The sequence below is a fragment of the Struthio camelus genome, chromosome 14 (assembly GCF_040807025.1).
Source record: "Struthio camelus isolate bStrCam1 chromosome 14, bStrCam1.hap1, whole genome shotgun sequence".
NCBI lineage: Eukaryota > Metazoa > Chordata > Aves > Struthioniformes > Struthionidae > Struthio > Struthio camelus.
Window position 1 is genome coordinate 5,370,642 of NC_090955.1, and position 116,645 is coordinate 5,487,286.

General features: G+C 40.1%; 2 protein-coding genes across 7 annotated transcripts; one reads left to right on the forward strand and one right to left on the reverse strand.

Annotated features, from left to right (window-relative positions):
- Positions 1 to 2,055: 2,055 nt before the first annotated feature.
- On the reverse strand, positions 2,056 to 28,377 carry GXYLT2 (glucoside xylosyltransferase 2). The gene is made up of 7 exons (XM_009689066.2): positions 28,142 to 28,377; positions 20,670 to 20,859; positions 20,321 to 20,452; positions 12,598 to 12,849; positions 11,395 to 11,518; positions 7,947 to 8,119; positions 2,056 to 6,487 (listed from the first exon to the last, which is right to left on the reverse strand). The coding sequence occupies exons 1-7, from the start codon at positions 28,354 to 28,356 to the stop codon at positions 6,305 to 6,307; spliced, it is 1,269 nt and encodes a 422-aa protein (XP_009687361.2). The 5' UTR covers positions 28,357 to 28,377; the 3' UTR covers positions 2,056 to 6,304.
- Positions 28,378 to 32,128: 3,751 nt separating this feature from the next.
- On the forward strand, positions 32,129 to 95,946 carry SHQ1 (SHQ1, H/ACA ribonucleoprotein assembly factor). Of its 6 annotated transcripts, none has more exons than XM_068906738.1 (13): positions 32,129 to 32,340; positions 33,717 to 33,895; positions 34,876 to 34,940; positions 35,816 to 35,938; positions 37,250 to 37,407; positions 40,294 to 40,406; positions 41,679 to 41,806; positions 52,037 to 52,191; positions 53,974 to 54,027; positions 57,213 to 57,336; positions 66,367 to 66,487; positions 91,507 to 91,876; positions 95,920 to 95,946. In XM_068906738.1, the coding sequence occupies exons 2-13, from the start codon at positions 33,753 to 33,755 to the stop codon at positions 95,929 to 95,931; spliced, it is 1,566 nt and encodes a 521-aa protein (XP_068762839.1). In that variant the 5' UTR covers positions 32,129 to 32,340; positions 33,717 to 33,752; the 3' UTR covers positions 95,932 to 95,946. The 6 variants fall into 6 exon arrangements, with proteins under 6 accessions (XP_068762839.1, XP_068762838.1, XP_068762836.1 ...); XM_068906737.1 differs by lacking the exon at positions 95,920 to 95,946 and adding an exon at positions 92,134 to 95,898; XM_068906736.1 differs by lacking the exon at positions 95,920 to 95,946 and adding an exon at positions 32,588 to 32,667 and having other exon boundaries at positions 32,154 to 32,340; positions 91,507 to 95,897.
- The last annotated feature ends 20,699 nt before the right edge of the window (positions 95,947 to 116,645 follow it).

Sequence of the window (116,645 nt, forward strand, 5' to 3'; positions counted from 1 at the left end):
ACTTTACTTTCATTCTGGATCAGAATAAAAACCAAAGTGTCCAAACACAGCTATTTCTTTTGAAGCAGAAATAGCAATTCTTTGTCTCACAGTAACTACGGCTCTCTGGGAGGCTGCAGTCAGTATGGATCCCACTGTCAGTATACATTTGCCTTGAGAGCACAATCTTGGAATGTTTCCAACATCTGCAGGGACGATCCATGTACCTGTGTCTCCCCTGCGCCATCCCATCTTTGGGTGGATACCTAGCAGCTATTTACTAGCATAATACTTGACCACACCTGACGGAAAGGAGTGATACCTTCTCTGAAAGTTGGCTCCGCAATGGTTTTACGCAGCTGTTATTTAGGAGAGGATCCCTTCTTGAAGCAGTGAGAAAGAAGTAATTTGAAATTAAATGGTCATTAGTTGATGCTAAAGTTGATAAAGTGTCAAAAAGTATTCATGTTAAAAGTCTCACATATTTTTTGGTTAGTGGTGCTTTATTCCCAATTCCAAATGTCACAGAGCATACAGAGAAATTATCTCTGTTAGGATCATACTTACAGAGATGAACCTGACACTTGAGCTCCATTTGTACTCAGTACTCCATGTGAAGCCAACGGAGATGCCTCCTTGCGCCAATCATGGTCACTGATGCATGCATAGCAGTGGGGTTGGGGAGATAGGGACTGTTCCAGTACCCAGGTTCCTCAGCTGCGGAAAACTGAGCTCCACAGCCTGGCTTCACAGAGAGTCTATTTATTCAAAACAGGGCAGCTCCAGCAAAAGAGATTTTCACTGAGGTAAGGAGTCCAACAGTATGGCAGTGAGGACCTCCGGGAAGTCAAGGTTTGGGTCCCTTGCTCTGAATCACCAGCGACAGACGAATGCCGTTTGCTATCGTGCCCATATTATTTCAGCCTATGCTGTATCTGGAAAAATCAATTTAAGTTCTGATTGAAGGTGTGTTTCCTAGTGAAAAAATCTTAGATCAGAACATTGTTGACCAGTTTGATTATGGAGCATGTAATCAAACACCACACAATTACACACCTTCCTGGCCAGAGATGAAGAAACACTGTACAGAGTGCTATTGTTTTACAACTGGCCTTACCTTTTCTCATGAATATTAATAGGAGTTTTATTTCTGACTTCAAAGAGAGTGTGACTGAGCCCAACATACCATACAGTTGAGCAAGTGAGAAGACAGACAGCTCCCAAACTTCTGTCACACAGAGAGACGTGACAGGAAAGCCAAAGCCATTGCTGCGCTGACCACACAAGACTGTCAAAAAGACAAACTGAAACTAGAGAAGGAAAGAAGAGAAGGGAAATAATGATCAATGACCAAATCCTCAGAGTACTGCATTAGATAATGGAGAAATAGTATAGGGCATAGGTAAAAGGTAAAACTTTAGTTTCCTTTGAGATCAAGTTTTGTTTTCAGCCATGTCACTGTAACACAACCAGAATTGGAGCATGGCCCATTAGCACTTTGAATGAAGTTAAGTGTATATATTTGCTCTTTTAGTAACATATCCAATTTAATACTCTCTCACTATGGCAAGAGTAAAATGGTAAAAGAGAAACAGTAGGCCCATTTTTCTCTGCTCCATGCAGACATACTCCACGTAGCACGGTACAGAGATGTTTCAACCAGTTTTGTGACAACTCTACCTCTCTCTATATTACTTCACCAAAAGCCACACCACTGGTGGTAACGAGTACCTGACCTTGCTCGTGGATCATTACACTGTATTGCATTGTGAAGATATTCTTTATAAATGCAACATGAGGCTGACAGAAGATAACACTTCCTCCAGGCCATATCCCTGCATGTCTTTTATCTTGAACAGAAAAAAAAAGCCCACAACATAACAAAGAATGCAACAACCTCCCTGGAAGCCAATTTAAAAGCAAACTTCACTGAATTCAGGTGTCAGCTGTATATAAAGTAACTAACTCTTCAAAAAGGACATGGAGGAAAATATTACACTTAAATGTCAACATCACTAGTACTAAACCAAATTTTAAAAATTCTTACCTTTAAAAGAAAACGATCAAAGCATGGAGTTTGTTTAAAATTTCATTTATTTGTACTGTAAGCCAAAGGATCTTAACCAACATAGAAATGCACTGCTATGCCTCCTTGGGAGCTATAAACAATTGGTGCACTTGTCAAAAATATACAAGCAATTAAATGATACAGAAATGGTACATAATTCTTACACATACACTTTTATTGTGTAGGTGTACACACACACACGCACACACACGAATACATCCACATGGCAGTTTCCAGTTTCTACCTGTATAAAAGAGAAATGATAGCAAAGCTATCTAAGCCCACTTTCTAATACACGGCCAAATAGCCTAAAAAAGCTCTCCTATTATTAAAATGATGCAACCAAATGCTTCCCATCCTGGCAGTTCTTTGTTGTACAATGTGCATTTGTAGCCTGACACACTCTTAAATGGCTTTGGGCTAAAAGGAGGTGCTCAGCAGCTCTTAATACAAGGCCCCTATTTATCCATCTTCAGCAAATTCAAGTATAACATAGCAAATTTAAAACCTGAATATTTGACGCTGATACAGCAAGGACTTGGGTACATGCTTAACTTTATGCATTGCATATATGCCTACTGACTGCACAGGTAAAATTCAGAGTATCAAGCATTTGCTGGGTTAGGACTTATGTTCAAATAACCAGGGCACCGTTCTTTGGGCTATACTCTACTACTTCTTTCTCAACATGAAAGGTGATTCTTTTCCTTTGTTATCAACACATTAAGGGTGCCGGAATTTATATTCATTTACAGAAAACTATTTGATGCTCTTCCCTATGTTATGATGACCCTGCTCAATGTGTTACATTAACAAAGGTGTTTTGGTTATGTTATACCACTGGAAATAACTAAAATATATAAAAGGAAGGGTAAAAAAAGGAAAAAAAAAAGGATATAAAGTCTATATAAGTATTTACATGTCCCATTATTAAAATAAATGAAGGCTAGTTAACAAAGAATTAGCCATGAGTATGAAATACAGCTGGTTTCTAAATAAGATTAATATTAGAATAGACTATTGTTAAAACTGAAATATAACATGATATTGGAAGCTGTAATAAAATATAAATTAATAATTCTAATGAATGGAAAAATCAAAATTATATAATTATTTAAAAACACTTTGGAGAGATCAAATTACAGCTTTTTTCTCAGAAAAAGCACAGTATGGGGGAACCTCCCCCCATTATTCCTGCAATTTGATATTACATTAACAGAAGTCTTCATGTTAAAGCATAAACTTCATATATTTTAATAGCTGTTAAGAACATAATACAGTTCTTTCTAAAAATAATATGGCACCTCCTGTAAACATAAAAAGCACTGTTTTCATCGCTAATAATTTTATATGTAATACTGCATTTGTTTTGTAATGAATTCCATTCCTTCATTATAACTTGCCCATAGTTTCAAGGTCCTACTGAATCATAGTTTGCGCAGTCACAGCCTTACTCAACTTCAGAGACTTAGCACCAGAGTCACAACTATCTGGGCAACAAGACTTTTGCCTTGCAGCTTCCTGTGGCCTGCAGATACCAAAGAGATGAGGCACTTGGAGTGCCCAGCATGTGTCTCATCTATCCTCACTTGACCTATGACCAGCTTTACCCTGATATTAAAAAAAACAGAACAAAGAGTAACCTCTTATTTTTGCAAGCTCTCAGTATTGCCAGCCCAAAAGGTTTACCTGTCACGTATTAGGCTTACTTTATCTTGCACTTTTTAAAACAGCATGCTGAATTTTCCTTTTATTGCCTTCTGGCTTTGAAGTCTTTCATGTTCATTTGGGTTGTTTTCAAACTTTTCTCTAGCTAGAAATGTACTGTTCTTTTAAAGTTACCACTAAAAGTTCATTCAAAGTCGTGAGAGACAGTGACATCTACACTAAAGTTTAAATGCGTTTCTGGTTCCCATTAGGAAGTTTTTCTGGGCTTTCATTCGAAATCACTGCAGAGCTGCTCCTGTCCTCTGCACGTCCATTTGCACTTACATGGCAAAGACCATGTGATAACGGGTCTGAGCTGGACACAGGCACAAATTGCTCATCAGGCTTTGCAGCCCACAGAAGCACAAACCACAGACATTGCTGCTTTTCTGTCATGCCTGCAAGGGCTAGCAGAGGCATGCAGTGAAATTGCGAGGACCAAGTCCGTACGCCCCTTATTCCCAGCTCCTGCCAGGGCAGCTACGCTCCTCAGCTGGTTCCTAGCAGGGCGATTTGCTGTGCTGTGGCGTTCGCACAGCATGCTTGTGCATATGTCACATATGTTTTCACACTCTGTGTAACTGGGAAAAGCTTCTGTTAGCATTTAACCTTCTGTACAGCCTGTCTATTGGCAGCCTGTGATGCTGGCAAAGCCTGTGTTTTCCCTCGTGTCGTTGGTCTGATGGCAATATGAGCTCCGGCAGGGTGGAGAGACAGGCCGGCAGTTGCCACGCAAGGAGAGAGGTATGTGTGAGCTAAGAGGACTTTCTACTGTAGTCTGTTTTCTTATGAAACCGTGCATCAGTCGTGACCGGTAAGGGGAACTATCCCAAAAAATGCAGTTCTTCAGAAATTCCACTCTTTCAACTAAGGAAACATCCTTTCTATCATCCATGCATATGGAATATTTATCTCTAACCATATATGCTACATGTATAGGATATACTATCTGTAGCCATTTTCCTTTCATTACAGAAAAGCTTCACGTATCTTGCCTTCCTCACCCCTCTCCTCCTTTGCCTACTAGATATAAAAATGAGTAATTCCAAGTAATGGCTTTTTTTAAATGCTGAGTGAACTTGAAAGGTAAGGTTATTTTCTCAGTTGATTTCTATAAGCACTCAGCTACATGTATCCCTCAGGGCTTACACTTAGAAAACACCCTCTATGAATCTGCTGTTGTATCATTGCTCCTTAGGAGTGCCATTACTTCCAATTCCCCAATAACCTCTCCTTAGCACCTTTTAGCTATTGCAAGTTTTAATAAGCATACATAAGTATGTGCATATTGTAGGATGATCATCATGCTTTTGAAATCTAAACTAAGTATTTTAAAAAATTGCAACGCCATCTTGTATCCCCTTTCACTCTGAGGCTATTCATTATAATCCTAGCACAAAATTCTGCTTCCAGGAATGAAAGTGCCAGGAAGAGATACATTTTTATGCCACAGAACAAGGGGGTTTTGGCAAAACAGAAGAGGTGCTCAGAGACAGCGTTCTTGGTCTCCCAACAAAGGGACGGAAGAAAGGTTCTCAGCGGCATACAATTATTACTGTGCAGTAAATAGCAATTAAAGAGGATTAATTAGAGAGTAAAACAGGTCAATAGTACCTGCTTTTGTTCTCTTCATTCACAATATTCTTGCACTCTGTCTAATGTAATTACTACTAACAAGTTAGAGGATACATTCTTAAGACTGAAGGAAGGTGAGGGTGAATACCATAGCTGTATTCCATGCAAGAGAGGATTCTCTTTCTGCAGTCAATTAACTTTGCAGGTGCCACCCCTTCCACTACATGCCCTTCCCAATTCTCGCATACTGCTTTCCTGTTTATGCTTTAATGGTTTTCCTCCTAATTCCTTTAGGAGAAGCCCTCACAAAACAACTGAATGGCAGAGGGGAAAAATGACAATCACTAGACAAGAAGTGCTGTAAAATGCAAAGTAAATAGACACTTCTATTCCCCTAATCCTTTAAAGCGAGAAATCTTCAGTGCTACCTGTGAAGAATAGCAGGTACTATATCTTCAGAGAAGTGCAATTTTAAGCAAATATTTTCCTTTTAGCATAGTAAACTTTAACCCATCCTATCATAAAAGTGATCTTTTTTGTAATCAGCATTCTCATGACACCCAAGAATCAGCAAGAGTTATATTACCTAGGTATTACATAGCTCAAACTGTCACTTCTTCATTAAGCCTAAGATCAGTACACAGTTTTGCACAACTTCAAAAAAAAGTTATAGTGAATACAGCTGTTCGTAGACAAATAACCAAACTAAGTTAATCAAAGAAAAGTGAGAGTCATCAGCTCTTCCTGTTACAACTGAGAGAAATGTAGGAAGAAAAACAAAAAGTGTAAGAAAGGAAAGTTCAGGTAGACTTTTAGGATTTCTTTCATTTTTGTAATGTCAGAGCTTATTAGGAAATTATATAAGGAAGACACTTTATTTCCAACTTTAAGCAGAAGAGGTCATACTCTTCATTTATATGCCTCATGAGATCTGGGTGCAAGAATGAAAAACGCTGCCTAGAAATATAGCTACTTCTAGTATCTGTGGTTTGCTCCCAAGTAGACAATGACACGGTTTTCATATACCTTCTTCATAGTTTTCTCAATTTGCTTCAGAAATACTTGTGGAATTCTCCCACATAAAGTGTGCACTGTATCCAGAAACTTAGACTGAAGAGGGTAGTACAAAGACTGGAAGAGATTGTCTTCAAAGGGAAACTAAAGAAAAGAAAAAAAGAATTATTTTTTTCAGGAGCTGTAAAATAGCATTTAAAAGTTGCTGTAAGATAAAGCTTTATACACATAGGCAATGATTTGTTCCTCACCTTTCCAAAGGGTCATCAACACCTATCAACTTCAAACATTTGGATATTGGTCTGCTTGAGAGTGCTTGCTTTCAGAAAAGTGCGTCTAGGCATATTACCTGAAATAGTCAACTTCACAAAATTGTATTTCTAGGCTCCATATATAAAGCAAGTTTACTAAGGTAGGGGGACTGCAATGAAACAGACATTTTAGAGGGTAAGGTTGCACACATCTAAATAAAGTAGCTACTTGAAGGCGCTCCTGTTCGATGGAGTAACCTGAGGACACATGAATGATACTGTTTTTGTTTAGATCAGGAGCTCACTTCTGAAGTGAATCTCCTGATTGCTCTGCAACGCAATCCAAAGTACAGTGAGTGGACGCTATCTTGGAAAGCAGGAATGGAGTTCCTTTTGGATAAGACTAAAATATCCCGTAGGAGCACACTTAACACATTCCATCTGCTAACAGGCTTCCAAGTCCACAGGACCAGTCCAAAACTAGCTTGAAGTAAAATTCCTGAACACCGAGGCTGTGGATGTTGCTGTGAACAGCAACAACTGGTTTGCTCCACAAATCTGCTCCTGTTGTGCTGCACTACTTACTGATGTAAACGTAGCCTAAGTCAACTCAATACTCTCCAACAGAGCAACATATAAAAACACCTCTCCTTTTTGTGGCCAGCAATGGATAGCTATTGCAATGCTCTTCAGCATAAATCAGCACATGAAAGAGAATCAGGAAACTTCAGCACAAATGCATGTGTCCATACACATGCAGATTATGTACAGCTACATCAGCTGGTGACAGCCAGTCTGTTATTTTGTTTATGGACCAGGAAGAAAATATAAGCTAACCTTTCAAATAAGAAAGTGAAGTAACCCTGAAGCACATACCATGCTCTACAAAACACAGTCCACAACTTAACTCTTCCTAATCCAAGGGGAAGCATGGATCTGTGCCGGTAAGCAAGCTACTGAACAACCTCTTCTGCCTTCCAAGTGCCCAGGGGCTCTAGGTGCTCAGGGAGTCCAAGGTTTCCTTGGGCACTTATTGATCAGAGCTGCAGTGCCAGCAGGAAGATCTCCAACCAAACACTTCCTTCCACCCACAGTACTATAGAAAAGCAGTTTATCAGCCTCTTGGGTTAGAATTTTACTGTAATAAGGAGGTCTGTTTAAACCCTCTCTCTCAAATACACCCACACAGTAAAATAGAGCAGGCCAAAGCAACCTTGTTAATTTGTTACTGACAGAGGTACATAAAGCATGACTATCCTCAGTCTGATCTGCTGGAATAGCAGTCTGAGTGATCTGGTTAAAGCTGTAATCTATATTGAAATAGGCTGTCTCTATAAAAATAGAAGACTTACATCACGTATCACTTCATAGAGCGCCTTGAATGTAGGCTGTTTGTCATCGTGGTAGACACCTCTGTTTCCATGCAGAATAGAGACACCTTCTTCTTCTGCACCTTTACAGTTACTCCCATACATACAGTGATCAGGCCGGTAGTTCCATTGACAGGGAAACACATAGAGACATTCTGGCAGTATCAGTCAGGAGAGATGGGGGGGAGGAAAAAAAAAAAAAAAAGACATGTTGAGCAAGACTTATAACAAGTTAAACCATGTTTCTGTGAAAAACTGGGACTGACAATCGGAAACATTTAAGTTACTTCCTTCACAAAGATCCAAAGCAGCAGCTAGATACGGAAGCTTCATTTTTTCAGGGATGACTATACACGTCTCAACACTGTTACGCTAGAACTAACAGAAAAACAGGGTAACAGAAAGGTTGGCTGGAAATACAAACCAAGAGTGCATTTTACAAAGTTAAAAGTGACAGAATCAAACTCGGAGCCTGTGCACTGTGTGGTACTATATGGTGTTCTCTGGTAGAAGTTTTTGAAGTTACAGAAATGGTTAGGGGAGCACACACAGCAGTGGGGGTTATGCGAAATCCTGAATCCTTTTGGAGGCAGCATGGCAAAGCTTGCAAAGTATATCCAGTGTCTGCTGCGGAAGCCTTCATTGAGGTTATGACAATCTGCTATGCGGAGATACAGTAGTGTATTTTATCTGCAGCCTTTCTAAGACTCGTTATCCATTAATTTTGTAAGTCCAGGTTATATTAAAGATCTGTCTAATTTCTCAAAAGGGCTTGTAACCTCATTTGCCCAACTGATTTTTTTCTTTGTTTTTAAAGCTTTCTCCATGCAACCGCAGTATTTGCAACATGCTTACAATAAATCATGCCAGCCCCTGCGACCTTTTTTGCTATGGAAATGGAGTACAATGAATCATTGCACTGTGCTGACAGGTCCTGTCAAAACCATTGAAGACTGAATTCATCACTTGGCCTTTCTTTATCTTCCACTCATCGTGCCCAGGAAGGCTGTGGCTGGCCCTGTGTGGTTCTTGAGGAAGTAAGAGAAAATGTTTATGAGACATTTCTTCCCATAAGGCACTTCTGTCAGGAGATTGCTCAAGGAAGGGTAGTTTTAAAGTGGTTTCTATTCAGTTTGACCTATCACACATTCAGAATTGCTGCCCAGAGTTGCTGAAAGGACAAGAAGAGCTGTAGCGCCTCGATCCCAACCCTCTTACAGTTAACATGAATCTTTCCACTGAGCCCCAGCAGATGTTTGCAAGTACAAATCCTCAACAGGTCATTTTGGTGAAAGGATGTCACCAGGTGCTTGTCAGCTTCTGTACATGTCACTTGAGTATTCATCAGCATCTCCTCACCAGATGCTCTGAGACATTCATTGCTGTCACAGCTGGACTCGGATTCTAGATGCTCTGCAAGCCTTCAAATCTTTAATCGTCAGAACTGCCTCAGGATATGGGAAAAACGGTTCATCTTTTCAGGCCCCAGGTTCAGCGTACTTTTAGCCAATACACTGTATCTACAAAAAGCCATCTGCAGTGGATTTAACTAAATGACCAAGTTTTCATTTCTGATTCCTTCCCAGGCCAGTTTTAACAATGTAGCATTTAAAAACCTCAGGAAAGTCTAGTTTTCTGTTTTAATAGTCTCAACTTCTTTTGTTTTCTTTTTTGTGCAGTCTGATGTTACGTAATTCATAAAAAATTATTTACTAGTTATGAGGAAAAGACTGACTATGGTACAGAAAAGAATCTCAACATGTGGATTTGATAGAGAATCTTCTTATTACAAAGTTGAAATGTTTTTCCAGTCTTTTCTTTTGCACTCTTACTGAACAGCTTGAGTTTGACCTGACAACTAATCTGGCTTCATCTTTTTCTTCCTCCGGTAGATCCCATTCACATGACATTAATTAATTTCCACAAAGAAATGTATGATTTCATAATTAAGATTTCTTCCACTTTTTTTGCCTAGAATTGAGGCTACTGCATGGTGTGCCAGGGACACTGATGCTTGACATCTGTACGCAGTATTCAGATGTTACTTTATTGCTTTGCTTTTGCTCTCTCCCTTTTTTTGCTCGAATTTGGGTACATTCGGTCACCTACCCTATGACTCCTTAGAGGAAAAGAAAAGGGAACAGAATAAATAAAGACGAATCCAAAGTTATTCTGTTCTCAAGACTACTTGAGGAAATACAAGGTCACACAGGAAACACGCAAAAGCAAATAAGAATTGATACTCAATGTATTCAGACATATGAAACAAGGTTCTTAGTTTCTTTGGGAAATACACACTATGCCGCAATTCTGAGATTCCTGTTTTTCCAAATGTTTTGGAAGAGCCTGAAGTCATTTCTGAGTGATCAATGCAAAATACTTAGAAGAGGCTCAATTTCCAGAAACTGTGTTTTACCACTTGTAAAAAAAAATCACACCCTAAAACTTGCCAGTTTCTTAGAAATACGCATTCTTGCGAGTAAGACTCCAATTCAGGGGGAAATTAAAGACAAGCTGCAAAAGCTACGAGTTGTTTACGGAGGCACTGGGCAAGAATGACAGACACGAATGAGATACGACTTCATTCTGCTGGGCTTACAAGTACATAGTTGTTGGTTACACAGTCCCTCTGCTCTGCATTTGCAGTCTCTTGGACAGGTGGGGTATCCCATCTGTTCTCTGAGAACGCAGCTTTGAGAGATTTAAAGTCCTCCATAGTTCTTTATAGTCCCAGAGCAAGCGGAATAAAGGAAGAACATAAAATACACACACAGCTAAGAAGCGGAAGTACAGATGACCTCATCATTCTGGGGTTTAGTGAGGATGGGTCATTCAGCTCAGAGGTGGCAAGCTTCTTTCTCTGAAAAGTAACTTTTAGCAGAGGAGCGAAGCTAGGAAGGGCAACAGTTTTAAAGAAGATAATTGAACAGCTGAGTCAGTTTTGTATTTATATTAGCATTGTTACTTGTTTACATAAGTATCAGAATTTAACTGCATTTCAGAAAAATAAAGGATAGCTTTGGAGAAAGATTGGCAATTTCACATTCAAATAAACACCTGAAACAAACATTTTGTTCAGCTAGGCCCTGGGTCCAGTGGAGCACATATGGAATGGAAACATAACATTAAATAAATGATCAAATTCAGGAATGAAGTTCAAGTTGTAGATGTACTTGTTTCCTTATTTTCTCAGAATTACCAGAAAGCAGATTCATATCTTCAAAGGAACCAACCAAGTCTGAGGCCCACTACCCGCACAACCTTCAGAATTATTTTCACAGGGGTGTAAATCCTAGGTGGACTTACATATTATGCACACTATGTACATATATTATGCATATTAAAAATAATGAACAGCACTTTCTTTGAATTTTGAAAGTTCAAGAAATTTTCTTACTACAGATAACCATGACTAAGAATCATTACTTACCTGGGTTAAAGTAAAAAATAATATTTAGTAAATCCTGGTCTCCCCATGTAATGTAATTTTTGTACTTTTGGTATAATGGATACAACATTTCCTCCCAAGTCAAACCAGATGGTATCATACTGTTCTGCAGGGCAGAAAAACAGAAGCAGTGGGTTAATACTGTGAACAGTGATGACACATGTGACTTTGAGAAAGCAGCACCCACATATTTATCAGTCTCCTAAGCCATGTCAGATATCTAAATGAAAAATGAAGAACTGCTAGGAAGCGTTAGATGTGGAAAGGGTTGGAGAAAAAGAAATCTCCTGATCTGACTAAACAGGAAAGCAAGGTCTCCTGGGTCTAGCTCTGATGTCAGCTCCTGCTATTCAGAGTCTTCCTATTCTGAGCAACAGGGGGGAAAAAAAGTGAAAAATGCATAGAGTAGGAAGAGTTTTAGATCTGTTCTTTTCAAGCGCTTGGTAGAGGAGGGGCAAGGTCAAAACTGAGGTGTTAAAGGGAGGAAAAATTCAGGCTAAAAATTTATCTTCCCTTTCCCTTCCAGGGAAATTACGACATTGAGAGCAAGTTGTTTTACTCAAGCTGTTCCTGTAATAGTACAGCTAATCCCTGGCCTTGATTAAGGACAAAAGCCCACTCAGAGGTAAACAAAGTTTCTAAAGAGAATAAATGCTCACCAACACAAATAGAGATTTAACAAGTCAGGCCTTTCACAAAAAGGGGGAGATATCACCATAAAGAGTGAAAGGGCTCCCCTCTCATTTATATCAATTAACAGAATCACTTGATCTACAACAGGATCCAAAATGTTATTTACAGCAAATGCAAAAAAATTACCAATTACTCTGGATATTTGCCTCAGCCTTCACAATTTAAAAAATACACTGACTGCACTGAAGATCCTTGAGTTTATTCTTTCACGTACCTTTGAAGGGAGAGTGAAATGTCAAGGAAGCCAGTTATACTACTGCAAAAAGGATCATTTCACCTTCAAGTTCTCAGTGCTCCCCCAATGTAGCGGGGACGTTTTATTTGTCTTAAGAGTCATTTTCAGTACAACTGGTTTTAGTACCCAGATGTGCATTCTATATTTTTCCAATTATTTAAATTCTAAATTTTACTATTTTTATACTAAGATATATTTTACATAATATTAAAAATACATAAACCACTAGTTTCTGCAACAGTTTTATTTCTTCTCACCTTGAACTGAGTGTTGCGTATCCGGGTTAAATTCATTAGCATGACTCCAGAATTGACTCCAGTTGTCCCATAATAAGGGTGACGCGCAAATCGACTATACCAGCCAATCTTTGGTATTTCATGTTCTGGGGCCATAGCGGCTAGCTGTGTGGAGTTAAACTCTGTCAGGATGTGCCAGATGTCATCGATGGGCCTCAGGAAGAGAACATCGGTGTCCACGTAAAGAAGAGAATCCACATCCTTTAAAATAACCTTGTGGGTTTGCACAGTGAGGAGAGGAAGAGAGATGAAAAAGAAACCAAGCAGACAACAAAAAGGAAGATTATTAGCAAAAGGTACTTTATTTTAAACTAAGAATTTTAAAAAAGTTATTGTCTTACCAGCTGAATGTCATTACATACCAGAACAACAGTTACCAAGTAATTTTTTTTTAAACCTGCTAGGCAAAACAGCTACCAGAGCACAGAAGTCAGATTCTAATCTTCATACGAAACAGTAATCCACTTAGCTCTCAAAACAACCCGTTGATGTAGCCTTCAAGGCCTACTTCAATAAATTCAGAAATAAAATGCAAGGAATATATATTTGCATAGCCTTGCTGGTTCTTTTTAAAGATCTGTAAGTGGTATGGTTGTACAGAAAAATTAACCATAGAATATAGAGATGTATTTTTTGCACACAGTATGGTATGGATTCTGAAAGGATTAGTATTGAAAATAATATGCTATATATTATGAAACTGCTGCTCTGCGTATGTGTGCATGCGTGCGTGTGCGTATGTTTAAGATGCTTTCACAATCAGTCATGCAACCTAATTTAACATATAGAAATGCTCTACCTTAATTAAAAAAACAAAACAACTTACTATTGATCACAAAAATTTATGTACGTTCTCCTAAAGAACAAAGTTTGCTTGCTAAATAGAAATGTCATAAAACTTTTCATGTCAGATTCTCATCTCTGTTATCAGAGTCTGTATCAGGAAAAACCACAGTAAAGTTAGTCAAGTCACAAGGGAGTAAAAATGGTGTGAACTGTAAAATAATTAGATCCAGGATATTTAATCTGTTCTTGCTGACAATGTTCCCCCTTGTGGCTATCCAAGCCCTTACATGTTCATTCATTAATTTTAGCAGGGCAAATTATACAGTGGTTCAACAGGATGTGAAAACTCCCTTGATGTTTGCACCACCTATATGTTAGGTTGCTTGTTAGGGAGTAAATACTATTATCTAAGGCTGACTAACAAGTTTCAATTAAATTTTGAAATTTCAGTTCCTGAAGGACTGAAATTTTCTTACTTCAGTCTAAGTTAAAAGCTCTATTCCGCCTTCTTTCTTTACTTGAAAGGCAAATCCAAACTGCTAATGATTTGTATCAGGCCAGGGAAAAAAAACAATCGCTCATTCGTCCAGTTGCAATGATACTATTGCCAAACTTTCCTATTTATGTGGGTAACTTAATAAGCTCTGTTAAAAATTTACTTTTACATGAACTGAAATGTAACTGGCTAAAGATTACTTGTGAAAGAGAGTGAACAACATTAACATTTTGAAAAGTGAAAAAAAATTACTTTTAAGCATGCTCAACAGGCCTCAATAACATTAAGACTCCAAATCCTCAAGTACTGATTTAAATGAAATTTTCACCTGACTGAACACTTGGGGATTCAGACTGACATTTAGCCAAGTTTAAGAAAGCCCTGACCTGTATTTCTGTATGTTCTTCCTACATAGCAGGACAAAGCAACTGTCTCTACATTTTAAACGTTAAAAGTTATGCTTACAAGAAACTCCATGTAAGCAAGTCCATCACAATACAGACTGCTGCTGGGTGGAAGGTTACAGCAATAGGCTATGAACAACTCTTTTTCCCACTGTTTTCTGCTGGCCTTATAGCTAAACAACAAAACCAGCATATAAAGGTATCAACAAAGAGTGACGTTACTAGTCTGATAAAACACTCAAGAGCAGAGAGTCCAGAGTTTGAAGTGAATATTGAATTTATTGGGGTCTAATATTAAAAAAAACTAGTTAAAAAAAAGCTACTTTAAGAGTGGATCAATAGAAGAAAGGCAGTTGAAAAGAAGCAGTAGTTTTTCAGCTTCAGGGTATCCAGGACATTGCATTTTTTTCTGTAACAACTACAAGCCCTAATTCACAGGGACCTACTATGTGAAGTAATATACAATCAAAATACCAAAAACCCACTACCACCACCACCACCAACCTCCCCTCCCCCCCCCCCAAACTCAAAAGGATTTAGTCTAAGACAGAAGACAATAGATGAATACAAAAAGAGCATCATAAGAAGCAATTAGACTTTCTTGTCTGTGGGATCTACAGCACACCGTAGCCCAAATACATTTTTGGGGGTGCCCTCGTAGAGGCATGTTTAGGTATTTTCTAGCAGAGGGTAAAGTTTAATGGGTGCTTATGGGAGCTCCTCTCAAACATAAGTGGCAGTGTGGACACTGATTCTTTTAGCAGAAAATTATTCTTTCAATGGTCTTACACACGTACGTTTAAATCTGTGGAAGTCAATGTGCTCTAATCATTTTGCTCTATTCAAATGGATTTAAGGAAGTAGTTCAGTTTTTTGTGAACTGGCTGTCTATTGGTATTTGACTCCATGTTTTCAGCTGTGTATTCCTCTGCTTACAATAAACATGCTCTCCATTCCTAGTTTGTCAAAAGATTCTTCCCTGTGCCTGAGGTGTTGCCCTGCAGCTACCATCCAAAGGCTAAAAGAAAAGCTGTGCTTCCTCTTTTAAGTCCTTCCCTCTTTTCTCTTTCACATAAGGAATTTTACGACTTTTTTAAACCTATGCATGTCAGTATGAATTGATCACATCCCCTTCTGGCTGTGTGTTTGACTTGGCCATGGGCAGAAGAATTTGATTTCAATAATCATGGCTACAAGAGTTCCTTGTGTCGCTCCCTAGTTGTCAAAGGGGTTATACTGGGGAACAGTTTAGTACCCTGAGGCAGATGGAGCCTGCAGATGGGCAAATCTGCCCAAATGCTGCACAGCTAGGGCTGGCAGGAGTCTGCCAGGAGGGTGAACCAGAGGGACACGACTGCATGTTACAAGTGACATGCATCTGATTGACCTGGGGCATGAGCAACGCAAGGGTGCATCTGGCACTCTGAGTTCATGCTTGCTAGCACAAAGCATGTAGACATACCTGACACTGTGATTTTTGAAACGAATGTTCAGGAATATTAGGCGACTGCTCTTGTCGTCTTCTTCACTCTACAGGTACTTACAGCTTAAAAGAACTGTAATTTTTTTTTTTTTTTTGCAGCTATATAGACTTTTCTGAATAACCCTGTCAAAAAGTTCTACTTGGAACTTGCTATATTTAGCCTGACACTTCACTTACATACTCCATTACTTGTAATTTGTTTTCACAATTTCTGTCTCTCTAGATTTTCCCTGTGTTAGCAAGGCTAGCAAGGAGTAACATACGACCGTGAAAGCACATATTGGCGTATTGGGAAGCTGTGCTACCCAATAGTACACACTGGCTAGCATGTCAGTTTATCAGTTCTTTATCCAGAAGCTAGGGACAAATCACAGTATGCTAATGTAGCAGTTCCACTAAGTTGAGGTAATTAACCAAATTGTAATTAGCAATTAAGTTACAACAAAGCCAGAGCATTTTGTCTAGATAAAGCCCTGGCATCTATTCCCAGTGCTGCCACTGATCCACTAGACAGGTTACTTCAGTGTACTCAAGAGGACACCTATAATATAGGGATCATGCTAAGCAACCTTAAAAGCTCTTAAATGGATGAGGTGTTTTGAGAAGGGTTCTAAATGTTAGTTACTATTAGAACTAAAATCATCCAAAAATCCCTTAAGCATTTTATGATACTTCAGCTGCTTGTTTTGGTAACTCCAAAACAGCAACATAGATTGCTGCAAGCTATGTCTACAGAATATAACATTCATGAGACTAGACCACGCAGTTTTTCATTCTGATGTCTTAACAGACAGCTAGTGCTACAAAACAGTTTCCATATCGCAGTTGCTCTCTCATTAGAAATAATAGATATTTGGGATTATCCTTAGTGATCCTTATGGTCCTGTCAGACTAAACCTTCCCACCGCAACTATTCATAACACAGAAAAAAGTTGGCCTCATGAGGGTTCATTCTTTCCCAACACACTGGCAACACCGCACAAGAAACCATAAGTAAAACTGCAGGTAGCAACCTGGCAGGTAGTATCTCAAGCTGCTGATGCAGCCTTGGTCTTTTGTTCTTTTTGTTTGGGGTTTGGAGTTTTTATTTATTTTTTTCTGGGTTTTTTTGAGTAAGAAAGAAGGAGAAGAGAATATAACCAGCTTGCCATAAAAAGGTGATGGATAAGACGACTGATGTTTCTTGCATGGTTCTGGGACAGAGAATTTAAAGGAACTGTTCAGTTCCTATAGCTGTGAATCACGGACAACATTTAGTTGTCTCAGAGAGTTGCCTGAAAGTTAAAAGAGGCTAGATATTGCCAGTCTTCTTAACATCGCACATTGTGTCTCAGGTTGCATTACAGCTGCCCATCGCCACCATGCCCAGATGCCCTGAACTGGACGACACATGGAGAAAAGTGCTATTCGATAGGGAAAATTTCACCATCGTATCTTCTCTGTTTACACAAATAAGTCAGGTAATGTTTGCTAAGAGCATTATCCTCCTAAAAACAGTACTCTCTTCATAGCAATACACAGAACTGTTATGCTGCCATCAGTCTGTCCTCAAGGTGCTAAAATAAAATGTACATTTAACTTCAGTTAATATTTAAGGTTTCACTTTGTATTAATGTTAACATCCACATCTTCCTTACTCTTCCTTTGTAGATCCTGCAGTATGGTTTCACAGAAATAGACTGCAGCAAAAGATTCACTATGGACTTGTTACGAGATTACACTGAGGTTCAATGTATTTTCCTTAAGTCTATGTAGCAAATATATGATCAGATGCCACAGAATGCCTCTACAAAATGTAGGATACTGTGATCTTCCTTAGCGACCCAAGTAAATTCAACAAATTCAGACTGTGGACATCAGCATGCTATCCAGGACAAAACACTTCATTACTACAAGGTGCAAGAACACATCCCAGACCTCCAGTTTTATCAGCGAGTAAAACCACTGAAAGTTTCTTACACAAGTTCCCTTTAACACTTTCCTTCTACTCTCCACTCTCACATGCCTGCTGGTGCTGTAGAAGAGAGACTTCCTTGGCAGGAGAGGCGGTTGTGAATCAGGGGCTCACATTCCTCTCGGGCTTGCCATTATCAGGAACAAGACAATCTGCACAACTGAGGACTAAACAGCTGATAAACTCCACTGCTGCTCTCCTGGGATCTTCCCTAAATCCAGTTACATTTTATGCTACTGCAGTTAAAAATGCTTAGGACACGGAAGGATATCAAAAAAAGGGGTACTTACTGACATCCTGTTGGTATTTATTTAAAATATGACTCCAAATAGCCATCTAAACAACCTCTAGACATCTAAACAACATCTAGAGACCCTCCCCTATTAACACAACCCTCCACTCCTGCTACGTGCAGAACTGCCCTTCCTGGTAAAGGCTGGACGAACAGCCAGGACTTAAAACCTCCCCAAAGGGGAATAACTATGTTTTAAGTGAAGTGAGGAGAGAAAGTCTTTAAAACTGGAGGCCTTCCAATAAGAATCCTCTTTTACCAGCTGTCTGCCATGTAAAGAGACACCAATTAAGTTTGATCTAGCCATGGTATCTTAAGAGTTCATATTAGCTTTTATAAACAGTCCTTTATTTCCTCTTCAGAGGGATGAGGTGATCCCCCAGGTTCCTTAATTGGCATAGTGAAGCAAGCCAGGAGCCTGAACATCTGGATCGTAGATGTAATTGGCTCCTTGAGTGAAAGGATTGCCTTCTGCACTAGTTCAGCTGCTGTGGTTTGCTCCGGACATGGCTCCTTCAAGGGTGCAATGCAGCACAGGAGAAGAAAGGCTTGGATTTCTACAGCAACGTCTCGTTCAAAGGGAACGTCAGAAGCTAGTTATCAAGCACCAATAAAAATAATGGCAGCTGAAGATACCCAGAAACTGCCTAAGGATCTGCCAGGCTGCAAACTTGAGTACCAAAAGCACAACTGAAGGGTTACTTGCCACCTCAGTTATTACTACAACTTGTTCTCCTCACTCCACCCAAATCAACTTAGTGTCTGCTGCAAACTATTCTCAGACAACCACTTCTATTCAAGCTATTAAACCTCTGCCTGGTATTAACAACGTTGAGAAAAACTGAAGAGGGAGCTCCCTGTTTTCAGCCCTACCACACACAACTTGCAATTCCCCCAAGAGAAAGAGTTACAGCACAAGCTGCCTCATAGTTTTGCTAAGACAACATTCTGTTGAATGTTGTCCAATATGCCTTAGAAGTTGTTACTGGAGAGCTCCATCAAACTTTGGTAACATGTGAGCAATAAAAAAGGAATTGGAAAGCACTGCCCAGCCTAAAGGCATTACCATGAATATATAACCCTTCTCTGTCATCAGAAAGGTGATGATCAATAAAAGTGAGGCGGTTTCTGTGATGAGAGGTCTCTACCAAAACGTATTATAGAAATAGGAGAATTGCATTTACCTATTGAGAATAACCCTCTTCAACAAAATCATTACATACATAAATCTGTATTGAACAAGCTAACGCTTTGGGTTAGTTTTCCAGGTGATAAGAAGACTTAGTCGGGGAAGAGAGGATCTCTGTTAAAGTCGAAGTTACTTTCAGCCCATCTGGCGTTGGCGCATTTGAAAAGCTCCTTCTAAATGGCAGATAAACAGAACTGCTGACAGCACATATTTTCTCACATATGTATTCATAGTCTATGTATCTGGGTGTGCAGCTGTCTCCTGATTGTTTCCATCTGAGAAAGTAAAGATTTCCCTGTCCCTCCATTTCTCATAAGAGAGCAATGAAGAAATCTGGATCATGTGAATAGTATGTCACTTTATTGGAGTCACCTCAGTCAACAGCAATGCACAGGATATTTTTGATGCATGTTCCCAGTTCCACAGAAATTGGTTTAAGCAGAAGTTCTTTCAAATTCAGAGAATTCTGCATCAGCAAAATTGTTAGTAACACCTTCTTCCTCTCTAGCAACCTTAAATATTTTCCCAGTTTATGACACTATAAGTATCAGAGAGCAAAGAACACAAATATTCAATGAACCTGGGGATCCCAGCACACATGGGACTCTTGCATGAAAACCTGTTGCTAAGCTCCTTGGAATTTCTATCTTCGGGGCAAATCTGACAGTCTAGGAGAAAGAAGAAAAACACAAGGAAAGGGGATTCCTGAAACTATCAGTCTAAGGGCTTACACATGGAAAGACAGATAGTGGGTAAAGAGAATAGGATGACTGCATGCTCAGAAGAATGTTATTTATGGAAAGCATGCAGCATCTGCCTTGAAAGAGCTCTAGCACTGAGCTTAAAAGTCTGAGAGGCTGACAGAACTGAGGACAAATAAAAAACACACATTCTTTGCTAGCAGGAGAAAAAGCAAGACTGGATTTCAGTTTTGTTTTTAAGTGGCTAAAGGACAGATTAAAGTATCTTTGAATGGAAGTTTCAGCTTGAAAGTGGTTTTAATATTACAGCAGCAAAGCTTCCTTTCTGTAGAATAAACCTTTTCCTGAAGCAACCTACTCAGAAATCCAGGTGCCTTACCGGAAGAAAAAGGCGCTGGGCAGCACATGGTTTGAATAACTTTTTCCATTCCTGAGCATTTCCTACTGAGAAGGTTATTGGGTAAATGTTGTATTCAAACTTCTTCGTATATGAGGAAGGCCATTCCTGTAACTGAAAGACATGGGGGAAGGAATTAGATATTACATAGCTTTCCTCCTCCCCTCCCCCCCCTTTTTTAAGTACGCATGCACAAGGAGTTTAGAAACATGCTTATAGTATAAAAGTGCTTAGTTGCTACTTATTAATGTCAGTGTAATTTTGCGTAGAGATCTGCAGGTTATAATTAACTCCTTTTTAAATTTATTCACCAAATGACAAAGAAACTCACCTTCTTCTCAAATTCAGGCTTAAGGGAATCCTCAGCAAAAATGTGAAAACAGAGCCTCCTGTTGCTAAAGAGAACTGCTGATTTCAGCATGATGAGAGTCTCTTCCAGCCGGTCCCCACATGCCACAACTGCCAGATGCATGCATTGCAAAGATGAAGGCTCTTTTGAATGTTTCTGTTCTCCAGGCTTCCTGAAAATTAATAAACAGACATATAAAAAAAAATCAGACAAACATGAAGGGAATACTGCACTAACAGAGATTAGGGTTTTTTCTTCCCCTCCATTATGCAGGGGATTAAGAGTTTCTTCTGATCAGATATCCACTCATAGCGGGATTCCAGTCTTTGTCAAAGATAAAAATCAAGAGTGTTAAGATTACAACACATAGAAATATGCTACTTTCAGAAATTTATCAAGGTTTTCCTACTTTTATTGGCATGCATAAATCACTGTACTACATACACATGTGAAACTAATTTAATAGCACCTTAAACCAGACAATAACTTGCTAAGAGCAAATGATAGCTTTTTTCCCAGCTTAGCATCTATGAAGCCAGAACGGATTTATTACTGCCTAGTCTGACCTCCTAACCTAATGCAAGCTAAATTACAGGACTATATCCAGTAATTTCCGTACAACACCTATAACATTTGTATAGGCTGGAAAAAGAGATCTAGTACTCATTAAAAAAAAAAAAAAGAATCCAACCCATCTATATGTAAATTATTCCAACAGTTAATTAATCTTGCTGCTAAAAATGCATGCCTTAATCCTGGCCTGAAGGTACTGGCATGGTTTCAGAGGAGTACTCTCTATTTCACCTGACAGAATCCTTGGGATTTTGCTAAAATACAGACTTCTAAAAACCAAATGCATTCACGTGTCCCAGACAAACCAGACTCTATATCCCACAAGCAGTCAAAGAGCAGGCTATGGGTTTTTCACTTACCACCTATCTGTGTGGACTCTACAGACATTTCAAATATAAAGTAGGGGAAACCGCACGTAAAAGGTGTGTTAAAACTGCTTGCTACTCCGGAGAATCAGGCTCCTTTTTTGGGACTCTAAGATACTTCGGAAACATGGACTTTTGGTTTTTGTTTCTTTTCCCCCTCCCACTGATCCGCATGTTAAAGCGCTCTCCAGGAATGCTTCTACTGTGTTGTATTCACATTCCCACATGGACCACATTTGTACACCATCAGATGGATGCGTGGTGACAAAACTAAATCACAAGCATCGTAATCATTATGGGAAAGTTCAAAAGGCTAATCATAGATCACTACCAGTTCTTGATGTATCATTGAACAGAGGACATCAATCCCTGCCTGTTCCCAGTATATTACACACACTTACAAACATACCATTCATCAGTAAAACGAATAATATAAACAAAAGTTCTAAATAAAGAGAAAAATGACAGTTAATAAAGCTGTCATTATCTTCTTCTGGAAATTAAAATACTGCTTGGTAAAACAACAGCATTCTGTACTATGGAGTAATCCACTTATATGTTAAAGAATACCAGCCCTCAGTACTTTACTGGCTATACAAAGCAACATGTTTCATTAATGGTTTAAAGTCTTAGGCTTTAGTCTTAATTAAAACCCAATTTCAACAGTGAATAAATAATGGAATACTGCATTTATATGAAGTGGTATTTGTTTTCCAACCTATTAGTGTAAAAACCACTGAATTATTTAAAGTGAATAATTAGTGGCTCACGCAGATCCCATTTTCCCTCCTTCTCCCTATCTCTTTAATGTTTCCTCTTAATTGAGTCTCTGAATCAAGCCATATGCAGGAAGTGAACTGCTTTGATATAGCTTGGGGCAATGGAATTCACTGGGAGAGGGACTCGGCTCTATCCTTCCATTGCAACATTTCAAATGCTACATCAGGGCACAATGCTTTCCTTTGCGGACTTTAGCCACTCCATTATGCAGTGATTTCATAGCGAGAACACCAGTATATGGAGACAGGCTCTTCCAACAAACAGACTCAGTGGAGGCAACCCTTGAAAGTGCAGGGCCCTGTAATGGAGCCCATGGAGCTACATAAGCACGGATAGGCAAGAGACACCCCATGCCAACAACCTTTCCAGCCCGGGAGAGTGGAGGCGAAGGCTGAGCCCCAGAGGCTAGTAAGAAAGAGTTGCAAGGAATTGCGCTGAAGCAGTTCAGAAGCCTGCAACAGCCTAAGTAGGAATAACGAGCCCAATAGCAGGGAAAAGGAGCATGAGGTAGTCTTTGGGCCTGCAGGTCAGAGAAGCAGTCTTGGACACTGAGGGCTACAGTAATAGAGGAAAACAGCTACAAGGTGCAGAGGGACGTTGGGAGAGAATAAATAGCGCTAAATTTTGCGCCTTAAGTAGAAGCACATTAAGAGACAACCATGAGAACAAAGATGAGTTGGAAAGGGAGAAAAGAGAATGCCACAGAAGGACGCATTAACATGAATTTTAGGTTTGCATTTACAAAATAATTATTGCCCAGAAGTCTGAAAAAAGACAGAATTTTTTGACAGGAGAAAAGGCAAAGTCAGGCTACAATAAAAGGGGAATGAGTAGTTCACACCAAAGGACATCACAGCTCTCCTTCCCTCCCTTACTTACACACACACTTGGGCACATACTGCGAGGAGGAAAGGAAGGGACAAGAGAGAAATGACATCTGGATGAAACAATACGCCTTACTGATCCACAGGATATACCTAATGTCTTCAAACCAAAACAGTTCCAGTTTGATCGATAACATCCGGCACATCTGCTTTATGCAGAATAAATGGCTATACTGGCTTATCTGGATCTCCTCCTGAATATAAGAGGACCTCCTCTATGTGTTGTGAAGAGAGAAACAGGAGGTTAGCAGTTTGCTCATGCAAGTGGACCAGCCAACGCATTTCTATTGGAGGAGGCACAGGCCACAACCACATCTCCCGATGGAGAAAACTAGTAGGTAGCAATGGAAGCACATGCTATACACTACATGAAGAAGCCCCAAGAGGGAGAGAGCACGTTAGGCGTACGCAGTAAAGACAGCAAAAGATACCATTAAACTTAGATTTATTGCTTCACGACAAGGCCCTCTGTGAGCAGAGATCTTATATTGGATACATACTGAATCCTGATTCAATATATTATTTTCTCTGATTAGAAATGTCAGTTTATCACGTATATTTGGAAGCTAAGAATTTTCAGAAACATTGCTTGGTCAGATGTGCCTACACAATACAACAAATAGAAAAAAGGAAAGACGCATGCTTTATTTTAAAGGATTAGAGTATGTTAAATACTGTGGTAAACTTTACAAGGGATAAAATTTGTTACATAGAATAACAATCATTCAGCAAGCAAGAAAGAACATACTGAACTTTGCTAGATTATCAGCCTGAGACATTCATAGGCTTTTGCCATAGAGATGCGCTCAGGTAGTAGCTGAAGGACATGTGACCACTATTTTTGGCTCTATTCTTGATACTCAGTCCCTCTGAAGTTGTGGGCAAGTCACTAATTCTTTATGCTTTAGTTGTCCCATCGGTAAAATAGGAACAGCTGTTACAATAATAGTAGTTACCTACCTCAAGAGATTTTCATGCATATTAATAAGCACATACATAATAATAACAATTATTATTAGCATATTCTTCCTAACATTTACATATGTGTTCATTCATTTATAGTCCGGTTTATTGGTTACAGGTATAGTCCATACCTGGATTTTATGACCCAAATTAAACATTTAAATACATCCAAAATAATACAGTGACATGGGCCTGAAAATTTAATACATTTGATTAAGAACAAATACAGAAATTACATACACCAGGTCTGTGTTACCCTGATTTCCGTCATCTAACTTCAGTGTATCAGTGTAGTTTGTTGACATATTTGAAATTGCCTATTACAACATTATGTCAAAGCCTTTACTCTGTTCCCTGTTTTATTCTTATCCATCTGTTCAGAGAAAATTAAATCCTCCTCTCCTTCCCTCCTGCTTCCCCTATTACATGCTAATATGTGGCTTTAAGATTAAGGACTGTTACTTAAGATTAAGCACTGCAGAAAGTATGGCGAAATACTTGCGGGGTACATCCCGGTGAAACAGCTGAAGAGAGATTTGTTAAGACAAGAGCATGATAAAATGTTTATAGCAAGGGTCTTCCAATGATACAGACCAACAACTCCAATCTGGTTGCCTCATAGTATTTTATTTTCTGCATACATGTTCTTTTGGACAGGCATGGTTACTGACACTGCAGAAGCAGCCTCAGTGCTCAAGCACAATAGTTTCGTTGCTATGTCTTAACATTTAGATTACATGTAATTTTCTTATTAGTCACAGCCAAAGTGTCTCAAACATAATTAACCCAAAACCTGTCTAAATCAATCCAGATCCATTCAAAATAATGCATTCCCATCTCATTACTGATCCTGTTAATCTATTCAAGCCTTCAAATTTATTCATGAGACAAAGGCAATGAATGCAGATTCTTACAACTGCAATACAGTTGTTAGTTTTTAAAACATTCTTCATATTATGATCTCATTTACTCTTGCAACATAAACAAGGTTAGATTTAGGCAATGCATCAAAACTGGTGATTCACTAAATAGGCTCCTTTCCTGACAGTCAACACTGAGTCAAAGTCCCAACAGTGGCCACATTACACAAAACACATTCTCCTACACTCTTCAAAATAAGAAAGGCTCAGAATGTTTTTAAATAAAGTTTTCTCACTTTAATGCAGTTATACAAACCTGACTGCAGTTGCTAACAATCAAAAAAAAAAAAAAGTTGATGTTTCAACCTCCTTCCAACTCAGAGAAGGAGAAAGAAAAACCTCAAAGCCAAACCTGGTGTTTTCATATTCTTTTTTTAATCAAATGGTTTCTTTGGCTGAGGAATATGAGGTATCTGGGCCTTCAGTATGTTATTTTAGGCTATCAAATTCAGGCCAAACCTGTATATGTGTGTATGCAGACTACAAAGAAAGAAAAAGCATCTTGACAGGTTGCCATTAAAGGGATGTTTTGCTTTCCAAGGATTTAACATGGCGAGGGTTCACTTCCCAAGTCTTGCCACGCTGGTTTAATAGAAAGTACGGTCACGTCTGATCTTCAAACATAAAATAACCCCTTTGCTTTTTGATGCTTTGCACACATTGGTTTGGCACATATTGATAATTCTTCATACATACAAAAAAACTTCCTGAAATCATCGTACTTGCTACTTCCAAGAGGAAGGATCAGTAAAACTGCTGTCAAAAAGCAGCTTTCAAAGTCAACCAGAAACTTATGTGTAATGCTCTAGATCTGCCAAAAAATCATCTAACAACCAAAGCAGAACACATGAATGTGTTTATTAGTATTTGGTAGGCACTAGTCAGCTGATGATATGCGACCAGTTAAGCCTTTACCATCCACGACTACTCAAATTATAAGAAACCTGAGAATAAGACTTCCACTATTCTCACATGAACACAAAGTGGAGTATTACAGAATCTGAGCTAAACTACAATTCACCTTGTGCACAGTATGATTAATTAAAAAAAGAAAAAAAATCACATATCATAGGTAACAGCTGTGATTATTTCTGAGTTAAGACCAAAACTTGCACTCTTCTTACAAAAGTACGCTAATCAACTCAGCTGAATTAAAGCTGGGCCCTTTACATCCACACAGACACAACTTCCTTAAAGTCAATTTAACTCATCATGTAGTCTAGATATATACACACACAGCGATCAGATCACAAGATCTTAAACAATCATATTCAGATTTTTAATTGTCCTAAAGCAATCAATTCACATGTGGTCTCTCAAATCAATTTGAAAAGTCATTCCTTTTGCTCACAAGGAGTAACTAAAATAGTATGTATACTATAGCAATGAATAGGCAGTCTATGACCCTGCATGTTACCTAAGTATGTGCTCTACTGTAAGCATAAGCAAAGTCTATTAAATCTATGGGAATACTCACTCTTGAAGTTAATAACTAAAATCATTTGCTTCTTCTGTCCCAAATTCAAGTGCCCTGAAAACAGCTTCCACAGTTTCAGTGTGCATTGGCTCAGGCTTTTTAAGCTAGGCAGATCATGCTGCCTTATGCCTTTACATAAGGCATGCACATGCAATCCACCCTGGAGCAGTGCGCGCTGGTAGGTTGTCTTTTCTCTCCAGGAAAGCATGCATCTCCTCCAGACTTGGCCTAATTTTTTTTTTTTAATGGATATCCTCACTTAACGTGGATATCGTCACATTGTATTTTGGAAGTAACTAACACCATAAAGGGCCCAAACTGGACCATTAGACTCCTGCTTCACAGTAAAGTAACTCTCGATGGTGTCAACGGTGCAGGATCATGCAGCTGAAGTGACATGTTTTAAACATAGCATTATTCCTTTTTTATTTTGTAGCGCATACCACCAATGCGTTGTGTTGCAGAACTTGTAAAAAGTACTTGAGAAGTCAATAAAAAAAGTTAGATAATGTCAAATTTTGGAACATGAAGATGCTCATTAAAACACTCATTGAAATGAGACAGTTTACTCTCTCCAGCAGAGTTTTATACTTTCCAGGCTCCTTCCTTCAGTGTTCTTGATTTCCATGATAATTGCAGAGATATGCCTTAAAGAAAAATGAGTTCAGGAGGTACAGTTGCCAGTGGAAATAATCCTGCTTTAATACACACATTTGAATTCTGTTCATGACCCATTCGCAGCCACAGTAAACATCTCTTGCATTCAGTAGGATAACAATGCTTGTAAGAAACCAACTGCTTAAATACGTTACGGAATAAGAGCTCATAAAACAGGAACACTCTTTCATTCAGAACATCTCTGTGAAATCATGAATCAAAGACACAAAGACATACCAAGTTAATTAGATATATGAGGTCACACTGACCATAATATAGCTGGAATGCGGAGGGGAAAACAGTCCTCCACCCACTGAAAGCACTCTACCCCTGTTTTTTTTTTTTTTTTCCTTAAGTGATTACCACTTTTTTTAAAATATTCCAACTGGAAGGAACTGAAAAGGGAACATAACACACCATGAATCCAAACTTTTTGTGAAGTTTTGCTGAATTACTTTACATAGGAAAAAAACTTTTAAAAGAAAAAGCTCCACAGCTTAGAATCCGCTGGTGCTTAACAGTTTAGAATCTGTGGGTACCACAGAGAACCACAGCCGTTCACCTCCCCTTTTCCATTTGCCTCTAAATAAGAAAACTTGCGCAAGTCCTGCTTCTGAGGCTGACAGCCCTTCCCCGGGCGTTTGAGCCGATCAGTACCACACACAAGTCAGCCTGCAAAACAAGGCCAAAACTAACGGAAAAGCACCTATTCCGGCCCCCGCGGGGCGCCGGGGAAAGGGGCCAGGCGGCCAGCGGAGACGGCAGCGTGGGGTCAGCGCCAGGCAAGGAGACGGCTCGTGGGGCGATCGCGCGTGGGGTGCCGGCACGGCGTTACCTGGCGCTGGCGAAGCGGGCGGCGGGCGGGCTCCTGCGCGCAGGGCTGCGGCTGAGGCGCGGCTGGCGGCGGGCGAGCGGCGCGGCGGGGCGGGCGGGCGCGGAGGGCGCGGGCGGGGGGCGCGGCGGGGCGGCGGCGCTGCCCGCCAGCAGATAGAGCAGCAGCAGGCTGCCGAGGCACAGCAGCGCGGCCGCCACCTTGCACGAGAGCCGCATGGCGCGGCAGCGAGGCTGAAGCTGAGGCTCAGGCCCGGCGCCGGCCCCTCCGCCCGCCCGCCGCGGCGGACATCGCCCGCGGCCCGGCCCGGCTCGGCCCGGCGCGGTGCGGCGCGGGGACGTGGCCGCCCGCCCCGGCGCGGCTCCCGGCTGCGGGGGCGGGGCCCGCCCTACCGTACTGTCTGGAGTAGCCGCCCCACTGCCTGCGGCTCCCGCGGGCCGGGGCCGGGCTGCTGCCCGCCGCGCTGGCGGGACATCACGGCGTGCACGCTACTCCGGTCCCGCCTGCTACACAGGCAGAAGGTACTGATTTAACCTGTAGTACGTGTGAAACAGACAAGGAATACAAGCGTTCAGGTACTTTTTGAGTGGCTTTGGACTTGTCTTCCTGTGACTGACCAAGTTAGTCTGCACAACAGCAGGGGCAATGGTAACACTGTCAATTTCACAGAAATAATTCCTACTTGGGTTTGTAAACTGGTTTATCAGCTTTGATGAACAGTACGACAGAAATGCAACCATTTATCCTGCCCCAAGGAACTAGCATATAAGCTACACAAAGAATGGCGATGCCAAGCTCTGGAACGGGGACGGTGGGGAAATCAGGGCCTTGCACATCCTTCGTGGCGTTAGTTCTCCAGACTAACTACAACTCCACATGGCTGGTTTCACCCCCAGGGAATACCGTGCAGTGCAATGACCACAATCTACTGGACTACACCAGAGCAGGGTGACATGGCTGCTGTCCCATATGGCTCGCATAAAAACTAGGTGTGCTCTCCATAAAGCTATTTGATCCAGTAGCTTTAAAATAAATGGCTCAGTGCTACATCTGTAATGTGAATAACGCCACTGAAGTCACAATGCTACTTGAGGGAAAGGATTACATTCCAGATATGTCACTATACAGGCTGTGAGGCCTGAGTCTTTTGAACTTGCTATAGATCAGAATGTTTTCAAGATAAGGGAACAGCATATTTAAATGATGCATCTCATGCAGAAGGGTGAACCACCATGCATTCAGCTCTTCTACTACACAGCCCTACCCTGCAAAGTTAGGTTTACTTTCAGGACAAATCTTCCAGGAGTTGGTCCTTCCAAATGTAAATGCCATTCATTTACAGAATGAATGAAGTGAGAAGTGAGTGTGAGGCTGGGCAGCCTGGTCATTTTACATCCCTGTCACATCAAGCCTTGACTAATGGTATCTCAAAATGTATTTAACTTTAGTAGCAAGGAAAAGAATACAATGAACATTCAGCATTTTAGAATTTCATCTAACTCAGATTCTGAGCAGATGTAAAAATACCAGATACTTCATACTAAGAGGAAATAGCAATACTAAATGAGAAACTATAGAAAAACCACAATGCATAAACATATGCTCTTTTCTCAGAATGTATATACTACAAGAACCCCCACCAAACTAATTTAAAAAAAAAAAAAAAAGACAATATCAGTAGCAACCCCCTGAAATGCCATATATATTGAGAGGCAAAACAGGCCTATACTACAATATAAGACTGCAACTGTGACTTTTAACTGTGTGTTAAAAGAACCAGGCTCCACTGAACAGGGCTGTAACAGAAATATGCTCCCTACATCTAGGAAGAAAGGAAAATGTAGCATATACTGTCTAGTGAGTTACAAATTTCAAGAATTCAAGGTCCTACTACTGAGCTAAAAAACACAGACTAGCAAACAGAGTTACTTATACATTACTTCTGTAGTAGTTTGGTTGAACAACTCCATGGGCTTTTCTAACATACAACAGACATATACACAACATATAGGAAACTGTTCAATAAACGTAGTTTCAGTATGAAACAAACCATTTGCCACAAGTACGTGCCATACCTTACACGTAATGCCTTACACGCATGCCGCTGCACGACTGCATGGCCTGTGGATCTAATTCTCTTGCTCAGCAGTGGCAAGGTTGGGCTCTCAGAGGGGTTCACAGGGGCCTCTGTGTTACAGTTTGGGTCCTTTGGCCACTAAGAAGCTAAACTATAATTTGATCTCTCACCGTGCAAACGCTACGAACAGCACTTCAAAGCAAGTCTGACATGCTCTCTACCAGGTAACACCACAACATGTAACACTAGGAGATAAATTATATATTTATATCCTTGACTGTTAAGATTCTATTCTTGCAAAGGTTGTTTGGGATTAGATCCTGAGGTTATGACCACCAGTCAGCATCTAGAAACCTATTTAACACATGATGTTATAATCTTTATCTGCAAAAGTAACACAGAAAATCTTTGTGATTCAGGATCCTTACCTCCTCTGGAAAAATAAAAATCAGGAAAAGCTTCAATATCTTTGGATAATCACAACTACAAGAGGAAAGAGCAAAAATAAAGCTATGAAACTATCATGGCATCATGGTCATAATATTTATATAAGTATATAAGTGAAATTGTTAATGACTATAACGTCCTGGAAAATTAAATCTATGGCTTAGAAAGCAAATTCAGATTAAAGTGCATTAGATTTGGAGGATGCTTAGATAAAAGAAGTTGAAATATTTGTTTGTATTTGTTCTCAAAGTTAAAGGGGAGAACAGGATGAATTTTAGTCAAGAACGTGCAGGGATATCTTCTGTCTCAGGAAAATCCCTATATTATCATTTACATTGTTTATGTACATTGAAATTTTGAAAGTTGTAAGTGTGGCAATTACATAACTATTTATAGGGCTTACTATTTCAGTCAAAGCATAGCACTGGCAATTTAGATAATGAAAATTGCTTTTTATTATATTGAATTTCGTAATATAGTTCACATAGATAGAAACACACACTTACCTTATTTCCATTTATTTCCTGGGTAGAGTACCAGTTTTGTTCCTTTTTTTTTTCACTTGTTAAACTAAATGCATACTTTGTATCTGAGTACCATTTTCACATACATGCCAACTGCATTTCTAGGATTCTAACGTACCTTCACCACGGGATTACACCAGATTTACTTGTAATTATTAGCCATGTAGAGTCAACTACGCTTTTAAACTGCAAAGTTTTGTGTTTTTATTTTTCAAATGGACAGCAAGTTTTACTAATCGCCAGCCCAAAACATTGTAGATGATGCATTGTCACTCTTCAGTGCTCTGTTAGACGGGCGGCAGCCAATTTGCCTCCTTTGTTAGAAAGATGAGTCAACAGATTTAAAATGGTCTTTTTACATTTCTAAGTAGAACTTTTTCCTCATAGATCCAGAAATTCAGTACAGTTTTTATAGAAGGCGGCAGTACAGGTTTCCTAGAGGCCCCCAGCAGAGCGCCCTTCCTGGCTGACAAAGCAGAGCGGTCGACGCACCATTTCTTCTTGGCTGAAATTAGCATATCAACATTTCTTTTATCAGGAAAGTATTACCAGACCAAACAGGCTAGAAAGTCTTAGATTCTGGAGAGAAAAAAAAAAAAAATCCTGAGGCAGTGTTTTGGGAAGTGCCAGGCAAGAATAAACTCCCTGAGGAAGCTTTTTCCTTATCCGTCACAGATTTGTCCGGTACAAATTTGAAAGTACCTGCAGAGGATGGTACCTACGGGCTCATAATTCAGCTTCCTGCCCGAAATTTTTACCACAGATGACACCAACGAGGCCTAAAAGGCTGACTGACGTTTAAGTTCTCTGGGAATACCTCAAAAGTTTCCGAAACTTAAGGCCTCGGTCCAAGTGAAACCCCGCCTCTGCCTCGACGCCGCTCCGGACCGCCGCCGCCACCGCCGCCTCCTCAGGGGCGGAGCGGCCTTCCCGCCTCCCGCTGCCGCCCCTCCCGGCCGCGCCCACTGCGCATGCGCGCGGCGCTCCGTGCCGCCATGCGCGCGCGCGGCCGTTGGTGGCCGTTGGCGGTAGCGCGGTGAGGGGCGCTGAGCTGAGCTGAGCTGAGCTGCCCGCGGGCGGCGGCGGCGGCGGCTCGGCCCTGGGGCCTCGGCGGTGCGGGTTCCCCGCTGGGCGCGCTGTGCCGCGTTAAGCAGGTGGGTACGGCCAGAGCCCGTCGGTTACGTGTCCCTGCCTCTCTCCTTCTCTGGCTGGGCCTGGCTTTGGGCGAAGGGCTGCGCACCCCCTCTCCGGGCAGGGAACGGCGCCGCCCAGCTCCGGGAGGGGGTTATTACCTCTTCCCCCGACCTGTTCCGTTAGATACATCACGTAGGGGGGTGTTTTTAAGTACAGAAGGAAGGCCGTAGAAGCGTACATGGGTTTTGCAGGTGCTTTTCTCGGTAGTTACAACCAGGTTAGCAGCCAGCTGTTAGCCCGCCTGGGAAGGATGGAAATGTGGAGTCGGAGTGAAACGGCGCAGCGAGGTAAGGGATTTCACGGCTTTCGCTCCCACCGAATGAGGTAGGCTAGCCGCGCTGTGTCGGGACGGGTGGTGTGTTGATTTAGCCCTCTTAATGCTTGTGACTGCGTGTCTGTTCATGAAGCTGTAAGAACAGGGGTCTGTTTAGTAGAGACAACTCTGAAAGTCGGTGGAAAGTAGTTCTCTTCCAAGAATAACTCTGTTGTTTTAAGTGTTTTGTTAAAAAGATTTTTGTCTTGTACAGATTTCATAAGTCTTTTTCCCAGCTGAAACTGGATTCTAAATTAAAACTGAGGAAATGCCTCTTTGCATTTTGAAGGTCTAGAAGAGTCAGACAAGTTGTGTACAGAAGGCTGGTACTATATACATTCCTTCTCTTCCTGATAAATATCTACGTTTGCCTATATGCATTGGTATGATTCTGGATCTTGAGCTAAACTCTCTCCTTAAAAACACTCAGTGAAGGAGATCCCAGACTCCTTACTCCATTAACAACTACTATATTGTTTAGGTTTTCTTTGAATCATTTGCCTCCCCAAAATCTTCGGCAGGAAGGTGAGGTTTATAAGGTGCTTGTTGGAGACTTTTGAAAACACTACAGCCTCATCAGAACAGAAACTGTATTCACATTGGGCATCTGGAATGTCCTTAGTGTGCAAACTGCTCGTGTGTGAGCTGTTAAGACAGCTCTTGTGTCATGAGCGCAGTGCAAAGAGGTATCTTTGACTTATTGCGCATGTCACTAACCCAGCAGCTTACGCGTTAAAATGGAATATAGTAGGTGCTTTCCAGTGCTCCAAATGTTTGCATTCATTTACATTATTTTCTTTCATTAAGAAGCAATAATTAAGTTGTAGAGAGGTACGACCTTGCTATTCTTGATGAGCGCACAGGGTTTTTTTTTTGTTGGTGCTGCCATGAATGTTTTATTCTTGAGTATGTAGAAGGTGATTATGTGAGAATCTGAAATCTTCTTACAGAATTTTGAAGAAGACGCTATTTAGTCTCCTAAAATGGAAACTACAATAATCTTTTCTTTTGCTGTTTTGATAGGGCCGTGCAGTGGTTGCTTCTCCTGCTGGATTCATCATGATAACTCCAGCTTTTGAGCTGAGCCAGGATCCGGATTTTCTTACAATAATAATCAAAATACCTTATGCCAAAGCTTCAGAGTTTGATGTATATTTTGAAGGGGAAGATTTTAAGTTTTATGCAAAGCCTTACTTTCTCAGGCAAGTAGTAGAAGGATGTAAAAAGCTTTGAAATTCCAAAAAATAAAAATAAAAATTGGTAGAAAATGAACTTGGCTTCTGGGGCCCTCAAAGCATGCTCCATCTTTAGTAGCTCCCACAGTGATTTGGCTTGTCTTGTGGATCTGGCCTCTTTGTTGCAAGGTTTTAAATCACTTAAAAGGAATTAATTTAAATACTTTTCTAAATTTACTTTACTATAGATTTCCAGATGTAAAAAGGCAAGGCAGTTCTTTGGATGTATGTAATTTGTATAGAGTAAGTGTGTCTTTTCCTCATTGAGAGCCAGGTAGGATATACTTGGTATTTTGGTGCACACCTAATAACATAAGGGGAGAAAAGTGCATATAAGCAGCAGGAAGTGAGATTTCTCCTGTCTTTTCTCTAGATTGCAAGTTCCCTACTACCATATAGAAAAGGAACAAGAGACAATCTAAATACGAAAGTGTTAAGAGAACCTTTGGCATGGTTAATAGTAATGAGCTTTTAACCTTTTTTTATTCTCTGTGTTTCCTGAATTCCTGAGCGTTTTTCTCCTCATGTTGCCTATATGTAGTAGTAGTAGACTACAAGCAGGATTTTAGTAGATGGGTAGAATGCAGTGAATTGGATGAATTTTTGTGTCCTGCCACTGTAGGTTACCTCAGAGTCTGTAAATCACAAAATCTTCTGAGTGTTGCGCATAATACTAAGGGCATCTCTGTGATGGCTGTGACCTCATCCTAGCTAGGAAAATAGGAGCCACAGATTCTCTCTCAGATGCTGATCCCTTGTACCAGTACTTAGGGATTAAGTTTCTGAAGTAGTATGCAAGGATTTAGGAGCATAATTTCCTTCGGAATGAATGAGAGTGATGTAGTTAAAGCCGTTGTACTGCTTTTGGAATGTACCTTATGATTTTATGGGCTAAGTTGCAGAATTAGTCAGGCATTCAGTGAGACTTCTTGATTTTTTGCCTGCAGATTGACTCTTCCTGGAAGGATTGTGGAAGATGGTAGAGAAAAAGCATCTTATAATACAGACAAAGGTATCAGTTAATATTACTAGTGTATTTGTCACTGAAAATACAGTGGTAGCTCTTCAGGAGCTTATGCTTGATTGCACAGAACTTTTAATTTATATACAGGATCTTATATTTTGCTAAAGTTTCTTCTGTTTTATGTGTAATAAAACTCCTGTTTAGGATGTGTTATACTTGCTTCAGCTATCATTAAGGACAAGAGACATGTCCGTAACTGTCCTAATAAAGAAAAGTTTATGTACAAGTCCCCTTCAAGTCCCATAGGGGTTAAATATGTCTTTTTACCAAGATCATTAGTCTAGTAAGTCTGCAAAGAAGTCGGGTAGTGCTGAGCAGAAATGAAGTAATCCTGAGGCAATCTCTTGATGAAGTCTTAAGAGAGAAGACTTGAACCTTTCTCCACGCCTTAAGGTGGAAGGGGCATTTCTGGAATAAAAAATATATATTCTGGAATAAATATATTCAGAAAGAAGAATACTGCAATAAAACCTATACTTTGATGCTTCCAAAGCCCTTATTACGTACCTGACTAACAACACAAATCAGCACGTTGAATGTAGCTTCCTATGATCTTATTTTGAGTACTTGGTTGAGGGAAGAGTTCAAATTAAAATAAAGTTTGTCTTCTGTTGGTTTGTTATGCAATGTAAGTCAAGAGACCACAACCAGTTAAATGTTTTTTCATGCTGTATTAAAATTTTATACTTCCGTTACTAATTTCACAAAAATCAAAAACATGTACAGTGATTGATGCATAATAAAATATTCTCTGTATGTATCCCAATTTCTGTGAGCCTTTTTTGTAAAAAGAAAAATGTCTCTTTAATTTGTCATGGATATTTTAATGTAAGACTAATATCTATATACTGATTTTCTTTAAGGAATTTTTACAATTCAGATACCTAAGGAGATTCCTGGCCAATATTTTGAGGGACTGGATATGCTGACGTCTCTTTTGGCACCAAAGAAGTTAAGATCAGCAAAACCTTTAGTGGAGGAGATAGGTACAGCAAAAAATCTTACTTATATTAGTGATGCAAATGTGTAGTAAAATAGTTATACAAGTAGATTTACATAGTGATATTTGTAGGAAAACAAACTATTATTGTCTAATCCAAGGTACAAGGTGAATGAATGAATCTGGAAGTATAGATAAGTATCAAAGAGAACTTGTATCTGATGTGCTTTTGATATTTATAGCTGAGTTACATGCCTGCTTTTCCAAAATGTATGTGTAACGCATGCTAAACCTCTGTAGATCTGTAGCCCCTCTAGTGGCTGTATAATAAATGCACACTTGAGTCTTCTACTTCCTACAAGTCAGTAAAAGTAGTCTTTCAACTTAATAGTAGAAGCTTAAAACCCCATAGGTTCCAGTGGATGACATGCTTAATGGCATCATTTCACAGACAAGAAGGCTTGACTATGTGATTAGTTATGTGAGTATCTGTCTTAAATTATTGATAACGTTACTTTGATCTTGTCAGGGTTATTTTGAAATAAATTTCTTTTTGTGTTGAAATCAGTGGAACCACTATTTCAGTCTTTGAGTCACTGAGTGCAAATTTTCTTGGTCTTTATTTTGAAAAGTTGGAGATTTTGGAGCAGGATCTATGTGTTACTGATGTAAGCATCTGCTTGTATGAAATACTTTATTAATCAGTGAACATTTTTTTTTCCCTCTCTTCCATTCCCCCCTCTTATTTTGGAAACTATGATTTTAAGAGACAGTCTAATCCAGTGGTCTAGCTTAAACTGGTACAGCCGTATACTATCCTTCCATGTTACGACAAAAGTGGAAAACTTGGGGCTTGCATGAAAGAAAGTAACACTTTTGCACATTACTAGTATTAAGAGTTACATTTTTGAGAAAAATGCCATTTGGAGATAGAGGCAGCAGAGATGCAGCAAAATCTGACAGATTGTGAACATCTGTAGTTGGGGATATATATGTTGCATCAAAAAAGAAAATAGAAACTTTTTTCCACTCTTTGTCTTGTTATATGTGAATCAGGTCTGCTATACCTCACTTTCAAACCACTCAGTTTATTAGACTGAGCAATTCTCACTAATGTCAACTGGCTAAGGTAAAGGGGGAGATTTGGAGATGTGTTGTTCGTGTGCTTTTGGTGCCTCTTTTTCTCTGTTCTATTTTCTGGAATTTATAGTTGACACAGTGTCATATTTATTAAGAGACAGAGTAAATAAAAAGCTTATATGATCTAATAACAAGATAAATATAGATAATACAATATGGTTGGGGTATAATATAAGCTTGTAAAAATTTTCTTTCTCTGGCCATGCAATATATACAGCTGCCTCTGCTCAGTTGTCAGAGGAGGAGGAGGAGGAGGAAGAATTTGACTGGGAAATTGAGCAGACCCCTTATGAAGAAACTGCAGAAAGCACTCTACAACAACAGTACTGCTATGGATTTGGGAATTTGCACTCAGGCGTGTTCGAGCGGCTGCAGGTAGATGATTCCCCCACCCCTTAGAAGTTTCAGGTAACTTTTAAGGTATACAGTCTTTCTGGTTGGATAGGCTTTCTGGCTTGTTCCGTAGTCAAGAAAGGATCATTTAATACCATTTCTTCCCCATTATCCCATTACGTGACTGAATATATTCTGCTCTTCGTATAATAGCAAAGACAAACCCTTGTTCCCGCAGAAATAGGAGCGGTCAAGACTGGGTTAACTGTGGTAGCTGAGGCAATAGCCTGGTCTGTTTCTGCAGTAAAATCACTGGTAGAGGAAAGGGCTGAAGGGTCCCTGCCTTTTTTTTTGTTAAAAAAAAAAAAAAGGGGGGGGGGAGGGAGAGAGACATGACACCTGAAAGTGGGCTGCTACTGCCAGCACAGTTCGGTTAGCCTTAAAGGCCTGTATGAAGTAAGTTGTGTGGCAGGTTCTGGCAAGCTGCAAATGGTCTTTAGACTGTACCATTAACGTTCCCACTTTTGTTTGATATTGTCTTCTGTTCTGACTTTTAAGTGTGTCCAATGCCAATGTAAAGTATATTTCGGATGCCGTGAATTTTAAAACGTATTTAAAAATGAAAGAGACGATTTAAAAAAAAATTACCTAATACAAAATAAAGCTGGCTAATCTATAGGATTTGTTATGGCTGTTGCATTAAAATTTTTCCCATTGTGAAATTCTTAGTCTTTTTTTTTTGTGTGTACTTTTAATTTTAGCCTTCATTTCCTCAGAAGGCAGTAACTTGTGAAGTGTGCAGTCGTCGTCTTTTACCTTGTGTGTTTGAGGATCTCTTTAAGTGATCTCTTTAAGTGTGCTTGCCTCTTTCTTACTTGCTAAAGCTGATTCAGATCTTCAGACGTAAAATGAAGTCACTAGAAGCTAAAATTCTAATTTCACCAGTAAATAGATATTCTGGAGACTAAGATATTTGAAAATAGACTCTGCTTTATCATCCTTAAAGACGTTGAGCGATGAAGTCCTGGTTTTGTTGTTTCCTCTCTCCAGGAGTAGCACTTCATAACTGTAGCTGGCAGATTCTATAGGAAAATGTTTGCGGAATGTAAATAATTGTCCCTGGAGTCTGACCCTGGTTTTGTGTTCTCTATTGCTTCTAAAATTAGGATTATAATCTGTCATGGGTTTAAGTACATATTTTGTTCAAAATATTCTTTGACTGTACTGTTCTTTTAAAACTTTCTGCTTATCAGAGCTTGAACCTGTCAGAAAGCTTTGTTTGAACTCTCTGAGCAGTGTAATTCTATGATAAACTTACTCCATTTCAAAAAGAGGTTGATCAGCTGCCTGGAATGCTGGCTGGGAATGCAGGCTCGTTTTATTGGTCAGTCTGTTATCTGGGATATGGGACACCTATCTTGAAGTGATTTGAGATAGATACTTCAGGAGTTTTAGAACAGAGAATGCGTAATTGTTATTGGAGACTGTGAGATTAAAATGAGCATAGATTGTTTGCTAATAGTTCTGATTTTTTTTTCCATTAATACAAATATTTTACTTGATTAAAAAATAATACAACAACCTGAATTTTTATTCACAACTTAGAAAATGATTTTGAAGAATACTGTATGACAAACTGTCCATACATACGTAGTGCAATCTGGTTTATTCATTATTATCTGCTTTTGTGTTTATAGTATGTCTTTTCCATAGTTGAATTATTAGAGATTAAAGCTTTTCATAGGGTTAGACTCTCATAAAATATTGCATGAGAGGGCAATGCTGAATTATTCATCGTGTTGAATAAAAGAAATTGAAGTATGATATCTAAATGAAGTTTACTGACTGAGGTTGGGATTCTTCAAGGTCCCTGATTTATGATGAACTTACTAAGGCTATGCTGATGCGCTGAAATTTCCTTTTGTAGATTAATTTGCAGGATAGGAGCTTTAAACTGCAGTCATTCTGCTTTTGTACATTCAGTAGTTTCTTTAATTCATGAATAGACTGGAGTTAATCTACTACCTGTAGCATGTTCGGCTGCATAATAATATTGGTAGAATATAGAGCTTGATTAAGATACGAGGTGGTAATTTATTGTTTTCTTAATGTTCTGCTTAAGTTTTCACACCAGGCAGTAGAAGTAGTAGCTATTTAAAACATATTAATCATGTAATTCTAACTTACTATTGTATGAATTGGAGTATTTTACGGTTTTGGAACAGAAGGATCACTATTTCTGGAGAAAGTATTTACATTCTATGAGTATATTTATTGGTTTATTAACATGGAATTCCTGAAGAAGTACATTTTCCATCAGCATTGATGCACCTCTAGTTAATAATGTCTAAAAGGGTACTGAAATTATCCATTAATTGGCATGTGGCCTCTTGAGAATGCAGGAATCGTCTCAGGAGTTTCATGAACACTGTGATTTTTATCTTGCCCGTGTGTGGTTACATGCTCTTGTTAAGCATTACAGATTTCAGCATAATGCAAAATAGCCTGCCTGCCTTATGATAAAGGAAAAGGCCTGAAAAGAATTCATAAAGTTTGAAGCTGCTTAGAATTCATAATAATTGAAACTCCATGGAACGTGGATATTGTATTTGCACAGTGGAGTTCAAACTGAAAGGCTATGCAGGTGTTTTAAGACCATGCCTAGTTTTCAATAATGCATATCAAAAAGAGACACAAAATGAGTTAGAACTCATCTATTTTAACAGTTCCCACGGTTATTATCCTTATTTTTGCACTTGTGTTAAAAATGAAGGCATAGTATGACATATAACCTTTTCGTAAGGGAGGCTGAACAGTGCCTTAGCGCTTTGCCTCTAATGCCAATAGACATCCCTTCTAAACTTCTACTACAGAATTCTTGCATGTTATATCTTTGGCTTGGTCATCTAATTTTTGTTGCGTTTTCAGGATGAACTCAGTGATGTTATTGACATTAAGGATCCAGACCGAGTGCCTGTAAATGAACGTAGGAGAAAACGCCTGGCAGCTGAGGCTGCCAAGTTTGATCCTGATCATTACCTGTAAGTACTGGTTTATTTTGTCTGGTCAAGCGAAGGCACCTCAGTTGAAATCACTTTTTCATTTGATATATAATTATAAAATTATTATATAATATAATTATAATATAATTACATTATAATATAATTATAATTATATAATTCTGTAATTATTATAATAATTCTAAGTTTTCATCCTTCTATATCTTCTAGCCAGGAAGATGAACTAGAATTTTTTAGTTTAGTGGCTGTGTTTTAGAGTCCTCAGAACAGATGATACCAGCCTCTGGTCTTCAGCTGAAATTTTTGTTTTTCTGTGCACCCTGAGGAATGGTGGCAAACAGAAGTATTCTGATGGCTTTAAGGAAAATGCAGACTGTCTAATATTTGTAAGTTACTTTTTACAAAGACACTGAAGGCATTGGAGAAGCTGTTAATGTAAGAGTAGAGCAAATTACAGTCTGTTTTCAGTGAACTGGGCAGGTTTTGTACAATGATTAAGAACAAAGTTGTTAAGAAATATTTCCTAGATTTTTTACAGCTCTCAGTTTTCATTCTATTGTTTGTCTTGGAGGAAAAAAATGAAGGTAAGAGGAGGCTTAGAACTTGAACCTTCTTTTCATATAAATCCTTTCAGACTTACTCTGTTGAGTTTCTATCACAGTGGCTTTGTGCTGAGATGGCGGTACATCTTTTACAGAAATAACGTACAGCTCTTCTTTTTCCACCTTGCTACTGCATAGCTTTGTTTACCCAAAAGTTAGTTCCCGTCCCTACTTTCTGATCTTTGCTCTCAAGCTGCATACATCTCCTCCCCAAAGTATGCTTGCTTTGAAAATAGGAGAACTTCCCAATGAAATCAGGTTTGCTGCTAGAGGGATGTTCTCTGAGAAGTCCTCTCTTTGGAATGGTTTTCCTTTAGGTGGATCCAGAACAAACGAGATTTGTTCACCTTCGTGTCATGCTATGAACTCGTCAGCTTGCTAGGATTCTGGGCATCCCTGGAAAGGTTGAGGAAGTATAGGAGGGGTACTGTAAGATAAAAGGATATTGTTGTTTATGCTTTAATAATGATTATTTTCTGGTTTTAAGTCAAAGAGCAGATAGTGGTCAGGTTTGTTCTTGCTCTTTGGAATTATGTTTTTAACATATGGGAAATAGCTTGTTCTTTGGAATTATGTTTTTAACATATGGGAAATAGCCTGGAGTCAAGTTAGGTGTATTCCTTGTATGCATAAAAATATACCCGCCTGTGCTATAAACTGAAATAAACAGCACATGACTCTCTTTTTGCAGAGCTGATTTTTTTGAAGATGAAGCTATACAGCATGTTTTGAAATACAGACCATGGTGGGTGGATGCCCATAAAAAAAAGATGGCCTTGCAGGAAGAAAACCATCAGGAACCTGACAGGCAAACTTTTGGTAAGAATGTATCTGTGTCAATTAATTGTTGTGGTTCCGTGTTACGTACTAGCTTATTGCTCTTAAGGAAGAAAACTATAGTTTTAGCCTACAATTTTCAGTTTTAAATCCGTTGCTCCTCATAGAAGAGAGAAGCATCCTGCATCACACCTTGCATTTCTTTGAGGGACAGTTACATATGGAAATCTTTGAGAGCGTTGATGTCTGGAGCTCACAGTATATGATGAAGTGGTCATTTCATCTTAAGCATTTATCCGTTAGTTTATGTAGGATTGAATGTGATCCGTTTTGTCTCCATAACATATTTCAGAGTTAAACCCTTCGTGAAGGCCAACTAGAATTTTAGCTATCTATGCAGAGAAAATTCCCTTTTAAGAGTATGCTGTGATTTTTAAGATTTCATAGGAGCTGCCAGTGTCAGTAAGTCATGGCATTTGAAATCAAATCAAAACTATCTTTGTGTAGCTATTTTAATAGCTAGAAAGTGGGTCCTTAATGTGTCGGTAGTGTTTACCTCTTCAGACTTGCGAGTTACTGTTCTCCCTTTCCCAGCTGTATATTCAGGGGAAGAGTTGTCAAAACTGCTTTTGTGTTCACGTACAAATATGGTGCCGACACTTTGCAGCAAGCCTTCCAAGAATCAATTGGGGAAGACTGACCTAATATAAGCCCATATTTCTGTATGATGCGCACGTCTTTTGTTGGATGTTCTATTTTATTTATACAGTACCACAGATGTTCATGGCATTTATTATTCTATTGCTATTTTTATGAATTCTAGAGACTCTTTTCCAAGGGAAAAATCTTCATGTAACCTTTTAGAAACTAAAAGGGATGGTTTCAGGATTAGCAGGTGAACCTGTAACAGTATTGTTAATAGATAACTGAGATTACTTTTTGTAGTACTTTCTTCAATCACTGTGGACAAGTTGTTATGCATATTCTTTTATTGTCCTTTGCTCATTTCCTATGTAGTATGAAAATTCAATGTTACTAAAATAGATAATGATAATTCCTTCAGCAGAGGTTCTTCAACAAATATAATATTAGTGCACTAATACCACCTGCACTTTCAGATATGATGCATGGGTAGAACAATGGAATTTAGGTAAATGCCGTATATTTCACTGTGAATGTAATCTGATCGCTCTTCGGCCTTTGAAGCCAGAAATTGTGAATTGTATCCATCACAAGCATTTGATTTAAAAAGCATTGGACGAAGGCTTGGAAACTGAATAACGAGGGATTCTTTTGTTTGTTCTTATCCTTTCCCTTCTTAGTCAATGAAATGTTGATGTTTGCCTGTGGTAAGGAATAAAATGAAATTGAAGAGCAGCTCGATAATTCTGTTGATTAAAAAACACTTTCATTCTAAATTAAGGTGCAGAAGAAAAACATATATATGTTATTGTACTTTATGGGCAGTAACAACAGGCAAACTACTCAAAAGTCTGGCAGTCCTGCTAATAAAAAATTATGCCTAAATTGGGACTATACAAAAGATAGTTTTTTCTCTAAACCATTTGTCTTAGCAGAATTTTTTAGTATGGATGATCAGAAAACCTTATTCTGTTTACTTTCATGTGGCTGAGCGAAGAGGCTTGTATGGTTTGGGGAACCTCAGTAAATTTAGATAAGATACCATCTGGCGTTTGGGTTATGTAATGACGGCAACCCTCACGCCCACCCCCTCCCTTTTTTCTCTCCCTTAATTTAAAAAGTCTTTACTTTTGATAACATAGTTACTGTTGTTTGAATGGAAACAGCAGCTAATGATGGCAAACAACTGAATGAGGATCTGAAACCAATGGAGATTCTTAAACCTGAGTGAGTTGTGGTAAAAGAAACCACCATGAGAGGGAGTGCAGGTTCCACTTGAAGGTCTCTTATGAGTAGAAATAGAAAAGGGCAGGAGGTGGGTTTGGGCTATTGGATCTGGAATCTGATGATCAGTGGGATGAATTCCCTGTGTTTTGTATTGCTTTTATGCTTTTTCAGTCAATGGCCTAGTCCAGCTCGTCTGAGTTACCTGTAAATTCAGGACTTCTTATGAGCTGAATGCAAATTGACTGCACTGATCTGTAGCAGTACATATTCTATTTTGTGCACTTAACTGGAAATGGCATAGAGGAAGCACATAAACAAAATGAAGACTGCTAAACGAAGGATCTTCTTTACTAGTTGAGAAATTTTGCCTTGTTTCCACTGGAACTAGGGAGAAATCTGACTGCATTAAGCCAAGGTGTGCTATATCCCTAAGCCAATAAAGAGACTGGCATTGGTGTTAGATTGTGCTTGCAGTGAGAAGCATGAGAATATTAGTGCTTAAGCTATAAAAAGCCAAAAGATACTGGCGCACAGCAGATGAAGGGGCACAAACTTTGTATGTATTGCAGTATCTCTTGAGAGGTTTCATGAAGTGATGTATGGTGATTCTTTCCGCCTGTGTATGCATGTATTCCCTGCAGGTAGGTGTGAGATCAAACATTTTTTAAATAATCAGATTCAAGTGTCCTCTTAACTTCTGGACCTGTTTAAAGGAGGAGGGACTGAGATCTTTGCTCAGGTTCTTTCTACTGCCTATGGAAGTGAGGAATAAAATGAGGAATACCCAAACTGCTTAGTCTTCCGGAGTTCCAAATCATGTGTCTTGTGTGTATAAAGAAACCTCCTAAAATAAGAAAAGGGTAGTTTCCTTCATCTTTCCTCCCCATTTCCCAATACTCACCTTTTTGATGAGGTACGACTCAAGATGGGCTTACTATCCTGGTCAGCTTTCACAAGTATTTCTGTCCTGTGTGAAGAAAAGTTATGCTCTTGCTTTCGCATGTGCAGTCCCAAACCTTTAACCAAGAACATGGAAATGGAGAGGTATGCTAGAACTCATATCACCAGATGCTGCATCTTGAACTGGAGAAGTCTGTTTCTCTCAAGCGTGAGATGGTGTGTATTTTGAGGGAACGTTCATTGCAAATAAGATTGTTGAATAAGAAGTGATATGAAAGTAGGAGAGAGAGTGTTAAAATTGAAAGGAGGTGATGGTATGGCCTGCCATGGTATTGGGGTACTGGCACCAGAATTTGCCACCTGGTGTTTCTGTAGTCCCTGTGTTTTGTATTCTGTTGTTGCTGCCGTTAGGGCAGTTCCCACCTACACTGTGTCTGTGGAATGCTTAAAGTCGTGCTGGGAACTGATGTCTCAAGTTGCTACGTGGAAAAAGTGAATTTAGGGGGAAAATGACATAAAAATTAGCATGTTTATTAAAAGTTTTCGTACTCAAAAACACTGAATCAAGAAAAACATTTGTTTCTTCCTTTTGCTGATTTATATTGATGTCTCTCTTTCATCTTAATGGTTTTCTTGGAACCGATCACTTGATTACTTTTCTCTTTTTAGTATCTTTGGCTACAAGGAGTAATTAGAAATACAGATCACTTATTTTTTGTGTGGTGTTAAAATTAATGGAAGACATTAATTACTGCTCTTATTTTCATCCTTTGGTTGAGGTAAAACACGAGAGAAAAATCACCAGATTTTTTTTGATGTCTTATTACCAATGTTGGTTTTTTTGTTTTTGGGTCAGCTATTCTCATTAGCATTTAGTGTCTTCAGTTCTCTTCTGTCCTCGCCTTGAATCTCTTTTTAATTAACCTTTTCTCTTTTTCTCCAGCTTTTGTGCATGATGTGTTTTTTTTTTTTTCTTTAATTTCCTCTTTTATTGTACTTTTTTTAAACTGGATATTGCAATCATTGTCTTGTCCTTCCCCCACCCCCTGACTTTTTGACATCAGGTAGCTAAGATAATTGTCTTTGCTGTGGTATGGCTGAGGTACCAGCAGAAATACCACAGAGCAGGTTTCGCCATCGTGTTTGCAGCAAAATACCATTTTAGGAGTGGACACTTCTAAAGCTGACAGGCCCAGATTTTGTTCTCTCTTACAGTGTCTAATGCAAGTCAAATAATACTCTGTAACGCCTAACTAATTACACAGCCTTTCCCATGAGGGAATAAAGTTCTTGAAAAACTTCTCTTCTGCAGCTGAAGTTTACATTAGTCTTGCTTCTGGAGATTGCAGATGAAAGATTTTATATTTTGTAACAGTCACGTTCAACTTAGTTAAAAGTTCACTTTTATTCTATTTCAAATTGCACAACAGTAAAAACTCTATGTTGGGCAATGCAATAATCTTCAAAGGTTCTGACTGACGTGTATTTAATATACCATTAATATGATCCAGGCTTAATTTATTTTGTTTACAGGTCTCTCTGATCTCTTTTTAGAATAGGAATTTCTTTTTAAAGCTCTGCCTTTCAGTAGGACTCTGAATACTCATATATATACTATTACTGGCAGTTTCACAAGTTTAAGATGAATCACTTTTCTCTATCACTTTCTGACGTTGCTTTGTGTATCTGTTTTACTCAGTCTTCCTGGCCTTCACAGTATGTGTACTTCAGTGGCACTGTCCTGTGGCAGAGCAAGTATTTTTCATGTGAGAGAAAATTAAAATATAAATGATAGGTCCCTATTGTAAAGTATCCCTGACTTTGAAAGGTGAAAACAGTAAGATACAGAAGAAGGAATGATGAGTATCTTCAGTATGGTTTATAGGAACTGCAGACCTGTTAAACTAAATTTTGTCATGATTCTTTAAAGGAAATTGTGGTAATTAGGAAAGACTTGTCAGAGTCCAGTGTTTTTATGGAGAGTGCCTGTAAGAAGAAGGTCAAAAGTGATATGGAGGAAATGTGCTGTAGATGTTGGTTTGAGAATTAGAGAAGGGTGGAAGCTTGACATTGCAGACAAGCATTTTTGGTTGGAGGTAAAATTTGAGTGGAGGAATTGTAAAGAAGGTCCTGTAAGTGGAGGGATGAACAAAAGGCACTTGACTGATCACAGTTCAGAGTGAATATAGGTGTGCAGAGGGATACAGCTTAGTGTTTCTTTTTTGGGGGTTCACTTCCTGAAAATTGAGGCTGATCTGATCACATTCTTCTTGACAGAGCTTTGGGGGGTCTCAAAGATGGCTCGTTTCTACAAGTTCTGCAAAAATGACCCCACGTAGAAGGGAAAGAGTGCTGTTATTGAATCTTCAGTGCCAGTTCTGCTCTTTTAGACACTGCAGAAGCCGTACAGGCAAGAGATGTTATCAGTGCATCAGCACTGTGAAAAGATTCAGTAGCCTTTTATACCTTATCGGATAGCAAAAAATTCAACTACAAGAGAGAAACTGATGGAAAATCAGCTTCATTAGTTCTGTTACCCACTTTAATAAGTTTACAGTAGTATTATCAAGTATTTTTAAAGCAGCATCCAACTCTGGAGGGAAACACTGATCCTGAGCAAAGCTTCTGGCCATCTTTCTAGTCAGAACAGTAATGCATGTTGCCTTTTCATGTCTTAAGAAGAGCTTGAAAGTAATAGAGATTTGCTCGCTACTGATAAAAATGTTGCTAACCTTATTCCTAACTAATCTGCTTTCTGCTAACCAGTCTCCCCCTTTCTCTGCTGTTGCTGATTTACTGGCTTACAGGGATAGAAGTCTGAATTTAAAATCTGAATTCTGTAGCATAATATTTCAGTTTATATTAACAAAAAAAATAATTTATCTGATTTCCTTGAAGTTTCCTTCAAGGTAGTCATGGGCTTGGAGACTCTGCTTGACAGGGCTGTAACCTAAGGCTCTGCTTTCACCTGAAGGCTGGGCCAGCTGATCTCTAGGGGTCCTTTCCAACCTAGACTCTTCTATGATTCTGCGGGTCAGAGCACCGAGATTGCTTTCTGTCTAGATAGCACATTTTATCCAAGGACCCCTAACACATTTGTAACCATTCATAAGCGTTGCAGTAGTCTTGAGGTGTAGATATTGCACAGACTTTATTGTTGGGTAACCTGAACCCTGCCTGGAATCTAAGTGATGAGTTCAGCTACGTAAGATTTTGGTAACACCACAACAAAACACCGTCTAATTGTTGGACTTCATCCTCCCTTTTAGAGAGATTAAACTGTGCCTCACTGACTGACAGTAGTTACTGAGGAACAATTTGAAATACGCTTATTCTAACATCAGAAAAGGCTAGTTTAAAATAAGTGAAGGGCATGATCAAAAAATAAAGGTAATCTGTAATTTGTCTAATTTCAGATTTGTCCGTGAGGAGGTTAATTAATCTGAATCCTTTACACGTGCGTGTGTTTGCATATAAGTTATACAGTTATATTGTAGTGAGAAGAGGCATGATTTTGGCACTGACAAACGTACAAAACATTTTAAAATGAAGCTTAAGGAAAACTTAGGTAATTTGGATTTGATAATAATAGCAGATGCTGCTTTGCGGGAGTTTAATTACTCTGCAGGTATTAGATAAAACATTAGCAATAAGTGTACAAAATATGGGTTTAGTATAGAGGAAAATGTAATTATGCTTTTATTGTTCTGTTAATCTTACACTATACACTTGTATTTTTAAATTGGAAAAAAACAAGAAATAGGTGGTGATTTTGATATGCTAATAATTAGTTTCAGGCCTAGATAATTCCTTATTCAAAATCTTTAAGGATTAGATAGATCTTTATTTGTAAATTGAAGTATTTTCTCCAGAGGGAAACTTTATTAAGAACACCTGGCACTGTGCAGTAAGTAATGAACATCTTGGAACATTTACCTTTGAGAATTGTCTAATCTACATCTTGTTTGCTGTTGTCTAGTAGTCCTGTGTTTTCTGTGAATATGGTCCAGTTGTATACGATACAGTCTTTCCTTGCTTTAAAATGCAAACTCTCTGAAGCGTAGTTACCTCATATGTTTTACAGAGTTCACTAGGAGTTTCTTTGCTTTCTAGTTAGAAGAGAGGGAACTTAGTTCACATTTACCCATTCCTCTGGAATGTGGATTTTAAGGGATCTAACTCATTTATTAATAAATCTGAAGAGTTAATTGGTTTGCTGTCAGTGTTGGACTGTTTCTTATCTCTGATGGTGGCTGTCTTGGTTAATTTTGATCAGTCATGAGACAAAAGCAAACGTCAGCTTGTAGCCTTTGGAAAAGAAGAGGTTGCTAGGTGTATGCTCAGTAGTGGATCCAACCAATTTTTGGAGGAGAGCAGAACTTAGGTTCCTGATACGTGTATGTCTTGACTGCTAACTATATAGCAAGTGCATTCAGGTGGCTCTGGAACTATGGGAGGACTGGGGTAGCTGTTCTGCGCCCATCACAACAGGTTTTTAATCTGTTTGTGGCAGATTCCAAGATACTTTGGAGGCATTATTTATCTTTTCTTTTGTAACAAACTTTAAATACTCATGTAGTCACTGAAAGTGATTTTAAACTTTATGGATCTATCTGCTTTAATAAGTTTTGCTTACAGACTCTTGGACGTTTGCTTTTTAGAATTTCTCATTAGCTTTTCTTTTTCAGCTTCAGTTTCACCTCTTCTGGTTTGTGCTTCTCTTCAGGATGAAAGCTCTGTTTGCATATGATTACATAACAAACTGCATTCTCCTCCAGTAGAGGGTTTTCTTGTGAAAGCTAACTGAAATCAGATATGCTTTTTCTTTACCATTTGACTCTCTCCTAACTGTAAACACCCTGTTGTGATACTTCATTAATCGCACCCTACTGTAGCAGTTTACAAAGTGGTTTCTGTTACTTTTTCGGAAACGGTTTGATTTTTTTCTTCACGTGTACTACAACATTGCACATACAATTTTATGGATAATTTCATATAAAGGATAGTGATGACTCACTGAAGAATCGGTATAAATTAAGAACTTATCAAGAGATTTGCTGATGGACTATAGATACATCATCTATATTTGTGATTTAAGGGATAAGCTGAACTACGTTGTATTAATGGAAAAACAGAGTAGAATTGCCATAGTTTTTGCTAAATTGTCATTTTGTACTAGATAGCAAATGGAAGAGATCAGCTTTCTCAAGATGATGTAAAAGCTGGAATTTCTGTGTGTGGGAGCTTGTGAATAAATGGAGACTGGCTTGACTCCAGAGAAATGTTTAGTTCATAAAGACATTTCTAGAGGAATTTAAATCAAGTATTTTATGATTATGAAACTGGTTTAAAAAAAAAAAAATTAAGAAAGTCCATAAAGAAGACGCATTCAAAAATTTTTCTCTTCATTTTACAGTTTTATGTCTTGAGATGAGGTGTGCACATACGTACGTGCCTTTGGCATCAAGAACATTTGTTTCAAAACATGTCATAAAATGAGAAAGCTTGTAGGAAGCTCCTGGGATAAAAAAGACCACATTTCTCAGAGCAATTGTATCCTTGAGAATGCGGATTGTGTGAAATGATGAGCAGTGTTTGAGGAGAAAAATCTCTAAGAACATTTGTAGTCGTCATCCTTTTGCTAGAGAAATGGGTATAAAAAGGAATTTGGTTTGCTGGGGATTGTAACCTTTTCTCTCTGTGACCCTGGCTGTAAGCTCCCCGTGGGGTTTAGCTGCCTGTGTTCCAAGGATCTGTGGCTCTGATGTGGCCCAGGCTGCACAGCCTTGGCTTAGACTGCTGAGGGAGAACTGTGAGAAGGTCTACAGAAGGATAAGAATGGTAAAATTACAGGTAGGATTTTTTTCAGACAGGATCATTAGTAGTTCATAGTTCCAGGGGTACGACGTGCAAGGTATAAAATCCTAAGGTGGAAAAACAGGGAATCAAGCTGGATCTTGTCCAGAATTGTTGGGTTGTCGGGTCAAGTTGTTAGTGTTGATGAAGTTAGTGGAAGATGGTAACTCAGCAGTATTCAAGGATCTGTCTTGGGGAGCCATGAAGGCTAACCGTTCCCCTCCTGACTGGTGCCTGCCTGGCCCGCAGGGACTCTTTAGTGCTTTGTCAGGGTGGGGAACACATTCACCCTCACCTGAGTGTCTTAACTAATAATTATTTTTCATTTTTAAGTTATGTCTTCCTGCTTGCAGCTTCTCTTAGTCCTCAGCTAAAGATGCCATGCCAGAATATAGTGACGCAAAAGAGGGGAGGTAACAGAGTAATTGAATGGAGACTTCAATGCTATAAGATTCTCTTTCGAAAATAATTAAAATTCAGTGAGTTAAGGGTCATGCTGTGTACTTACCCTTACACTTAAGGCTTCTTTTGAATGTGTAACGAGAGCACTGCATTAAACTTGTTCCAGTCTCTGAGAAGTCTCCTTGAATTAAGTGATATTTTAAACTCGGGCTGATGGTTCCAGTGTTACTGGTGCTTGAACAAATAGCAGAGTGGTACTTCAGCGATGCAACAAAGCATCAGCTGTCAAGCTAGTAACACTGCTTTCTCCTATCAAGTCCTCTCGTAGAGCTGTAACTTTGTTTTGTGGTGTGACTGATTTAAAGAGTTTTAAGAGTTTTGAGTACTTTCCAGATAGGTTACCATTTCAGTATTTAATGTCAGCTGTCCGTGCCACAGTTTGCTAGGGAAGTATTTTGATGCGTTATTACAGCACGCCTGCTGCGTTGTTGTTTTTGTCTTCCTTATGCAGCCCAAAGAGAAGGTACTGGGCTGCTTGATTCTTTGGAGTTTGGCTCATGTTGCCATTCTTAAGTAAGCGAGGTATGTTGAAGATTAGCAAAATACCGTGGTCACTGAGAGTGAAAGCCATAGCTCTCTGGAAGGAATTGCACCTTTCATAGTATCAGTGGGAAAAGGATTTTGATGCCTGATCTTACCCGCCCAGTGGAAGGATGCTGTCAGACAGTATAAATGTAGCTCCTAAACTGTGGTCATCAGTAGAAGCTGATGAGGTTTACAAATACAGAGTTGTACCTTCCTTTTTTTGTTCATCCCTATTTCTTTACTTATACTTTTCTACAATAGGAGAATCTATTTGTTTTTATTATCCTGTTTCCTTATCCTTGTCCCATAGGACATGAACTTCAGAAGCTTTCATGTACTTAGGCCTTCATTTTACATTTATATCTGTACAAGCTACTGAGGCATCCACAAAGATCCTCAGTACTTTCAGAGGGGTTCTAAAGTGCCAGCGCGTGCATGCAGTATTTTGCAGGGCTGGAACTTGACACTTAAAGGACTATATCAAGGTTTAATAAAAGTTAAATTATAGTGAAAGGAAGAATGATTTATGCTTTTCTTGAGTCATGAGTGGTTTGAGATTAGTAGCATACTTTTAAACAGACGGTGGAAGTACTATACCACCTGTTAAAATGAATGTGTCACTCTTAAATTTGTAATCTATTATCCTTTTACTTTTTATAGTAGTCTTCTCTGAAGAAGAGAGAGAGCAGCTGAGGAAATTCAAAAATAAATCTTATCTTCTGGATAAAAGAACCCGTCATCATGTGTATCTCAGTTTAATTGATATCCTTCTGGCATATTGCTATGAAATCTGTGTCAATGAAGGAGACAAGAATGTAAGTTTAAAAAAAAAAAAAAAAAAAAAAAAGTATGTTTCAGGAACCTAATGCCAGACCCTTTACTGTCATTTGGGAAATTTACCTTTTAAAGTGAACTTACTCTTACCTCCAAACATTAAAAATATGATAATTCAATTAAAATGAAAGACACTTTATCTCTAAATTAAACTGTTGGGATGCATTTAGGGATTATTGTGATTTCTAAATGTTTTTAGGCTATTCTGGATTTAGGCATGTTAGCTATAGGAGAGAAGTGGAAGGAGGTGCAGGAGATTTCAAACAATTCCTTTTTGTTTGCGATTTGTTTTGTGGAGTGGTGCATCTTGATTTACTTAAATATAGATTTCATGAAGTTGCTGTTTTTGAATCAATGGTTCTTCTTTTTTCTAAGCAATTCTATAATAGTCTGCAGGACTGAGACAGAGTTCAGTGTTTTATAAAGGCTGCCATTGTATGCTTTTAACAAAACTGAATTTTTTAAGTGGATTTTTTTTTTTTTTTTTGTTAAGCTTGTCTGCTGAATGTGGAAAATGTTTTCTGAAGCATTCTGAAAACTATGGTGAAGTGTTTAAAAACTTAAAATTGATGCTTTTTTTTCCCTCAAAAAAAAAAAAAAAGGTTGCAAAGTTTTCTTTTACCCAGTTACCCAGTGTCTCGAGAGCTGGAGGGAAATGGGAAGATAGCTTTAAGCCAGATTTTCTTTTTGGGTATTCTGGTGTTTGCCTATCTCCTCGACAATACAGCAGCCAGCTTTTTGTGTTGTGAATCCTAGGCTTTTTAGTGGATATAAAGAGTTAAGAAAATAGTGGAAGTTTAGTATGGAGCCTGGCTAACAGGATTCTGTGCTGTCCTGTGGAAAGCTTGCTTTTTAAAAATGAAGTTGCTTCCCAGATACCGCTTTGTTCCTAGCATCTCCTCTGCTGATGCTAACTATGGATGCTTTCTCCATGCTTTTAATCAAAATATTGGAACAGATAATCAAAAGCATTCTCTCCTTATCAGACTGAATTGTGAGACATGGATTTTAGAATTGCAAGCAGAAGCGTGCAAACCGGCCTGTTCAACAGAACAATCATAGGACTGTTGTTGTATTGCTTCATATTGTTAATGTGCTACACAAAATCACAAATATGTGAGGATCCTTATGTACAAAAATGTTATTGTCCTTGCAATAGCCTTATGGTATATGTGGAAAACACATTGCTTTTTTTAATAGGAAAGCCAAGACTTTCAGGCCACACAAATCTTTATTAGAGCCAGGATTATAGATCAAGGCTTCCTGGCTTTTAGCCCTAATCATCCCACTAGACCACACTACCTCACAAATCCTATGAATCTGTCACATTTAAAGAATAATGATGTTTTACATACACTGCTGGCTTTAGGAATCTCTCTGAAAGCCAGAAGTCTTGAGCTGTTTTCACAAAATGAGGCATTTTAGCTTGAACTGTTGATTCACCAGGCAGATTCAAGTTTCTCTTGCTTGGTGAAAAGTGTATTGAGGGACAGGAAAAACTGCATTGGAGGAATTCTGTGATTGCTGTTGTATTTTAAAGGCGTTTAGGCTAGATAGCCGCAGTACGGAAACACATTTCAATTTTTTAACATACTGTATTACAATATCATTTTCATGCTGTCCTGTGGCCATTTCAATGCACGTAATATAATTCACAAAGGTTCTTAAATTGCTGCCGGAATGTCATCTTAAATAGTTTGCCAGCAGTCTTGAACATTGAATTAGATAATAACTTGTTCTTTGTTTTCCTCTCTTAAAATCAGGTGGAATCATCTTGGAACGTCAGGAAACTGAGTGCAACGCTGTGCTGGCTGGAAGTAAGTTAAAACTTAAGTGCTGCCTTATATATTTGCTTTGTTATTTACCTTTGGAATTGTATGTTGCTTTTGCTGAAAGCTTGCTCTTTCAATTTTGAAGTTGAATTAAGTGCTTGCTTTATATTTAGTAAGTATTATAAGAAATTGATGAAGACTTTTGGGTTCCCAGCTTCTGATGGCCCCAAGAGGCTAGAGTGTGACCTCTGGTACATCTTTCTTGGTCCTGCACCTTTTTCTGGCCCGTTGCAGAAAAGCTAAGAGCAGGCTCTACCTAAAAGCTAGTCATCTACACACGATCCCTAGCTTCTGGGTTTCATTCACAAGTCCTGTCCTTTACTTAGGAGGTAACTGTGTTTACTCCTTGCATGCCTCTGAGGATGTGTATGCATCTATATACCTAGGGTAAAAAAATACCAGTACAGCCCTCTCGCTCTTTGACCAGAAGTCATAAATACCATCCCATTTAACTGGCTAAAGCAGTGCCGGGTGTTAGAATAGAAGCTATTGAACAACAGAGTAATGTAAAAACTGGCAAGGGGCTTTTTCAGGCAACTAGTTTTAGAAAAGGATGAATATAATTCTTTTTCCCTTCTGTTGAGGTTCCCCTATCTTCAAACATCAAATACAGAGTATGGTGAACACATGCTATTTTAAAGCTATTCTTAAGTTCCATCTGCATGTTTTCTTGATCAGTGTGGTTGGGTGTAGGCTTTTGTGACTTTGGTGGGGGGATTAGTTGATCAGACTGCAACTTCTATCAAAGGAAGACATTTTGGTGTGAGAAGCGTGGAAGAAAGAGCAAACACAATGAAGGTTTTTCTACAAAAAAACTCCAGTATCACATACGATGTTATTAATGATGAAAAAATCTCTTGAGTTAATTGATAAGTTGAAAACAAATTTTAAATATAGGAATGAAAAACACATTTTCTTCTGTAAGAAGCTCTCATCTTGAAGAGATTTTAACAGAAAACACAGATACCGAATGTCAGATGTATTAAGAAGTCGGTATGATTTGCAAAGCTAATAATCCATAAATGGTCTAAAAAGCAGAAGTTGTGATTTCTTACTATTAAGTATCACTCAGTGGGACCTAGTGGGCTTGATGTCCTTTAACTGCTACTTCAGGTGCGTGTTTTAATAATGACTTTTGAAGATGGCAGGCTTCGATTAAAGAAGCTTATTGCCCGCTTCTGGGGTTTTTTGTTGCTGAGCTTTCTCCAGACTTGCTAGATCGTCATTCTGCACTTCTGGCTTGCTTTTTTTCTGGGCTGCAAATCAGGTGGCTTCCGGCTCCTTCTCCAGCTGCTCTGTGGCTTCAGAGTTGGTGAGGGAGTAGAGCTGGGAAGCCCGGAAGTAACTGGGCACCCCAGCGATAGACGAAGGAAATTTTTTTTGAGCTGAATGACTGCTTTATTTCCCATATCATGGAAATGCTGCATTCCATAACCTTTTAGGAAAAATACCGCTGGTCTGTAATTGTAAAATTGCTGTGTCATTATGGCTCTCATGATTGCGTGACCTGTCACAGCTCTAAATGCCTCTGCTTCAGGTTTCTCGCGGAGTCAGTCAGTGGACACACGTGTTGCTTTAGCCCTCATTTCTTCTCAGGGTTATTATTGCATGCATGTGCGTTTACTTACTGCTAGCCCTTTGAAAGCAGCCTAGAACAGAGGGAAGAAACGGAATTCCTTTCTTTTCTCAGTGCTTTCAGATAGTTTACCGAGAAGCACGTAGGCCTCTATGATGAAGTTGTTACACACCTGGCAATGCAATGGACGTATCCTGGCCTGTAGAGCATTATTTCTCGTGATGGCAACAAGCTAGAAAGGACTTTCACTCCCTCGTTACTTAAATTACTGAGCCATGGCACAGTTTGCAGGATCAAATATTACATTTCAGACAGGATTTTTGGGTCTAACCCTACAAACGTTTCTAGTGGTGGTGAAGGCGGTATTTAGTAATAAGAATTTGTTCTGTTGCAAACTGGTGTTACACGTTACTTTGTACTTGTTTCTAGGTGAATGTTGTGCAGTAGCAAGTCCTGAAGGAGTGCAGTTAAAGTGCCTTCGCTCTTGAATTTCAGATCCGTATCCTACCGCAGTGAAGGAGTTTTCTGTGTGTGCTTATCCTATAATGTAGCAGTTCTTGGCACAGCTTCTGCCAACAGTATACTTCACACCCAGAAAATTCAGTCTCCTGGCACCAAGCTGTTAATAACTATATCTGTTATATAAACCATGTAGAGGCGGGTGTTTTCATCAATCTGTAAACAAAACTGCCTCAGCTGTGGTTTGTTTCAACTGACTGCCATTTTGCTGTGCATGACATGTGCACACCTTAGACTCTAAATATTGAATAAGATGTAAATGATTAAAAGGCTTTTCAGCAATCCATTAAAATGAGAAATGGGTTGAGGTAGTCATGTGATGTGGAAAAGTGCTGATTTTCAGTCAAGCATTTTTACTTCAATAAATTGAGAATTCAAGATGGAATCGGTGTGTTTATTTGAATGCATAAATGGAATATTTTGTCTTTTGAAAAGTGAATGCTGGGAAGTAAATCACTCTTAGAGAGTCTTTAATAACTCAGTGGTGTCTCTGGCCAGGGTAAATTAGAGATCTTCCTCCCTTGTGAAAGAGGACTGCTTTCCCTGGGGAGATACGTTTATCCCTATCTCAAATATCTGTAATTTCCATGAAAGGCAGAGTCATGTATCATTTTTAAAGATCTTATATGTACACATGTATTCTGTTAATATCATATGTTTTTAATTTTTATTCTTAAAAGGCTTTTTATAGCTTCCCTATATATATATATATATATATATATATATATAAAAATAATAAAGGGCAGATGTAATTTATTGCTCTTTTCTAAATAATGGCAGTCTTGAGTTAGACTTTTTATTCTAATGTTCACTAAATGCTTTTTTTAATTCAAAACCATTAAAATATATTGGACTGCTGTTATCCTGCCATGCAAGCTAAATGTGTAGTGTTGTCTTTCTGTTTAAGATCAGCGTATTGATTTTCATATCTGTTGAAATACAGATTTTAGATATAACATAATATAAAAAGGGCTTGTCGATCTATGCTGCTATGACTTTTCCTAAATAAAAAGTAATTCTTTGTATCAAAAAGCGCACAGACTAATGCAAATTTTTTTTTTATTGATACATACAGAGTTTCACTAGTATTCATGATGTCCTGGTATCTTTCGGAAGAAGAGTTTTATGCTATCCCCTGTACAGACATTTCACATTAGTGACACGTGCCATCGATGATACAGTAACGATACTGCAACTAGGTAAGTTTTTTTTAGGGACTGAAAGTGGTACCTGCCAGCGACGTTGTATATCTATCTTTTTAATAACTTTTCAATCTTTAGGCTAATTTCACCTAAATTTGATAGAGGGAGACTATTACGTTCCTGGACGTCTTGTGGTTTTCTGAAAATGGGGCTGAGGAGAGGAGAGAGCGAAATCAGTGTGTTTCACAGGAAAGAGCCTGTGAAGCAATTCATTTATTAAGCAGTGGAGAATCCATGCAGTTGTGATGTGAATTCAGAGAATCCACGCACAAGAAAAATTATGAGTATCTCATCTTTAGAAAAAGCTTTGATCAGATCTTGCATCTTAATAAATGGGGATAATCTACCCGTGATTTATAGAGCCCTTAGTGAAAAAGCGTTCAGAGTTTAGTTTAATATGTGTTTGCATGTTGTTGGTTTCTGATGTATTCTTGTTTATAGTATATTTTTCTGTCTGTAAAGAGATTTTTCTATTGGAAAAAGCATCATTTTAATGATGCTTTTGTTGTGGTAGGTTAGATACTATAATTGTATTAGGTCCCTTTAACTAAATTTAATTTTGTTTCTGATACATTTAAGTTTTATTTCAAACCAGGGTGATTTATGCTTAGAGATGTAGTAGGGGTTCTGTGGTTCCAATAGCTCTTTGTGTGTTCCTTAATTACTTGACTGAAGCCCATTATCAGAAATGCTTCCAATCTCTTAACTTCCAGGGTTTGTCTCTGGTTAAGGGCCTTTCTTTCCCTTGCTTCCCCCCCCCCCCCCCCCCAAGCATCCTCTTCAGTTGTTCAAACTGTTCTGTCTAGTTAAGTTCTGCTTATCTTGATTTTGGAGTCTTTTTCTGGAACACATGTATGCCTCCAAATCTGGACAGCTTTCCTCCATAGTCTTACTGTTTGGAAGAACTTCTTTTTTTTTTTTTTTTTTTTTTTAATTTAACCATTGTCATTGTTGCTAGGATTTTGACAGAAGGGAAGTTTACCTTATTGTTAAGTTCTCCCTCTCCTTGCCAGTTTCTTGGTCCATAATTAAACCTTCTGGTTTTTTTCCAGATTTGAGCCAGTCCACAAATCATGTTATTTCCTGTTTAAAATAATTGTTTTGGATATCCATCTCCTTAATACCTAAACTATTCCTTTGTGTGTGCCATTTTAGAATTGTCATACAGAATCACATGTGTTAAGGAGCTATTTGGAAGGCAGGGGGTAGTTCTGTGGCTCATAGGCAGACAGTTACTGTTTTGTCAGATTAAGTGAAAAATGGTTGAGGTGACTGTCTGGTAATTCTAGTGGTGGTTGTCAAAGAATAGAAATCCTGAATGGTGATGAGATCATGGCTTAGGATCTAAGGGAAGCCAGTATTTACTAAAGGATTGCTGAGAGCTCTTTAGAGCAGTAAAGTGAGTGAAACCTAACTTATGTAAATTATGGGTTTATCAATGGCCCCTAAAGTCCTGAACTAACAGCTTCACAAATGGAAAGCATCAAAATAATTTCATTTGCATCGTTGGCTTTCTATATCATTATTCTGTCATAGGAGCAAAGGCCAAAATCTCTGACTTGAGTATGTTATCTTGGTTCTCTGCTTGTATGTTACTAGGCAAAATCGGGTAGATCTAAGTAACAGCCAAATAGAGCTGTTCAAAAAGTGGTGACTACCACACTGACATTTTTTCTTCATTTAAAACTGAAGAATAAAAAAACTACACTACATATTTGTAGCTTTTTGTTTCATGTTCAGGAGTGAAGCTGTCATCTTAATGACTGTTAATAAATCTTTCAGCAGTAGCATTCTACATTCCCAGTTTATCCCAGACTGTTTTCACACAGCAGTGTACAAGTGTTCAGGACTATGGTTGTTTCAGCTTCAATTGTGCAGACTTACATAACCATGCTTATAAGTTGGGGTGTTAACGTTACTTACAAGTTTGCTGTTTTTTCTGAACGTAGTAACTTACAATAAAAATATCTTCAGTGTTGGACTGTTGTCTAACAGAAGAAACACTGAGAAGCAACACTTTGGTTTATTTTCAATGTTTGTGAGTTGCAAGTTGAGAAAATGCACAGAAATTGTAATATTACTATGTCCTACTATAAGACAGTATTGATGGTTGAAAATATCATTTGTTGTAACAGTCAGGTAGTGAAGTTTTAGGGGAGAAATCTGTGCTGTTATCTCCACTGGGCTTATGCTGCTTTTCACAAGTGTGTAAACATAAAATTCTGGTAATCGAAGTGAAATCATACAGTTCTGTCAGCCTATTAGGTTTACTTAAGAGGATAGTACTTCAGTGGTATGCTATATGCTTTTTTTCTTTTAATCTTATGATGCAAAAATGGTATTGCAGAATGAACATTCAGTGACACAACAAAAATATTTCAAAGTTTGTCAAGGGAAATGGCATCTACAGTGACTTTCTGTATCTGATTTCCTTCTCCATCTTCCTGCTTTAGACACGTGGCTCCATCTGTTGCCTTGTTCTCCCAAACCACAGGGACCCCGGCAGTACTTAGCATGGGCTCTCTGTATCACCCGTGGTGATCTTGCTGAGCAGCAAAGCCTTGATCCTCTCTGGAGGACTAGTCTGGATACACTAAATAATCCTGTACTGGGACAGGAGATAGGTTAACTGTAGTTTTTCTGACCTCAGTGATCTGCCTAAAAATTACTGCCATAAGCTTTAACAGCAATTGAATTTTATTTAGATATATCCTCTTCCTCTGTTTTCTGGAATTCACCTATGGTGTAAACTATGCGTTTAAAATGTTCTTCTGTTTCAAAGCTCTTTCATAGCAGTATACCCTTGGTAGTCTTGAAAGGGAACTGAAAGACAGGAATATGGTTTCATCTGAAGAATTTCTTCCCATTTTGGTCTATAGTAAAGAAACTATTTTAACTAGGAAAAGTTTTCTTCCATAAATGTGATGTACAGGGCATGCCAATAACCAAAAGAAGAGCAGACTTTAGTTGTAAGTCCTAACATTTAAGTTTTGTTTCCTAATGTTTGTTTAATTTACAAAAGCTTCTAATTTTTTTTGTGGTCCTCAGCGGTAAGTGAATGAGGGGAGAAGGCATAGATTTGGGGAGAGTGAAGGGGGTACGAGTGCAACACGCTCATGTATAATATATACATGTGTGCATAGCAGCACACAGTATAAACACATGCATGTGTGTGTTTTTATAAGAGTACAGTTATGTAACTAAGATAACAAAACCCTCATAGAGTAACCGAGAAGAACAGTTTGCATAATCTAATCTGTCCTCATGCCACTAAGTCCATTCATAATCCTCACTTGTAATAGTGCATTCAGTTCCAGGCTGTCCAATGTCAGCTGATACAAATGCCTTGGATTTAACCACTACCCGATGAGGAACTCTGTTCTTAATGATCAGCTCCTTGGGGAAAGTGCATGGGCCTGCATGTATAAAATTCATTGTATTCCTCTGTGTTTATAAGGTGTCAGTTCACTCTTGTTTAAGCCACTGAACAGTAAGTCTTGTAATTTGCAGACCTAGAATAGTTCAAAATATTTGCAAGAAGTGCAGAGTATTGTAGTTACAGTCTCCTCCAAAGTATTGAGAGGAGGTAGGCTTATGTCTTGTAATCACTGAGCTATTTAAATCTTCTAGCATCTTAATACCTAATGGTTTACAAGCACTGGAATAAGTTAAAAAATGCAGTAGGTCTGGTTTCATTCAGCAGCATTCTGTGCATGTCTGTGGCTGTGCTGGTTGCCTGGGAAACCAGTGCAGGATGGTGTGACTGGCTGTGTTGGCAGAGCTGCCAGTGGATCTTCAAGATGTTGGAACAGCACACGCGAGCCTAAAATAAAAAGAGGAGGGGGGGAATGCATGCCCATTTCAACTGGAATCCTTATTAGGAGAAAGGAAAGCAAGATCTTCAATATCAGCCATGATAATCGCTGTGTGCTACCTGAGGAATGGACAAAAATATGTTAATTTCTTCATGTAGGCATTAATCTGTTGGGAGGGGCATTAGAAAGTTAGCAGGGCAGTGATATGGGGGTTTTGTGCCCCAAATTACCCTTTGCAATTATGGAATGAATCTGGTGTGAAAAGCATGGAATTCTTTAAATAGCCACCTCTCCCTATTGGAGAAAGGTACAAAATGGATATGTTACATATCTAGCTAATCAGAAGGGAAAAAAGTCTCCATATCTGTAAAGGAAATGGATTTGCAGATTGTGCTTCTGTTGCCAAGGCACATTTGTTCAATCAAATATTTCCTCCTTCAAATTTCTTTGGAAGTCTAGCTAAGCTCTTGGGGAATTTCATTTTTTACAAAATACTTAGCAGACTGTAGTCTGAAAAGCATAGTAGTCGTAGATAGCATTAAGTAGTCATTTTGGTTGCTGGAAATGATGCATTACCAACCTGGCATTGTATTTTAATATGTATGTGATGCACACGGGTAAAAATGACTGTCAACTGATAGATAGCAGATTCAGTTAAATAGTATCACAGAAATCTTCCTTGTCATGTGGATGCGAGAAGATGGGTGTTTAACTTCAAGGAAGAATTGGTTGTAGTTAACTTCATCCTGATTTAAGGTCTCTTTTAGGATGCTAGCAACAGAAGCTGAGACCTCGTATAATGGAATGGTTCGATAATAAAGTCAGGATGTTTTAGATGTAATTCAATGCAAGTATACTGATATTTGTGTTTATTAATAAATGTTTTCAAACCCTTAGCTACAAACTTGAAACTTTATGTGCCAGAACAGGAATATTCTAACAAAGCCTGAAATGAGGAAGAATTGATAAACAGCCATTAGGAAAGTAATTACTTATTCAATAAATTTTCATTGTAACTTTTCAACAATTAACGAAATTAGGGAATGAATATTTTATTTTTTCAAAGCTCTTGTTTTCCAAACAAATGAGCGTAGTAAAGCTATTTAAAAATAATGGAGAATTCTTATGAGATTGAATTGTTATGTCTCAAGTGAGTAAATAAGTGAGCTTACTTTAAAAATATTAGCACTACGTTGATGGATTGCTTTCAAAGTACAAGGTAATGCATTTTTAGGCTATTTGATGATCTTACACGGTGGTTGAAATTGTTTTTTGGATTCAGACTTCCTGTCAAAGTGTTAGTTGTAAGACAAATGCATTAAGCTAATTAATGTTAAGGTCCTCAGCAAACTTGCTCATATTCTTCTGTTTAAATGACCCAAAATATTTAAAATACTTCGACAAAATTGTTTGAACGTCAGCGTTGTCATCTAGCATTCTAATGTATTTGTTTACCTGTTCTTTGGATAGGCTTAGATTACTGAGTGGTAATTCGGTGGTATGTACCAGCTACAGTACTATTTCCAACAAAAGGTGTATACTGCATTTGACAGATGAGTAACAGAAAAATTTGCCAGGTGTAGTTGTTATGTATCTTTCCAAAGCCCCTTTTCAGTGGACCTGTAGTAAATAAGTGGTGTGGGCTGTTTGTCGGTGCTTACTGATGTTGCATTACCATTGTGTAATACTGATTAGCAAGCAGTCTTCTGTGAGCTGTGAATAAAGAGAAGATTCATTTGTGTTCTTTTCTGTGACATTAAATATGCTTTACCTCCTTCTGTACAGAAACTAACACTAAGAGACTTTTTTAAAAAAAACTATGTATAAAAACAGATAGTACCATCACCTAGCAGGGAAGTTATTACTGGAAAGTTTTCATTTAAAAGTCACTAGGAGTTCTTTACTTGATTTTTAACAGGGTGGTGACTCTGGTAGCACTTTTGTTTTAATTTACTTTCTGTAGGCTCTCCAGAAGGGCTCAGAGGTAGATGGCTGATTGACTGAACTTGCCATCAAATTGTAAAATAAATTATTACAAATTTTTTTTGCCAATAAGAATACTAGAATATTTAGAAGCTTTAAAAAGAACAAAAATGATTATGTTCATAACATGAAAAATACCTTCACATTTCACTTTTTAGAGAGACTAAAGTTAATTTCTATTCCTTGTGATTGTTGCCATAAAGATATGGCAGATAGATTTTTTTTTCTGCGTTTGAGTAGTCTTGAGATTAGATTCCGTCTCAATCTGATGACTAGGTATTGCTGAAAGCATGGGGGAGTTGTGACAGATAGTTCTACTGTATTCAATGTCATGTTATTCTTAAATCTTTTTGAATGAGGGGCAGTAAAGTTAAGCTTATTTCTTTAGATGAATACTCCTGCTTCTTGCAAACAGGTGGAAAAATACATAGAAGTTCCTGGGTGGAGGGGGAAGTAAAATAATGAGATTTGTTAGTTTATTTTGCTTCCAAATACTCAGTATGAAAGCTAGTAGGATTTGATGATAGTGTAAAATCAATGTGTTACTGTATCACATGACAGATACAAAGCTGGGGTTGAATGATCCTTTTCTGAACTAGTCTGTGGAAAGAGGAGGGCCATCTTCTGCCAGCGAGGGCTGCCCTCTGCCAGCTGTCATCACAGTGAACTCCTGCAGAATCCAGTGGTCTGCAGACACGTACTCTGACTTTATGCTTCTGCCTCGTGCGCTCAGCCTCTGTGCTGCTTTTCCTCTGGAGTTGCAACTCCTCATCCTCTCCCCAACAGCAGAGATTTTTTTTTGAATGGCAGGAAAAGAAAACCACCTTTGTCTAAGAAAACGAGGGGTTAGTATTTAGTTCCGATATCCTGTATTACAGTATATACAATTTCAAATTAGTTACTGTCCTCCTTTACCTCTACTGCAGATCCTTATACCGAGAGATAAAGAGAGTGTATTGGAGACTGTGTTGAGTTGTATACTTCTGTGGTCTACACCTTAAACTTTAGTAGCTTAGAAAATAAGTATTTTTGGTCCTCTTACTTAAAAGTATGCATAAGAAGATTTTTTGTGTAATTAATTGTTGTTTAAATCAGAAAATAGTATCTGTGCATAAAAAGCAGTATATTTATTGATCAGTATAACATAGAGGTATAGCTTTACATTGAGGTAGGTATGTTTAGAGTGCTATTTTCATTTGTTTGAAGAACTTGAAGTGAATTGCATATGTCATTGTATTAGTTGTTTGATTTGTTAAAGTGTACGTTCAGACAATGCACAAAACCGACTTAAAAATAGATCACTTATTTTCCTGCAATTATCGTCAAGTTTCTTGTGCGTACTCTTAAACATCTACTGCCCGTGTACGTGAGCGTGCTTGACTCCTTATGCTATGCGGAGAAAATGAAATGGGTTGTACTTGATGTGCCTTCATTGGTTCTTCCCTGGCTTTCTTAACTTCAGTGTACAGTTATTTTTTTAAAAATGAGAATTTTAGGGCTACAAGAGAGGTGGATTTTAAAACTAGCACATGGTAGGCTTGCTTTAACAGGCAACCTTGCAGTGAGTTATACTGACATGACTGCCAAAAAGCCCCCAACCTGTTTATCCTTCAGCTTCAGTTCTCTGATCCAGTTCACTGTGTGGTTCCACAAACGCCTGCACTGGCACGTCACAAAGAACTGCCGAGGAACGATCTGTGGAAAAGATGGGGGCGGAGGGGCACAGCAAAGCGTACTTCAGCCAGTGTAAGTAGTAGTGCTGCTGCGTACATAACCGCAGCCTTGCAGCCTGAAAGTTAGGACCAGATGTCTACTAAAGACTGAAATAGATATCCAAAGACAGAACTTGCAATTTAGAATTTCACAGAAATTGGCTAAGAATCATCTCTGTTTTATGGAACACCCTCCATTGAGGCTTAAATAGTGCTCGTTACTCAGCTCTTGTTTTTTAGTTCTTGTGGTTGGCTGCTTGATGCAGCTTTGTGTAAGGAATTCTTATTTATAAATGGCATTTTAAAAGATGCATATTCTGAAAGCAGAAATCAAAATTGCAGCCTCTCTGATTAGAGCCCCTTGAAACTACTATAATCTAAAATTTTAATTTATGAAGAAAGACTCCTTTTTACTGAGAATTAACATTATAGTCACTGATTAACATTGTTATTTGGCAGGTAAGTAACAGCAGTGGATGTTGTAAATGGTTCAAGCTGGCAGCTTGACAGAAAATTTTAGCAAAATTTTAATTTTTAATAATCTAATATTTATTTTAATATTTTAATTTTTAATAATTTTTAATATCATGTATTTTTAGAAGAGCATGCTTGTAGTCAAAATAGTCTAGTTCAGCAAGCTTAGCCTGGCAAATATTGGTGGTGATAGAGCCTAGAAGTTCATCAGGTGCAGATGGGACTTCATTGATTCTTTCTCAGCTTCTGTTCAGTAGCTTCTCTTCCAGATCAGTATTTCTCAGTTTTGTTTGCCATTGCTTTTTACTGTCCAAATTCTTTCTCCTTATTGCAATCTTCCATAGCTTTTCAATTGCATTTGTTCTGTCTATAGTTTTTTAGCATCTAAGTACTTAAAAACTGACAAAAATCTTGTACTTGAACAGCAGGGGGAGTTCTGATCTTTCTCTCTCCCCCCTCCCTCTTTTTTTTTTTTTTTTTTTTTCTTTTTTTTAAATCTGTAAAATGTAACTTCATCCATGTTCAGGTTTCATAGCCTTGGAGGAGCCAGTCTCTTGGGAGGGGGTTATGAGATTCCATTTGCAGTAGTGGCTGTTTTTATTTGAATGTGTGGTTCTCCTCCCCTCCCCCCCCCCACCAGTCAACAGTGGATTTTTTTGTGTCTGTTCCAGCACTTAACCCTTTAGTAATTTTGATTAGAAAACTAAGTGGGGAGATGCCAGCTAACAGGAAGTTTTTCTAATGAGTTTTCTTTATAAAGAATGACTGTGCACTAAGAACATGGAACTGATTGTGGAATGAGAAAGGGGTCTCACAGGGGTATTCTGCTGAGGTCAGAGAGGCTCCATATCTACACCGATGAGGTAGAATGCGATACCAAGGAACATAGTCCTCTGACTGCAGGATTTTTCTGAGGCTGTGAATCGACTTAAAGTTACAGAATCATTGTAAATAGCATGATTGTTAACCTCAAAGGTGAGAAGATGATAAAGATTAGCTATTATGATGTCTGATGAATTACAAAAATCAAAATCTTTTCCCAGGAAAAGGTGCAGTTTTGAAGTGCCTGCTGGAGATTCACAAGATTTTTAGGGAGAATGACCCTTCCTACATCCTCAACGATCTCTTCATTACAGACTATTGCATCTGGATTCAAAAAATCAAGTAAGTTCTTAATTGGTTATTGATTTGGGAAAAGTTTTTAGCACGCTTTAGCTATGAATAAGCGTCAGTTGAAAATAAATGCTATGTCCCATGAATGGAAATGTGTTCGGTCTTTTTTGTAAGCTTGGCTATCCAACTATTTATACAATGTAACAAAATATTCATTTTTACGTAGTGATATCACTGGAGAAGGGTGGAATTGCTTTTAACATAAAATTGTTAATTGTCATAGATGTATTAATCGTTTAGGGGTGGGGAAAGAATAATGTGGTAGAACAACTTTATGGGAATATTCATTCCACTGTAATTTTTCCTAGAAACGGAAATGATTATATAGGACTTATGTAACATTTAGAAAACAGTTGGGGACAACTTCCAATTCAAGATTGAATTGACAACCTCTAATTCAAGTCAGAGGCACCTGCAAACCATTTATATCTGTGTGAAGCGGTTGGTTTATGGGCTATAGCAGTTGCACCAATTGAGTATAACACCAGAGTAAGTGTCACAAATATCTGTCTACTGTTGCCCCTGCAGTGGCTTGCCAGCTCACTCTCCCTGGTGATAAGCTTGGGCTTCCGCTCCTGTTGAGAGGAAACGGTGACTTTGCCACTTCTAGACTAAGTTCCTACGCTTCACCACTTCTGTGTCTCCCCTATACTCTTTTAATAGTCAGTGTGGCTTTGCTTTACTTCCAAGACACAGGGCTCTTGGAACTTTACAACCAGACTAATGAGAGTAATAGCATGCTTCGGTCACCAAAGTTATTTGTAGGAAAATGAGAAGTGGATTAAATGAACAAAGAAAGCTGCAAGTTCAAATCTTAGCAAACTTTATCAGATTTATTTTGTCTGTCATGCTGCTTCACGCACCCCCCAACTTGTTACGTCCTTACAGCCTTCTCGGCTGAAGATGAGAAGTGAAATGCAAGACGCTTACATAAGTCCTTCAGTAGTTTCAGAAAGCCCTGCGATGGTCATGGCAGCAAAATGTTTTGCCTGAATCTTAAAATTGCTCTCTGAAGAGCAAAGCCTTCCTTACCCTGCTTGAGCAGGGAGGTTGGACTAGATGATCTCCAGAGGTCCCTTCCAACCTGAACCATTCTGTGATATAAATAGAGAAATGACATTGCCATATTTGATAATATAGCAACGTACAGACTCATAAAACAATGGCTAAAAGTAATCTTTACATTTCAGTCCACAGTTTAACAGGAGATTTCTGAGGAGAAAACTTCTGAAAGTATGAGAGACAAGTAGTAATGGAGGGATATAGAGGGAGCTTGATGATGATCAGAAGGGGAAATATGAAAGAGAATCGAGCCAACTTAAATAGGCTGCTGTTGTATAATGGCTTATCTCTGAGTTTTTGCGTGATGAAAAAAATAAGGAAGCACATTTAAGATTTGACCTTACTAGTAATTCTCAGGTTATTACAGGCCTTTAGTTCACACCCGCTTATTACTTGTTCTAGGTATTATTGATTCTTATTCTTCTCTGTGTATTTAAAATGATTATATTTTTGCAGATAAAAATGCACAAAAAGTCCTAAAGCAACTACAGCTTTTTGCTCATGAAGTCTGCTTAGTTACAGTAACAACCAGTTTATTCTAAACTCTCATTCTTTGAGGGAGGCCTCTTTCACCCAACACCTTGAATACAGGTGTGGGGAAATTCATATGCAAGTTGAAGTCAAGTTGAAAAAGTACAGTAAAGGAAGGAGAAAGTTATTTCATGCATCTTTCATGAAGAAATGAGTCAGAGGAGAAGAATATCACTGCTGTCCATATCAGTGAATATAATGTTTAGCAAGCCAGTCATAGAAACCAAGACTTTATTTAAATACAGCAGAGGAAAAGGTATAGTAGCTGTAAGTGACTGAAACATTAACACGTTTACTTCCATTCCAGACGCATACATTAGATACAGTTAAGCAGAACAGGCAGCCTCTGGAAAGAGGGTAATTGTGCTATCTTGTCATAATGACATGGCACAATAGGTGTCTGTCATTAGGAGAACAAGAGAAAGAGGAACTGCAGAAAGCATCTCCTATTTTTAGGGTCAGAATCAGGAAAGCATTTAACCATCGGCTTAAGTCGTTCTTGTTCAGTTTAGCAGTGAACCGTGTGCTTGAAGTTAAGCATGTGCTAAGTGAACAGGAACACTTTATTTTTTCCCTGATAAATATTGAAGGGAACTACTAAGTTCTTTTTTAATTCAGAAAATACCGTAACAGATTTGGAATTGGTTGGTAATTGGTCTGTGAAGAACAAGAGTTCTCACCTGCACAAGGTAACACATCTTGATAGGAGGGTGGTACCGTGGTACCTGTTTCATGCCTGGAGGAGAGTAATAATAGAATAGTGATAGTGATTGCTTTTGTGGGAAGGAATTGTGGCAGAGGAAGGTATTTATAGGCGTTTTTGGCTCCCTTTGTTTTGTTTTTTTAACTGTTCTTTGCTCCATGCAAGCTTCGTTAACCTCCTTTGCCTCCATTTTCCCCTCCCCTTTCATAGCTTTAGCCCCAGAGCACTCTTCAAAATCTGTGAAGGGTGGATTGTTTGGCTGTTTTTTTTTTTTTTCTTTCCCTGATATGTAACCAGCTCCTAGTGGGCTCCTCTTTGTTTCTCTTGGGTGAGTTAGCTTGTGGTTTCTTATTTTTAGAGAAGAATCTGAGCACTTCAAAAGCAGCTGAAAACAAGCTTATTAACTTCTTTATTCTGGCAGAGAGAAGCCTGGGACCTGGAAGTAAAAAAAACAAAAACAAAAAACAAAACAAAAAAAACTGGGTATGGGCAAAAATGTAAGGGGTATATAAGGCGAGATTAAGCCTCTGGGAGAGGAACAGTAATTAGTAACTGGTAGTTACTAACTTTTAAATATGGGATGTGGAAACAAAACCCTTACAGCCAGCAGTGTGTCAGTAGCTGATTACATATTTATTTTGAGGTCATTGTTTGGCTGTGGCTAAATGGGATGTTTAAGCGAGTGTGTCACTGGGCTGGCAGAAGATGATGCAAGTACAGTGTATCTGGAGTTGGAAACGATAAAGCTGCTGAATAAAACAGAAGTGCAGGTGGCTAATAATCGGTTGGATTTGGCGAGTACAGTCTAGTTCTTTAAGGATTCTTTTCAGATAAACTCATTTCATTCAGTTAGCTGCTGCTAAGAGAAAAGTAGATTTTAAAAAGTCTTAGACAATGCAAGATATTAGCAAGTGTAGCTTAAGTTCTAATCTTCATGTTTGTAATCTTAAAGCTAGTTTTACTGCCTGCCTTGTAGTTTTCTAGTGTTTCTCTTTGAGCTGCTTGTGATGTTCCCATTAATTATTTGATCCGTTTTATAAACTGGTATGAACTGTACATGGGATTTTGAAGAAAGGGAGCGTATTGCTCAGCTAAACTTATCAGAAAAGAGGGGAAAATACCTGTTAACCTAGGTAACAAAAGCTAGACAAAGACCTGTGGAGGCAGCTCCTAGTAAATCTCGGCAGGTGGTGTCAACGTTTATGTTGAAAAGCCAGATGCAGCCAGATGGAAAATTGCATCTTTAACCCCTGAGGTCATAATGGCATGTCATCACTTCATTTGATCCCGCTGCTAAGTGAGCTTATCATCCACCCTGCTGTTACTTCTGTTATTACTTTCATTTTCATAATAAAATTAAATTTAATTTGTCTAATTTGCTTGCTTTTTTTTTTCTTTAGGTCAGAGTTTTCTCAAACTGCTATGATACATATGGCAGCCTCTCCAAGGTGCATTTATAACTGAATTTGTATTATAAGCCCCTTACTTAGGCAGAAGGAGATGGGAAGAGAGGAGAGGAGCTGTAGGGGAAACATTGGCTGCCTGATAGCTGCAGATGGGCTGCTAAGTCCAGCGGAATCTAGGTGTGGGTTTGTAGGGAGAGGAGGAGTAATTGCAGAAGAGCTTTTTCTCTTCTGCTGAAGGAGAGTCGTGGCTCTGACCCTATAGGGTCCTTTGTGGAAGTTGCAGAAGTCTACCCGCCGACTTTGGCCATGCTGAGATTGCGAGATTGCTTTGTGTAGCCTGATGTCTCCCTCTGGTCCTTTGTATTCCTCTTTGCTCCTGCCTCTGTTTACATTGCTTTTTGTTGGCCACTGTTGTATGTAAATGCTTTTGCATAGCTCAGCCAGGTGATATCTGCTACCCTTAGCAGTAGTGGATAGCTAGAAGGCGGAACAACTGCCTTTGAGCTGTTGCCCTGGCAGGTGGTTAAGTGAAAACTGTTCTGCATCCCTACACAAAACAGAGCAATGGAGCACATGCTAATTTAACATCTATTTCCTAACATTTAAATGCATGTTTTGTCTTAAGCATGTACTACTCTAGTGTTGATAAATGTATGTTTTCTGAAGGTGGAGGTTGGAGGTGGAGCTGTTCCCGGCACTTTTCCAGGGGTTACTATGTCTATTTATGCTTAGTTCTACAGCAGTGTACCTCTCAGTCTCATGGATATGCGGAGAAATGCAGGAGAATGATGTTTGATCCCCTGTAGTGTGTATGATATTTTTCATTATCACTACTTTTCATATATTTTAATTTACCACCTCTCCTTTTATTCATGATCTGTACCATTGCAAAAAAAACCTTAAAATTATTATTTTATGTTAAGCTTTGTACAAATGCAGTAACATTGGAGTGACTAAATTTTTTCCATAACATTAATACTCTATCTAGACAGCATCAAAATTCAGCTCTTATGCCTATTCTATACTTGCTTCTTTCTTGACTAATTTTATAGAAATTTCTTGAATCCATATTAATAGGATAGTTTTTATTCACTAAGGAAGCTGTGAATTGAATTTGCAAAATAGAGGGGGAAGAAAAGATCCATTTGTGTGGTCAGGGAAAGTAATTAGGAACTGCTACTATTGTTTTTACCCTTGGTGCTTCTTGCCTATTAAAACAATTGTCATAGGCAGAGCTCAGCATTGCCTACTGTTGAGGCTACCTGAGTTTTTGGATTATGGCTATACGTTTTACTTTCCTGTGAAAATCTACCCAGGCTTGGCCAAGTCATAAGTCTTGTTTAAAATACCACTCACATGCATTCAGTTAAATTAGTCATTATGTTCCAAAAGGCTTCATTGTTTGAAGATTTTGTTCTCAGTGATTGTATTTCATTCCTTTCAGAGCATGTAGTGTGAATTAGACTCCGTGCTCCAGTGTCTTGCTGCGCGTATATGCAGCTTAACTGTATGCGTAGCATCACTGGAGCGTGGCTGCGTGTGCTTCTGCAGAAGGTTGCAAAGGTCATCTCTTGATTGTAGGATGAGATTGGGCACTGTAATTGGGGTGCGAGAACATCTCTATTGGGCTCTAGTGTCCTTTTTTTCCAGCCAGGTACTCGTGCAGTCTCACTTAAGTAGAAGTGGGAAGCCAGTTGTCAATTCAGAACCTAGTGAGAGTATGGAGAGGGGAAAAATGAGATTGGGAAGGTGCTAAGGAGAGAAGTTGGGGTGGAGGGCACAGAGAAAAGTAGAAAGCTAGTTTGGAGGAGCTGATGAAACAAGATACATGGAAGAGGCTGAAATGCAGAATAGATAGGGGACTGAAACTAGATGCAAAGTCCAGGAGAGAAAATTTGACTAATTGAATAGCAAAAGCTCCTTTCTTTCCCTTCTAGTGTGTGGGGTTTTTTTGTTTTGTTTGGATTTTTTTCTTCTCTCTTTTTTTTTTTTTTTTTTTTTTTTTTTACATTTTGGAAACTGTACATATAAAATGGTGCATGACGAAATGATCACATCTTATATATGCACAAAAGGGCAAACTAACCCAGACTGGGCAGGCCCCCCCCCCCACCCCCCAATTTTCCTAACTATTGAGTTTTGAACTTTACAGGTCTTTTAGCTTGGTGTTGAGTTCATGATGGAAGATTTCAGTGAGTTATTTTTGGTGGTGGTGACCTACAGGGATCTGAAGCATGTACATTATATACACTTCTACCTGATGGCTACCTCAGCCTTTTGATATGTCTTCTGTACCTGAATAATATTATCTCGTAATACGAATGTTTTGTAATATGAATGTTTCTATAAGGAGAGTGGATTTAGATCAACACATTCATTTTTAACTTTTAACCACTATCTAGATTAGCCACAACTCATTAGTGTTTGCTAGTCTTTCACTTTTTTGTAATAAACCTGACTGCCAATTGATTTGATATAATTCTTGATTTAGCGTAATATACTACACAGCAATGTGCATTTTGTTTAACGTACCCCCAGACCTCTTCTGATGGTCAGTGAGACCGTTTATTTTTCATCAAAGGGACAACTATGCATCAATACCTTATAAAGGTTTCTTCTGTAAGGATAGATGCAGGTGAAGACATTTGTTCAACATTGTGTAGGTTATCAGTAGTAACTCACTGATACCCAGAAGTGCTTTCTCACTGCACTTTTTTCTTTCAGGAATTTGTCAGGAACTAATGACATAATACATGTATCTGAAAAGTTTTAAAGTGAAAAGAATTTGAGTAGCAATTTTACTCTAAGTGCCATATAAAGATGGAGGAGACTGGCTTATGTGTGGGTGTTTTTTTTTTTTAATATATTTTTATTGTGTGAAGGCAAATACAGTTGGGAGGACTTTTTTACTCCTGCTGCTGTAGCAATTTGGATAAAGATTCTGTTTAGGTACACAGATGTGAAAAATTTAACAATTACCCAATTTAAATACTTAAAACAGTATCATACATGATACATTTTGTTCTGCAAAATATTGACCTGACTTTTTAAAGAGATAAGCCTTGAATGACAGTCAGTCTAAAAACTCAAGACTTGAAAAGCATTAGAGATTTAAGAGGACTTGTCGTACTGGATCAGACAAGCTGTCCATCTAATTCACTACTTTGTTTTTAACATACATCTGCTGGGGAATTTTGCTTCCATGTGTCTTGAGAAAGCCAGTCTTCTGCTGTATTTCTTTCTCTGCCACCTCTCTCATAATCTCTCTTGATCTCTTTTAGAAGTTAGATTACGTGTTTAAGAGCAATATTTGATACCTTTCTGTTAATTTTAAGTAATTATAACAAGTGTGGATGTTAACGATACTCTCATAAACCTCTTGTTCCTCTTTTAATCTTAAATTCTTGGTGGCAATGAGTTCCTATAGCTGTGAGTAGAGAGAAGGAACTTGCTCAGATTTGAAGGTACCTTCGCATCAGGTATGACTTTAATATAGCCAGTTACTAGTTCTAGTTTAGTTTATTGGAAAAAGAAGCCTATATAATAAATATGAGGTATGGAGAGGGCTGCTTTTTTTTCTTAACTTGAGACTTTGAAGGAAGTTTCCAGCTACATAATCCTTCCTCTGTTGAGGAGAACCATAATTATAAAGTTACTCACAAAAACTGAGTAATGGTGTATTTTAGGCAATTATCTCCTATTGTTCAAAGTTTTAGTTTAATCTGAATTAGGATCTATTCTAACTTATTGGGACACCTCTCTAAAGTGTGTAGAGTGCTACAATATGTGCAGCTGTTCATGCAGTACTCGTGTTGTTAGCACGTAACCCAAATTTACTGAGGGCCTGCTGGGTATCTGGGCTGGGGGTCTCACAGGCAGTTAAGTCAATGTAACTTTTATTGGCACCAGAGTAGGGAGATCTCATTCACTTCTCTTTGCTTCTGTCCAGCCTATTTCTCCATTTCCTGCTTCTTCTCATGCTTCTGGGCATGCAGTCTCATCCTGTCCTTTGCAGTGGCTGTGACACTCTTTTGACTTTGAGGAGGTGATTTCACTCACTAACCTGGCAGAGAAGCTGCTTGTTTCTTGGCTGGGTTCATTGTCAGCTGGTAGGGGAGTGTGATGGCCACTGGAGGTAGAAAGGCTGTGGCAGGGAGCAGGGCTTCCCTCTTCCAAGAGCGATGAGCTGCTAAATTGCCTTAGCATGTCCTGTGGAACTGTACCCTCTAGAAACACAGTGTGATTCATTATAGTAGTGTACAGACTTCCTTTAATGTATGTGTGCTCGGCAGTCACGTCTCTGCATTGCAGAACACAAACGCTTATACCTAAGACAAATCTAATCTGGGTAGTTTTGTTGACTGCAGATGCAATGTGCCATTTTAAGCATGGACTATTTGCTTTAGAATAAGAACCAGGATTCCCTATGGAATTTATGCCGTTTCTGTAGAAGCTTCCATCTTTATCAGAACTAAGTAAATTAAAGTGAACTCAGGTATTTCTAAACATATTGTATTTGCTTCTCCTGATTTGCAGGCGGACATACCCTAACAGGTATGATAGCTTTAGAGCTACACTTTTCTTTTCATCTCTTTGTTATAATCAAAACCAAGTCCTTGTTACAACATAATTACCTAGTCTGAAGCCAGCAGGGAGTTGCTGCTTTATGTGTAGGGTGTGAAGTTCTCTAAATAAACATAGGATTAATTACGTTCACAGCATGTCTTTGAGGTGATGAGATTGATTGTTCAGCTTTTCCCTTTTCTTTCCTCAGGCTTTCTGAATTACTGTTTTCCACAGTACACAGTAGTGTGGGCCAGATGTTTTAAGGCCTGATGTTGCACGAATGCTAAGGAGCCTAAGTCCTTCAGAAATTAAGATCAGTGAGATTCAGGGTTGTTGTGAGATCAGATCTTAGTATGCAAGGAAGAGAGGAGCTCAACCTTCAGCGTCATGGTTTCAGTCCATCGGTTTGAGTTTGGTAGAGGGAAGATCTCTTTATGGTCCTTCTGACCTTTCTGATGGCTGTAACTGATTTTAAGTATTTATGTTTGTAAGTGATCATCTCTTTAAATTAACAAAAAGGATCAGTTTAGAATGTCTAAGCGAAGTAAAGTTTTTTTCAGAAACTATACATTTGAAAATCATAGTAGTGTGCATTGTTTAACTGGGCATCCACTTCTGCTGGTGTGCTTGTTTAAGCACTCTACCACTGATTCTTCAAAAGCCTCCCTTCAGTTCATTTAAGTAGAGTATTTGCGTGATTGTGTAAGTGTTTTTTTAAATTAATTTACATTTTCTTCTCTTTAGAGCTTCTTGCTTCCAGTACTTTCCTTGAATTTGGCTCTACATACCAGCTCTCCATATCCTATGCTGTGATTGCTTGTAGGGCAAAGAGCATCTAGTGCAAATCACATACAGCAGTATTCCTGAAAGAACATTATTTTCCAAGATCTGGAAAACTTTGAAAAGTTATGTAGAAACTCTTCTGATTATGCGACTTTTACAGCTGTTATTCTTGGCTTTTTTTTTTTTAATAGTTTGGAATTTTGTAAAGCTCAAAATACTGGAGTAGAGGAAAAAGACTTACAAATCTGTTGGTCTTTATTTTTTGCTACTTTTATGATGGATGTTCATTAAAGACCTATTCAGTCCTTGTGGCATTGCCATGTTGCTAGGAGTGACTAAATTGAAACCTGGGACTGTACTGTCAAATGTGGGAGGAACAGAGAAAATCGTGTTGTCTAAGCAGATTTTGAAATAGTGTACTGCTAGCATGTTTAATAAATTGTGTCTTTGTGCAAAAAAGATATTTATTAACATATAATAAAAAATCTGTGCTTTAAAGTGTTGTTAATGTTAGGATATGCTGATTTTCAGCTCTTAACCTCTTCAGCGGCCGTGGTTCTTAAGAGCAGGCACAGGAAGTAATGCATTCTGGATAGAAATCCTACTTCTTGTCTCTGCGGCATTAAACCAGTTTGTACAGGGTATTTAAAGCATTCTGTACTGTTAAGACTTTAGGAAGAATATGCACCTCATGGTATTGTATTTTATGTGAATTGCAGTTTCATGGTCAGCTGTTATCGGGCTGTAGTTTAGGCTTTACTTTACCTTCATTGCTGTTCACTTTAGCCATAGTTGAGTGAAGGCTGTGGTAATTTCAGGTTTGATACAACTTCAGTACTCAGAGTAGGTAGTGCAGAGAAAAGCAAAATTGCTTTCATGTTGCTGCTCTGAAAGCAGCCTTGCCATAAGCATATGTTCTGCTGTAGCTAGCTGTGTTATTTATCAGATAGTCTAATAACCTCATTGCCCCCATTGCAAAATCCCTTCTCTTGATGTATCATGCAGACTGAAGAATATGGTTTTTTACTTTTTTGAGTGGTGTTGCCATTCGGATACGTTTATCCTCTCCTCAATGCAAAACGAAATTTGTTGATCTATGGAGACTGTCCCTCTGAAGAATATTCTTTCCTTTCCTGTTTCTGCTTTATGAAAAGAGCCATACAGGTACAGAGGATAGAGCAAAAAGTCTGCTACTTGTGATCACAGCTTTTCCATGAACACATTAAGAAAGCAAGCTGTTTTATCTGGTTACATAGGCTTCACCCTTATTTGTCCTGTGATAACTTGCAGTAGTAGCTCATGACTACAGGGCTCAATTACTGTAATTCCTTCTTAGCAGGCTTTACAAGCTGGCATTACTACTGCTGGCAGCCAGTTCAGCTTGCAGCACCACATTTGCTTGCTGCTTTGAGTAATCATGCTGCATCAGGTTTGCTTTTCATCCGCTTCCTTGGCCTGTAGTGGTATGTTGACTTTCAGATGTTCCAGCTGGTTTTCGAGCTTTTACCAATGATGGGAGTGGCTACTTTAAATGACCTCTTTGAAGCTCTTTGAGGTTTATTTTTATGTATATTTCTGTTTACATACCACCAAACCTTGGCTTTCCTAATATGTTAATGTTCAAGGAAATGTTGGAAAAATGGAAAAAGGACTAGGAAAAGATTCCTTGTTGTCTTGAAAAATGAAGAACATCCATATTTTCCCACAGTTTTTGTCTGAGTACTGCCCAATATCTTCACAAATCTGTAAGAAAATACAGTATATATCTTCTCAGATAGAAATAACTGGTGACATTAAAAGTTTAAAAAAAAAAAAAAAAGTAGAAAATGAATTGAACGGACGAGTTGCACAGACTGACCCAGATTGTTTGGCCACATATACTTATTTGAGCAACACGCGTTTTAATACAGCCAACTATAAGATGGCACATTTACAATAAAAGATTATGGATCATGGTTATGGAGTGGAGAACATAAAGCAATTGAAGGCAGCAGCTCCAGAAGAATAGGCTGGATCATGCCTGAAAACTGTTTGAACCTGTGTATCTGTTTATCTCTCTGTAGGTGAGACAGTGAGTGCAATGCCTGGCTGGAGCAGCGGAGTGGTATCGTGTAGGAGAACAAAGTGGCATAACCTCAGCATATGTCATTTGTGAGACTGTGCTAAAAAACTGGCTACTTCAAGTATCAGCAGTTTCAAAAGATGTTAAAAAATAGAATTTGGGGGGGGAAAAGCTACATGAATTGCCCAATCTGACCTGCATGATGGCAAAAGACTTAAACTTGATAATTCATCGGTAAGAAAGTTATAGGTTGATCTGGACATGTCTACAAATATGATGGAAAGATTTCTGTTGTTTAACCATTTTATAGTATAGCAAAAAATATGTCTACAAATACAGTCCATCCAGCTGAAAAATAAAATGAGAAAAAAATCAGAGCAGCAGTAAGTTTCACATCTTAGTGGTGAAGGGTAATTATCATAGGTCTCATTCTCCCTGGGTTGTTGAGTGATTCTGTAGTGTCTTATTTGTTTCCATCAAGACAGCATAGCTCTGGAAAATATCACGTGGTTCAAACAGTAGTTATGGCCCTGGTGCAGAAAATTACTTGAGTTTCTGTGGAATGTATTATGATGATTACAAAACCTTTTCTGCTCTTAATTAAAAAAGGAAACGCTATCGCTTTCCTTAGAACTAGGGTAAGAATTTACCAATTTATCAAAGAGCATACTGGCGGCTGGTGCATGAATTTGGTAGAGAATCCAGATTTATTTGTTTAGTTTTATTCCTAGTCATCTGCTCTTAATCCTTAGATCATACATAGTTCTTTGATTTAAAAATAGTAACTAATAATTTGCAAGCACCTTGTATATTTGTCTCATCTTTCACTGTTATGATGCATGTTCTTTATGTTTTCCTTTTGTTTACTGTCATCGTCAGCTGCCATGCTTCTCATTAAACATTGCATCTTATTTAAGGCCTGAGCTGTCACTTTAATTGTGTGTAAAGCAGTAGGTGCACAGAGGGCACTTTTAAATAACAGTACCCAAGTAATATGAAATACCGATTTAAGTGGCTTAAAGCAAAACACTGTTTGCCCTGCAGGCTGAAAAATGTGATAGACAGGTGGATATAATACCAGAAATTCCCCTTTATATATATTTTAGCAAGCCCTGTAAAACATGGATTTTTAACAAGGGATTTAATCTCTCCTCCCAGCTGCTAGCTGCAGTTTCCTTTGATGTTATTCTCTCTTTTCTTCTGTTGTTTTTTTTTCTATTTATTCCATCACTTTTCTACAGCTTGTTCCTTCAGGCTGTGTCTGAATGCACCTTGCTGAGGGTAGAGAAGGGAAAGAAGAAAGCCATTTTTTTTCCCCCCTCAGGCTCTTGCTTTGATTTTTCCAAAGTTGTGGGGAGGCAGTTCCTCTCTGCCTACAGAAGGGTCAGTGATTTGTCATGTCTCTTCAGTCAGCACATCTCAGCTGATTCTTCTCCCATTTTGACTGGGGAAAGGATGAGCTTGTGTAGCTGTTGCCTTTCGAAGCAGGTGGAGTGTGCAGCTGTGATCAAAGTGGGAAGCTGATCTGCAGGCAGATAATGTCTTCCTGTTTTGTCTTCAACTTTGTCAGTAGCTAGCTCACTCTCTTCCACCTTCTTCCCCCCCCACCCCACCCCTTGCAGTGATTCCCCCATAAATCTCAGCACTGAGCAGAGAGAGAGAGAGAGAGAAAAAAAAAAGGTTGAAGTTATTGAAGATGGTAATGTACAGTTTGTGGCCTAACGCCCACTGGCCACTATTCCCTGACGACTGCTTCCTGCAAGCTCTGCTGCTGTGGACCAGCTACTCGTGACGGAAGCATCCGTGGCCTGCAAGTTCCCCTGTTGTAGTCAGGAAGCCAGATCCCCAGGCATTTCAGTGGGGTATGGTAACACTGTAAGAAGCTTGATTGTGGACTAGACTGTCTGATGCTAGGTGCTTTACAAGCACGGGGGTGCAGAGAGGGAGATGGGAGCAGGCTAATCAGTTGACGCCCTTGCGAAAATCTGTGTTTTTCTGTCAGAATTTGCAAGCTGCTCAGGCTTTTGGTGCGTTTCCCTGTTCAGATTGTGTGAGCTGACAAAGGACTGTGAGTGGGAGGGCAACAGGTGGTGCTTTTCCTTCAAGTGTTATGGGTGTCAGTCAGACTATGGAGTTGTATTACAGTCAGAACTCCAATCTGCCTCGCTAGGATTCTTGTTGTTTGGTTGATAACTTCTGCTGTAAGGGAATGGGATGATTTTGGAGAAATATGTTTGAAGTAGTACCTTTAACTCATCCTGTTGTCACTGTTCTTGTTAGTTTTGTAGTTCGTGACCTCACTAGCATTGTTCTGACATCTAAAAGTTGCCTCTCGTGCACTGTTTAATGTGAATACCTTTCATTCCTATGTTGTAACGCAAACTGTTTAATTTACAATGTTAGCAACGCTGTACCGTAGCTCTCCAGAGTTCCATGTAATGGTAAAGAAATTAAAGAGGGCCATCGGATTAATGGAACATCAACAGTTGTTCACCGTTTCTGTAATACAGCCAGTACTCGTTACCACATTTTAAGTTTCCCTTTCTCTGCCTCTGTTTTGTGGTGAGTTATCTATTCATCTTTTATTATTCATATTTATCCTGTATAACTTTGGAAGCTATGCCATTGTGAGATATTTGGACTGGTTGCAACTTAACTGAAGCCATTTTGGCAACACTGAGCTGTTTCTAAACCCGGTTGAAGGAGTCTCAAAATATATAAATACCGTTCAGTTTCTTTTTATAGTCCAATATCAGTTATTTCCTCTTCTGAGTATTTTCATAGCATCATCTACGTAAGGAAGTTGTACTCGATTTCTTTTTTAATCTGAGCTATGTTTAGTTTCGACTTATCAAAAAGACTAAGTAGTAAAAGTAAGATGCTGTGTTGGAAAGCTTCATACTTTTAAAAATGTTTATAAATGTGAAGTTCAGCTCATGCAGTGTTTAGATTCATTATGAAAGAAGCACTGTGGAATTTCAGAATAAATAGGGAAAAATCATTTGAAATATGAAAAAAGACTTATTAACATAAAAGAAGGCACTTAAATTGAAAGGATGGTGCTGTGTTTTGTATTTATGTTTAACGAGCTGTAATCCTTTAAGCTATGTAGATGGCAGTTCATGTTTACAAGACAGCCGGTTGGATTGCAGCATAAATGTATTACTCTTAGTTTCAGAATTCACGTAATGCCCTTTGAAAGTCAGAATTTCACGATGAAAAGCGTGTTATATTCCCCTCAAACCCTTCGAATACTTCCATATCAGCCGTTATTTTATAGCTCAGGTCTGTTTTCTGTTATCTGAAGACAAGTGGTTGGTTTCTCTTGTCAGAGGTAGTCTCTTTGTGTTGGATTTCTGCTCTTCTAATCTGGTCAATTTAAAATGGTGACATCTTGCTTAGAGAGAGATATATTTTCCAGACTTCTTTTTGAACACAATGCTCCAATTTTATTGCATTTAAGATAAAGATTTGGTGCGCACTGAATACTTACCCAGTCTCCGTTTTGTCTGATGTCTATGAGGGAGGAAAAAATGATTCTGTAAACTTCCTACAGCCCCCGGCCGTGTGCCCTAAGCTCTTCATGCCATCCTTTGACCTTTCCACCTGGCAAGAGACAGCAAAGGCTGTAGGCAGTCCTAGCATTGATCAGCCAGTTGGTATGTGTGCGCCTTGGTCTCCTACCAAGCTAGGACCCAACAGCTGTGTTCCGCCTGCCTTTTCTCCCGCAGGTCATTATTTTGGGTCTACCGCTACGTAGGTTCCTGAAATGTATAGGAATTTAAAGATCGATCTTGACCTATAGTCAGATTTGGTTGAAGCTGCCTAGTATTTCCAAAAGTTATTAGAAAGGGAGTAATTAACAAGAATAGACATAGGTTTACCTAAGTCATGCTTAGTTACCTTAAGTTATCTGCATTAAAAATCAGAACGCATTCTCATGAGAAATGGGAAGAATCAGTTCTTACCTGCAATTGGATAAACTTGTATAGACTAAGCCTATATTATTTTAACAGCTGGCTTTTCAGAAGGAAATTTAGAAATTAAGCGCTTTAGTGCTGTTTTGACGATGATTTGTTTCCTGTGAAGACATTCGTTAGTTTGGTCCTAAATCATGTAAACAAATGTGTTATCTGTGTCCTGTTTACGCTCATCTGTCTGTCTTTTGCTGCAGATAATGTAGGAGATGGTTAAAGTTTAGGTCAATTTTTACCAGAGTCCTGAGGAAAATAGGACCATTTTCCTGCTTCACAAATGCATTAAATTCAGCTTTGTTTTTATGCTATATTTGCACTCATTGATCAGAGCTAATGCGATTTGAACGGGGTTATTCATTGGTTCTGCCTGTCCCTATAAAAATGTATAATAATAGACTGAACACATGAAACTGTTGAATGGTGCTGTTTGTGTTTCTCTCACCAGCTGTTAAGCAGACTGCCTGTTATGGGATTCTTTCAGATCCCATAAGCCCAGGTAGGTTTATGATGGGCAGTCTTTAGTTATTGTATCTTAGAACAGATGAAATAAAGACTGGAAAAGATAATTCAGTAGATGTTGCCTTTTTGGCTTGCTCTTTTAACTGGTGCAGTAAGAGGAATTGTATGATTAGGGATGCCATTTTTGTGGAAGGGATGTAAAACAGCTTTTGGCCTCTTCTGTTCGCTAGGCCTGTGGTATTCTTGGTGCATGTGGTAAGTGCAACAGAATATAATCAGTATTATTCTGAATGAGCGTGCTTTGTTTCCTTGAAATGGTTGCCCTTTGGTTTACTTGCTGCGTGTATTTTCTTTTCCACTTCCTCCCACATCTTTTCCCCCCTTCCTCCTTCAGGGTAGTATTGTTCTGCTTTGTTAAGTTTTAGCTATGTTTCACTGTAGAGAACAGTTGTGTTCCCAGTACTGAATGAAATAAACCTGGGGAAACTATTCACAGATTTTTATGGGGGATTGGGGACCAGGGGTGTATAAGGTACTTTGCAGTGAAAACCAGTGTAAAGGCAAATCACTCTTATTATAGTTGGTAATGCAATGGAGTGTACAGATATGCAAAGTGGATTGTTTGTTAAAGTTTACCAAGACTCTCTACTGTAAATGTCCTTCAGAGCTTAGTTGAGATTTTTCTCCCTCCACATCCCCCCCACCCCCCCTGCTTTTGGTGCATGCATTGCTACTTCCAGCAAAGAAGGATGGTGAAAAGTCTAATAAGCATTACAGGGCTGACTCTGATTTTGCTCTTTCAAAATCATTTCACTATAGTTGGTCGTTGAGTGGTTATACCTTCAAGCACTCTTTAGGAATAACCTTGCAATTGGAATAAGAAATGTTGGAATATGGCATTTCGTATAAAACCCATATGGTAAAAGGTGTAATTAAGTCAGACTTCTATCTCCAGGCTCATTTTATCTTTTGTAACCCATGACTTTTTAAAGAGTAGTTTCAGCAAACGGATGGTGTGTTTAGTGTGATGAGTTTCTTATTACAGCTAAATGTCCATTGGTAAAGATTTTTTTCCAAACTAGAGCATTTTTTCATTATCTGTCCTCATTGTTGGGCCGTTTGTGCTTTTTTTTTTTTTTTTTTTTTTTTTTCTTGTGCATATTGACTTTAGATGTTCCTACATTAATGAAGTCTGCTTTTGGATTCAACGCCATCATCGCTATCACCTCTGCGTTCCACAGTATAGGCTAATCAAACCAGAGCTTCATGTCTTGAATATTTTATTAAAATCGAATTGTCCTTCAATTCTGTATTGTAAGATTCCACACCCCCACACCCCGCCAGCTGTTTAGGATTTTCTCAGGTATGGAGAGATGTTTGTTAGTCCCCTTGCTAAGGCTAACGTGCTACTGTTGATTGGAAGTACCGAAGTTTTATTTAATGTTAGGGTAATTCCAAAAATATATCTGTCTCCACAACCTTTCCCTCCACCTTGAGGTGTCAGAATATGCCTTTCTGGTAACTTATGGTGTTACCTAAAACAGCCAGCTCTGTCGTAAACTTCAAGAGATGTTGTCAGAAGATAAATGCTTTGGTTGGTGAAACAGCTATGCAGGATGTAGACAGAAGCAGTCATGTAAATTTTAGATTAAATAACAGTTTACTTCTCAAGTACCTATAAGAATAGTTGGATGCTCTGTCATCTCTGTCATTCTTGTGTGAACTTGGTTTCTAGTCTTTTGATATGGTCAGCTCTAACTTTTTAAGCCTTCTGAATCAAAGGAGCTTAAGCAGCAGGCTTGTTGCTGAAGGGAGATAAATTTTCAAAAGATCATGACAGAGTTCCTCTGGGAAGTTAATGCTGGCATTTTAAATGGGTTGAACATTAAAAGAATGTCGCTTCATAACCATTGTGTCTAGATGATGCCACTTGGACTGGAGGACAGTGATGGATGGACTCGAGCAGGAACCATTCTGGGTGCAAAAAAAAAGATGAGGTGAAGGGTCTGGTCCTTTGCAGATGCCCAGTGATCTGTATAACTCCTGTTCACCATTGACAGTTCATGTAGAAACATCAGTTATGTCCTGCTGCAGCCTGTCCTCTACCTGTCTTGTGGCAAGGCAGAAAATTCTGTTATCCCTTATTGCTGAGCTGTCATTTCAGTGTCTTGCAGATACTAAATTTATACACCCTCTTTATCTGAACTGCTGAGACTCTACTCTGGGATAATATCTGGGGATGTCAGGGACAATATTAATTCTAGAATTGGCTTGATAGTTGTGATGCCTCTAGCTAAAGAATAATTGTAAAAATTGTAAGCAATGCTGCCGGGTAGGTAATTTGGAACAGAATCGCAGAATGGTTGAGGTTGGAAGGGACCTCTGGAGATCATCTAGTCCAACCTCCCTGCTCAAGCAGGGTCCTCTAGAGCATATTTCCCAGGATCACGTCCAGGCGGGTTTTGAATATCTCCAGCGAAGGAGACTCCACTACCTCTCTGGGCAACCATTTTTTTCTTATAAGTCTGAACTTCTCCCAGCCTTACTGAGAAAGGTATTTTAACTATAGATCAACCCTTTTCTCATTAAACTCAGTAGCTTCTCATACAATAATCATATAGTATCTGGGCAGTTGGGGATACCTTACAATCCAGTAGACAGAAAGCCTTTCGCTTAGTGCAACAGCTTTACTATTAGTTGAACGCTGTCTCTCCAGAGCTCTTGCTGAGCGGAGAAAAGTTAAACAACTGCCCTTTTTATATCTGCTAGCCATGCTGATTGGCACAGCATGATGCTAGTTTGCATATGAATGCATCCTGGGGAATTGTAGGCCTGCCGGGGATGACTGCTTAGCAATGAGACAGACCTATTTTCCTATTTGGTGGAACCTGTGGCACTGCAAAGACAAGCCTGCACTTGAGATATCTGCTGTTTCTTTGAGGCTTGTTTATCTTGCCTACAAGGCTTAAAGATAATTAACGTAAAGTGTTTTACATTTAAAGTAGGGCTTATCAGCCCTATAGAGCCAAGTCAGAGCATTGCTAGCATGGAGGACTTATTCCCATTGTAACACAGTTAAGAGGCCCTAACCGCATTCCAACAGGGTCATATAACAAATTTTAGTTATAAAACCTTATTCCAAGACCGGATAGGTCGAATTCAAACACCAGGCTTGTAACCAAAGCTGTTAATGTTTTTAAAAGACACGCTCTATTCTGTTCTGTTCCCATGCTCTATTGCTTGTGTGTTGTACTTGGGCAAGAGTTGCGCAGTCTGCCACAACAGCTCTTGCACACTGTGAGCTAACTTGATTGTGATTGAGCAAGGGTGGACAGTGAGAAAATGTTGTAGCCTTATACTTGTGATTATATCTATACAAGAAAGGACATACTTTCTGTTCCATAGCAAAATGTTATGGACTCCTGCTTTTAAGGACTGTTAATGCCAATTTGACTCTTATGTTTCCTCCCGTGTTTGCAAGTCTTCTGCACGTTTTAGGTATGCAACTCCCATGTCCTGATTAGAGTTTCAAGTGCTCTTTTTGATTGTTTTTTAACATAACTAAACTGCTAAAGTGAGACCATCGGACATAAGGAAGTATCAGGCAGATGGAAAGGCCTATTAATGCTCAGTTTGTTTGTTTGTTTGTTTTGTTTAAACCTTTTCTTTTGTGGTGCTATTTCAGACTAGGCAGGTTATACAGCAATGTAATTACTTGCACATTTTTATTTTTACTTTTAGGAAAAACTAGAGGATTCTGAGGCTGGACATACACCTCAAATCCTATATTTATTCTTTACCTTCTGTGGCTAGGTTGATGTGGTAGGTTATCTGTCTTTCCAGCTTAGGTAAAATCATTGGTCCTCCCTGCAGAAGTTTATATTAATCACATCCCCAAATTATGTCTATTGTGTGAACTTTTCTACCAACCCCCTTTTCTGGAGATGGAAGCTATCTTGACTCATGAGATCTTGGTGCTGTCTGCGCTCACGGGGACAAAAGGTAGAACAGGAGCCCGTAAGAGTATCAGACGTGACTTGTGTTCTTCCCAGCCTCCCCAGCTGCGCTTTGTGTTTCAGCACTGTAGTTGATCCCCATCATCTTTGCTTCTGTTTGTACTGCCATGGATGGGCTTTGCTGTAAACCTGTAATGATCTTGAAGGAGATGTGGAGGGGAGGGAAATGGAGGAAAGCCTATGTATTGTGGACTATGTTTTGGAAGCTGTGCTGAGGCAGAGAATACTTTTACAGCTCCTGTTGTTAGCCATCCTACTCCTGGCTTTCACTTTCCTGCTCTCATATCAGCTCTTTGCTAAATCCCCTTTGATTCTTTGTTCTTTTCTGGTTTTACCCTTTTGTAAGGTAAGAGTTATGGAGCAGGAGTTTTTCTTCTTCTAGCGCACGGAGAAGCTTTGCTGCTGCCTAAAGGAGGATTGCGATGCTTTTGTCCTGAAATCTTAATTTCAGACTACATGGACAAGACCTGAGATGCCTCTGCTGTTATCTCTTCCTCAAAGCTGTACATTAAACAAAACATGCATGTGATCTGTTTAACCTGTAATTAAACACTTTCCTTAAGCAGCTGACATCTTGATAACTAATAATTATCATATGTAGCACCTTTTAAAACCTATTATGCATGTTTATGTAAGAGCACTATTACCATAATAATAAGATATCATTACCACAAATGTGCGTACTGAATGAGCATGTCTTAAAGTAATCATGCAATTCCATTAATCATACTTGAAAAATTAAAGTATTTGCTGTTTAATTTCTACAATATTATTCAAAAGACTTTTTGGAAACAGCAGGACCTGTTTACTGTGAGTCTCTAATCAATACATCATCTGTCATTTCTGGCGTTTGATTTTTTGTTTACTGAGTTGTTGCTTATCTTTCATGTATAGAAATAATTAGCTCAGAGACCCGCTGCCATGCTTTGGAAGGTTTTCCATGCTCTGATTTTTATGCTATTTGCCCCCCACCCCACTGAGTGCTGCCACTTTGTCTCAAGGCTGATGCGGAATGGATTCCTGAGAACTCAGTACTTGAAATTAGATAATTGCCTTAAGCAGATGGACTTATTTTATGAATTTCTGATGGAATTCTGTTAGTCCCATCTACAGAAAAAGATAGTGCTGTTGTTTTCTAGTGCTCCTTTTTTTTGTAATAGAAGATTGGAAAGCTGGAGAGTGGAGTTTCTGCTTTTATGTATATATTTGTCTAGAAGATGGCAGTTGGGGTTTGTTTTGTTTCTTGCTTTTGAAATGTCAAACTCTTTACACTGTTTTTCCAGGAGGAGACTTGATGACAAAAGTGAAAGTTGGGAGTAAGACGTTTCATATACTAAGAAAATGAAATCTGAGTAACTGAAAAAAAAAATTTTTTTTTTTTTATACTGTTTTAAATCCAGTCTCAAACAAACACCTGATGTGGCTAAGGACAAAAAAAAATGTAAGGTAATTATCAGTTTTTTTTAATGACTTCTCAGAAAACTCTTTTCTGAGCCTTTGGAATTTTAGAGATCAACTAGGTGGAGACAAAATGTCCTTGAAGCTGTTTTGATATATTATAAGCAGTGAGTAGAGGTGGAAATGCTAAGTCATGTCTTGAAGTGCAGGTGGGCTCTGATAAACCGCATGTACGCATCTCTGGGTGCGCGTTGTAGGACTGCAGCTACATGCATAGTGATGTTTAAATTCCTAAATTTCTATAGGTAGTTTAAGATGCTCTTTGGTTCTTTTCTGTTCCTCCTTCTTCCATTTGTTCTCCCTTCTGGTCGTCTTACCGCGAGTTAGGCCCACGTACTGCACTGCGTTTGTAGCTGCTTTGGGTCATGGGACTATACGTGTGAAAGAGCTGGGGGAGGCAGTCGTAGGGGTTAAGAGGATACATGGAATTGTTCGCCTTTTGCAGGAATTTACTCATCCAATTACAAAATCCAGTTGTGCTGTTTTGGTTAGAAGAGTAGGCTTTTTTTTTTCTTTTTAATGAATGACTTTTTCTGTAGACTTTTGTAAAGATAAAAATCACATCCTCTCTCAATAGTGCTCGTGTGACTTTTAGGGGAAAAGGGCTTAATATGAATCTTGAGGCCACAGTTACATGTCAGTAGTACCGCATTTAATATAGTAACATAACGCACGTCGAGTCAAATGATCATATTACCGTATTTTCTTCCTTAACGCTTGTTTAGTGCGGAGCACGGTGAAAATGCTTTAAAAATAAAAAAAAGCTATCCCTTTCCTTAATACTTAACTTAGTTATGTGGTTTATTTTTATGCTTTGGGTGTTAACTGCGTTATAAGAAGATAGTGAAAGAGGAGGAGGGGAGTTTTAGAGGACTGATTTATAGGCCTGTGAATATCTGGCAGGAAAAAATATGCACGAAAACTTAGAACAGCAGAAATGGGGCAAAAGCCAAAAATATATGTACAGGATGGGGAAAGGAAGTGACAGACATGATAGAGGAGATGTGAGGACAAACAGGACTTTCAGAATTGATTTTCTATCTATAATGGCAGTAGTAAAACAGGCAGGTGAGACTGAGGTGGCTGGAGCTGAAGATGTATCACCAGAGGAAATCACTGTGCCTGCAACCGCCCGTGGTTGTCAGAGAAATTAAAAGGCACTACATAGAAAACGCATGAAAACAAAAAACAGTGTTCTTTGTCACAATGGGTATGTAGCCTGTGGAACTCATTGCCGTGTTCTTACAGACAGGTAATAGGACAGTAAAAGGGATTGAACCGTTATATTGTTAGCAGCTCTCATGGCGGGGAGGGTTTCTGCACACACACATGTGCGTGTAGCTGGAAGGAAAGGGGGAGACTTTTAAAAGCAGAGATGAAGAATGCTTTCTGCAAGGGATATGAACTCCTGTGACTCAGGGCATAAACCAACTTCTCACGGATGTGTTTAGGAAACAAATTTCCCTGCAAGCGGGTCATTCTGTTACCATTTACCTGCAAGCCTTCGGGAACCTTCCTATGAATCATTTGGCTTTTTTTCCCCTTCTCCCCAGTGATGGAGTAAGGAGAATGCCTCCTTTGATCTAACTGGGGTTGGCAATTTGTCAAATCCTGTGGGCCTTTTCAAGAAAAGTTCAAGTTTTTGGTGACATAAATTGATCAAAGTTTTTCTCTGAAAAAATTCAGAATAAAGTGCTGCTGTAGTAAGCAACTTATTCAAATTTGGAGATCATGTTGTAACTTAATTTTTAGCTTTAGAGTTAAAAAACAGTGAAAGCATAGATTGCTTTCTGTTGTTTCAGTTACTTCATATAAATATTTATTTCTCAGTTTTCTAGTGTACAGGTTGAACTGAGGAAGTTAAATAAGATTTCGTTCCAAGTTTAGATTTTAAATGTTGTGCTGTCTCTGTAAAATGTGTAAGAAGCTGCATTAAATTTCCCTTCCTCCACTTTTAAATGCACTTCCTTTAAGAGCAGAAAAAAAATTGGCCAAGTCTATGTTATAGTGAGTAATTATGCCCCCTGGGAAATAGAATGTAAAGATCTTTAAAATCATTCGACTGAGAGAACGAGCACTTTAACTTTTGCCTCGCAGGAGTCATGTATTACATTATCAGCTGCTTGCTCCAGTGTCAGTGTGTCATGCCTTGCAGGTTAGCAGGCTTTGGCAGAGGAAATGAAACCCAGCCAGTTACTGCAGGATTTATAGTAGAGCTGCTAGTGCAGGAAGTGGTGAAAAGTTGATTGATAGTCTGAGGCAAAACTCTACAACAAGAAACAGGATGCATGTTTGCTATTTTATACCTGTGTCTCTACCCACCCCCTTCATTTCAGGGCACTCTCTTGCTTTTTGTTCTCTCTGTTTATAAATCTATCGTGCAGTTTTCTGGTAAAACGTGTGCTGGCCTCAGAATGTTTGAGGAAATGGATATGGCTGTAGCGAAGATGGGAAGCTGATCTAGCATGCCTGCTTTATTGTAGGGGTTTTACCTAAATGGTCCTGATACTTGCTTGTTAAATTATACAAACAAATGAAAGGCAAAGCACCTTCAGTTCAGTCTATTGAACATACGATAGCATGGGTGCACCAAGGTAGCTGTGAAAGGAGGAGGAAGTATCAGAGAAACAGGTAGCATAGTTTCAGAGTATTTTCTCTTAAACTTTCTACTGCTGGAAAGATGAGTTCTGGGAGGCCTGGAATATGTACATGCAGTGTATCAGTATCAAGTTTTTTTTGTCGGTATTGCCTTTTTTCATGTATTAGTAAATGCATATGACTCAAAATAACTCTGGAGTAAGCATGTGCTTTTTTTTTTTTTTTTTTAAATCCTGAAGCATATATTTTTAGCAAACAAGCTAAAAAGTGTGTGTGATGGGGTGGATTTCATCTCTAGTAACCCTTAAAAAATGAGGCTTTTTAGACCCGGTGGAAAAGGGAGAAGGATGCTCGGGTTCTCCTGAGGAGATGAGCTTTGAAAAAGTGTTCAGAGTTAGAAGGAGAAGGGAAAACAGGAAGTAGACGGAAGATGGCAGACCAAAGCTATTGAATAAGATTTTTGAAAATGTTTGCTGGGCAAATTAATAGTTTTGTGGAACAAGCTGAAAGTGGAAGACAGTCACTGAAAGGAGTTGCACAGTGAAGAGGTCTAGTATAAACCTTTCAAACAGGAAAGCTGCTCTAATTTCGTATAGGAATTTTTGTGTTTTGTTTGAATTTGAAGGTTTTTCTTTCCTCTAAGAATTTAGTTCAACATAATGCAATTACTTTTGTGTACAAAATGAGCAGTACGTGGTTGAATACTAGCAAATGTTGAACCATGTTCCTGAAGTCTGTGAGCGCTCCTATTAGGAACGTGCTCTTTTGCTAAACCAGGGTATTCATCTACTGTTGTTTGTGTGTGTTACAGTAAGAATGTGGTAAGAGATAAAATCTGAAAATAGTTTGAAGGCATCAAATAACTCCCAAAGAATTAACGGCAAAAATTAAGCCTTTGAGTAATGAAAACAACCTACTGAGATGAACCTAATCAAATATGCTCTGTAGGTCACCTACACTTAATGCACATATTTGGAGGGATAGTGAAACAGAATGATCTTGCACCGTACGGAATTAATCCAACTAACCGAATACTGATGAACTTGCCATTAAAGAAGTCAACAGTTCTGAAAAGATTTGTTCTAAAATCGGTGTTCCCTTATTGTGGTGTTGAAACATCGAAGAAGCAGCATCTTTTCTGAAAATGTCACTGAGGACAAGGACTTTATGATATATTGTCTAGCCTTGTGGGAAAAGTTACCCAAAATAATGATAAATTTTTTTGATTTTTTTTTTCCCCTGTAGCATCCACTTTCAAAATCATAATTGAAGACGACAGTTGTTTGTAAACGAAGCAAATAACAAGAACACAAATCTTCAGCATTTTTATTATCGGATGGAAATGTTCTGTTTGTAAAGTTAAATCACATATTTTCTTCTTTGTTAAAGGTCAAAAAAGTTGGCTGTGCTCGCTGAATCCTTGAAGAAAGCCACACTCACCAAGTCCCACACAGGACTTGAACTGGAAGAGCTGGAAGCAGCAGCAGTGCTAGTACAAGAGGAAGAGAGCAAATTAAAAGATGCTGGCACGGTTTCTAAGCAACAGCTGCCTTCCTCTGAGTCGGAGACAAGTGACTCTGAAGAATCAAGCAGTACTTCATCATCTGAGACAGAAGGCTCTGATTCAGATGAGCGAGAGTCCTCAACCAGTGAAGATGGGAAAATAAATCCTTTACAAGGCACGCTTCAAGAGGAGAGGGCAGCTCCACTTATTGACTGTAATGGATTAAGGCAGGACACAAACACTTCGATGTTTGAGGTTAGTGATGAAAAATCAAAGGTTTCTTTGCAATCTACATCTGTTCCTGGCAAACTGATAGAAGAATTAGAAAAGCAAATGCACACTGCAATTAGACTTTCAGAGCAGGCTGAAGGATTGGCTACTGCAAGCTGCGTTGTTTCACAGCAACAAGAAAATTGTGCATCTGAACCTGACAGTTTTTCAAAAGATGCTATTGGGAAGGGAAACTTCTTGGAAGTGTCTTCAAAGAAAAACCCTTTGCTTTTTCTTTGCAGCACAAACGAAGATGAAGACTAAAAGACTGTGTTAGAACACACTGTGACCTGTTAGGCAACACAGCTCACTGCTATCCTGAGCTGCAGAAAAGTTGATATTTTTCTTCTTTGGATGTGTTGACTGTTTGGAGGACAAGACAGCTTTGAAGGAAATTGATAGGACTGTATAATACCTTCATAATTAGTCTTTTATTTTTCTTCACTCATACAGCAGAGAGATTTGATCTCTGCATGTGGGAATCTAACTGCAGTAAACTTCTAGAAACAGTTTTTATTAAGTTTATCAGGTGGTAAAATGATATCCCAATCAAATACAACTAAAATCATCATTTTGGACATCTTTAGGTTTATTTGAGATTTATTTGAAAAAATCCTTGTTATGTTTGTATAAACTTGTTCATGACATTTTGCTGCATTTTCTGATTTTTAAAATGCTATATAGCTAACCACTTCAAAAATAATAATGGTAACTTGAAAAACTTAAATATTGCTGTTACATTTTTAAGAATGTCTTCTGTTATACCAAATAAAGGGAATGAATTTATCATGTTAAGTGCAAGATAGAAGGGTTATAGCTTATTTCTGTAGTTCTTACGTAAAGTATTTCAAAAGTTTTGACATATGTATTTATTTTGTTGTGCTGTTTTTGAAATGTTTCCATACATATACACCACTGCTATTTAAAGAATGAAAGTCTTAATTATTTCTTTCTGCATATGCTGTTAATATCACCGAAGTGAAGAAATAGTATGGTACTAGATCTTGAGTACAGGACTAAAAGCAAAGCTCTTGTGCTGTCTAAACCTAGCTTTGCTGTTGCATTGCATAGCTTTGGCCAACTCATTTGCTTCTTTTTGGGTTAGTAATGTTAAATTTTGTGTTGATTTCTGTTAACTGAGGATGGATTCTTGAAATCAGATGGCCTCTGCACGTAATATAGTGCTATTCAGTCTCCTTAAAAAGGATTTTTAGAAGGGGTGGAGGCATGGAATACCAGGTTTGGTCCAACAGTCTCTGACCAAACGGGACTGTCAGATTCATACCTCTGGAGAGGCAAGTCATGGTTACTTTTCAACCTTTCTATAATAACAAGTATTTAAAAAAAAATCTTAGGCTTAGTCTTATTTTTCACCAATGCTACACGCTGCTGGAAATCAGCAGGCTAGCTCCTCCTGTTCAGTAAGAACTGCAACCCTGATCTGCCAGTATTTTTTTATGCTCTTAAATACCTACCAGTCGCTTAATCAGTCTCTGTGCTGTGTTCCCTAGGGGTGGAACCTTTCTCATCTTGCATGTCAGTGAGCACTTACTCTCCTAAATGCTAGCAATAAAATCTACACTGTAGGTGCAATTATGCAGCATATGTCTGAGAAAAGGATTTTTTTAAAAAGCAACCCCCTGTCTCACAAGTTTCAGGTGTGAACATTGGTGCTTTCTTTAACTGGGTGAGGGCTGAAGAAAGCTAAACTAAAGCTAATTCCTGGATTAGGAAATACGCATTGCAAAAATTGATAGGCATATGTAATATCCCTTATCTTCAGCTTTCTTTCTTTTTTTTTTTTTTTGCCTTCTTCTCACTTTGTGGCAGACTATCAAGGAGAGCTGTTTGGTTTTTTTTTCCAGCAGATCTGCTTGCTTTCAGGTTCTGGCTGCCTCTTCTAGAGTCAAGTCAATGTTTTTGATTAATCCTTTTGTTCTTTCCTTCTGAAGTCTAAATGCATGGTTTATTTATGCGAGATTTGAGCCTTTTCCGTCATGGCTATGTGAGCCCCATTTGGGTGTAAATACCCATCTATACAACATAGCGCCACAGTAAATTCCATACGGGAACGTAGCGCGCAGATGTTAACTCACAGATAACTAGCTGTCACTGTAGTCACCTTTGAGGCCTTGCATAGTTGAGCTGTCTCCTCAAACGTGATAGCTCTGCAGTGTGCTGTCTTTCCTTCTGCCTCTGCTCCCTGCTGTTCCTCTCCATGTCCGCACCTGGGACAGGCTGTGATGTGTTGTACCCTAAGTCCCATTTTCGTGCACAGTTTTCTTCAGTTTTCATCCATTTTTGGCAGCCATCATTGCCCTTTTGCAAAACTCTGTTTCGTGGTAGTGGAGCTGATAATGTTTTTTGTTTGTTTGTTAAAGGCATCGCTAGCAATTTTATGAAGACTGTAGTGGTGGTATGGGAAGTTTTTCCATATTGGATGGTGAGTTTCCTGTGTGGCTGTGTTGTCCCATTCAAGTTAGAGGTAGTGGTTATTATGTGTCCAGAGTGCTGCTCCAAATGAGTGCCATCCTCGTGAATGAGAAGCCTTAAAGAGAACATAAAGGAGCACATTTACAAGAAAACTGGAGCACCTTAACTTTGTTTCTCCATAAAGGAGACTTGCTTAATCCATGAACTACAAACACTTGGAAAAAATACAAACAAACCCCCAAAAGCCTGAATCCTGTACCAGTAAGTAAGCTGCTGTGGGTCCTCCTAGAGGATGTGAACAGACTCCAGTAAGGAGTCAATTATCTAGAGCAGCCGTGTGGATGAATTTATAGGAGTTTGGTCCTAGCATGTCTTCCAGGCTGGAAATGGGTTAACAGATCTGAGGAGGTCAGTACATGGCTAGTCTGGTCTATTGGTTTTAAAGCTCCCTGTTTCAACTCCCCGTGTTCCCCCTGCCCCTTATTTATGGCATAAAGCGATACTTTGTTTTAAGGTAACTGTTGCTCATAACTGTAATCAGTCCTAAGGGAACAGACTTGCAGCATCTCGGCAGAAGTCCTGGGGAAAGTAACTTGCATTTAAATATGAGCTAAGCCTAAGTGGAAGAGCTGTGAGATTTTGCTGGAGGAGGAGAAAGTGGGTGGGTTATCTGAGGGGTGCAGGGTGCTCTGGGGAAGAGATCAAATTGAGTTATCGATGTGATTTGTCTATTTTTATCAGTGTGCTAACTCTATATTAATAAAGACCTAGACTGTCGAAATAAGGTGTCTTTGTCCCAGCCATCTGTCGTGTCGGTGGTGCAGAGCTCCCATAAAGCTGATTAAGATGGCCGTGGGAAGACTGTTCGGTTGGCCCTAACGCTTCTGCCACAGGAAACTGTCATTGGGACTTAGTCTTCTCTTGAACTTAGATAAGAATAGTAAGTCTAGTTCCCAACCCTGCATTTTCAGAGATGTTTGAGAGCTGTTAGTACAGAAAGCTGCTCTCTCTGGAAAAGTGAATGGCAGCAGCCTGAGCTGTTGCCTGAGGCTCTGCGGGTTCTCTGTTCTCTGTCCTTGCTGGTGCCTAGAGTGCCGATTCCTGCCAAGGATACGGAGAGAGGGGATCTGCAGGCCGTATTGGTGCTCTCAGTGGCGTGTGTGTCAGCCCTGCTGTTTTGAGCGGAGCTGCCTAAATGCAACTGAGAGCCAGAGTAAATTGGAATTGATGCTGGCAAATGTAGAGGAAAACAGAATCCAGTGCTCTTAAATCCTGACTACATGTCTTGGCAGGACCAAGGGGGCAAATGGTATCGGGGAGGTTTCCATTGAATCTGACAGTTGTGGTTCTGAAAGTATGAAGACACGCTTGTGCTAGGAGACGCTTATTTATTAGGTGCAGTAAGAATAAGGTTATATTTCTGCATTACAAGCAGCAAGTGAAATACTGGAAACGATCAGAACTCAGTATACAAGACTTTTTTTTTTTCCTTTAATGAGGACAGCACAGCCCACTGTATGTTGCTGCCTTTTCATCTCTTCTCTCCCCCAAAAAACTTGTGTGAAGCTGATTAAATAACTTTGTTTTCATTCCAGACAGCTTTCTGACAAGCTTATAAAGACTTAGTTCTACATCAACAGAAGAAAGCATCGATTAGACTTGATTTACTACAGAAAATGATAAATATCACTAAGACATTGATTCACATCACTGGAGTGAATGGGCCAGGCAACCCTCCACCATTGGCACAGCTGAATATTGTCAAAGCGTGAGCTGATTGTCTCAAGGCTGGAGAAAACAAACAGGGAAACACATGTCAAACAGATAAATAGCTTTGCTGTTTAGAGCTCTCTGTGGAGGCCATTTGTCTCCAAGATAAGGGGGAATGCACTCCAAAGCTGTGAAAAGATAAGCTAGGAGAATAAAACGAATAAGGAATTGTTATGGTTGTTTTCGGGCATGTTACACATGGAGGAAATATGGTACCACCCTAGAGGAATGTCCAATGTGAGTATGGTACACCACCCAGGGAAGCATCTACAGTGAACTCATGTTTTTTTTTTTATTAAATATTATGGTAGCATTTTATAATTAGTTATAACATACAAATGGCATCTGTGTCCGTCGTCTTAGTGAGACAGTAATTCTAAAATATTTTCTGTGTCTGTCATGGATCTATTTTTCTGCTTTTTAAAGGTGAGTGGGCTGCAGCCTGTGGTTTTGTGGGCATGTGCGAGTCATGATTTTGTATTGAAAAAATAAATTTGGGTCTGTAGTATTGTGGTACTCATAAATCATACTATTTTTATATTCTTATGTTTTGGAGAAGTGACAGTATTATCACCATGAATACTACATTTGGAGACCTGGCTTAGGTCATACCTGAAATGAGCATGATAACATTGGTTTGCATTTTATTAAACATTTTCTGATATTGAAAAGCCACAATACAATTCAGCATAGTTGATGGTATTTTGGAAGATTCTTGAGGACAAGAACAAAAGCTGTATGTCGTAGGTGAGGGCTACGTTGTTGGCAGAGCTCCATCAAGAAGGCCAGCTCTTACCTAACAGCCTGCTCTTTCTTTAAGAGAAGTTTCCTTTAGCCTGATAGTCTTGGTGCTTAGCATGGAAAAAAACAAGAAGTTTCATGTTTAAACTAGCAACATTAGCCAGGCAGTAACTTTATTGACTAATAACCCTAGGAGTCCTTTGGTGAGTTTGGGTCAAACCAATGCAGATGGCAATCTGTCAGCAACAGCTCCTCTGCTTTCTCCACAAGCTGCCCCCTCTGTTGCTGCTTTGAGAAGGTAGAGTACTTCTCTGGCCTGTGCCAGGGATAAGAGGAGGCAGTTCGGAGGCCATGGCCAAGTTGAGCTTCCCTGCGCCTGGTCTTGGCCCTGCCTCTGAAGGAGCCGGTTGGGGTTCTGCCTTGCAGCCTTGGCTGCAGTCTGCTGGTCAGGGCTGCCTGTGCCGCAGATGCGCCCTGCAGTCGCATCTCTCAGCTCGCTGAGGCTGTCATCAGATGCAGCAGAGAACCCTCTCACCAAAAAAAAAAAAAAAAAAAAAAGAGGGGAAAAAAAAAGGGAAAAAAGCTTTATAGTTTCGGCTGTTGGTTTCAGTGTGTATCTATGTATCTGTAAAATAGACCTCTTAATACCTTCTACCCAGGGGGGAATCTATGAGGCCCAGTTACCACTTGAACAATACTTTCACATTGTATGGGGGGGGGGGGGGAAGTCTTGCAGAGTATTCCAGGCTTACCAGATGATGCCTGGGCATAACCTTGCTCTGAGTTAATAAACCAGGATAAAAACCCACTCCACATGTATGAGATCATTTCTACTACTGGAAGCACATCCCTAGTGTTTTCTCTTGGCAAGCAGATCACCTTCTTTGATCTGCTTGAAGAGCCCAGAAATTTAATGGCCTCTCTCATTCTCATCACTAATCTGGCTTGTTCTGCTCTTTCCTGCTCCTAATGCCACTTTCAGGCTCAGAACCCAAATTCTTTGGTGCTAAATTGCTCTTGTAAGTCTCATCTCTGAATACCGTTCACCTTGTTACCTCACCTGTTTATATGGCACTTGTCAGCAGCAGGCTAGCTGTTCATGCAGCTATCTTTTACTTCTGATGCTGCTATTCTGCTGCTCGGATGTGGTGAGACCACATCAGTGTGTGAGAATCCCTCCTGCCTTTCATGAGCTGCGAGGGCTGAAGAAGGAGATGAGAAACTGCTGGGCAGGGAACACAGGTTAAGAAATGGTGTAAGGAGAAACTTCAGCGGCTGGCTTTGTCAGGAGGCATCAGCTGTGTGTTTTTGGTCTCTGTTGTGCAAGCTCTACCTTTCCATGTAAAACTGAGAGGGCTGTTGCTTGCAACAAGGATTTTGCAGCCTTGAGTTGTGCTTTCCAGTCTGAAGTCGGGAGTAAGGTATATGGCAGTAAACATCGAAGTGCCTAATTAAGGATGTGTGAGAAATTTGGGGGAATAACTCATAAGCACTAATGAGATGTTTAAGGCATAAATCAACTGCATATCAAGATGAGAACAAACTTCTTTCAGCCGTACTCCAAATAGTCCAGGTAGTGACCTGGTCCAGCACCCTACCTGCCAGCGTTGTGATTAGTTTTTTTGTCTTGTGTCTGCAATTTTTGGCAATTACGCAGAAATGTAAATAAACTGGGATTTGTGTTTTGCCTGATGTAATCCCTCCCACTCTAATCTGCTGCATTGTCCATTGATTTGCCTAATTATGTGTGTTATCACGGCATAAGGGGCTCGGTAGCAGCAGGGGTCTGCACTGTGAAAAGGAGGAGAGTGATTGTTCCATCTGTTCCTCTGAGCAGAAGGGAGAAGCGCTGGGGACTAAAGTGGGAGAAGGAGGGAAGGAATTACCATTTAGTGCAGGTGCCTCTGGAAGGGGAATCCCACTGCCAGGTGCTGACAGACAGCTCTCCTGAGCTCCTCTGTGTGCTTAATTACAGTATGTTGAGACTTCTCCTTTAGAACTAGAATAGGCAATTGCAGCTGAAGTTTTGAAACAAAACGCGGACTGTAGTAGCGCTGAACCCCTTTCACTGTAGAGGCCTGCGCTTCTCCTTCAGCAAGATTCATGCCCAAGGGACAGCTGAATGTAGAAACAGTTACCTGGCATTAGGTGATGAATTTTAAAATCATAATGTCAAAGTGGAAGAACAGACCAGAAGGTCAAAGTATCAGAGCCTGGGAATCTGTGGTTCAGTTACGATATTCTAAAAAAGAAATATGTACTGTGGGTGCTGACTTAAGAAGATGTTCCTAGGACTGCCTGAGCACTGGCGGAGCAGGGAGCAATAGGCAGAGCGTGGGGCTGAGTCATCACTGCCTTTGTTTGCTGTCCTGGGCAAGTAGTTTAATACCTGTGCAGTTGCATCCACCCTTTCATACTCACAGGATCACTGATGGGTCAACAGCAGCAGCAGGATAGCATGTTGCGCTTTCCTCCTGATTTCTGCTAGGCTGCTAACAACTGGAAGTAAGTGATTCATCAAACCAGTTTTTGTTAGTCTGACTGGAAGAGATTTGAGTCTCTTCCTGAGAAACAGGAAAACACCCAGTATGTGTTGTAGGTCATTGCAATGAGTAATATACAGGGACTGTAACGTATGAGGAATAATGTACTTGGAAGGGGGAGAGGCTGTAAAAGTTAAAGCCACAGTGTGTATCCTCTTGTATTTTAAATTGTTCTTAATACCTTTAGTGTGCTTCTCCACCTTGGAACAGTGCTGTAGGGACTTAAAAACAATGTATCTTCAGGGGATTTCACTCTATCCACAGATACATATGCTAACTTTGCTGTAACTGGCAGATTACTAAGGAGTCTTATTCCTGTAATGAATGTAAAAGTTAAAAATGTATACGAAATGGTCCTGTAATCAAGTGTGCAATAGGAAGCTGGGTTTCTCTGGGCCATCCATAGCCTTCCCATAGTGCTTTATACCTATCCTGAGCGACCAGTCTGTGTTTGTGTCAAGTCCCTACCGTTAGCGGAAACAAGTGACTTGATGTTGCATCTCCATGCAAGATGTTGCTACACTTAGCAGGCTTTTCTTCCTAGCTCTGCAGTATGTATACTCGTTAGGCTTGCAAAGCACCTTTGTGTCTGCTGGATTTTGGGAAAAAGCAAAGGCTTGGGAAGTTCTAAGGTCCAGAAAGAGCAGTGTTAGCATATCTGAGGAAAGTGTGGTGACTCTCGGTGGGAAGGATCACAGCTTCATCCTCGACGAGGTACAAGGCTGTATCAAAATTGGAGTTGGGATGATCATCTTCAAGAGCTATGAGACTAAGCTGAGAGGCTTGGCAGCACTCCAGTGCTGCTCCATGATCTGAAGATTAGACAAGGTTTAGGCAAGGTTTTGGCGTGGGACATAAGCAGAAAGTTCCCCTTCGTCTTCAGGTGTCCGATAGAAGACTTCGTTAGTCACAGTAGTGAAGGATAAGTGGAGTCTCTAAGAATAAGTGGAATAGTATCATCTAACAATTGGGAAAACAATCTGCATTCCAGAATGATTCTGAATGCCAACCTGATCGTGCTGCAAGTGATCCCTAGGAATTTGAATTATAAATAATTACACCGATGTATCTTTCTTTAACCTGTTCTATACTGCTGAAACAATAGGCTTGTGGAGTATTCCCTTAGCACCATGCTCTTAATGAAGCTGCGAAATGTCCTAAATCAAGCTTTTCTTATTAACTGCAAAGCTGATTTGGATACAGATGGATATCTAAGTAGTTTGGGCGGCAGAGGAGGCATCTGTGTGTGCATGCACTATGTGTGCGTGTTAATCAATTTGCTTTTCAAAGTGGCTAAAAAACAAAAGTCTAAGGAGTTCCCAGTGCGAGGTGATTTCCCTGGGTGCTGTTCAGTTCACAGTCTCAGTACTAACAGCTTATTGTGCTAATGGTATCCTCTCACCAGAGAAAACATTATACTTCAGATCTGAAGTGGTTGGCAGAAGCTGTAATTGAGGTGTGAAGTGACTTTCCACATAAGAACCTGCCTTTCAGTGTTGGGTTCCTCACTTGTCTCACCACAGAATACGATTAACAGAGACTCTTCAGCAATTAGTTGTTTATAAATGGGTTGGGAAGAGTATTTTCATTTCTGGTGTTCTATTTGGATTGCTAATCCTTCAGTTTGCACTCTTAGAATCCCTTAACACTTCCACACTGATTTTATTCTACCACATCTATTGCTGTAATAAATACAAGAGAACAAAGTATTTCTAAATATATTTTTTTGGCCAGCAGGTATAATTGGACATGATCTTAGTGACATTTTTAAGCCAACAGTTTTTTCCTCCTCAACTTTATCAAAATTAACCCACAAGTGGTAGTTACCAGAACAGAAATTCTGAGGATTAGAAATATGGTTTAAGGTTGCTTTTTTCCTTAATGCATATTTTCGGCTTTACTAATTTAGTATAAATTTATATGGGAAAAAGGGAAACTAAAAAGAAGTAATGATGTGTTTAGTAAGTAGGAGGTATGACAAATAAATCCAAGGAAGCAGGTGAAGTCTCAAAACAGTCCTTTAAAAGCATCAGTAGGATTTTGGCAAGTCACAGGAAGATACTGTCATTGATGGGGTAATACGGACCCTAACAAATGCGTTCGGATGCTCGGGGAGGCAGAGGTCCTCTGACCTAATCAGGCAGCAAAAAGAGATCTGAGGTTGTAGGATCAGGTTTTCCATGCTGCTAGGTTTATTTTAAAAACAGTTCAGGCTTCCCTGCAACTAGCTAGATATTTCCAGTGGATCCAATCCCTGGCATAAAAGAAGGGGAAAAAGGGTTGAGGAAGAGGATTTTAGGATCTAGTCCATGTAATTTCAACTCTTCCCTCTACCGCTGCCTTCGTGAGCGACCATAGGCAATTCACTCTTTAGTTCTTGGTGCCTCACTTCCCTGTCCTTAAAATGGAAGTAGTAATACTTCCCTCCCTTGCGGTGGTGCTCTAAAGTTAAAAGCACCACTGCACCACCTGTGGTCATATTTTATTTGCTTGTTAAACTGGTAAATTAAAGGTTAATCAATGTTATAGAGCAGCCGGACAATCTAGCGTAACTAGGCCTGGGTGTAGAAAAGAAAAAGAGTGACAGCTACAATCTGTAGCTGTCAAAGCACCACTGGAGTATGAATATTAAATGGATGTTAGATAGATGAGAGAAAATAAGCTGGATGACTGACAGTGATGGTGAAAATGTAAGTACCTGTAAACGTTCGGCATTGGAAATGTGGTTTGAGCGCTAAGCTGACCGTTACGTTACACAGGCAATTACAAGTTGTGCAGTAAGCAGGTGCGAGCTCAAGGGAGAATTTAAGCTGGCGTAGTGCAAGCATGAGGTAAGACAGATGATATACCACACTTCCCTAGAGATCCCATGCAGTACATGTTAGATTCCCAGCTGAATTTGATCTGTTAGCATGCTCAATTATGGTGCAGCAACGCTTTGGTAAGTTGGACGCTACGCAGCCTGGCTTGCCTGCTGCCACTCTGGAGACACGCTTCTCCTCCTTTGGAGTCTACTGCATCCGAGGGGCTATGTGAGCGGAGATGGCAGAACGCGTGCCGAAAGGCAGGACGCAGGTTGGCAGCCTGAGACCGGAATAGCTTTACTCCATTCTAGTAAAGCAACGGCAAGAGGTGCCTCACTTGTGGTGGCTACCTGCGTGTCTAGTCAGGGGAGATCCTGCTGTCTAGGTATCAAACAGCAGGTCGAGCGTTTGCTTTCTGCAGCATCACCCAGTCTTTCAGGACACTGAGATTTTTCTGGCGCTGTTTTGTGCTGAGGAAAAGCCAACCTGTAAGGATAAGGGAATCGCGCTCGGGTAAGGGGCAGGACGGTCCTTTGCTTTCCAGACTATTGTGGCTGCTGATATTTTATCCTTAGAGCTTGCCAGCTTGCCCTTGTGTTCGTATAGCACCATGATGTAGGGAATTTGATAGAGCAAGATGCTTGGGGTGCTGACAAAGGTGACCACCGCTTTCCCAGCCTCTTCCCTTACTGTTAAGTTTGCATCTTGCTTTGGGGGCAGTAGGCAGGAAAAGACTGATGGGTCCAGCTTACACTTCTAAAGGAAATGCTCAACTGCAAGTCCCACAAACTCCAGGAGATCCTGAAGCGCCCAGCGGTGGACTCTGCCCGCTGCCTCTGGGGTGTGGTGGGAAATTCGAACCTGGAGATTTCACAGGCAACAAAAGGTTGAGGCCTGAAGAGCAGTACAAAACAAACTGAAGGACTTGATGAAAAAGTTCTCCAAGTCACCGGCCTGTATTTTCACTCCACCCTAGCCCAAAACCAGCCCCCGGCAGTTATTTGCTGGCTGAGATTAGTATGTGGGTGTCTTCAATCTGAAATGCTAAATCGGAAAAATAGTTTCAGTTTCTGTAAACCCGCCTGTGTTCACTGAAAGTTGTGATTCTCTTTTTCTGTTACTTTTTCCCTGTTGCTAGAACGATTAATTAAGAAGGGTTCTGCTGAACCCTGTTGATTCATTTGGCACTTGGAAGCTTAATGAGGTGTAAACCTGCAGACTGCTGCAGTGGTATAGCAGACATAGTAATTCATATCAATTGACGTGATTAGCACAGGTCCTCAATCACTGCACTGTTGCTCCGTGCAATCTCTCATAGCCCTAGCAGGGGGACCTTGATACTGAATTTTGGTTATATTGGATGTAATGTTCTCTAGGTTCCGCTAAAAAGAAAAGTACAGCTCATGTGATACTTTGAGAATAACAACATACAAATGGCTTTTGTCATGGCATGTACTTTTCACTCCAGAGATGACTGAGATCCAGACTTCAGAACTGCCTGCTGTCTAATCTGTGTTTGCAGTTACAGCACCTGCAAATCTGGTGTGCAGATACCTGCTGGAGGTATAACTGCTCATTTCTGGTGGTGGTGGTTTGGGGTTTTTTTTTTTTTCTTTCTTTCTATAGAAAACGCCTGTCTGAAGGTTTTGATTCTTTCAAACTGTTTTGAGCCAGCTGTGAAAAGACTGTGAAAACGCCTTTGTGGGTTGCCATGTTTATTGTGCCTTGACAATATTATTTGTTAGTAACAATTAGATCTGCAAATTCAGTCCGGGAACGTAGGAGCTACTCTAGATTTCTTCTCCCTTGTATCACCTATAGTGCAGAGGTCGAGCAGAGCAGATGAAGGGATCTGTTACCCCTGTGCAGCCACGTGCACCTCAGTTGTGTCATGAGTGATGCCACTGTGTCCTGTCCACTTCTATACTCTAACAAAAAGGCAACTATTTAGAGTTTAGCAAACAATTTTCAAGGCACACAACAAGAAATTGAAGGAAATACTCCTTTTTAGCAGTCTAGACTTGGCAAAGCCAGCAAGAATGAAAACGGTGTGAGCAGCTACGTTGCTACTCTTCAAAAATAATTGTTTCATTGAGTGAGCGTTCAGGTGCGCGGAGGAGACGCGCAGGCTGTGGTTTGAGAGCACGCTGCTCGTTGCTGCGTTCAGCCCAGGTATTGCCGTTCCCTTTCCCCGCGTCCGCCACGGGGCTTGTTCGTGCCCAGTGCCGCCGCTCCGTTGTGCGGGGATGGTGGTTTGCGGGCCACCAGCTAGCCCATCTCCGCAACGGGCTGGCCTGCGGCGAAGGTTAGAGCGAGCAGCAAAGTGATTAGGGGAAAAGGACCGCCGAAGACGGAGGAGCGTCAAACCATGGCGTGGAGTTCAGAGTGACTGAGCAGCAGCTGACTCACGGTAACTCTCCCTGTTTCACTATTAGCCTATATTTAATGTCGGATACATTTTTAGTTTAAATCTCTTCCACTGAAGTTTGAGTTCATTCTGATGTTTTTTGCAGTCTAAAACAAAAAAAAAAAAAAGAAGAGTTTAGTCTGCTGCTGTGGCTCAGCCGGCACACACAAGCTTAGTACAGGGCAGTAAATCAGTCCTGTTAGTGCTCAGTGTTTTAAATCAGTTTAATTGAGTTTGTGCAGCTTATATGGACATGATTCTACTTCAGTTTAATTTATTTCTCCTAATCAATGAGGAGGGAAAAAAAAAACACAACTGAAAACATCAGAGATTAAGCTACACCAAAATAAACTTACCCTAAAGCATTTCCTTAAAATGGAATTGGCCTCTACGTAGGGCAATGTACTAGTTCAATTAATTTTAAAAAGCAGTACAGTTAATGTTTAAAAAACAACAACAACAAAACTCCCCTTATTTATGTTCACAGAATCCGAAGCAAGCTGTAAAGTCGTCTCTTAGGGAAAAGAAAATCTTTTGGTAAATAACATTGCTTATTCAGTGTTACGTTTTTAAAGCGGAGCGGTAAGACGTGGACAGATCCGTTTGAGTACTAGGACTCTTCCATACCAGTCTACCACTGCAGTTGTGTAAACTTAATTTTAACCCCTCTTTCTATTTTCAGAGCGGAGAGTCCTTAGAGTAAATGAGTGTTTGGCCTGTAACCATTGAGAGTAGTATTCACTTTGGGGCCTATCTAAACCCTGTGTAGAGGAATATAATTTATTTTAATGATATTTAAACTAATGAGCTTGGCTAATAGATATTTTTGAAGGCCTTTCTAGGGGCTCAGTCGTGGGACACCATGCCACTGGGCACAAACGCTCATTTACTCTGCCAAACGCCAGGGAACGGCCCATCTCTTAGCAAAGTGCATTTTGTTTGTTTTTAAGGAATATATTTCCATAAATTACCAGCTGAGAAATAAAACAAATTGGATAGTTTTTCCCTGAAATCTTAAATGTTAATTGAGTGTCAGGGGAGTCACTCAAGCCAAAGGAGGGAAGGGCCCGACTGCGACCCTTGCGCGCAGGGCAGAGAGCGGCGGCTCCGGTGGAGATGTCCCTGTTGGTTGCACACCCTGCCTCTGTACTTAAAGGCCACATCACCTCCGGTGGGTGTTGTACCAACAGATCTCGCACAAATAAATTCACCCCGGGTCCATGTTACCTTCTGGAATATGCAGAACTTTCCAGGGCTGGGCAGGGAGAATTGTACCAACCAAGTCATTGCATCAGAGAACGTAGGAAGGGAGCAGACCTCGAAAGGTCCACAGGATTTTCTGTGTCAAAATCATTCCCCACAGATGCTCGTTTAACCCATTCTTAAGCTCTGCCAGCACCGGGGGTCCCACAGCGTCTCCCCACCTTTGCCGATGCGGTCTCGGTTACAGCCCTTGGCGTGAATATGTTGTTATATAAGTGCTTCATAACAAGTATTGCTAATTTCTTTCCCCTCTCGTTATTTAGTGGTACCTATGTGGAGCTCCTTTATGCCGTAGAATAACTGTAGCGGAGGGGGTGATAAGGGGAGTAATTAAACTGGTGCAACTCCTATGCCCTAAGGCCGCTCAGCGAGCCAGCGGCGGAGCTGGGAGCAGGATGTCGCGTCCGAACTGCCCGTCTCCTTTCCTGTTCCTCCCGTCGCGTGAAATGCTTTGGGTTCGTGTCTGTGCCCTTTCCGAGGGCTTAGTCTCGCCCCTCGCCTCTGCGCGTTGCCTGGCTGGGTGACCGCTGGCGAACGGCAAGGAGCAAAGCGGCGCGGGCAGACGTGGCGCGCGAGGCGCATCCCGACGGGCTGTTTCCCAGGTAGAGCTGCAGCCCCTCCGAGCGCCAGCAGCCTGGGGCCGCGCTGAGCAGATGAAAGATTATAGTGATCAATGTGGTGAGAAGGGGGATTTTTCTCCATCTGTCCACCCTCAAGGCTCTATTTCCTCATAAACCATTCCCTGCGACATCAAGAAAATTGAAGCTGTTCGGAAATGGAAAAGATAGTTAGCCCAAAATGAATGAATATCCGATACACTGGCTGACTTTCATGAAACGTAACGGAAGCAGCCAGCTGAACCGATGGCTTTCCTGCAGCAGGCTGATTTTTTAGAGTAGAAAAGCGCCTTTGTTGCCTGTTGTTTTCACGCTGCAACGCTCGTGCCCGAGTTGTATTGCTTAGTGAAGAGCGTTGCAAACTCTCCGCCCCCGCTTTTTTGAGATGCCCGCTCCCCAAACTGTGCGAGGCGAGGGGGCTGAGATGGAGCACCCGGCGCTCAGCCGTGCTGCGCTCCCTGGCCGTGGTGGCAGATTTCGTTAGGAAAGCCTGGGGCGAAAGGACCAGTCCTGGCTGGCCTCAGCCACCGTAATTTCCTAATTTGGAATATGGGCTCCCAGGCCCGGAGGCTTTTTGTTCATTTAGTAATCTAATGTAATGTACTTTGATTTTTAAAGGGAACAGAAAAAGATGAAGAAGAAAAGACATTTTAAAGGGTATATGTTAGTGAAACTTGTGTCCCATGCTTCATATCTAAAAGGCTTTGTTAACGCTCGCTGCAAATTCTTTGTAGCAAGAAGATCACCAGTAGGGTACTTGCATATTTTTCAAAGTGAGACCTTGGGATAAATCGGGGCCACATGCCTCCATTTCCCTCTCAAGAGCTTGATGAAGGGGAGGAAGACGATCCCATGCTCATGGCCAAGGGTGCCCCAACCCACCCTGGTTCTTGCAAGGAGTTTAACGATGTCTTTTCCTCCTCCATGACCGTTTGTTTGTTTTGTTTTTTTGTTTTTTTTTGTTTTGTTTTTGCCACTTCTGCTGCTAGGATGGAGAGTGTTTCTTACAACCCCACTTAGGCTTTTTGCCAGCTGGATGCGCACCTCTAACGTGTTTGGGTATTTACAGACTTTTCTTGGTGCCTGTTGTCTTGAACAGTTTAAGACACCTGTCAGTTTTTTGTTGTTGTTGTTTTTCAATCGTGTTTTTGAATAAATAAAGATCACTGAGCATGCATCGGATGAGCTGCAGTTACAGAAGGGTCCCGATGCAGACCTGTTTGGTGGCACTCTCTGCAGAGTAGCTTCTCTGTATGTGTAAGACCTGCAGAGCCTGTAGTTTTCTGTGCTGCTTGGAGCAAGGAGTACCCAATAAATTGGTGGTTCATTGTCTCTCCATCTCTCCTCCTTGCTGGCTGATGGTTTCTTTAATATGCTAAATCTGAGTTACAAATATGACAAAATTGTTCACCTTAATTTCTGCTTGCTTGCCTTTTTGAGGGAGATGGGAGCAGGCGATGTTCATATTCTATAAAATGCTACGTGTGCCTTGGTTAGCACTTTTGCTAGCTGCTGCTTGCTGTTCTGAAGCAGTTAACTACTTTTCTTCATGGGAAAATACGTGAGCAGTGGGTTTGAGTGTATATTTCTGTGTGTCCGACTAAGGTACCTGATAGCTAATGGTAGGGCAATAGAGTGGGGATGCTAAGGAGGTTTGAACAGGAAACCCAGGACTGAACAAGACTTCCCACATGGGGCCGGTGGAGGAGAAAGTGGCTATTCCCCAAACAGGTCAAAGGAAAAGTGGTGGGAGGTTGGGTTTAGAAAGAGTTTGCAAGGGGAATGCAATAGAAGGACTCACAGGGCCATGGGAGAAACCCGAAGAAAAGCAGAGCTGATGGTTTTCTGTAGGTGCGTGGGGACACGGCTTCTCTGGCAGCCAGGTGGGCAACCTGCAGGAACGCCGTCATCGGGCGCAGCGAGCCAGGGACAGGCCCTCCCAGGTAGGGACCGGCATTCGCGCCTGCCGGCCCCTCTGCCGTCTGCTTGTGCTGCCTCTTCAGCTCATTCAGCCTTTGGTCGGGGCCCGGCTCTTGCCGCAGGCACTGGATCTCCTGCCTGCATGGGCTTGAGCTCCCTCGGGGCTTTGAGATGCTTCTATAATGCTAATAATTTTTATGGATAAGCAGGCTATTGTAAGCATAAATGCAGGACCAATCCTTTCCCTAACAGCTGTCAAAAAGTCTTATTTAATCTGAAATGCTCTCAGTAGCTTTTCTTTTTTTTTTTTTTTGTTTCCTCTAGTTTGTTTTAAGCATGTTGTTGAGTGTGAGAAAACAGGAAGCAGTGTCAATAACACAGCGGGTTTTTTGTCTTTTCACAGACACCCTTTGAACTCCCTTTACTTTGCCTCCCCTCCAGTCACATTTTCGCACTCTATAAATAACCTCCTAGTACTTTGAAATAATTTTATTAAAGCTAAAAGGGATTTTTTTTCCAAAAACAGTTTTATTTTCTACGTTATCTGCAGACAACCTTCAGAATAATTATTATAAATGGGTTTAGGTTTTAACCTGTTTCACTGTGTATGCCAAATAGGAGGGAAAGCAGTGCATAAAAACAGCCGGAGCTCGTGGAGACGATGATTTATGTGATGTATTCCACGGGCCCAACCTCTTTGCTCTGCTGCATCTGTGCAGTCAGGGTAACTGAGGCCAGTGTTTGGCCCGCTATGTTGACTATCAGCTTGTCTTCCTCAGGAGAAGCTGTCACGGTTGCTTGCACGTTTCTACATGTATGGTGGTGACGATGTCGGAGTCCTGCGGGTCTACTGGAAGTCGCAGGGAGTGTGTTTTGGGAGTAAAGATAAGGTGGTGAGGCTTCCTGCTGGCTTAGTGGCACAGGCTTGCTTTGGGTGTCTTTTGGGTGGAAGTTCTCAAGCCGATCCAAACCTGCTCTGCCCGAGCTCCTGATGGGTACGGACGAATGCTATGCGTACTCCGCAGGTTGGGAGAAGACTTGGAGCTAATATTCCCTGCCTTGTGCAGGACTTGCTACCTTGGGCTGGGTTCACCTATGCGCTCATCGCGTTCGTGGGGCCTCTGCGGAGCTCCCGAGGCAGTCGGAGCAAACTCGCGTTTACCTGGAAAACGCTGCGTAGGCCGACTTCTGCACTGTCACGTGGTGAGTGAGAAACCACCCACGTAAAGGAATCTGGGGTAAAGATACTTCCTCTCATCTGTCTTTACTGATAGCAGAACTCCTCTTCGACTTGCTCTCTATTTTCTTCCTCCTTTTTCCTTTTCCCAGGACAGCATAAGGCTCTGCCTCGAGAAAGACTTGTTGCCACCTCTCCCTGCCCCTTCTCTGGAAGAGGTTTAGAAAATGACGGGCCAAGAATGTTTTGCAAACCCGAAACTTGATGAAGTTCAGTCTGGTAACAGTTTCTTTTTTTTTCCACTCCCCAGTGAATTTTTGGTCTTAATAGAACACTTTAGCAGTTGAACAGCATTCGCTGATGAAAAATCTGCCTTGCTGCAATGCTAATACTGTCCTTCCAGCAGCCAGGGATTTTCTCGTGCTTTCCCCGATGCAAAATGGAGCACGTCTTTACACTGTGTATTACGTTAGATCAATCAAGGGAAATTCAATCTAGGAAATTATCAGCAGCTTTGTGAAGAAATGGGTTGTGCAGCTGCTCAGGGCACTTGGTGTATCACTGCTTGAGCGGGAATGCTTCCTGCGCCGCCAGGGCTCGCGAGAACTGATTAGAGGAATCAGGAGAGGCGCTCCGGTTCTGGCAGCGTTCGTCAGCGATGACATCTTCATTTCCGAGCTCTTCTCTCTGACAAGCCGCGTAGCGAAGTTTTACCCTCCCTTGAGGGTGGTGAAAGCTTTGCCGCTCGCTTCGGTGCGGCTAGATTTTTTTTTTACTCTGCCTTGGCTATGAAAGTCTGATTCAGAAAGGCTCTTAAGCATATGAGTCACGTGAAGGGGACTCTGGGCCTGTGCTGGAACCCCTTTCAAATGGGGTTTAAGGCACTTGCAGATTTTAGGATCTGTGATGGGGAGCTGGTCGATGCTCCTCGGTAGGTTCCCGAGTGCTCCGGGCACCACCGGGGACTCCTTGCTCTGCCCAGGGAGGCAACCGGCTCTTAGGGGTCTGCCTGCTTTCTAAGGGCATGGAAATTGTCCGGCGTCTTCCCCCTCAAAGCTAGACCCTACGCATCATCTACCTCTCCTCAGAACTGGCCTTCGGCCACCCTCTGTGCCATCAGCAGACCTTTTCCCAGATTTCCACCAAAGCAATGAATCTTCTCCTTCACAGCTGAACCCAATGAGGTGCGAGATAGATGGGAACAAGCAGGCTTTGTAGAGCGATACGCCACACACCACTGCTTTTACTTAAAGCACAGATCATTATGAAAGCCACACACTTCCTAAATACGGTTACCCTAACTGTAGCTCACCTTTCCCTGGCGAGTGTTTCTGGGGTGTGAGTCTGTCAAAGTCCTGCTTCGTTGGTTTTTCTGGTACAGAGACTTCCCCCTCATCTTAGGCTGCAGAAAATGACTGCTGTGCCTCAGTTTCTTTTTATACTCTTCCAGTCCATCTCTCTGACTTTTTCTGATCAGCTCCTCTCCAAATGAATTTGTTGTAGAAGCAATAAACCCCTTCATTTTCTTCAGGGGAGCTCAGTAGCTGTATGGGACAGTGTTTATGATGAGAGGACCCTCTCTGTTACTACTCTGTTACTCTGTTCGAGTGCTGCCACTTGCAATTGCAGCCTAATGTGAAGGAGAAATTATGATAAAATAAAAGGCTGCGTATCCAAAATGGTGCTGGAAATTTGGCAAAGAGGTGCAGAAAGCATTCATAACCCACCCCCCTCACCCCCCGAATCTGTACGTTGTTTAGACAAACTATCCAGCCCATCAAAACATCTAGATAGGAAAACTGCTGAGGAGGTTGACATTTGAGAGCCAGCACAATTTGACATTCTGGAATGGATTTTTTTTTTGCTTTGTTGTTTCCTGGTTTTACCGTGGTAATTCCACAGGTCCTCCAGATTTACACTGATGTGAGCTAGAAAACGATCAAGTTCTCCGCAATGACTCTCTGCTGTATGCAGTGCTGTATGTGTTTGTTTTCCTCTGAGAGAAGCATTGCAGACCCCATAATAAGGCTTTGGGACACCCTTCCTCCAGGTCACCTTGCTTCTATTCCTGTTTATCCTTTGCACTGTGGTAAATTAATGACACAACCACCCTCACAGCTTATCTTGAACCCCACTTATTTCTTTTCCCATTTTCTCTATAGTAGGCATCACTAAAACTATGGATGAAGAAGTACTTGAAATAAGTTTTGCTATGTCCACTGGAAGCAAGTCCCTGAGAAAACCAACCCATCCCGTTAGCCTAGCAGATGAAGCTTTCTGAAATCTTAATCAACCATAAGGTAAGACCACTCCTACCAACCTTGCAGCCTAAAGAAGTATTTATCTCTGCCTCTTGTTATCTCACCAATTTATGAAAATCTTGTTCATCTTCATCTATCTTCAGCTTTCTATATCAACCTGTGTCTGTATCCCTTATAGCTTATCTCGGTGAACGATGGAGATTTGGTTGTGGGGGTTTTGGTTTTGTTTGTTTTTTTTCTTTTTCTGATGTGCTTCTTGATGAACGTTCTTTGTGGCCACCTGCCACAATTTCTGATGAGGTAAGGTGTCAGCGTGAGATAAAGCGTGCCTGCTCTCCTAACAGGATACCAGATATTCTGCTACAGTGTTTAACATGACTGATTTTTAGTGAAAGATTAAGGTTTGGTGCAGGGACATTCCCTAACAAGTACCTGAGGCTGTTAAGACACCTGTCACCTCCACTGCCTAATCGTGTCACCAGTTTAGGCCTAGCCAGACAGTCCAGGTCATTCATGTTTTCTAGAACAAAATGAGTCTATGACCTTCAGTTAAAAAAAAAAAACAAGTAAGCTGTTAACTTATTTTGAACCGGCTAACGTGAAGAAAAATCTTAATGAAAAGAAATCAGCAAGTGATCATGCTGATTAGCAGGCCACATAGCATGGTCTTCTAAGAATTTGGTTTCACTGGCAAAAGTGGATTGTTTGTTTGTTTGGGATGTATAAAGATGTAACCAACTTGCAATAATTAACTTGAGAAATCAAAACAGAAAGAAGGGATGTTACGTGAGGTGGAATTAACGTGGCCAGTTTTTCTGAAGGAAGATCCACCACACCTAGCGGGTGTACATTAACGTTTTGGAGCAAGTTAGCTGTCCCACAGTAACTCCATGTCTTTTCCCTTCACTGAAGACCAAGGAGATGGTCAGATGCTTGCAAGCAATTGAGTTAGAGGAGCAAAGAAGTTGTCACCTCTCTTCTGAACTGAGCTGATGGACTGCATCCGCATTAACGGGCCACAGCAATGTAATGGGAAAGAGGTTTCCTTAAACAGTCTCGTGCAGGGGTTTACTCTTGGGCTTAAGTTTGTGGATGCGGAGTAACATTTACAAAGAAATGTATTTGCATTGCTTCTAATAACTATTTTTCTTAACTTCCCCCCACCCCAAATATATTCATTTCTGTGTTCCGATGGGCTCCAATTCCTTGTCTGTGAAAGCCATAATTTACTATGTTGACCTTAAGGTGGGAGAAAGATGAATTTAAAACTCAGACAGCAAAAAATATTACAGTATTTTAAAATATTTTAAATTCTCTTATTTACAGAGACTTATTTTCTCTTATTTTTTCCTTTGCTTTGTTGAGCTCTACAGTTGTACAGTTAAAAAAGACAATTTCTTAATATGCATATGTGAGACTAGATGGTTAAGAAGTCTTTATCATAATTTTTAAATAAAATGAAATAGTGTAATAGTGGCACTAGAGGGTAGATGCTCTTTAATGCATGTACTTGTAGTCCTTCATAATTTAACCATTTTGATGTGGAGACTTTCAGTGAGGTGTAAGAAAAAGAGTCTTGGGAAAATATCACTAACACCTACAAATAAATGCACTAGTCGTGAAATATTCATAAATATATTGTTGATATTACTGGGGACGGTACATTTTGCAGAGGGGGGAACTGAGGAGGAATTGTTTTGACCAGGCTGTTACAAGCCTGGCAGGTCATTTTCTATTCTATACGTAGCTTTTGCTGGAGAGAACGAGCGAGCGATGAAGGGCATTAGCTAAATAAGAGGTGATTTAGTGGCAATGGCATTGGTGGTCTGTGTACTCCACAGCTGGTAAATTCCAATATAAACTCCATAATTCTGGATGCAGAAAGAAGTGAACATGCACAAGAGATTGTTTCTGAATATATTTTCCCCTTCTCTCCGATAAAAGGCACAAATAATAGCACATTTTTCAAAGTGCAAAGCACTTTACATTGCAAATAGTTACATTAAATTTACATTTCATGGGTGAGTGGCTGTAGCCGCTGCTTGCCACATCCTTGCTGGTGACACTTGAACAGTTTTGCATGATCTACTGCCTGGTTGCACCGAGCGTGCCTGGCTTTCCCAGGATTAGAGCTGATGGCAAAGTGGCTGTTTAGCTCCATGAATATCCTTCACAAGCGTGCCTTCAAAGTCAAAAGGCAAAGGAGGGAAAGTGCCAGAAGATCAGGTGTTAGGAGAAAGCCTTGTGAAATCACATACTGAATTCTGGGCAAGCCAAAGGACATAATAAATGTGAAATGGCATGATTTCTGTTCCCAAATCACACCCCAAAGCCAGCTCCCCAAGAAAAGGGGTTAATGCGATACCTGCTTTTTAGTCCTCTCCTGATTTGCTGAGGGAGCCCTGCAGCAGCAGCAGAAAGCCTGCAGATACTTCATGCTTTCTCTGCAAAGGTCAATACACTCGATGTCCCCATTCTCTCCAGCAATAATCAATGCAATGCAAACACTGTGGTGACAGTTATGCCTGCCATGAAAAACTCATTTTCTGCCTCTCCTCATTGGGACCTGCAGAATGGCTGCCATTACCCTGATAACTGCCACACGCGGGTGCCTCGCACTACGGGCGACCTTTTTGTTTTGCATTGGTAGCAGCATTGGTAGCAGCAATTTTAATAAACTCTTTTGGGAGCTCACAGGTTAGAGGCATCCTGGCAATTAGAAGCTCACTGATTTTCTTGCTAAAATAGTAGTAGTCCCCCTCCTCTCCTTGTCTCTGTAGACCAATTGCTGGTGTGCCCACTGCCACCTAACAAAATGAGGGTGCTTGGGAGCACCTCCCATGTGTCATGGGAGTGAATTTCTCACCCCAAGGAGCTCAAGTCTAAATAATGAAGCAAAAATAGGGCAGGAGAAGAAACAGAAGAGAGAAGGCCAAGGTCCCACAGAAGCCTGCTGATGGTGAACACACCAGACTACCTCAGAGGAATGGTGATCCCTGGCCCGACCGGAAGAAAGCGAGCTTTGGCACGGCATCCCACTGGCAACGTAGACCATAACGTAGACTTGGAAGGAAGGTCACTGCCTGTGCTGGGCTATTTCTGCTGCTCAAGGCAGCTTTTGTAAAGCCAGCTCAGTTGTGTCTACGCGTGCCTCATCTGCACACTTAGTGTGAAGGATCTCCAGCCTCAACGCCATCTTCTTGCCCACAGCAGGGGAGGTGGAAAGAAGCAAAATGCCTTGCCCCAGGGTACAGAGCAGAGCTGAGCGGCAGCCGGCTCGTCCCCTCGGGGCTAAGCCATGCTGCCTCCTGGTCTGGGGGACACCGGTGAGGTGAGGTCTCCTCGGCCAGCCCTGGCTGTTCAGCTCCAGCCTGTGCCATAGCAAACGCGAGCCAGCTCCTTCGTTGGTCCAAAGCGCTGCATAAACGTGAGAAAACCCCGCGTGGGTGTGTGTCCTGCGGGGCGGCGTGCGCGTTGGCCCTGCTGTTTGCAGAAGACTTCTGCAAGACTTCGGACGGCGGGACGGCGAGGGTGTCGTGCAGGCGTTAGTTCGGATCTGAGTAACGCTGATAGTCCTGACTGATTCGTGGGGTTTCTACGGGCATGGCGAAGAGGTGAGGAAGCGTGAGGTGCCGTGGCATGGGGCGCTGTGGAAACAGGCGCCTTTTTGCACAAAACGCCTCCGATCTAAATCGACGCGCGAGCTCACGGGGAGGGGAAGGGCTAGCGCACCCAGTGCTTGCCGTGGCAAACAGCGACGGGCTCGGCTGGGTCGCGGCGCTCGGAAGAAAAGCTGCTCCGTGGAAAGGAAAAACGAAAGCGAGGGAATAGGGTGAAAAATGCAGCTACGGAGGCAAAAGGGCCGCGAGCAGGCAGGCGGTCACCTCGGAGCGGGCTTTGCCCCGCAGCAGGGGCCGCTCGGAGGAGCGGAGGTGGCGGGGCCGGAGCCAGGAGCGGTCCCTGGGGCCGGCGCTCCTTCCCTGCTGTCCGCCTACGAGAGCAGCGGAGAACAATTGTCTTTATTTTTTCCCTTCTCCTTAACTTATCTGCGCTAGCTTGATGACTTCTCTGGTCAGTCCCTGTCACGGCCTTTCCGCTCAGCACGTTGTTTTATTTCTAGTCTCAAGGTTCGTCGCTTGTCGTTTATCTGCGTTGGCTCTGGCGTCTGTTAGCGAGTCGGTCTTTACCTCTCCGGATTATTCTTCGTGATTTGCCGTGCTTCCCCGCTTACCGGCCGTGCAACCTCGCCTTGGGCCCACGGCCAGCCCCAGCCCGGCAGGCCGTTCTGCTTCGACCGAAAATTAGAGGCTCTTGAGAGAGATCTCCTGTTAGACGGCTCCTTTTCTGCCCGCCGCCCTCTTGATCTCCGTGGGACGGGTGGCCCCACCGTGCCGGGACGCCGAATCCTGCCGGGACACCGAGTGCTGCCGCTTCTCACGTCCTGGCTCCTGGCCTCCGCTCGCGATGTTACGCTTGCCAGAGCGCTCCCTCTTTGATAATCTCAAATAGCTCCTTAATAAACTAGTTCAACGTATAAAGTATTTAACGGTTCTGTAATTTCCTGGTAAGCCAGCGGGTTCCCTAATAAATGCGCTCGTGTCGGGCTGGCGGCGAGCCAGGTTTCAGGCGTCTCTCGTGAATTCCAGTAAGCGAGCTCGTAAAAACGCTTGCTAGCCCGTCTCCCGTTTCCATCCTCGCTCCCTTTGCCGTCCGGCGCCCCGGCCCCTCCTCAGCAGCCTTGGCAGCGCTGGCCAGATGGGCCTGTAGTCCGCGGGCGGCCCCTGAGACGTGCCTCGGAACGAAAGGCCGTTTTTAGGC

What these genes read in the sequence shown, in the direction of transcription:
- GXYLT2 (XM_009689066.2), bottom strand. Translation starts at nt 28,356, where the DNA reads ATGCGGCTCTCGTGCAAGGTGGCGGCCGCGCTGCTGTGCCTCGGCAGC. An exon ending in AGCCTGAATTTGAGAAGAAG is followed by an intron (nt 20,453 to 20,669) that starts GTGAGTTTCTTT and finishes CATGTCTTTCAG; the next exon opens with TTACAGGAATGGCCTTCCTC. An exon ending in CCCAGCGCCTTTTTCTTCCG is followed by an intron (nt 12,850 to 20,320) that starts GTAAGGCACCTG and finishes CAAACCCACAAG; the next exon opens with GTTATTTTAAAGGATGTGGA.
- SHQ1 (XM_068906735.1), top strand. Translation starts at nt 33,753, where the DNA reads ATGATAACTCCAGCTTTTGAGCTGAGCCAGGATCCGGATTTTCTTACA. An exon ending in ATCTTATAATACAGACAAAG is followed by an intron (nt 34,941 to 35,815) that starts GTATCAGTTAAT and finishes ATTTTCTTTAAG; the next exon opens with GAATTTTTACAATTCAGATA. An exon ending in TTTGATCCTGATCATTACCT is followed by an intron (nt 40,407 to 41,678) that starts GTAAGTACTGGT and finishes CTCTTTTTGCAG; the next exon opens with AGCTGATTTTTTTGAAGATG.